This window comes from Cnephaeus nilssonii, assembly GCF_951640355.1.
Source record: "Cnephaeus nilssonii genome assembly, chromosome: 11".
NCBI classification, from domain to species: domain Eukaryota; kingdom Metazoa; phylum Chordata; class Mammalia; order Chiroptera; family Vespertilionidae; genus Cnephaeus; species Cnephaeus nilssonii.
In genome coordinates this window covers 66,609,071-66,719,060 of record NC_137082.1, presented here as the reverse complement: position 1 = coordinate 66,719,060, position 109,990 = coordinate 66,609,071, and the positions used below count along the sequence as shown (strand labels likewise).

General features: G+C 43.0%; 1 protein-coding gene across 2 annotated transcripts; it reads left to right on the top strand.

Moving 5' to 3' along the window:
* Positions 1–4,701: 4,701 nt before the first annotated feature.
* ARFGEF2 (ARF guanine nucleotide exchange factor 2) lies at positions 4,702–99,387 on the top strand. Of its 2 annotated transcripts, none has more exons than XM_079783576.1 (39): positions 4,702–5,008; positions 19,462–19,492; positions 20,125–20,248; positions 29,994–30,140; positions 31,068–31,247; positions 31,608–31,842; positions 36,844–36,912; positions 38,520–38,671; positions 42,070–42,200; positions 43,623–43,857; positions 44,460–44,559; positions 45,313–45,452; positions 47,072–47,180; positions 47,781–47,964; positions 49,642–49,753; positions 50,272–50,477; positions 53,003–53,087; positions 53,192–53,363; positions 53,880–54,031; positions 56,316–56,444; positions 57,473–57,631; positions 61,224–61,371; positions 62,501–62,600; positions 63,843–63,883; positions 63,986–64,155; positions 67,458–67,609; positions 69,536–69,708; positions 73,232–73,392; positions 74,792–74,922; positions 75,069–75,198; positions 76,757–76,892; positions 77,925–78,063; positions 78,170–78,224; positions 80,266–80,380; positions 83,361–83,491; positions 85,703–85,871; positions 93,225–93,363; positions 95,163–95,280; positions 95,830–99,387. In XM_079783576.1, exons 1-39 carry the CDS (start codon positions 4,756–4,758, stop codon positions 96,004–96,006), a joined length of 5,490 nt encoding a protein of 1,829 aa, XP_079639702.1. In that variant the 5' UTR covers positions 4,702–4,755; the 3' UTR covers positions 96,007–99,387. The 2 variants fall into 2 exon arrangements, with proteins under 2 accessions (XP_079639702.1, XP_079639701.1); XM_079783575.1 differs by having other exon boundaries at positions 31,608–31,844; positions 36,834–36,912.
* The last annotated feature ends 10,603 nt before the right edge of the window (positions 99,388–109,990 follow it).

Sequence of the window (109,990 nt, the reverse complement as noted above, 5' to 3'; positions counted from 1 at the left end):
AAGCCTTCTGATGACTGTGGCCCCAGCTGACAGCTTGACTGCAACTTCATGAGAGATGCTGAGTCAGCACCAACCTAGCTGCTCCCAAATTCCTCACCCACAGAAATGATGAGGTCATAAATGTTCTCTTTCAAGCCACAACGTGTTCAGGTAATTTGTTATGCAGCAAAAGACACCTAATACACAGATAAATACACACCACCAATTCGAGTTAAATTTAGTGCAACAAATGAAGTAAATCAAGATGATGTGGAAACAAGTCGTGGGAGCAGGGGTGCTAAGACTGGGAAGTTAGTGACAGCCTCCCTTGCCAGTGACCTTGAGCTTCGAACAGAATGGTGGAAAGGAGCCAGCCAGCTGGGCTTTCCAACCCCAATAGACACCACACACCCCTTTTTATAACCACTAGGCCTCCATTAACTATTCAAAAATGAAATTCAGAGGCAATTAAATCTTCCTACACACATAATTTTTCTAAAAAAGATAATGACCTAACAAACAAAGATGAAACAAAAGGAAAGCAATGTATAAATTGCAAATTTTATTGCGATGTATAAATGCTCAGACACAGTTCCTCTAACGGACACAATAAAGTAGCCGGATGCAGGAACCTAAAAGGAGAATCCCTTGAATGGTGACAGCCACGAAGCACACTCACCAGGGTGCTGTGGTGGCAACTCCAACACCATGGCTGGAATAAATGGCAGTGATGTGGTTTTGAAATGGTGAACAACAGTTCCAGACAAAACACAGTTTCCCCTTGAATTACAATAATAGTTGCATTCCTGGAAAATTCATATATATTAAAACAGGATGGGAAGTGCTTTGTGTTTATATGCAAAGCAGATGTAGGTTCTAGGTTTAGATCATTCTTAATAGGTTTCTCCCCTACAGGGATGCCTAGTCCAGCCACGTGAGACACGGGTAAATCTATGCTATTTGGGATTGTCCCGCTCTCTACAGGATGTTGTCAAGCATTCCTGCTCTCCCCCCCCCCCCCCATCATAACAATAAAATTACTCTCCCCACAACATTTCAACATGCCCCGGGGAGTGGCACTGCCCTCGATGGAAACAAAAAGGGAATCCAGTGTGGCTGGCGAGTCCTGAGGAGGAAGAGAAGAAAAGGGGAGAGAGGGGTTCAGGCAGAGAATTCAGCCAAGGTGAGATACAGGTATCCCCCTCTTTTCAAAAGTTCACGCTCCTCGGCTTGGCTTTTACAAAAGACCTACCCTGGGCCCTGTTTTCCTTAACCAAAAGAAATCTGAAAAGCAAAATGAGAGCCATTATAGAGGCAGTGCACACCCTGAGCAGTGAAAGTGACACCACCAAGCTCCTCCCCGGGGAACCACACGCAGCAAAGCAGCTCAACATCAAGCCCCAGAGCTTTGAACGTTGTCTGTGAGCATCTGTGCTTCACCTCCATTTATTTTGTGCATCCATCATCAAGATGTATCCTAAGGTATCAGAAAAGCCTGAGAGAGCTCTAAGGGTGTTCTGCTTAGAGTAAAACTGGACATAATTAAGTATTTTGATTGTGGTGAGTGAAATAAAGGCATTGAACTTGCCTGTGTTCACCATTCATGCTACTTACACACACAGAGAGAATCTTGAAAGCTGCTGAAGTTACTACTGGTTCTGCTAATAGCAAGGTGGCTGCCGTTAGCCATCATCCAGTAATAGATGAAATGGCAAGTCTATAGCTTGAGCGGATTGACGGGTGCACAACATGTGGTGTTCTACTAAATTATCTGGGTAACACTCAAAAAATTTCCCATATAAATTAGTGGTAATTGCTTCTTTGCCTTATGCCATTTCAGCTTACAGAAGGTTTCATAGGAACGCTCTACTTCCAGCTAACAGGAGAAACTTTCCCTCAGATTCCATTCCAAGGGCATTGGGGAGTCGTGTAGGGTTTTCAGCAGGGAGTGACATAGCCGGACCTTGTTGTGGGAGGTGGCTCAAAACCTGTTACTCAGGGGATTGCACTGCACTTCTCTGAGAGTTTCACACATTCAAGCACTCATTCATTCAACACATAAGGATTAAGGGTTGTCTCATGCTGTGTAACAAGCTACTCCAAAATGTAATGGCTTAAAAGAACAATCATTTGTTGTTTTCTGCTACTCAGTGGGTTGGCTGGGCAGTTCTGCTGGTTTCACCAGGGTTACTGAAGCTGCTTTATTCAGCGGGTGGGTCAGCTGGAATGGCTGGGCCTCTCTCTTCCTGTGCTCTTTCTTCCAGATGCTTCCTGAGCATCCAAGACTTCTTGGTGCCTAGGCTCTGGACCACACACAGCTTCACTTCTATCACATTCTATTGGTCAAGGCAAGTCACAAGGCCACCCCAAGAGGGTAAAGAAACAGACTCCACTTTTCAACAGGAAGAGCTATAAAGCCACATTGACAGCAATGGAATTCATGCCCACGAAACATTCTACCTGGCTCTGGACCAGGCCCTGGGGATACAGTCTGCCCTTCTGTGGCCTATACCTGGCAGACCACAATCAAGTCAACAAGTTAAAATGGTCAGAAAATGCAGTGAAACACATCAAATAGGGAAAGAGGGGCTACTTTATTTTTTAATTTTTTTTTTAAGTTCATGTGGCTTTGCACTTTTTAAAAAATATATATGCTTTTATTGATTTTTTTAGAGAGAAAGGAAGGGAGAGGGAAAGAGAGAAACATCATCCTTCAGCTGCCTCCTGCATGCCTCCCACTGGGGATCGAGTCAGTAACCTGAGCATGCCCCCCACTGGGGATCGAGTCTGTAACCTGAGCCTGTACCCTGACTGGGAATTGAACCGGTGACCTCGCCATGCATGGGAGGAAGCTTAAACAACTGAGCCACATGGGCCAGGGGGAGAGGTGGCTATTTACACAGGGTGGTCAGGGAGGGCCTCCCTGAGATGTTTGAACTGAGACCTGAGCATCTGAACATGCCTGCATGGGAAGTTTCTGAGGTTTTCAAGAAAGACATGTTCTTGCATGAGCCCAAAGCACCATGGCCCCACTTGGGAGAGGATGGTAGTGAAAAGAAAGGGCTCCAAGGGACATCACCTGTGGTGGTGTGACATCACTGGCAGTGGGACAGAGGGGAGGGTGCCCTGGGGCCAGAGTTCCTGTCTTCTCAGACTCATTTGCAGCTGTACAACACTGTGACCTCTGCTTCTTCTGTCAGACACCACCTGGTGCCCTGCACAGGGAGGAACCACACGTTTATAAGCATGAACGGACATACGCCAGAGGGCTATGCACTTGGGGTGGCTCTTACTGGCAGTGTGCACAGGTGTGGCACTAGATACACAGAAGTTCTCCATACTAGATGCCAGGAGTCAGCTCTACTGCGCAGACAGGAAGGCTGTGTGGAAGGTGTGTCTTGCCAAGAGCATGGAGAAACCCTGTTTTGGAGAGTGTACATGAATACCTGTCTCTCTTTCTCTCCCTACCTTCCCTTCACTTCTCCTTCCCATCCACTCATCAACCCCTTCACTTCCTTTTCTCTCTCCATCGCCCACCATGCTTTCTTTTTTTAAATTTTTTTTAAAATTTTATTGTTTAAGGCAGTGGTCTGCAAACCGCGGCTCACGAGCCACATGCGGCTCTTTGGCCCCTTGAGTGTGGCCCTTCCACAAAATACCACGGCCTGGGCGAGTCTATTTTGAAGAAGTGGCGTTAGAAGAAGTTTAAGTTTAAAAAATTTGGCTCTCAAAAGAAATTTCAATCGTTGTATTGTTGATATTTGGCTCTGTTGACTAATGAGTTTGCCAACCACTGGTTTAAGGTATTACAAATAGTAGTACATATGTCCCCCCGCCCCCCCTCTCCGCACTGACCTCCCCCCGGCCTCCCCTACCCCCCTGGACTGTCTTCGTCCCCCTGCCCCCAGTGTCTTGAGTCTATTGGTTGTGCTTATATGCATGCATACAAGTCCTTCAGTTGATCTCTTACCCCTGCCCCCCCAACCTTCCTGCTGTAGTTTGACAGTCTGTTCAATGCTTCTTTGCCTCTGTCTATTTGTGTTCAACAGTTTGTAATGTTCCACCATGCTTTCTTTTCATCCTTTCTCACCTCCTCCCGCACCATTTCTTTTTCCCTTTCATTCCTCTTCCCTTGTCCCAACTTCCCCTTCTTCCCTTTATCCCTCTCATCTCCTCTTTTCTTCCTTCTCCGCTCTTCTCCTAAACTCTCCTCTTCCTCCCTCCTCCCTGCCTTCACCCCATCTCCACCTCTCCCCCTACTTCTCTTACCTCCACGCCACCCCTCCTCTTCTTCTCCCCCGGCTTCCTCTCTCTCCTCCTCCTCTTGCCCCTTTATCACCTCTCTCTCTAACCAATCCTCTTCTTTTCCAAACTTTTCCCCCTTCCTTCCTCTCCTCCTACCTCCTCCTATCTCCTCTCCTCCCTCACCTCTCTCTGACCCCTACCTCCACTCTCACGGTCCTCATGCCTCTCGGTCTCCTCACCTTCTTTCCTATCACCCACGTCACCACCTCTCCTGCCTTTCCCGTCCTTTCTTCCGCCCTTCAGATCCCCACGGGCCTTCGCCCACTGGCACTCGCCTCCCCACCTTCTTTTTTTTCCTTCCTTCCCCCACCTTTGCCCCGCCCCTCCTCGTCCACCCGGCCCCGCCCCGCCCCAGCCGTAGGCCCCGCCTTGCCGGGGTCACGGGGTCGACGGACGCGCGGCGGCCGCAGCGGCCCCGCCAGTCACGTGGTCACGTGACGCGATCCAACATGGCGGCGCTGTGGGCCCGCGATGTCGCTTCCTGACGGGGCGGCACGGACGGACGCGGCGGGTGCCGGCCGGGACGCCGGGCCCGCGGCCTCGTTCACCTGCTCGCTCGTGCCGCCAGCCCGCGGGGCTCCCAGCCCCCGCCGGGCTGGTGCGATGCAGGAGAGCCAGACCAAGAGCATGTTCGTGTCCCGGGCCCTGGAGAAGATCCTAGCCGACAAGGAGGTGAAGCGGCCCCAGCACTCCCAGCTGCGCAGGGCCTGCCAGGTGGCGCTCGGTGGGTGAGCCGCTCCGACCCGGCCCCGCGCCGGCCTCCCCACGTCGGCCGTTACCCCACTCGCCCTCAGCCCGGCCTCCTGGGCTCCACCTACCCCCGACCCCGAATCCCACCCCTGCCGTCCTGCTTCTCTGCCTCGGGGGAGGCTGATGCTCTGGCACCCCGGGACCGGCCCAAGGTCACCCGGCACGGTGTGGTGGCCGCCGCGGCAGGCTCTCCCGTTTCCTGGTTCCTCCCGTCACAAACTCACCAGCCGTCCTGGCCTTAAGTTTGGTCCTCACCCGGCTGGGGGTTCTGTGTGAGCGGAGCCGGTGGGAAGGGCTGGCTTGGGAAAAACCCCGAGGCTTGCTTTGGAAGTGCCGGATTGGAGAACGTTTTCCTTTCGTGTGGGGATCCCCCGTAACCCCCTGCAAGGAAGGAATGGAGAGGGTTGTCCTGCGTCTCCCAGGTACTGTGTGGAGGAGACCTAGGCTGGGCGGTCCACTCCATAGAGGGTCGGTGGAGACGAAGACACTCGTCTTGTTTTACTCACTTCTGGATCCCCTGCACCTGCAACAGTGCCTGGCACATAGTAGGTGGAAGAGACCCCTAGTTACGGAAAGAGGGCGAGAACGCTAACTCATAACTCGTTAAAACCTTAATAGTTAATTCCAACATCAACATCCTGTTTTTTCAGTTTAAGTCAACAAATACTCGTCAGATGTCCACTGTGTACCAAGCACTGTGATGGGCGCTGAGGATACAGTGGGGAACAAGTCAGACAAGATATTTGCCCTTTAAAGAGCTTCTACTCTTAAAAGGGGAGAGAAAATAAGTAAATAAGAAAATTAATGAGGCATCTTTGAATACTAATAAGTACTTTTGTAAAAATAAAAGAGCAAGATGTGATACTAAAGGGATGCTTTTGATAAGGTGTCGAGAAAGGAATCCTTTCTGAGGAGGTAACATTTGACCTGAGTACTGAAAGGCAAGAAGCATCCGTGTGGAGTTTGGGAGAAGAGAGTTCTGGGCGGTGAGGATCAATACGGTTGGCTGGATCTGGCTTCACTGCCCCTATGCCTTTGGTTTGGAATATGGAAAAAGACCTATTTTTCCTAACAAACTGAGTAAATGGGAAGTTTTCTTTTCTGCAGAGTTTGCGATTGCCATCACCTTTCTCACTTTGTCTGGTTCACGGTTCAGTGCTGAGAGTCTTCTCTTGGGGCCTGGGAAGGGGCTTGTGAACTTCGCACTTCTCTGGGAAGAAGGTCCATGGGCTTTCATCAGATTCCCCTAAGGGTCAGACTCCCTCAGGGGTCAGGAACGATTGATACAGGTTGTTGTTGCTTAGATAACCTTGGAGGAATTTACTGAGATTTAGCCTTGTGAAGCTTTTCTGTTCAGAAAACCAGGGCTAAGGGTTGGATATCGTTTTATCAGGAATGCTCAATAAGCACTACAAAGCAGTTTGTTAGGGCAAAAGCCTGGTACTTATAACTCTACTTGGAAATCTGCCTGGATTCTATCCTGTCACTGTTACTTTTAAGTGTATTGTCATACACGGTTCAAAATAGTTATTTGGCAGAAAAGTCTCCCTTCCTCAGAAAACAACATATAATTTTCACCAAATTGTATATCTCATTCTTGGAATCTGCTTATAAAATGGATCATAAAGGGTCATAACATTGAGAGCTTATTAGACATTTTTGGATCATGTCTTTCTTCAGAAGTTCATATTTTTCCAGCCCAAATTGTAGAATGCACGTTCAGTGTGTTAGTAGTGAATGTAAGAAATAGCCTGTAAAGGAAGTAATTCGACCATAGGTTAAGTGAGTAGCAAGTTGACACAGTGGCTCATCGTCATAAAATTGAGTAATAGGAGCTATAATGAGGCCTACGCTTAGTGTTGAGTTGAACCAGCCATCTTGTTTAAGAGAACAATTGTGTGTTATTGCTGTTAAATAAAAATGACCGTTTTACTTATAAACCGTAGAAAACATGTAGCAAAGTACCTGGTGAGATTTCACTGCATCTCAAGACACAGCCCTCTTTCCAGTAAAAGTAGCCAAAATGAGCCTGTGTATAAGAAGGATTGCAATGTAGCTAGTATTTTAGAGGTTACCATATGTGGATTGTTATTAATTTTTGATAAGAGGAATGTTAAATGACTACTCAAAGGCGAAATGCTTGAATGAGAAGAGCACTTAACAGAAAACAGCTTCTGTGATGTGAGTCCAGTTGTAGCTTGTCGGGAGGGGAGAGCGGCTGCTGGATAGGGATCAGGAGTGTGTGCTCTAGACGGTTCCCTTGCCTTCCCCTGGTTATCTTTGTGATCTTGGAGAGATCTGCCTTCCTTGTAGGGTTATTATAAAGTTAGTTGACATGTGCAAAGAACTTGGCATGTAGTAGGTGCTCTGTAAAGGCTTGCTGCTATTACTTACGTTTATTATTTTAACCTACAAACCACAGAAACTATAAGTGCTCTGGCTTAATGTAGTATATTAACCTACATTGGTTCCTCATTCAGCAATGGCTTTTTTGCTTTATTTGGTTTGTAGTTGCCATAAATAAGGATTTAATTACATGACAAAAAGATTGTGTTTATTGCTAAATAAACCCAACGAAGATGGGGTGGTTGTCTTTTGTAAAAACAATGATGATCAAGATGGAAAAAGTTTGGAGTAATCTCACTGATTCATCTCCACTAAATGCCAAATGCATAGATAGAGACTCCCAAGTAGGGGTTTGTGTCCTTCCAGCCTTTATCTGGAGAAATCAGAAGAGCCCAGAGTATTCATCACCACAAGGACATTGTGGCTCTTTATCATGTTAACAAATTTTTGACATATAAGTAATCTTGAACCTTTCAGCCCCCTGTTGGGTAACATAATTATATCATTAAACCTCCCTTTCATGTCTTATTTAAGAGCCATTTTCCCCCCATGATCTCTCCTTAACTATATTTCTACTCTTTTTTATTTTTAATCCTCACACTAGGATATGCTTATTGATTTTAGAGAGAGAGTGAGAGAGAAATATCAATCAGTGCCTTCCTTACATGCCCTCACTAGGATTGAACCTGCAGCCTAAGTATATACCCTGACTTGGAATCGAACCCACAACCTTTAAGTAAATGGGATGACACTCCAACGCAACTGAGCCACCTGGCCAGGGTACCTGCTCTTAAGCTATATGGAGTTTGCAGATTTGACAAAATAATTGAATGCTTTTAAATTGGGCATAGAAAAATTTGTCTGGAAATCTGAAAAACTTCAACTGAATTGTTCTAACAATTCTCTCTCTCTCTCTCTCTCTCTCTCTCTCTATATATATATATATATATATATACATATATATATATGAGATACAGTATCTTATTTAATAATTTAATATGCACAAATGGCCAAGTAAGGGTTAAGTGTTCTATAATTGCTAACTGTCATTATTCTTAGTCATTATTAAGAATATGTAAAGCGAATAGTAAACATACCTATATTTTTTTCAAATGTAATTGAATGACTTAAAAAATTGAATTTATTTTTTAGAGTAGTTTTAGATTCACAGCAACATTGCATTAAAGGTACAGAGAAGAATTCTCACATATCCCCTGCCCCACACATGCATAGCCTTTCCCATTATCACTATCTCTCACCAGAGTGGTACATTTATTATAATTGATGAACCTAAATTATCATTAATGTAGTCACCCAATTGAGTGACTTTTTAACATCACATGTTATGTAGTAACTATGATATCTCCCATGTACTGAGCATTTCTTATGTTCCAGGCACGGTGCCATGAGCTTTACATGCAGTTTAGTTCTTACTGTTATCCTCATTGAGGCCCACAGAGAAGTTGGCCAGCATAACTCAGCCAGTAAGCAATGGAGCTGGGGTGTGAACACAGGCAGTCTGGCTCCAGAGCCCAAGAACTATTACTACCAATGCTGTATTGTTTCTCCATATAAAAGTTCTTGTATATGAAGTCTTTAAACAGTTCTTAGACTGCAGTGATGTTTCTGTGCAAATGAATTTTTGATAAAGTTACTGTAAGTAAACCACTCAGTAAGTAAAGAGACCATATTTTCTATAGTTGGGATGTATTTGAAAGGCCTCTAGTGAAAAAGATCACAACTATTTTTCCTGCAGGGTTTTACTGCATAGGTCTTTGGTTTACTTTAATTTATGGACTAATGGGAAGAAATAAATAAGGGTAAAGAGCTGGTTTCCCATAAGTTTCATTTGAGTTATGAAGTTCTTCTGATTTATGACATCTCTCTTTCTTCATCAGCAGTAAAGTCCCTCATATTAATTCTGGAGTTGTGGCCTGTAATTGATGTCTGTCTTTGGGTCCAGTAGGGAAAGGGAAACCAAGGCCCAGAGAGCAACTTGCCCACATCTGCACAGCCAGATGGGGAAACAGCTATATACAACACAGCTCTAGCCTGACATAAATGATCAATTAATTTTTAGGTTTTCTACTTAACTGTTAAATATATGGAATTTAGAGATATGTGGCTCTTTGGAGAGCTTAGCTTGAGCTGTCTTGATGGCATGATGGTGGTGGAAACCACACTGGAGTGGGTTGAGGCATGAGTGGGAGGTAAGGAAATAGTGAGCTCAGACAACTTTCCCAGAGTTCGGCTGTGGTGTGAAGGGGAGGAGGAGATACGGATGATGGGAAGTTTTCTTTCTGTTGTTTTTGTTTTTTTTAAGATATGAAAGATTTCTTTAAATGTCATTGGGAAGGAGCCAATTAAGGGAGTACATTCATAAATCTTAGTTGTATATTAATGTGCAAAAAACATTTAACATTTATACATCCATCTGGTGGTAAATTGCTTTTTCCTCCATATGATGATGATGATGTTCTAATTTTGATGTGTTCAAAATAACTATTTTCACTATTAGGAAGAACCTCAGTGCAAAATTTGAAAAATACAAATTTAAAAATCCCTAAATTATCATAGCAGATATAGTAAGACTTTAAATTGATATATAGAATAAAATATTTAATTTTAGCAAATTCTGGTATTTTGATTGGACATTTTGTTTATGAGTGCTGCATATATAAAAGTTCTGAGGAATAACGGGACTCCGGAGCCTGGCAGATTACTCTTTGTTGAAAAGTTTTATAATGATTCTTTGGGAGGAGGTCATCTCTCTGGAAGCAGCATCTAAAAATTGGATTTTGGTTATTGAAAGGTATTTATTTATTGGATTGGTGGAATATTCATTGAGAACTGAGTTTGAAACTTTGCTTATTCATTAGTCCTGTGACCTTGGATTAATAAGTTAGCTTTTTTGAGCCTGAGTTTCCTGAGATGATAAAGGTGATAATACCTGTGCCACAGGATTATTGTAATGGTTAAGTGAATTAATGCAATGAAATTACTGACACAGTACCTGGCACCTAACAGATGACCTACTAAAATTCAGAGGCATTGGTGTTACCATATTTAAAGGAGAAGGAGCTGAATGCTTGCTCTTCTCTATCTTCCCTATTCATTGGTTTATGGACCTTTTTGCTGGTCTCTGACATTTGGACACCAGAGAAGCAAGTGGTTGGATGAATTTAGAGCTCTGTCCTGTACTTGTAAATCTCAGGGAAGATTCTGTAAGCAGTGCTGGGGAAAACAGTAAGACCATTCTTTATGGAAAAGAGTGAACTTGTGAAAAGCGTGTACTTAATCAGCAAGTACATGGAGTCTCCTACATAAATAGCTCAGCACTGTATTTAGTTCTCACCATTTTCACCAGGCTGAGGGGCCTGCCAGGAAAATACTTGACTTTCTTTCCAGCAAGGTTATCTTAGAAAAGAGTTTTTATGTTTGTTCATCCTGGAGTCTTCCTATAAGAAACTTCTTTTGGTTTACTGTCTTGGTTGTAAATAAATCTCTTAGCTTTTTGTTAGGTATTTTATTAGGTTTTATAGATTGATAGGGAGAATAGCCTTCTTGTGCTAGGACATAAAACTCTTAAATTTTCCCTCAGCCCTAGGGAGTGGTCAATTTATATTTGTTCTTTATATAATTCTTTTTCCTGTTGACTAAACCAGGCTGAAATTCATTTGGACAGTATTTATTTGGGTTCACACATGGTGTTATGATGCAAGGAAAATAAAAAAAACAAGGACCCTGTTCTGTTCTTATGGAGTTTGCAGTTAATGGAGAAGAAGGGCATTGTTCAAATGATCTTGTCCTCTGGGCCATACTAGCAACTTGAGAAATCCCAGGAATGAGAGAAGCCTGGTCCTGCCAGGGGAGTGAACAAGAAGTGAGGGAAAACTTTTCTGAGGAAGTCTGGAGATCTAAATGATAAATAAAAATTAAATAAGTCAGGGTCAGAGGCATTTTGGCTGTATGGGGAAGCAGCATGTGCAAAGGTCCTGTGGCAGCAAGGTGGTATACCTGTTAAGGAAACTAACAGATATAACTATATGCAAATTTACAGTTATTAAAAAAAAAAAAAGTCACGGGAAGAATGTTTGAGGATGAAGTAGGAGAGGTAGGCCAGGGCCCTTGGAGATCATTGTGAGGAGTTTGACTTTTAGACCAAAAGCAGTGAGACAACACTGAAGAGTTCTAAACAGGGAAGAAGGTGATAGGATGACCAGTTTTGTATTTTGGAAAGATCACTTGGGCCATTGTGTTCAGAACATTTTAGAGCAGGGATGGAGAACATCTGGACTGTGAGCCATATAAGTCCCACAAAATCATTTGGTCTGGCCCTGCCAAGGCATTAGGGGTGGGTTAATTAAATATTTGACCAAATATAGCAGGCTAATTTTTAAGTTGATAGTTTTATATGGCCTGTGTATGATGTTATAAGTATCCAAATGGCCCTTGCAGGAAAAAGGTTCCCCACCCCTGTCTTAGAGGAAGACCAGAGGGTTTGACAACCATCCAAATGAGAGATGTTAGTGGCCTGGACTTAGAGTGGTGACAATAGAAATAGAGCAAAATGAATGGTTTTCCCATTTGCTTAGAAGGTAAAACTAACAAAACCTGCTGATGGATTGGGTAAGAATGTGAGAAAGAGGATTGCTAAGGCTATTAAGTTTCTAACTCACCCAACTGGATGGATTTTGGTTCCGTTCTTCAAAATGGGAGTGTGGGAAGATCATCTGGGAAGAGGAGGGGGTCAGGGATGAATTGGGACTTGGGTGTGTTGAGTATTACCTGCCTTTGAGCATCCAATTGGACAGGTGGAGTGGGAAGTGGATAGATATATGAGCCTGATGTCCATAAAACAGGCCTGGGTTGGAAATCGAGATTTGCGAGTCATCAGAGTCTGTGTGGGGATCGAAGATATAGGTGAGGGTAGATGGCCTGAAGAGAAAGAGAGTAAAGGGAAGGAGAGGCATGGGGAGCTGGGGCCTGAGGAACCCAGCCCGCTCTGGCTGCGTAGAGGAGGCTAAGTCTGTAAGGGAAATGAAGAAAAGATGAGCTGGCAAGAGGCAGAAGGCAGATGAGAATGTGTGCTTAAGAAGCATAGAAAATTTCAAGAAGGGTAAGGTCCGTAATAAGGTCAAATGTTGCAGGGAGCTCAGGTCAAATAGAGACTGGAAAAATGCCTATCAGATTGAGTGGTGTGTGGGTGAATTTAGCTTAAGCTGTTTTGGTGGTGCAGTGAAGTGAAAGCCAGGTTGGAGTGGGTTGAGGCATGAGTGGGGTGAGGAAATAGACAGTGAGCACAGACAACTCTCTCACATAGAAGTCATGGAAGTTGTATTGTGTAGAGTTGTGGTTTTTTTTTAAATTTACTTATTTAAAGGTAAAAGCTTGAACTTGTTTCAGTGTCATTGGGAAGGGAGCCCGCTGAGGGAAAAGGTTAAATGCAGGAATGAGAAAGGACAGTTTATTCGACAAGTATTGAGTGCCTACTCCATGCTTAGGAATTCCTAGGTACTGGGAATTCAATAGTGAAGAAAACAGGCAAAAGTCTCTGGTTATAGAGTTTATATTCTACTGAGGAAAACCAATAATAAATGGACTGATACATAATATGTCAAGGTTGGTCAGTACTGTGAAGAAAGATTAGAAAAATGAGTCAGAATAAAGTGAAAAAATAAAGCAGATAAGGAGATACAGAATGATGAGGGGTAGGGATGACAGTTTTAGGTGGTGAGGGAAGGACTCTGAAAAGGTGACATTTGAACACTGATCTGAAGGAAGTGAGGGGGAAGCCATGTGGCTATCTGGGGGAGGGAGGGCCTTCCAGGCAGCAGGAAAGGCAAGTGCAAAGGTCCAGAAACAGAAAAACCCAATAAGTAGGCTGGAGGCAGGTGGTAGAAGGTGAGGTCAGAGGGATAGCAGGGGGCCAGATCTTATAAAGGCTTGGAGGCCAGGGTCATGATTTTGGATTTTACTCATAGTGAGATGAGAAGCCCGTAGAGAGCTTTGAGCAGAGGAGCATATTTCATCTGATTTACATTCTAAGGGAATCCCTCTGGCTGCTGTGTGGAGAAAAATGTGGGGTGGGACGGCAGATAAGATCTGAAGCAGTAAGACCAGTTAAGAGGCGGTTAAGATGGTCTGGGTGGGAGATGATGGTGGAGGCCTGGTCAAAAGTGATAAGATTCTATATAATACGGAAAGCATGAAGTTCCTGAGAAGGCAGGTAGGGATGGGCGACTGCAGAACTGGAGGGATTGGACACCAACTGTCTTCTAGCAGGAGTGGAGGTGGTGGGTGCAGAAGTAAGTCAATTTGTAGGTTTGCTAACAGGAAGTAGAGGGAGTCTCCTTGTGGCAGCTTCTAATTTCTGTGTGAAGTAGGGGCCACTCCATCGATGGTGAGTAAAGAGTGGTGATGATTAGGAGGGAGAGATGGGGTGTTAAGGAGAACAGAGAAATGTGCAGTAGTCATTGTAGAGCGTTAGAGAAGATGGGCTTAAGTAGCAGTATTTAGGGGTGTGACTATGGCTTTATAGATCTGCCAATTTGGTCTGTTGTCGGAGGTCTGGTTTTTAGGTGGGAACGGGTCAAAAGGAGATGGTAGTACAATCTAAGTTTGAGATTTTGCCAGAAGTTAAGAGTAAAGGTCAGAGAGAGAGAGAGAGAGAGAGAGAGAGAGAGAGAGAGAGAGTCAAGGCTATTGATTGCCTATCATTCAGATAACAATCCTGCTAATGGATTCTGTTCTGGAAAGTGAAGAAAGGGGAAACCTGATATATTAGCCTTGTCAAAGTTTGACAGGCCCAAAATAGGCCCTGCTTGCAGTTGAGTAGGTCAATTGGAAGGAAAGGAGGTTGTGGGCAGAGAGCAGGAAGGAGCTGGAAGTGCCACCGTTGCACATGGGAACAGGATTCGCAGTGTCACCACCACACAGGGTGGTTTAGAGCGAAGGAGATCATTGGAGGGGGAGTTGAAGGAATTGAAGGCAGCCTAGTAGAGAGGGGTTTGGCAGGTCAGATGTGTGAGGAGAAGTAAAGGTTTGAAGGGATGTTGTGGGACTTTGCGGGAGCTGACCAGTGATGGCACTGTGGAGCTTGGGAGTGAATGTGACTTAGTGCCAAAGTCGCTGATGAATGGGGAGGTGTGACCCAGGAGGTTCATTGATGGCAGCCATGCCCAGAAAGGATTTCCCAGGAAGACCTTGTGGCTTTTCAACTGAAGCCACCCCTCCCCACTCAGGTCTCCTTTCTTTCCAGCCTACTTTTTTATTGCTTCTAATTGCCCAGTTGGCAGTTGGAAAAGCAATGCCTGGTAAGAAGTGGAGCAGTAAATGGAGCAGCTGTGACCCACCATATGCTCCTCTTCCTTCACCCCCCCTCTCCTCCCTCTCATCATCGACAGGTTCTGGAGTGCCGGCTCTGGAGCAGCCAGTCTGGGTGTGAATCCTGACTACACAGTAGCTCCTCCGGGCTGTGGGCAGTTGACTTCACCTCTCGGTGCTTGAATTCCTCACCTGTATGTTAGTGAAGGATAAGAGTGCTCTTGCTTCTATGGGTTGTGGTGAGGACTGAATGGACACCTGCTGCTAGTGAATGTCAGCTGTTTTGATAATGATTTCGGTTCCACTCATTTTCTTTTTTCCCTTGGCTTTGTCTGGTTCCATCTATGGCACTAGAGATTTTGCACTGTTGCTAACTCCTGTTTTAAGATAAGAACAAGACATTTATTGACCTCCTGCTGTATGCCACATAGTGCCTTAGCCATTAATCTCACAGTACCTTTCTCATGGGGTATTTGAGAGAATTACCTGCACCCAACTGCCTAGTCACAGTCTCTAAAGCACATGGGGCTGCCTTCTATCCTTTTTTGTTGTTGTTGTTAATTCTCACCCAAGAATATTTTTTCCATTGATTTTTGGAGAGAATGAAAGGAAGGGAAGGAGGGGGAGAGAGAGAACATCAATGTGAGAGAGACACGTCAATTGGTTGCCTCCCACATGCACCCAACCATGGCTGGGAATTGAACCTGCAACCCAGGTACCTGCCCTTGATTGGGAATCAAACCCGAGACCCTTTATTGCATGGGCTGACACTCCAACCACTGAGGGACACTGCCCAGGGCTATCATCCAAATTTTTTAGAGTTGGAAATCAGATTCAGGGATAATTAATAACCCACCTGGCATCTTTCAGCTAATAGAACTTCTTGCCAGGACTTGAACCTATTTCTCCCTGAATCACAAGTCTATTTTTTTCTTCCCATCATACCAGCTTGCCACAACCCTTTTCCCTGTTCCTTTTCCTGCCTCTTTTTATTATTATTTATTTCAGAGAGAGGGAGAGAGAAAATCACTGATCAGTTGCCTCCTGCACACCCCACACTGGGGATTGAGCTTGCAATCCGGTCATATACCCTGACTGGGAATTGAACTGTGACCTCCTGGTTCATAGTTCAATGCTCAACCACTGAGCCATGCCGGCCGGGCTCCTGCCTCTTTTTAATGAGGAAAAAAATATTGTTATCCAGATACATCCAGAGTCCCTTAGTTGGATCATATGAAACTACTAATATTTGACCATAAAAATGCCACTTTTATGCGGTTCAGACTGGTACTTCTCTCTACCCCCACAGTCTCCACTCTGGTCCAAATCCTCATATTGCTTGCCTGATTGGCTTCCCTGCTTCTGTTGTGGCCATCTTCCCCTTTATCCTCAAAATAGCCAGAAGGTAGGTCTGCTCAGGCCACACTACCTTCCTCCACAGGCTGCCCATCATCTGGACCCCTGCTGTGCTGAGTGGAGAGCATTTTACTGTTTTTCCTTTAACAAAGAGAGGTTTAGAGAGTGCAACAAGTCCTAATTCTTGTGGGAATACGTAAGTATAAATTAAGAAAACTAAAGAGAATCTGTGAACAAACGATTTGTGGCCACAGCTTCTGTAGTAGTATCTTCTCTTTGCTGCTAACTGCGGTTGGCCCTGCTCTTCACTTACCACTGATGCTGCCCCAAGTTACTCTGGCCCTTGTTCGTTCTCCTTGGAAAACCAGGGTGCACCTTCACTGTGGCCCTGCCACAGCAGGCCAGGAAAGGGGATTGGGAGACTCCAGAGCCAAGTTGTAAAAGCCTCCCCAAGGCATATGGAGTTCATTAGAGTAGCACAAAAACCAGTGTTTTGTGGCATTCACAGTTTGACATAGTGATAGCAAAACCAACATTTATATTGTTCTGCATTTACAGTTTACAGAGTAATTCTGCTTGCTTATTTGAGAGTCAAGGTACCTAAGAGGTTATGAACATGGACTCTGGAGCCCAAATTTTGGGTTCAAGTCTCCCTCCACCACTTGGGTCTTATTTTTCCATCTGTAAAATTTAACAGGATCTGGCTTGAATCCTGGCCCTCTGGCTTCTTAGTTGCTCGTTGCTGTTAGGCTGAGCAACATATAACTTGTACAAAACTTCGATGTTTTGTCCTCACAGTGCTGATCATAGTCCTCAAAAGTCACTTTTATCCTCTGCAGTTACTTTTTGTTAGTCAATAAAGTACTTCCTCTTGGATTCTTCCCTACCCCTTAAAGCAAAGATTGCAAAATGGTAGCTCCAGGGTCAGGGTAGCCTGCAAAACAGTTTTATTTGAGTCATTTTTTTTTTTTAATAGTAGAAGTTGCTTTGAATTGCAGCCAGAACTTTCACTTTAAAATCCAAGTCAAAACAACTGGCACTTTTAGGCTCAGGGTCTCTAGAGGTATCTATCAGTCAGCTGGAGCAGAGGTGCTGCTGTACCCTTAGCCCTGTTGGGTTGGGAGGGGTCCTCCCTGCCCTTAATGTCCTACACCCACCCATCTCTCCCCCTGAGGTTCCCTACCTGGTGGCTCCCATAGGCCTTTGAGTGTGTAATCCCTGCACTTGATTTTATAACCATGGGTACCTCAGTAAGTAGCAATCCTGATGATAGATTCACAGATTGGTGGGTTGGCACCAGCGGCATTCCAGAACACATTGTTTTAAAGCTTATAGGTTATCAGGGACTCTAGCAAAGGCCTAATTCTTTCAGAAACGTTTACTGACTAAGCTTAACTTTAACAAGGTAGCCATGATTGGAAGGAAACTTTATATTTGTAAAGTGCTCCTCAAGCATGTCACACAGTGACAGTTTTACCACCAAGCAGAACCTTCAGGTTATAGATGTAGATTTCTGGAGGCTGAAAGCTTAGCTACCAGCCTCATGGGTTAGATTTCATGGGCCACTCCCATAGCCTGGGGGCTTCAGCTTAGAGGAAGCCAGAACTATTACCTTAGTGTATTCTTATCCATGAAGGACAGGAACCATGATAGAGTTCTCTTAACAAACTGTGTCACAGGCCTTATGGTCCATGAGCAAAATGCTTGATATTAATCATATGGGTATTTGGCTCCTGTTTTCTAAATGCAGTAAGAAGACGTTGAAGCCCTAACCGGTTTGGCTCAGTGGATAGAGGGGACTGAAGGGTCCTGGGTTCGATTCCGGTCAAGGGCATGTACCTTGGTTTCGGGCACATCCCCCAGTGGGGAGTGTGCAGGAGGCAGCTGATCAGTGATTCTCTCTCATTGATGTTTCTAGCTCTCTGTCCCTCTCCCTTCCTCTCTGTAAAAAATCAATAAAATATATTTAAAAAAAAAAGAAGAAGAAGAATACGTTAAGAAAACTGGTTTGAAGGTTAGACTTTGCCAACTCTAGTGAGTCTAGGTATTCAGTTTTTACATTCTAAAGTTCAGTCTAGAGTAGAGGTGTGAAAAAAAGGAAATTTGTAACCTTCAGATCTGTGTTCTGGGGTTGCTAGGATAATTAATGCCATATTCAAACCAATGGCTCTCAAGATTGTGCAAAGAAGGCTGGTGTTTTGGACATTACCTGGATACATGCATGGCATTCAGGGTAGGCTGCTTCATTGGCCCATGTTGGGGATACATTGAGCCTAACATATATGAACATGTATGATTGAGTGGGTGTAGGGAATTCTTGGTATTTAGATAGGGTATTCTGGTGTTTCAGTGGTGTAAACCTTTGTACTTCTGTAAATAAGACTATCTCTTTGACATTGTGATTTCTGAATAATGACACTTTATTTCCATAAGTGTAACCTCCATGGTTAAGATTTTTAAGTTAATTTTCATTCATAAAATATATATATGCCTTTGCACAATAGTATGAATGTACTTAATGCCCTGAACTGTGCATTTGAAAATTGTTGAGGTGGTAAATTTTATCTTACGAATATTTACCACAATTTTAAAAGCACATTTATTGTTTTAAAAAATAAAGTACATATGTTTATCATAGAAAATGTGAAAAAAATAAAAAATCATCCTACTATTTAGACAACTTTTGATATTTTATTTATTTGCAGTTTTCCATGCATATTTTTATATAGTTGAGGTGTTATTGTATTACCATACTGTATTGATAACTACATTAACATACATTTGTAGAATAGGGGAGTAGCTAGAACACAGACTATAAAGCCAAAATGCCTGAGTTCCATTTCTGGTTCCCCAGTTCCTAGTAGGTAACAGGAGGCAAGTTACCTAACTTTTCTGTGCCTTGGTTTCCCCTGTCTAAACCAGTGATTCTCAACAGGGCAGTTTTGCCCCAAGGAACACCTGGCAATGTCTGGAGACATATTTGGTTATCAAGACTGCAGGGGATGGGTAGGGGGGTATGTTACTGGCCAGAGAACGCTGCTAACCATCCCAGAGTGCATAGGACAGCCCCAAACTAAATTATCTGCCCCCAGGTGTCTCTAGTGCTGAGGTTGAGAAGTCCTGCTCTAAGTAAGAGATAATAGTACCTACCTCATGGGATTGTTATGAGTACTAAATAAGTTAAAATATGTAAAGAATTTAGAACAACGCCTAGCATGCAGTAACTGCTGTGTGTTAGCTATTACTGTTTATATAATCATTTTCATCATTTCATATCAGTATTTCTGTACTTTAAAATCTTATAAATATTATTTTAATAGTTTATGAGTATCTTTAGTAAAGTTTCCTTCTATATAAACATTGCATACTCCTAACAGACCTTTCTTTCTTCCTCATCAGATGAAATTAAAGCAGAAATAGAAAAGCAGAGGTAAGCTGGGGCACTTTCTCCTTGCTGACATACAATATTAAGGGAATAGGTAGTGACTAAGAGAACCCATTTCTCTACATGTTTCCTTATATTTCTGATCCTTGGGCAGCACACACTCTCCTAGCCAAGAGCCGGACACATTGTAGAACTCTGTATGTGTTTGAACTGATGCTAGGTTAACAGGTTACTGTGTATTTGGAGGAAAGAGTAAGAAATAAGAAAGGTCAAGTTAATGCTGTTGTACCTTTTCTTGACAAGAGGTAAAGAGCTTGCCTCTTATATGTCATGCTTCCTTAAGCAGGACAGCTTGCCCCTATAAGTGGCCGTTCCTCATCGTCACAGTAATGAAGCCAGTTAGTCACATTTCAGAAATAGAGCTCTGACATGGGGATACCAAGATTCACTCCAGGACGCAGTCGATACACCTCGCTAATCTGAGACCTCGCACTTGGGTATTTTGTCCAAATGCATGTTTGTATTAACTTGGAATTGTTTAGCCCCACAGATGCAGTTTGTAGGTATTTTTAATTAAATGATTGCAGATGGGATGGGAAGTTAGAGTTAGATGTAGGAAAAGCAAGCTTTTTGTTTTCTCATTTCCCTCACTGGCCCTCTCCTGCTTTTTTTCCTAGGCTTGGAACTGCCGCACCACCAAAGGCAAATTTCATTGAAGCTGACAAGTATTTCCTTCCATTCGAGCTAGCTTGCCAGTCCAAGTCCCCACGGGTGGTCAGCACATCTCTCGACTGCTTACAGGTACCATGTTTAAACTTAATTATGTAAAGGGGGCTCTCTGCAGGCCACACTGATGAGTCCCCTGATACTCAGAATACTCTCCAGGGTGACAGAAAAAGGAACATTCCAGTTTATTCTTTTTTTTTTTAATTGATTTTTTACAGAGAGAAAGGGAGAGGAAGAGTTAGAAACATCGATGAGAGAGAAACATCGATGAGGCAGTTGGCTGCCTCCTACAACCAAAGTAAATGCCCTTGACCGGAATCGAACCTGGGACCCTTGTGTCTGCAGGCCGACTCTCTATCCACTGAGCCAAACCAGTTAGGGCCCAGCTTATTCTTTACAGATGTCTTATGATGAAGGGAAGTAAGAGGGGACTAATCTCCTTAGCTAAAAAAAGAATTAATTTCCCTAAAAATACTATTTTGTTGATCTCTCCTACGTATGTTTTTCTAAATGAAACCTTTAGCATTAGTTGGAATATTTGCTACACATGGGCACTTAAGGAAATTTTATTTAATCTCTTCCTTGATGGCATTAAAATTCATAAAATCAAGTAGAGAAATAGATATAATCAAATCTCATTATTTGTAGTAAAAATCTTATAAAGTTGTTATATGGTAAATGGGAACATGAGCCCCTTCCCATGCTCCCCCTCCCCCTCCCACTCTGTGGGAAGACAGTGAGGGCCATCAGTTAAGCGGACTGTGAGACCTTGGGAGCCTGGCCAGCTCCTCAGTCAGGAAAACAGCGTTTTTGATCTTACACAGGCCCGTCCCCTTCCCCTGCATGCCCTGTTTTTCTCTGTTTTCTGTACTCTGTAAAACCTGTGTTGGGAAAGGCTGGGTGGCAGTGAAACAATAGCACCAAAATACTGCCTCTGGTGTGGCCCATCGCAGGCCAGACGGGACCTAGTGGTTCAGCTTCACTGGTGGCAGCTGGTGTGGCAGTAAACTTCACCTTGGGAATCCAAGGGCAATACCCTGAGGTTTTCTGGGACCTCAGCACTTTGCATAACAGTTTCAAACACTGATTTAGTAAATTCTGTACCATTGTTCCTAGAAGAAATACAGAGTTAAATTCCCTTGAGCCTTTGGCCTCAGCATGTTCATCAGCTGATCAGTATGTAACTGTTCTCTGGGTGTTTTGTTTAAAGACACCTTATTTGATATATATTACTGATTCATTAAGAGTGAACTCACAGTCCACAGCATTTGCACTTGCCTGAACAAAATTTACCTAATACACATAATGTCTCCATAAAGCACATTGCTGTCTTCTTTCTCTTAGGAACACTAGACAGCACTTCAGCACTACATTTGGGGGATATTTTAAATGGCAAACTTTTGTCCTATTTTAAAAGGACAAAATGGGAAAAACATAACACTAAATGGACCACAAAAAAGATACTGCTTACAGTTTGAGGGCTGACTCAAGAGGGCAGAGTGTCGCCTTGTTTGATCTCAGCTGGGAACCTGTGCATTAAGTGATTCAAATTTTTCACTGCTCTGTACATGTCTGCAAATGACCACAAATCACCACAACTATTGATTTTGGGCTTACGAATACATTTTAGTTAGTGGGTGCATTTACAAATACAAAATCTGCAAATAATGAGGATCACCTGTATTTAGACCACCATTAACCTTGTCATAAATTACCTTTTACTAATGAAGAAGCAGGAGTAGAGAAGTTAGGGTAACTTGTTCAATGATATACAGATAATGAGAGACAGAAATAGGGCTACAACTTGGATTTAATTCCTGGTCCAGCATCCCTATATATATATATATATATTTTTTCATTTAAAAATTATATAGGTTTCAGGAATACAATTCTAAAATACATCATCTGTAGGTTGTATTATGTGTTCACCACCCTGTATTTTTTTAATGATCTACTCCTGAGGTTTCTGATTACCTCAAAGGACATTTATTCTTAAACCCAGTGGGCAGCCTACATCAATGAAAAAAGATTGATACATTTTTTAAATAAATTGAAGAGATCCATATTTATTGGTACTTTCTAGAATAGGAATAGTGAATAGGTTCTATATTATGGTTGTTTCAAAGCTGTGTTGAAAACATATATGAAGCCTCACCTGGGTTTCTTTAGAAAGTGCCATGATAGATTGGTTATGTCTGCTGAGGCACAGGGATGGTGCTGATAGTTAATGTTATTGATATACTAAGCACAATGGCTAACATGTATTGAATGCTCAGCCTATGCTGGGCCCTGTGCTAAGTGCTTTATTCTCATCATCAAGTTTAGTCTTCTCACAAACCCCCTGAGTTACTTAATCTTAGCCTTACTTTAGAATCGAGGAAACAGGCTTGGAGAATAAAATGACAAGCCCCACCAAATTCCCCTGGCCCGGAAGAGATGGAATTGGGTGGGTGTCTAGGATTTCCTTACCGCACATCTGTGTTCTTAACCAGGGGTCCTTAAACTATAGCCATGAGCTATATCTGGACTGCCACCTGCTTTTGTAAATGAAGTTTTATTGGAACATAGCTGCCTTAGTCTACTTGGGCTAATATAACAAGCTAGAGGCCCAGTGCATGAAACTTGTGCACTGGTAGGGTCCCTAGTGGCTACCGGCTGCCAGCCGAGTACTCCCTCCCTTCCCCTGGCCTGCCCCACCTCCTGGTCGAACTCCCGGACAACTCCTGGTCAAGGGGACAATTTGCATACTAGGCTTTTATTATATAGGACTAGAAGCCCGGTGCACGAAATTCGTGCACGGCGGGGGGTTGTCCCTCAGCCCAGCCTGTACCCTCTCCAATCTGGGACCCCTCGAGGAATGTCCGACTGCCCGTTTAGGCCCGATCCCACTGGGATCGGGACATCCCTCTCACAATCCAGGACTGCTGGCTCCCAACTGCTTGCCTGCCTGCCTTCTTGATTGCCCCTAACCGCTTCTGCCTGCCAGCCTGATCACCCCCTAACCACTCTGCTGCCAGCCTGTTTGCCCCCAACTTTCCTCCTCTGCCGGCCTGGTCACTCCTAACTGCCCTCTCCTGCAGGGTTGATCACCTCCAACTGCCCTCCCTTGCAGGCCTGGTCTCTCTCAACTGCCCTCCCTTGCAGGCCTGGTCCTTCTCAACTGCCCTCCCTTGCAGGCCGGGTGCCTCCCAACTGCCCTCTCCTGCTGGCCATCTTGTGGTGGCCATCTTGTGTCCACATGGGGGCAGGATCTTTGACCACATGGGGGCAGCTATATTGTGTGTTGCAGTGATGATCAATCTGCATATTACTCTTTTATTAGATAGGATAGAGGCCTGGTACAGGGGTGGGGGCCAGCTGGTTGGCCCTGAAGGGTGTCCCTGATCAGGATGGGGTTCCCTTGGGGCATGGGGTGGCCTGAGCGAGGAGCCTGTGGGGTTTGTAGGCTGGCCACGCCCCCTGGCAACCCAAGCAGAGGCCGTGGTATCTGGAATTTATTTTCCTTCTACAATTGAAACTTTGTAGCCTGGAGCAGAGCCAAGCCTGGGGCTCCCTCCGAGGCCCGCAGCCATTTGTGTTGGGGTTATAATTGAAACTTTGTAGCCTTAAGCGGGTGGGCCCGGCCAGGGTGTGCGGAAAGCTTTGCTTCCCCTGTTGCCGGGAGCAACCCTGGCCTGCTCTCTCAAGCTCCATTCTGCCGCCATTTCTGTTTGAATTTGTTTACCTTCTATAATTGAAACTTTGTAGCTTGAGTGGAGGCTTAGGCCTGGCAAGGGCAGGCGGAAAGCTTGGCTTCCTCTATTACCTAGGAAACCTTGCTCTCTGTGGCTGTAGCCATCTTGGTTGGGTTAATTTGCATACTCACTCTGATTGGATGGTGGGTGTGGCTTATGGGCGTGGCTTGTGGTGTGTTGGGGGTATGGTCAATTTGCATATTTGTCTATTATTAGGTAGGATACCACAGAGGGGCGCTAAACAAGAGACATTTATTTCCCATAGTTCTGGAGGCAGGAGAATCCAAGATCAAGGTACCAGCTGATTTCTGTTCCTGATGAGAGCCCTCTTCCTGGTTTGTAGATAGTCAAATTCTCATTGTGTCCTCACATGGCAGAGAGAGCTCACTAGCTCTGTGGTGTTTCTAATCCCATCCTGAGGACCCCACCCTTATGACCTTGTCTAAACCTAATCACACCCAAAGGCCCCACCTCTGAATACCATCACATTAGGCTTAAGACTTCAACATAGGAATTGTGGAGAATGCAAGCATTTAGTCCATAGCAACAGCCATGCCTGTTCATTTATGTATTATCTGTGGCTGCTTTGCTGCTACTGTGGCTGAGTTGAGTAGGTGGAATGCAGACCATATGACCTGCAAAGCCTAAATATTTAGTATATGGTCCTTTACAGACAAAAAGTTGCTAACCCCCTCTCCCAACTATTATCCTGTAGTTCTGGCCACTTTAATTAAAAATATGGTCTGTTATCCTAGAAATAGTCTGTTTCTGGAAATCTGTGCATGTGTATGATTTCTGTTGGAAACATCGATGTCCTGCTTTAACTTTGAGTTGAAAATTCAATAGTAGCGTTCCTGTCTTGTGGTTTATGACATACTAGAAGCCCGGTGCACGAAATTCGTGCACGGCGGGGGGTTGTCCCTCAGCCCAGCCTGTACCCTCTCCAATCTGGGACTCCTGGAGGGATGTCCGACTGCCCGTTTAGGCCCGATCCCACCAGGATCGGGCCTAAACGGGCAGTCGGACATCCCTCTCACAATCCAGGACTGCTGGCTCCCAACTGCTTGCCTGCCTGCCTTCCTGATTGCCCCTAACCACTTCTGCCTGCCAGCCTGATCACCCCCTAACCACTCTGCTGCCAGCCTGGTTGATGCTTAACTGCTCCCCTGCCAGCCTGTTTGCCCCCAACTTCCCTCCTCTGCCAGCCTGGTCACCCCTAACTGCCCTCTCCTGCAGGGTTGATCACCTCCAACTGCCCTCCCTTGCAAGCCTGGTCCCTCTCAACTGCCCTCCCTTGCAGGCCTGGTCCCTCACAACTGCCCTCCCTTGCAGGCTGGGTGCCTCCCAACTGCCCTCCCCTGCTGGCCATCTTGTGGTGGCCATCTTGTGTCCACATGGGGGCAGGATCTTTGACCACATGGGGGCAGCTATATTGTGTGTTGCAGTGATGATCAATCTGCATATTACTCTTTTATTAGATAGGATAGAGGCCTGGTACAGGGGTGGGGGCCAGCTGGTTTGCCCTGAAGGGTGTCACAGATAAGGGTGGGGGTTCCCTTGGGGTGTGGGGCGGCCTGAGCGAGGGGCCTGTGGTGGTTTGCAGGCCGGCCACGCCCCCTGGAAACCCAAGGGGAGTCCCTGGTATCTGGAATTTATTTTCCTTCTACAATTGAAACTTTGTAGCCTGGAGCAGAGCCAAGCCTGGGGCTCTGGCAGCCATTTCTGTGGCAGTTAATTCACCTTCTACAATTGAAACTTTGTAGCCTTAAGCGGGTGAGCCGGGCCAGGGTGTGCGGAAAGCTTTGCTTCCCTGTTGCCGCCGGCAACCCTGGCCTGCTCTCTCAAGCTCCATTCTGCTGCCATTTGTTTGAATTTGTTTACCTTCTACTATTGAAACTTTGTAGCTTGAGTGGAGGCTTAGGCCTGCAACGGCTATGGAAAGCTTGGCTTCCTCTGTTACCTAGGAAACCTTGCTCTCTGTGGCTGTAGCCATCTTGGATTGAGGTTAATTTGCATACTTGCCCTGATTGGCTGGTGGGCGTGGCTTATGTAGCGGAGTGATGGTTAATTTGCATATTACCATTTTATTAGAGAGGATGGTTAGCTCTTTTTTAGAACGAAAGTTCTCTAATTTGTTAGGTACTCCTGTGTCATCCTTTTTATGACCTAGAAATACTGAATGAAAATTTAATTTCCTCTTGGTGGTTGTCCTTGCAAAGCCTGTTTGACTGGCTTTTCCCAGTATGTGTGAGGTAACTTCTGTCTTGGAAATGGAAGGCCAGATGGGTAAAGGTTGGTTTTGGCTGGATTGGAGCCAGCTGCAGACACATCCGCATTCTGCCCTGAGCATATAAAGGTATCTTCTTTGAGGTTGGAGCGGTGATGGTGGTAAAGGTGTTTCTGGGTTTGAGTTAGCTCAGAGTTTCCTCTCCCCATTGGAAGAAGCCTCCCCTCTGCTTAGTTCTACTGCATTCCTTTCCTTCAGCATCTGTTCTGCCACACACTTTCCCAAGGCCAGGACTGGGGAAGGAGCGTTAGGTTCAGTCTTGTTTAAGCTAATGAATGATCTCCATGTTTCTCCAGGCTCATATCAGTAACAAAATGTTTTAAAGACTATCCTCCTAATGTAGTCATATTTCTTCAATGGTAAGATTATACATATGTCCTACTGCTATTAAATTATATATATTATAAAACATATAAAAATAGAACTTTTTAAAAGATAAGACAAAAAAATAGGTAGAAATAAAGTTCTAATTTTTTTTTACACCCCAGTGAAGGCTGTAGGAAACCACTGGTCTAAGCTGCCCTGTTCATACCACAAACATTGTCTTTTAACTCTTATTTCTAGAAAACTTTGGATTTTTAAGTGCAAGTTTATAATTATATAAATTATATGAATGTATATGACTACATTCTTTGTTAAAATCAATGTATATGACTACATTCTTTGTTAAAATATTTTTAGAACTTTACCGATAAGGCCAAAATCCCTTGGACCACTAGCCCCAAACCCAGTTGCCTGTTTAGGTGTATAATTTTCTTTCTTCCTTCCTTTTTTTTTTTTTTTTTTTTACATAAATGGTATCATTTGTACAAGTTTTCCTGCAGTTTTTTTATATTTAGCAGTGTCTTTTTTAGATCTAGTTATATTGCTATAGACAAATACAAGACAATCCTTTCTACTGGTATGTGGTATATTAATGCTACTATTTTATTTATCCCTTCCCCTATAGAGGACATTAACTTGGGATTACAATGAATACTCCTGTGCATGCAGCCTCCTTGGATACATGTATCAGTGAGCCAGCTCCCCACAGGCCTCTCTCCTCTGTCTCTCTCTTCCCATCCCCTTACTGCATCAAGGAACAGGGCAGGAACTTCTCTCCATCTCTATCACCCCCCCCAAAGTCAAAGCCACCAGCAACTGAGGTGTCCTCCTCACTGGTCCTCTGCTTCCACTCATGTTATCCTTCAGCTTATTCTCCACACACAAACCACGGGAAGCCTTTAGAGTCCTGTGTGTCCCAGTCCAAACTTTTGGCTTTGGTCTGTCCCACTATCCCCCGGGAGAATATAAACCCTAGGAGAAAAAAGACTGCCTTACTCACTATTGTAGCTCCAGTACCCAGAAGAATATCTGGCACAAGGAAGGGTGAGAAGGCAGAAGTAGAGAGACCCACAGAATGCAGGAACTCTGCTTTCTTCTGATCCTGTCTCTGCACAGACAGGGGAGTAAAATCATACGTAAAACCCATTTCAATTTGAAGGGTCATGTGCCTTTTAAGGAGTTTGTAGTGGGAAGAATAATTCCAAAATTTTTTGTATCTGAATTAAACATCCAGTAATTCACTTCCATCTTTGCTTTGCAGCATTAGTGTTGGGTTCTATGGGGCCTACTTTTATTTTTTTAAAAATTTACTGTCCATAGTATTTGTTAATTGTTTATTTATCGAGAGAAACTATTCCTTAGCCCCAGTATTCATGTTTCATAGTTCAGGAACACAGGTCAGTGACAAACTTCCATGGAACTCAACCCAAAGAAATTCTTTACATTCCAAAATCAGTTTGCACTCTGAAACAGATACCAGCATTTCTCTTCTCCTCAAAATGTTTTATGGAATCATAATTTCTGTAGAAATCCACATATGCCTTCTTTCTTGGTTCAGCCACAATAAACTTAGATAAAGCTGAAATCCCAAGGGATACCAGTGAATGCTCCAACAATATGAAATAACAGATGATTGTCCAGAAGGCCACGCATCTGAAGTTTCGTCAAAGCACTGGAAGGCATGGTGATTGTACTCTTCTCAACACCATCGTCCTTCCTGATTGGGCCTACTTTTCAACATTCACATTTTAGGAGTTCGTAGATCATCCCCCTCTTCCCAGTGCTCAAATCGGACTTGAGTCTATTAGGAGTAAGGAGTAAGCAGTGTCCAAACCCAGAGTTCATTTAGCAGGTAGCCAGCTTTGCCCTCTTGGGAAGCCTGCACATACAGCAGCTGTGAGGGGATGAGGTAAAGGGCATTTTGACTTGTTCTTCAAAAACACACTTCAGTCCCCTACCCCTTCTCCTACCCAACCCCAATCTGGAGATCTGATCAGCAGAGTGTGTGCAGGCCTTTCTCCTGCTCAGTCAGTCACCCAACCCAACAGTATCATATTTCTACCCTCAGCCACTCTCTCTTAATCTGTTTTTCTTCTACTGTGGAATGCATGCGGGGCGGGGGAGGGGGGGAGGGGGAAGGGGCATTGGGAAACAGTGTCAGGCCTCTGCAGGGTGGTGGGTGCACTGTACATAACCTCAGATGCTTGTCACTTGGTGCAGGTAGAGGCAAAAATGTGACAAGCCAAAAACGAAAAAGGATAAGGAACAGAATAGCATTTTTAAGATTCTCTACTAAGGCCCTAGAAGTAGATGATGCTTTAGAATTCATGAATCCCAGATGACTTGTGGTTCCTTTCAGCCTTCAAAATAGCCTGGATAGCTTAGAGAAAAACACTGATTCCTGGGCTCCACCCCAGAAGTTGTGGTTCCGTAGGTTTAGGTTGAGGTCCAGGAAGCTGTATTTTTAATGAGCTCTCTCAGGTGATTCTGAATCTCAGCCAGGCTTGGAAGTCATCTGCCCCCAGACCTTTGAGTTCCCTTCCAGCTCTGATTCTCCATGGTGGAATCCAGGTCATCAGTGAGGTGACAGGCAGGCTGCCTCTGAAAGGTGGCCCCTGTCCAAGCTGATCTGTCACCTGATTATGAGGTTGTGGGCCAAGCAGCCACTTATCTCTTCAACCATGAGGGTAACATACACTGTTTGATAACATAGGTGTGGAATTTAGTGTTTTTTGCTTTAATTTTTGGAATAAAAAGTATACTGATGTGATTCAACATTCAGAAAGAATGAAAGAATATACTATAAAGCAGTGGTCACCAACCGGTGGTCCGCGGACTACTGGTGGTCCGTGAGATCCAAAAGGTTGGCGACTGCTACTATAAAGTGTCTTAGTACCACCCCTGCCCTCAGCTGCTAGTTCCTTCTCAAGCAATTTATGTTATCATTAGTTTTTTTATGTATTTTTCCATTTAAAGAAAAATATGTATTCACATGAATATGATTTAGTCTTTAAAGTGTACAATTTAGTGATTTTTATATATTGACAGAGTTGTGCAACCATCACCAGTCTACTTTGAGACCATCTCTGTCTCCTCAGAAAGAAACCCTGTGCTCCTCAGCAGTCACTCCCCATTTCTCTAATCCCCTCAACTCCAGGCAGCCACTGACTACTTCCAACTCTATTATGTATAGTTTTAATCCCTCAATTTTTTGCATGAGTGGTTGTGTACTGGGGACTGTTCTCCAACTTGCCTCTTCCATCAGGTTCTGTTTCACCATCTTGGGGCTCTTCTGCCACGGAGGGAGGAACAGAACCAAAGCTGCACTCTCCGGGTGGCTGTGCCCATCATGGGCCCGGGGTGCAGAGGGATCTGTGGGAACCGGAAGTTAAGGCCATGCTTGTCATTTGCTACAGGGCGTGGCCTCAGTCCCTGCCAGACAGAAACATCTCATCTCTGTTCTTTCTGTGCTTAGAAACTCATCGCATATGGGCACATCACCGGCAACGCCCCAGACAGTGGAGCTCCAGGGAAGCGGCTGATTGACAGGATCGTTGAAACCATTTGCAATTGCTTTCAGGGCCCTCAGACCGATGAAGGAGTCCAGTTACAAATAATTAAGGTATTTCTGTGTGTTTGCCTGGTCTGGATTTTAAATTTGAAACTAGTCCCCTGTGGTAATTTGGATTTCTGATTTACCATGTGTTAGTTGTCTCAGGTGGTGCTGAGCTGGAACAGAAAAATGTAAGCATCACTTAGATCTTTTATAAAGTGTCAGAATTTATTAGCGTGGAATAAGACAAGAAGAGTGGAACCAGGTGTGTTTTCAGAGTAAACAGTTCCACTAATAACAATGTAAATTGCTTGTGAATTAAATTGGCTTGAAGTACTCTGGTCCTGCCCCTTGAATTTCTGGATTCCCAATCTGCTATTTCTCAGCAGGTTCCTGTTGATACTCTTATCACCAGTTTGCCCCTGTTTCCCCCCTCTCCACCCCCCCCATTCCATTTCCCTGTTCCATTTATCCTGCCAGGAATGGTTTGGCATGGAACAAAGAGCAGGATCAAGATGAGTGTAGCCAACATTCTGTATCTTAAGGCCTGGATGCAGAATGAGTGGTGGCTCCGTGTTAGCCGCACCTTTCCTCACGCTCCCTTGAAACTGACCGCCCCCCCCCCCGCCCCCATCAAAACATGTATATTTTGGTGTTAATCTAGGTGAGATCAAGTTGGAGCATTTTTCTTCTTAAGGGAAGTGTCTTTTTGTTGTTGTTTATCTTTTTAAAAAGTAAGCTGGTAGAAAGCCCACTTTACAACTTAATTACTTTAAATAATTTGGACTTTATGGATTTGATAATTGTTTTTAAACTCAGAGCAATAATGAGTCATCTCTTAGTACTAAGCATCCAGTTTAGTTGGCAGAGCCATTCTTTTACAAATTTGTCAAACCAAACAAAAACTAAGCCAAACCTTGTGGAAAAGTTTGGCTGTGGAAAACTGGGCACAAGCTGGGTATTTGTGAAGGTGAAGGTTTCGGATTTTTGTTTTAGGCTCTTCTGACTGCAGTAACGTCCCCGCACATTGAAATTCACGAGGGCACTATCCTACAGACGGTTAGGACATGTTACAATATCTATTTGGCCAGCAAAAATCTCATCAATCAAACCACTGCCAAGGCTACCCTTACTCAGATGCTGAATGTCATTTTCACCCGCATGGAAAACCAAGTGGTAAGTGAGCAGTCATCCGCTGCTGGGGGTGGGACAGCATCCCATGCTGTGAACTGTTTTGTGTGTGGCCTCAGTGCCTGGTGAAGATTCACTAGCATTTTAAAGTGTATTCCTTCTTCCTCTGAATTCTCTACACTTTTGTTTTCAGTCTTGCTATAAAAAGCAAGAGAGAGAATCTAGCAGGTATTTTGAAATTTGCATTCAGAATTTGCTTTGAGTTTGTCAAAGGGATTTATTTCCTTGTTAAAATTTTATCCTTCTTTTTGGAAGTTTTTTAAGCAACAGGCTGGTGTATTTTCTGTTTCTTATCAAAATTCTGGGACCATTTGGATTGAATTCTTTTTTTTTGTTGCCTTCTAGTTTCAGGAGATCAGAGAATTGGAAAAACCAATCCAGTCGAAACCCCAGTCCCCTGTGATCCAAGCTGCATCAGGGTCCCCAAAGTTCAGTCATTTGAAGCAGAATGAGGCACTGAGCAAACCAACAACTCCTGAAAAGACAGATTTAACCAATGGTGCACATGACAGGAGTGGTTCTGGAAAAGTGAGCTCAGAGAATGGAGATGCACCCAGAGAAAGAGGCTCATCGCTATCAGGTATGCCCCATGTGCTGTGAGAGGGACAGGAGTCTGGTAACATCTGCAGGAAACCTCTAGTAGCAGCTCATCTCTATCTGGGCCTTCCCCTTGACTTTCTGTTTGCTTTCCTCTTGTGGAACACAACCATCAAGGCATGATGGCTAATGCCCATTGTCACCTGTGTAGTGTTCTCTCAGTAATTCCTGAAATGTATCTAGCTACTGCTGGGTTTTGTCTTTTTTGGGGTGGTATTTTTGTTGTTTTTTGGTGTGTTTTTTTAATCCTCACCCAAGGATATGTTTTTTTGTGTGTGTGTGGTTTTTTTTGTTTTGTTTTTTTCAATTTTTTTTATTAAGGTATTATATGTGTACATATCTTACCATTGCCCCCCCCACCCCACTCCCATATATGCCCTCACCTTCCAGAGTTTTGCGTCCATTGGTTATGCTTATATGCATGCATACAAGTCCTTTGATTGATCTCTTATCTTCCCCACCTCTCCCTACCTAACCTTCCTGCTGTAATTGTTTTCATTGATCCGAGAGAGAGAGAGAGAGAGAGAGAGAGAGAGAGAGAGAGAAACATCAATATGAGAGAGAGACATCAGTCACCTGTCTTCCGTATGCACCCCAACCGGGAATCAAATCCACAGCCCTTCGTTGCATGGGATGATACTCCAGCCAACTGAACTACACTGGTCTGGGCTGGCTACTGCTTCTTGACGTCAGCTTCAATGCAGTGGGTTCAGTTTGGGGCACTTATCTCCCAGTAGTTAATTATTTGGGTGGTTAGTCGTTCAATGTCTGTGTTATCTTCCCAGAGGATGACAAGGACTTCATCTGTCATGTACACACAGGATCTCCATGCCTTACCCACTGCCCTGCAAGTCCTCGATACTCACAGACATCTGTGAGAGGAGCAAAATATGGGCAGTTGCTGGAGATGTAGATGGACAGATAGACAGCTTTGTTTTCTTATTCTGTGACTGAGAATGTTACCTGTTTTTGTTTGCTTTTTTAAATGAAAGAGTTATTCCCCACCTGTTTATAGTCTTAAAGCAAATAATGTATTAGGCATGGAATCTTGAATTGGGTTGTCATAAGATTATTTTCCTTGGACAGTTGATATGAACCAGATCCAAAATTTTTTTTTTCCAGGAATGTACCTTCCCAAGTGATTCTGTCAAATAATTCATTACGCTAGCTGGTTGTTCTACATGAAATATCTGACCCGTCTTTATAATTACTCTCATGTTTTCTTCTGTCACATTATTGGTGATAATTTCTGTCAGTAATGTGTTCCCTACTAGAGAGTACAGATTGGAGCAGGTTTTGTTCCTCTCAGTCATCAGAGTGCTTGGCATACGTAGGAACAGGCCAAGTGTCATTGCTGGAATGTTGTGCTGTATCAGTTCACTCAAGGGAAGGACAAAAAAGAAAGTGGCAACTAGGAATTGCATGTATCTCAGAGTGAGCACAGGGGTGCCGTCTCCTCAATCCTCCTGTCATGTGTCTTAGGGAAGATGCTCAGAAACTCCTGGTCCACACTCTGTATATGTCATCATCTTTGCCTTCTCAACTCAGGGCAAGGACCAGGTTTTTACTGTAACCTTTATCAGGCTGTGATCAATAAATATTAATTTTAAAACACTGTAGTAAGCATAGCTGTGTCTCTCTGAGCTGCATGAAAGTGCTTCCACTACAGCCCATTTCTACATGGCAGCCAAAGTGATCTCTTAAAAGCATGCATTGGATCACAACCCTCCTCTGCTTAAACCCCATTGGTAATTTCCCATGCTGTCCCATTCAGAGCGAAATTTATGTCCACCCTGTCCCTGTGGCTTCCAAGGCCCTGCTTGACCGGGCCTCTGCCCACCTTTCTGTCCCCTTCTTTCACCTCTACTGTACAATGTGCAGATGGTATTTCTTATTCTTGGAAGTGCCACACTTGCTCTTGGTGCCTTTGTATTTCTTGTCCCTTCTTTGCCCCACCTTTATCTTCAAGTCTCTCGTTTCAAACAGATCACCCTCTGAAGTTCCCTATCATGTCTGTCCCCTAGCCTCTTTTCTTCATAGCACTTATCACTACTTGAAGTTACTGAGTTAATATTTACTTGTGCCCGGTCTGAGACCTAGGCCGCCCTGTTTATGACTATATTTCCAGCACCTGGAATGGTGCCTAACACATATGGCAGACACTTAGTAAATACACTATTTTGAACAAATGGGGGCGGGGGGGGGGGGGGGGAGCTTGATTTCCAGAATATAGTTTTGCAGAAACACAGTAACTTAAAATTCTGTGAGAATGATTTGCAGTTAGTATGTTGCTGCGGATTTCGTTGCCAATACTTGGTGCACCCCATGAGGCTTCTCCCGAAAGTGTGGGAATCAGATTGCCTGTGAGAAACAAACCGCAAACTTGCAAATAGTTGGTCAAAATGGAGGTGTGCCGTCACCCTTAAAAAGAGCAAAAGGCTTCAGTTCTCAAAATGTGGCTCTAAAGAAAGAATGGGTCCTTCAGAAGAAAGGATTGAGAAGCCTTGGAAGCAAGGAGGATGGACAACCTGAGAGGCAGATGGTGGAGACAGTGCCTTGGGCTGAAGTGATAGAGACCACACGTCCACCCCTCCATGGTTCCATCCTTTAGTAACCACCATCACATAGCCACCCCTAGCTTTGCCAGGCACTGTGCAAGGCACTGTGCTCATTACATGAACACTCCACATACATTTTCCTGCTTAACTGGGAATCCTCCCCATGGCCTCCCTGGGATAATTTGCCTCCCAAGAAATTTGTATAGCCCTAACTGGTTTAGCTCAGTGGATAGAGCGTTGGCCTGCAGACTGAAGGGTCCCAGGTTCGATTCCAGTCAAGGGCATGTACCTTGGTTGCAGGCACATCCCCAGTAGGTGGTGTGCAGAAGGCAGCTGACTGATGTTTCTCTCTCATCGATGTTTCTAACTCTCTATCCCTCTCCCTTCCTCTCTGTAAAAAAATCAATAAAATATATTTTTTTTTAAAAAAAGGAAAAAAAAAGAAATTTGTGTAGATGGAGATAATTCACCCAAAGACCTGAGCATCTATTTCCCTTTTCCAATTGTCAGTCTTATCTGCCTGTCTAAGAAGTGGATCAGATGGCTCTTTGTAAACTCACAAAATTAGATTTTTTTAGCGTAAGATATGCTTATTTATATGAATTTTTGGCATGGCTAACCGCCTTCCCCAGGGAACCTCACCCCATTTGTCCATTCACACCTCTCCTGATTGCCCAGCCATTCTTGTCAGTTTCTTAAAAAACAACTTGTTTGAGAGAGAGCATATACCGTAAGTTTGCCCATTTAAAATCATTGAATTCTTGTTAGTATGTTCACAGAGTTGTGCAACAATCACCACAATTAATTTTGGAACATTTCATCACACCCTTAGCAATCACTTCCCATTTTCTTTTAAGTTCATTTTTTAAATTCTGACATTTTAACTCCCAACATTACACATTAGCGTTTATATAGTTAATATGTATCTATTGTAGGTACACAATTACCTATGTGTATACTGATTGGTTAGTTCGCTTTTAAATAACCCATTTTAAAGTACTATACACAATAGAGAAACTTTATCCTCCCTCAGCCAATATGGAGGTTCTGATCAGACAGCCTAAGTTCAGATCATGACTCTACTACCACTTAGTTCTTTGACCTTGGGCAAAACCTTTAACCTTTCTGAGCCTCCTCTGTAAAATGAGAATACTACTAGTACCTATCTTATAGGCTTGTGAGAATTAAATGAGAGCAGTGTCTGGCACTTAGGGCTATGTAAGTGTTTACTATTACTATCTTTCAAATAAGTTTCAGCTTTAACAATGACTTAGTTTTTTTTAAAAAAAATAGCAGATATTTCAGCTGGTAATCTGATGTGAAGGTGGTGGGAACAGTGTCATGGATAAAGAGAGCCTGTTTTCCATGTTAAATAAATACTTGTGGTAGGTTAAGTGTTCAATGGAAATGAAAACACTTTGGGTTGTACTCGAGGACACTGGGGACCAAGCATGGAACTTATAAAAATAGTGGCCTGATTGAAAATCCTCCTTGAGGAAGAATTTAAAGGGTTATTTTGGTTTTGTTTATTTAATGTGATGGCCTTTTTGGTCATTGTGGTGTTTTATAATGTTTACTTCTAGAAGGGCTATTTAATAGTTCTTATAGATCTAGTTTTCTACAAAAACAACTGGTGCCGAACCTCTTCCACTTAAACTGTTAATATTTTACAGAATAATTCCATTTAAATTTTAGTAAATCCTCAACTAGCACATTGAAAATTTCATGCTAAGTTCTAGGTTTACATTGTGGGGAAAACAAGGCAGCAGAAGGTAGTCCCTCACTAAGGCTTCGTGTTTCCAAGCTGAAGACACATGAGAACCGTCTTCTTTTGTTCTGCCAGGAACCATAGATGGATAAAATCCAGCTCCTGGCCAAAACCGGTTTGGCTCAGTGGATAGAGCGTCGGTCTGCGGACTGAAAGGTCCCAGGTTCGATTCTGGTCAAGGGCATGTACCTTGGTTGCGGGCACATCCTCAGTAGGGGGTGTGCAGGAGGCAGCTGGTCAATGTTTCTCTCTCATCGATGTTTCTAACTCTATCCCTCTCCCTTCCTCTCTGTAAAAAATCAATAAAATATATTTTTTAAAAAAATCCAGCTCCTGCCTCCAACTTGGGGGTGAGGAGAAGGACCCTGGGACTTAGAGCAACTGTAACTTAGGAAGGAAAAGTGTGTAAGTCGGAGGGGTACTAGTGTTCCATAAAGGAAAGTTGAAATCATAGCTGATGTTGCCTGAGAATTTCCAGATTTCATGGGACTTGTCTTCTGTTGGTACAATCAGATCTGGCCTTGGTGGGTACTTATTTGCACCCTTTGCCTTCTGAAATTTGATTCTAGAGAGCATGGACAAAATCTCCTCCTTCCTATTTTCCCTAGAAATGCCCACATGTATATGCTTGTGTTTGTGTATTTGGGTGTGTGTGTAGGGACTGATGATGGAGCCCAGGAGGTGGTGAAGGAGATCTTAGAAGATGTGGTCACATCTGCTGTCAAAGGTAAGAACCAATAACCCAGCCTTTCCTTCTACCCCATTCCTTCAAAAAAGTCCTTACCCAGATATTTTAGTGGTAGGGTGCCCTGCCCCCAGTGAGCCCATGGAAAATGAATCTGCCCATGTCTGCTCATCTTTCATATGGAATTCAAATTACTTGTTTTTAGCAGGTGATTTTATTCTCATTTGGGTTGGGCTCAAGAAGCACAGTCTGACGATGTTAGGGTTGAGTGTTCCACATAGAGACACAGAGGACCACTCCTATCTACATCCAGTTTTTCCAGGAGTGGGCTGTGAGCCCTGAGGTGGTGTCCATTACTGCTGAACTTTCATGGCTAGCCATTGACTTGTTGAGCAGACAGTCCCTATGTCAGCAGGTATCAGATGCACATGGAAGTTTGTTCTTTTGTTATATTTCATTCATAACTCACTCAGTTTTTTGGTGTGGTTTCAGTGGAATTAAATTTGTATAGCTCAGTTCCAGTGCCAATAGACCATTAGTGGGTTAAGAAGTCAGTAATTTAGTGGATTGCAGTGAGCATTTTTTAAATGAAAGAAAATAAATAGAATACAAACTGAATGCATTGCGTGTGGTGTGTTAAGCATTGTTTCATGAAACATGCATTTCAGTTATGTGCACATGTGTACTAGTTCATGATTTTTAAGATGTATTTCTTACTGAAGGTTATCGTCAAAGAAATGTGACCTACTGCTCTAAGCCTATCCTTTTGTTGATTTAGGGTCCCACCAAGCTGTATACATAGATTTTATTATTTAACCCTTTTAGAAATATCTTTAAAATTGAATAATTTTATTTCACACCCTTAGATTGTTTTCTGGGGCCAATACAAGAAGTCCTCACATAATAAACATTCGTCTGTCTTGTTCACTGCTGTATCCCTCAGTCCCTAGCACAGAAATTGGTAAATAATGGGCACTTGATAAAATTTGTCGAATGAATATATGCTTTGTAAAACCATTATGGAAGATTGTGCTTATTAAGTTGTTTGATGTCCCATCTGTATGTAAAGATCTACATGGTAAATTCTCATGGAGTTCTGCTGTTCTGCTAATCATCAAGTATAGCTTTCTTTCATTAAATGACAAAATCTATTAATTCTTTCTCTTTCCATTGTTCACATGGCTGCCAGGAAGCTCACGTCTTCATTTTCTTTCTTTTCTTTGTAACTGAGGTTTTCTTTCATAACTATCAAACCCTTTAATTTATGTGGCTCTTTTTCTCTAACCCCTATATTAATAGACCTTTTAAAAATAATCTGCACTTTTCATGTTTAGCTTTTTCTAATCTTTTTGAGAAGGGGAAGGAGGGGACAGGGTTGCTGTATCACATTTCTGGACATACCATTGACATGGACTACAGTATTAATCAAGACCCTGGTGTTGGGGCTGTGGATAACAGACACATGAAAAACCTACGCATCACTTTGGGCAAGCCTTTTTCAATGCGTATTATGTCAGTCATGGGGTAGTGATGCAGGGAAAGGGAAAAAGCAGTACCTAGAAGGTTACATGAATCACTTCTTCCTGATGGCAGGCTACCTTTCAGGATAAGTACTAATTTAGTAAAGATATCTGCACTTGTGTTTGAAGAAGCAGCACAAAAGCACAGTCTGACAGAACCCGAGAGGGCCCTTGGCGAACTGGAGGGACAGGAATGTGCTGTCCCATCAGCAGTGGACGAAAACTCACAGACCAATGGAATAGCAGATGACAGGCAGTCCTTGTCGTCAGCGGATAACCTGGTATGTTGATGATTCTCTCATATGGATTCATTTCGATTTTTACCTTTTTATAAGATGCAGAATTAAATCTCTGCCAGAAGAAGTGAGTGAAAACCAGTGAGCCCTATTCAGTTTCTGGTCAGAGTCCTGGCCTGATATTCTTTGTTAGTAGGTTCCATTTTTGGAACATGCTAATTAATGTTGGTTGTATTCAACATTGTTATTAAACCTTGTTTATTCAGATTTTTAACACTTATATTTCTTGCCCTTTTTATTCTCTCTCAAAGTAATATGCATTTATTATAGGAAAATAAAATGTAGAGAATGAAAAAACGGAAACACAAGTCATCCATAATACCATAACTCAAAGATAACCCTTGTTAACATTTTCTTTATAGCCTTCTAAATTTTCCTACCCTTCACATATTTTTTTCACTTAAATGGAATAACAATATACATGCTGTTTTATAACCTATTTTGTAAACTTAATATATATTATGAACATTTTTTTAAATTTCTTTATTGATTAAGGTGTTACATATGTGTCCTTATTCCCCCATTACCCACCCTATCCCCCCCCCCCACTCATGCCCTCACCCCCCTGTTGTCTGTGTCCATCGGTTAGGCTTATATGCATGCATACAAGTCCTTTGGTTGATCTCTCCCCCTTCCTCCCCCGCTCCCCTACCTTCCCTCTGAGGTTTGATGGTCTGATCGATGTTTCTCTGTCTCTGGATCTGTTTTATGTTGTTCATTATATTCCATAAATGAGTGAGATCATGTGATATTTATCTTTCTCTGACTGGCTTATTTCACTTAGCATAATGCTCTCCAGTGTTCATAGCAGCACAATTTACAATAGCTAAGATTTGGAAACAGCCTAAGTGCCCATCAGCAGATGAGTGGATTAAAAAACTGTGGTACATCTACACAATGGAATACTACGCTGCTGTAAAAAAGGAGTTCTTACCATTTGCAACAGCATGGATGGAACTGGAGAGCATTATGAACATTTTTTTTCAGGCTGATACGTTCACTATAATTTTTTAAAAAACAGTTTTATTGTTTTCTTGATAATGTTATATGTGGAACCTTGGTTCTCAAACTTAGTTTGTTCTAGCAGACTGTTAGAGAAGCGACTTATTTGAAAACCAAATCATTTTTTCCCATTAGAAATAATGTAAATTGAATTGATCTGTTCCAAACCCACAAATGATTCCCTGTTTTAACCTTTCTTATATGCAATACATGTCTAATATACTGTTTAATCTATAAATAAATACTTCTTTTCTTGAATTTATTAAACCACCCCCTACTAGCCTTAAATGAATCACTTCCAGCACTTGTTGCAGGGCTGTCTTTTAGGAAGTCAGCATGGGCATCTTTCCTTTTTCACATAGCACTGTCTGTAATGCTGTCCCTGGCTAACTACTTTTCACTTTTTCAAACCAGCAACAGTTTGTCTACCTCTTCAGTAGCCTGTGATCATTGTTTTTTCACACCCTTAGCAACATTAGCACTCTTGATAGCCTCTTTATGTTGTAATTTATGCTATTCATCGATTTGCCAGCAATAAAAGCACTCTCTCCTTTGTTGCCTGAGAGACTCTTTTTGTCATGCTAAGGTGTTAGCATGAAGGGGTTGTCAGGTCAAAAACCTAAGTTTGATTTGACAACTAGGACATTTTTTCCCTAAACCATTTGGTCGAGAACCGAGATGGGAGACGTTTGAGATCTGAGGTTTGACTATATATAAACATTCAAAACAGGAAATAATATAACATTAACATCCAATGTGAACGCACTCCCTATACCTTTTCACTAGTGTTTCTCAAACTTTTTTCATTATCACCTCTTTAAGGAGCCTTTTTACATATTTTTTCTTGCTCACCGCCCACCCTTTATGAAATTTTAAAGCTACTAATAAACTAGGTATCTGCTTATGTACTGCTTATACATAAAAAGAAGAACTTTTCACACCCCAAGAACCAATTTTTTGCCCTTAGTCTGTTCAACCTGCTATAACAGAATATCATAAACTGGCTGGGTTATACACAACAGAAATTTATTGCTCACAGTTCTGGAGGCTGGGAAATCCAAGATCAAGACTCCAACAGTTTTGGTATCTGGTGAGGGTCTGCTTTCTGTTTCATAGTCAGGGGTCTTCTCTCTGTGTCTTCACATGGCAGAGGGGTAGGTGAAGGAGCTCTCGGGGCCTCTTTCATAAGGGCACTAATCCCATTCATGAGGACTACACCCTCATGACCTAATCACCTCCCCAAATCCCCACCTCCTAATGCCATCACATTGGAGATTAGGTTTCAACATATGAATTTTGAAGGGACACAAACATTCAGTCTATAGCAGCCCCTTGGGGTTATATTATCCCTGTTAAGAATGCACATCGGGATGTATTGAAGTCCATATGAGGGTCTCATGTCTTATATACTATGCTGACTTGCTTTGTTCACTCAACGCTATCTCATGGACATCTTTCCACATCAGTACATACAGGTCTAACTAATGTGTTAATGGCCATGTAAAATGCAATCATATGGATTACTGTAATCTATTTAGCCAATTCCCTATTAGGCCTTTAGGTTATTTCAGTTTTATCACAGAAACAACCCTTCTATAATGAACATCCTTATAGATAAAGATTGTGCACATCCTTATTCTTTCTTTGTGATAAATCCCTGCAGTGGTATTGCTGGGTCTAAGGCTTTTGATCCTTAACATCAAATTAGCCTGCTGGGAAGGTAATACTGGAATCTGTGCCCACTGTAAGCTGTCATTTCCTCATTGAAACCGGACAATAGCGTTCATTCAGAGCCTTGCTAGTCTCTTAGGAGGAAGATCCTGCCTTAATGATTGGTAGTAAGGTTATTTAGATTTGCATTTGCATTTCTTGGTGAATTGCTTATTAATGTTTTTTACCAGTTTTTTATTTGAGATAAAGGTTTTCATACCTCTTTAATGAATTATAAGAACTTACTCTATATTGAGAATATTAATCCTTGCCATAGGTTTTAAATATTTTTATTTTTAAATGTAGTTTACTTATTAAAACAAGGTTTTTTTTAAAAAAAATACCTATATATTTCTTATTTATCTTGCAATAGTATTCTTAGAAATACCTTTTTACCCAAGCTAATATAAATCATTACCGATATTTGTTGTGGTTTTTTATGGTTTAATGTTTAAAAATTATCATTTTAAACCACTTTTTGAAGGACAAGGAACACGGTTTTAGAATTGCCTTAATGACTCCCCCATAGCTCCTATTTTGCCATTTCTCCACCCTTCACCCCTCTCTTCCCCATTGAATAAATAAAATAATTTGCATTTCCATGAGATACTTTTTTCTTATTTTTTAAAATAATTATCCTTTTGTTTTGACCTTTATTTCTTTCTGTTTAGGAATCAGACGCACAAGGACATCAAGTGGCTGCTAGGTTCTCTCACATTCTGCAGAAGGACGCCTTCCTTGTGTTTCGCTCCCTTTGCAAGCTGTCCATGAAACCCCTTGGTGAAGGCCCCCCAGATCCAAAGTAAGCAGACAGTAGTTCTTGGCTGTCTATAACCCAGGTGATCCAGGAGGATCTCAGTGGTTCCAGGAAACCCAGTGCCTTGGCCCCTGGCAGGAATTTATTCAGGATAGTTTTATAGCTTTTTAAATTCATGTGGTGCCTACAATCAGTTCTTCAGTTCTTTCACAATGAATTGTCTCTGTGTCCCCTTCAACCAAGATTCTGCCCAGTTTTGCTTTTTTGGTTTATATGCTAGAAATAATTACCTTGGCCCTAACCAGTTTGGCTCAGTGGATAGAGCCTTGGCCTGCGGACTGAAGGGTCCCAGGTTCGATTCCGGTCAAGGGCATGTACCTTAGTTGCAGGCACATCCCCAGTAGGGGGTGTGTAGGAGGAAGCTGAACAATGTTTCTCTCTCATTGATGTTTCTAACTCTCTATCCCCTCTCCCTTCCTCTCTGTAAAAAATCAATAAAATACATTTTAAAATAATAATAATAATTACCTTGAACATGCATGTACCCTCTTTTTACTGACTAATCAATTTAATGTACTAATGAGGGCAGGAGCAGGATGTGAGCAAATTTCAGTTTCCTGCCCTGGTTGAAAACCTTTGTTGCATGGATACAGACCCAGATTCAAACCAGAGAAACCAGCCTTTCTTTGTAGTAGTGAGTGAACTATCACAAGGATGGCAGTGCTGTGGAGTGTCCAAGCAGAGGCTTTGGAGCCAGAGAGAACTGCATTCAGTCCCGGCCCTTACACCTAAGACCAGCTCCACGGCTTGTAGGAGTTTCTGGAAAATGGGAATATGGAAAATCACCTTACAGGACCCATTTAATAAAATAATATAAAGCACAGGGCCTTGCACGTTATAAGAGTTTTATAGTCACTATTATTATCATCATTATTATTAGTCATTAATAAGAGCCCTCAACTCTTCTGTTGAGAATATAACCATTAGGAAAATGGTTTATGGAAATTTCTCATTTCTTACCATTCCTGTGGGTGGAGTGAGGAGGCATGAGGCAGGTGGGTAAAGAGCACCATCTTCATTGTCTATGAAGGCCAGATGTTTTAGGCTCCATGAATGAGGTTGTAAAAGTAATTGTTCTATCAGGTGAATTGCAGAACCAGCTCTCCAGGGCCAGTTGACACTTACTTTGCTCTTGCTATCTCTGCTTTATGGGGGGGCTAGGGGGGAGGGCGGTGAAAAGAATAGAAGCTGGCAGTTCTTGTTCTCACAGGATCTGCAGGTCCTAAGAGGACCCATCTCCTGTCATCTGCCCTTGTTCTCTTGACATTTAGGTGCTGTTGCTAGTTCTTAAATCATTGGCTTCTCAGGAAATTCTCACTGGTAGAGGAGTGAGGCCTTCTCAAGAAACATGATTTTTAAGTTTTATCTTTTAACCCCATCATCGTTCTTTGTTTTCTTTGTTGCTAGGTCCCACGAGCTGCGCTCCAAGGTGGTTTCCCTGCAGCTGCTCCTCTCGGTGTTGCAGAACGCCGGCCCCGTCTTCAGGACTCACGAGATGTTCATCAATGCCATCAAGCAATATCTCTGCGTGGCATTGTCCAAAAACGGCGTCTCTTCAGTGCCTGATGTCTTTGAGCTCTCTCTGGCCATTTTTCTTACTCTTCTTTCAAACTTTAAAATGCACTTGAAAATGCAGATAGAGGTACGGACTCCAAATTGATTTTTTTCATTTTGTACCAGATGGTTAACTGCTGGTGGCAGGGTCACCAAGAACTGCAATTACACAGTCTACTGGCTGCTTTTCCCCCAAAGAACTTTTTGAATGAGTGAGGAGCGAAGAATACCTTTTCGTGAAAAGTTACTGCTCAGAAATCTTGTATTCCTTTCATTTTAACCAAAGGTTTAAATCGAGTGGTCTGTGTGCTAGTGTTAGCCCCCACAAATATGTTTGTTTAGTCTAAATTATTTGAACTACCCTGAATTAGTTGCCAAGTAGAGAAATCAGATTCTACATGAAAATCCATATTTCTGGTTTCTCTTGAAAAATCACGACAGTGGTCCTGCATTGCCATGTGGCAGCTCTTGGCGATGACTCGGAGCAGCTGCTCCCTCTGATGACCATGTTCCCCAGTTCCCGCGCCCTTGCCCTCCAGCTGTTCCCACGCAGCTAGGGTTTCATTGCGATTCAGCAGCATGTGTACACCACTCTTCATCATAGGATCTGCCTGTCCTCTAAAGGCTTTGAGGTTTGAGCCCTAATTCAAACTATTAATCAGTGTCCTCCTTTGTCTTCATGTCACATAGGTCTTTTTCAAAGAGATTTTCCTGAACATTTTAGAAACATCAACAAGTTCTTTTGAGCACAGGTGGATGGTCATTCAGACTCTGACAAGGATCTGTGCAGGTATTTTCTCCCTGCGGTGCTCATCCCTTTGGCTAGCCCGGAACCTCTTGATGTATTTATTTTCCAAAGTCAAGAGGAAGATCTTTAACTCCTCCTCTTTGAGTTTTAATGAAGTGCTGGGAAAATCATTACCTTATAGGCCAATGCTAACCTAATGACTAGACCCACCCCACCTCCTTTAGAGGATGAGCAACTCAGCCTGGTTGCCCGGGAAATTGGGGTTTTGGCACTGAAAGTTCCAAATCCTGAGAAACCCTCAAATCCTGGAAAACTGGGACACTTGGTCACCCTGCTTATCAGCTGAATGTGCTTTTCAGTTACAGGGTCCAAGGTATTGGTGCTGCCAACCCTTGATGGGGTGCTTAGGTAAATTTGGATTTACCTTACACAATGCAAGTGTGTGACTGTAAAGCCAGCATCCTTCTTCTCTATCATCAAACATAACTTAAGAGTTGCACAACTTTAAAAAGTGGATCAGGCAGTTGTTAACTCCTGTTTTGATGAGGAAAGTGAGCTTGGAAAGTTGGAATGAACTGCCTGAGATTTTAGGTAGTGCCCAGGACTAGAGAGAGGGCCTCCCATCTCCCTACTACTTAAGACATTCATTTCTTGTGAGTGATACTGTGGTATGTCCACTTGAGTTAGCAACTCACTGGGAAAACTTTTTTGGCACAGGAATCTTATTTAATAAGAAAACTTAACTGTTATTTGTGTTCAATCAGAATTTGTAATATCTGTCTGTTATTTTCCAAGATGCCCAGTGTGTTGTAGATATTTATGTCAACTACGACTGTGATTTAAATGCTGCTAACATTTTTGAGCGCCTCGTAAATGACTTATCCAAAATTGCTCAGGGAAGAAGTGGACATGAGCTGGGAATGACACCTCTCCAGGTAAAAATACTAAGAACACTCATTTATACTTGAAGTTCATTCATTTTGTTAAACATTTATCAAGTGCCACCATGTGCCAGGCACTGTCCTTGCTGCTGTGGGTACAAAACAAACATTATGTATGTACATGCACACAATTGCTGCCGTCACAACACTTACAAGCAGACAAGGAAGAAATAAGTTTCAGAGAAGAATAAAGCAGGGATGATAGAGAAGGAGTGTGGAGGTGGTGTCATTTTTTAATGACGTCATCATAGTTAGTCTCCCTGAGGAGGTCACATTTGAACTGATATTTGTAGGAAGCAAGTTCACTCTCAGTCACCTTTCCAGAGACCTTGTGAAAACAGGATCTCAGGCTCCAGTAAAGGCAGAAGAGATTGCCTCTTATCAGTGTGCCTGTAAAGAATAGGATCCTTAACCTGGGGCCTCTAAATGAATGGGTCAGAATGTCTGTGAGCTGCCTGGAATTATGTGCAGGATTTTGGTCTATGGCATTTTCCCTAAAACGTTCATATTTTCATTAGATTTATAGAGAGATCTGTGCCACCTTAGATGCTGTTTTGATCCTAAAATATTGGTTTTTGTTTTAGATTATGTGCAATTCACATTTAATTTTTTATTTAAGAAATGCTATTTTTTTTAAACTGTTTTTATTGTAGAGTGAGCCTTAAAAGGGAATACATTTGTGGGTGTTTGGGAGATAAGATTGTGTTCAGAATCACTAATTTGCTGCATAATACAAGATTTTTTTTGTCTTATTTTGAGATTAGAGGCCCAGTGCATGAAATTCATGCCTGGGGGGGGGGGCGGGGCCTCAGCACAGCCTGCACCCTCTCCAATCTGGGATCCCTCTCACAATCCAAGACTGCTGACTCCCAACCGCTCGCCTGCCTGCCTGCATGATTGCCCCTGCCTGCTTCTGCCTGCCAGCCTGATCACCCCCTAACCACTCCCCTGCCAGTCTGATTGATGCCTAACTGCTCCCATGCCAGCCGATTGCCCCCAACTGCCCTTCCCTGCAGGCCTGGTCACCCCTAACTGCCCTCCCCTGCCTGCGTGGTTGCCCCTAACTGCCCTCCCCTGCAAGCCTGGTCGCCCCCAACTGCCCTCCCCTGCAGGCCTGGGTCCCCCCCCAACTGTCCTCCCCTGCTGGCCTGATCACCCACAACTGCCCTCCCCTGCCGGCCATCTTGTGGTGGCCATATTGTGTCCACATGGGGCCAGCCATCTTGTGTGCTGGAGTGACGGTCAATTTGCATATTCTTTTATTAGATAGGATCGCTGGTTTAACACCCTGGGGGTTTTTTGTTTTTGTTTTTTTAAAGGAAAGTATTAAGTGTTTTTTCACATTATACAAGCAGTGAACTTCCTTTTAGAAATTCAGAAAGCACTGTTCATTTTAAGAAAGCACATATCCAATATTTTTTGCTGCTAGGAGGTTTGTGATGAATACCTTCAGAGATTTTCAGGGTTTTTGCAATGAGCCCTTAATACTTAATGTCACCTGTTAACTTTCCCTTGTCAGTGGTTATCTTCTGTCCTCATAGAATTCCCTAAGAGCCCTATAGATATCTGCACTTAATTTATCTAAGTCTGTGCCATGTCACTTTTGTTCTTAGGAGCTCAGTCTGAGGAAGAAAGGCCTAGAGTGCCTCGTGTCCATTCTCAAGTGCATGGTGGAGTGGAGCAAAGACCTGTATGTGAATCCCAACCACCAGACCAGCCTCGGTGAGAAAGGGCTGCTGCCACCACCACCTCCATTCACAGTTGGCTATTTACAGCTATTGGGAAAAGTTGTCCAGTTATAGTTGTCTTAGAATTAGCAAAAAACACTTTAGTTTGCTAAATACCTATAGTATTTTAAAGGTTCCGCTTTTTAATCCATCTGGAATGTGGAAGAGGGATATGTGTGAGTTGTACTCTAACTTCACTTTTCCAAATGGAGGACCAATTGTTCCAACATTTTTTATTAAGTCTCCCTCACTGATTTAAAGGTCCACCTTTATCATATTCCCTTGTGTGTATATGTCTGTTTCTGAATTTTCTATTCTGTTCTATTGATTTGTCTATTCTTGCACCAGTACAAGTGTCTTGACTATTTTTTATCATACTTTTATGTTAATTTTAGAATTAGCTTATCAGGTTCCACAAAAATGTAAGTTTTTAAGTAAAGGATTAGAGTAATATCACGGTTTAATGCTTGTGATCTTGACAGTGCAAACTTATTGTTATAGGTGTGGAAAGGGGAATTGCAGAGCCAGAACTGAGTTCAGCCATGTCTGTTTCCCTTTTGCTAATATGGTTTTCTTTTCTATTATGTTATTGCAGGTCAGGAGAGGCCCACAGATCAGGAAATGGGGGATGGGAAAGGTCTTGACATGGCGAGACGGAGCAGCGTGACCTCCATGGAGTCCACGGTGTCCTCAGGGACCCAGACAACTATCCAGGATGATCCGGAGCAGTTTGAGGTCATCAAGCAACAAAAAGAAATCATTGAACATGGCATTGAGCTGTGAGTGTGGCTGCTACTCTAGCTGAATCTCTTGGGGCCTCTGACAAAGCCACATCTTCTCTGGGGACCTGGGGCTGGCTCCTCAAAGGGAAATGCCTGTTACAGAAGGCGAGTGCTGGCACTTGCAGCTGAGCCTGATTAAGCCAGCAGAGTGAGTGAGTTTTGTGTGTTAGAGAGAAATGTAATGTAATGGGTTTGTGTTTGATGCCTGGTCTTTTTTTTTTTCCTAATTAAAAAAATTAAACCACTAGAAAATATAGAAAAGTATATAAAGCAAGAACTCGTAAAATTACTCCTAGAGGAAATCACCATTGGTAACACTTTTTCCAACTATATATTATGAAAATTTTTAACATACAGAAAAATTAACATCTGCCACATTAGTGTTACCTATGTATTATTTTCTTCTGAACCATTTGAAAGTAATTTCAGCCCTACATCTTTGAAAACCTTACCATTATCGTAACCACTGGTAAATCTTAATGTGTTTCTTTCTAGTCTTTTACACACAAAAATACATATGCGCACACTCATATCCTGTCCAACTTCTGAGTGATTGAAGTGTTGATCTCTTCATTTCCTCTGTCACCATCCTTACATCCCTCAAAAGTAATCTTTTTGAAAACTTAAATCAGGTCTTATCACTCCCCTGCCTAAAGTCATTCCAGGTTTTCCATTTTCTCATCACAGCCTGACCCAGCCTCTGGCCCATCTCACTGACCTCATTTCTCGATAATCTCATCTCCTGCCAATACCCCTGAATCACATAATAGTTTCAGTCTTTTAAATACTTCCAGGTGTTTTTGTTCTCATGCCCCCTGATTGGAATACTCTTGTGTCTTTTTCATCCTTTGGACTTGGCAAAACGTCTTCCTCAAAGTGGCCTTCTGTAACCACACTATCTAACAGGTCCCAAGTTATTCTCTGTTCCTGCACCCTATTCATCTTCTTCCTTCACAACCCTTGCTACAGTTTGTGCTTATATATGATGTCATTCTCTCCCATGCACAGCCTGGTAAATAAGTTGAATTTATACCTTAGTGGAAAGTTTGCCTGCCTTTAACAGGAAATACATAAAAGCAGTGTAGAGCTTTTGTAGTGGCTCCTATGGACATCAGAGATCCAGGCTACTCTTAGCTTTCTGCTTCACCAGCCTTAATGCAATTTGCATCTTCATTGTTGACTCATGGTTTAAGGTGACTGCTGGAGCACTAGCCATCACACATATATTCTGGGGAAGAAGTGGGAAAGGGCAAAAAGAGTATACCTCCCAGTCAAGTTGGCTTTGTTTAAGGAGCCTTCCTAGAAGTACCCATAACACTTCTGCTCAAATCCTCACTGACTAGAACTTTATCACATGGCTGTACTTTGTTCAAGGGGGAGGCAATGAAATGTAGTTTTTATTTCAGGGAGTTGTGTCCCAGATTAAACATCTAGGGTTTTGTGAATGTTGGAGAAGGGGAGTACAGATATTGGGTGGCAACCAACAGACTTTGCTCTATAGGTAGGTCAGAAATTGAAGATGGAATTCAGAAACCTGCCAGGATACATAAGACCTTCCTAGCTGATATATGATGGCTTGTTCATGGTGTTATTTTAACCTACCTCAAATGCTAGGTATTTCTATCCTTTAGATTTTGAAATGAGCAATCCGTGTCCCATCTCTTCTTAAAACAGGTTCAACAAGAAACCCAAGAGAGGGATCCAGTTTCTTCAGGAGCAGAGCATGCTGGGAACATCAGTTGAAGAGATTGCCCAATTCCTGCACCAGGAGGAGCGTCTCGATTCTGTAAGACTGGGAGTTGAGCACTTGCAAGTGGTTTCTATCAAGTGACACTAAGACCGTACCAGGTTTTAACATAGAGATTGTCTGACCCTGAGTGCAGTGGCTATTGTTCACACCTGCTTATAGCAGCCCTACTCTTCCCTTTGGCCAGTGAGGCAAAAAGCTCTTTGAAGGGAATAAACTAACCTCCTGACAAGTGGTTGTGTATTTGGTGGCAGAGCTAGAAGTGTGCCTTCACTGCTAGAAACTGTTCTATCTGCCACTAACCTCCCTCCCTAGTGTGCCCCATCATTTCTCCCTTTTTAAGTCTCTTGTGCTTCCTCCTCTTTTGTGGCAGGACAAACTGACCTGGAATTGTTGGGTGGGCGGACAGTTCAGGGAATCACCTAGCTTTTCTAGCAGTTTTTCTTGTCCTGAGTGTCTTGAACTAGGCACTCTGCCTCCCCACTCTGGCTGAAGTGTCTTTCATTGCGCATTCATATTTGACAATTTCTAGATGTAAGTGAATGTGTGTGTTTCAGACCCAAGTAGGTGATTTCCTGGGAGATAGCACGAGGTTCAACAAGGAGGTGATGTATGCCTATGTGGACCAACTTGACTTCTGTGAAAAGGAGTTTGTCTCAGCCCTGCGGACATTTCTAGAAGGTTTCCGCCTACCTGGGGAAGCCCAGAAGATTGATCGGTTAATGGAGAAGTTTGCCGCAAGATACATAGAGTGCAATCAGGGGTGAGCATCATGTTTAAATCCCTTGTCCATCATCTTTTTGCCTCCATCAGAACACTAATCTTAGTTTGGTTGGGGGTTGAGTGTAATCTTTCTAAGTCCATGCCAAACAACTAAAATTTCTTTTCTCCATGTGCCAGACACTGTACTGAGGGATTATCTCGTGTAAGACCTCAGAGCAACTGTGTCCCCTTTTTCAGACAAGGAGATTGAGACCCAAGAGGCTAAGTAACTTGCCCAAGATCCCAGCTAGAGCCCACGCTATTAATTATGATAAGAGAGTATTATGGGTTGAGAAGAAGCACTTGGTCACCTCTTCCCTAATCAAAAATAACTCCCTGGTTTAATATATGGGATAGATCTCAGGATTTTAGTTTTTCTTTAATTACATACTGATGAGCAGGTTACAAAAAATGGCTCTGTAACTAATAAAACCCATCTAAGTGCATGATTCCATATTAGGGCCTTTTTTCATAGGTATAGTTCATGTTTTTTGTAGAAAGTAAAATTGAAAAGAGAACTGACCTTTATTAAACACCTGCTGTGTGTCAGCCAGGCCATGAGTTTTATATGCTTTACATTGAATTCATGGTAAGCCTGCGAGTCGTATCCCCATTTTACAGATGAGGAAACAGACTCTGGGACATTGAGCAACCTGTCCGAAATTAATCAGCTAGTAAATAGCAGAGCCAGGGTTGGATATGGGTTTGCCTAAATCAAAGCTCATGCTTTTTCCACTGAACATGAAGTTACTAGGGTAAAAATGTCTGGATATACTGTGAAAATGATGTGGAATTGTTCAGTAGAAACATGTTGATAACAGTTTTGTCTCTTTAATCAACTTGGTTTTCATATTAATTGGTTCCAGTCCTCCAAGTGTACAGCAAGCTGTCCCCTGGAGATTGCATAGTCAGCAAAGGGAGCATCTGGTCATTCTAACTAAATGGATGCTAGAACTTGCTGTGAAGACATAATTAGATGTTATTTTCTTTAAATATATAGGCATACCAAAAGTATTTGCTCACTTGTGTCTCTGTGTCACATTTGGATAATCTATAGTATTTCTAACTTTTTCATTATTAGTATATTTGTTACTGTAATCTGTATAAGTGATCTTAGATGTTACTATTGCAATTGTTTTGGGGAAGCACAAACTGCACCCATATAAAATGGTGAACTTAATAAATGTGTGTGTTCTGGCTGCTCTACCAACTGGCTGTTCCCTCGTCTCTCTCCCTCTCCTCAGGCCTCTCTGTTCCCTGAGACACAACAATATTGAAATTAGTCCATTTAATAATCCTACAGTGGACTCTAAGTTTTCCTGTGAAAAGGAGCGTCTCACATTAAACCAAAAGCTAGAAATAATTGAACTTAGTGAGGAAGGTATGTCAAAAGTTGAGATAGGCTGAAAACTAGGCCTCTTGCACCAAACAGTTAGCTAAGATATTGCCACACCCACCCCAACCGTCAGCAACAGCCATTCTGATCAGTTAGCAGCCATTGACATCTAGCAAAAAGATTACATCTCACTGCAGACTTAGACGATGGTTAGTATTTTTAGCAATAAAGTATTTTTAATTAAGATATATATATTTTTTGACATGCTATTGCACACTTAATAAATTACTGTAGTGTAAATATAACTTTCATATGCACTTGGAGACCATGTGACTTGCTTTATTGCAATGTTCACTTGATTGTGGTGGTCTGGAGCCAAACCTATTATATCTCTGAGGTATGCCTGTATTTCCTTTGTGGACCTGGAGACCTTGGTCTGTTTCCCTTAACCAGAAAATATGTGACCTAATTAAATTTCACATTAGAATGCAGACCTTTTGTGTGTTCTTCAGAATTTCTCCTTTTCCTATTGGGAGCAATTGGGCAGACCAGTTTTTTCTAGCTTTAGCCTCACCTATTATGAAACTGTGCATCTACCAGTTTTTGTCCTTTTATCCTTGCATAAGACAAAAACAGACATCACCGGCATAATGTTTAGAACACACAAATATTTCCTTTGTATTTCTACTGTTAAATATTACAGTGGGTAATGTAAACTGTAAATTGTTGATAACTGAACAGCAGTTTTAGTCAGCTTTCTACCCAGTGCCCAGCACGAAGTGCTTGCTGACAGTAAGAGGACCAGCCTGAGGCAAGCGAGGCACTAAGGGTGCTACCTAGAAGAGGCCTCACTCTCGGGGTCTTGTACTGCAGGGTTGACACCCAAGAGTGAGGGTTCCTCACTTGCTTCAACCTACTCTCTGGAGGATACTTGGGGATCTTCTTAAAAAACTGACTTGAAACTGTTTTATTCAAAGAAATCTAAAGCTGACACATATTCTTAACGACCTTTCTCTACACTCTGGGTCGTTAATTATCCATCAGCGATGATGAAAGCATGAAAACTCTTTACTCATTTGGCATCTCGTGGAGCAGTCAGCCTGCTTTCAATGAAGCATGTCCCCTTCAGCACTGGACTGTCCCAGCCTCATCTCTATGCTTGTTCTGACATCTGGAATCTTTTCTTCCAGGCAAACACTTTTTGCTAGTGCTGACACTGCGTACGTCCTAGCATATTCGATTATTATGCTAACTACAGACTTGCACAGCCCTCAGGTATAATATGTTAATGATTTATATATTATGGTAGCTCAATAAGTAGCTTTATTTGGGTTATTGGATATTTTCTAAATGGTTTTTGAAATTTTTTAAAATTATAGGTAAAAAATAAAATGACAAAAGAACAGTATATTAAAATGAATCGGGGCATCAATGATAGTAAAGATCTACCAGAAGAATATCTCTCAAGCATCTATGAAGAGATAGAAGGCAAGAAAATTGCAATGAAAGAAACAAAGGAGCACACGATCGCAACCAAATCTACTAAGCAGAGTAAGGTCTAATGGCAAACTTTATATTCACTGCAATTTTCAAATGTGTCAGAGTGTATGATTAAGCTCATTTTATGGATGATAGCATTAATTTGCATATATAGATAACTGAATAAGAAATGTGGTTAAATTAATTAATCTGAATTGCTCCCCCAAAATGTTCCTTAAAACTTTGCTTTGATACCAGTGGTGATTTTGCCGACCTTGATTAGAATTCTGTTAGTTAAGGCCCTTTTGAAGCTACCCATGTCTTTGTTTGCAAGGCAGCAGAGTGTAGAGGTTTATAGTGCAGGCTCCAGAGCCACTCAAGTCCCAGCTGTACTACTTACTAGCTGTGTGACCCTGGGTAAGTTACTTAACACCTCTGTGCCTCATTGTATGATGATGATATTTCTAACAGACTCATAGGATGGTTGGGAGGATTTGTGAATTAGTCATTATAAATCTTTTGAAGCAGTGCCTGGCACTTAGCCAGCACTCAGTGAGTCTTAGTTCTTATTCTCTTATTTCTCTGTAGATGTAGCTAGTGAAAAGCAGCGACGGCTGCTGTACAATTTGGAGATGGAGCAAATGGCTAAAACAGCCAAAGCTCTGATGGAGGCTGTGAGCCACGCCAAAGCCCCATTTACGAGTGCCACTCACTTGGACCACGTCCGGCCAATGTTCAAAGTGAGTATCCTGAGAAGTTAGGACGTGGCTAACCCCAATTCTGGAGTTAACCAGCCGGAAGCTAACCAGCGAGTATATAATGGTGAAGAGATTGAGGAGAGGAAAGACCAAGTCTGGGAATAGCTTTCTGAATAGTAACTAAGGTGAATCCTTTCTAGAAGCCCTAGCATCAGCCAAAAGCATAGGCTCTGCAGTCAGAATGTCTGGGTTGGAGCCCTGTCTTTGCCATTTTAGTTTTTGTTGTTGTTTTTTAATTGAATTTATTGGAATGACACTGATTAACAAAATTAAGACAGGTTTCAGGTGTACAATTCTACAACACATCATCTGTACACTGTATTGTGTGTTCACCACCCCAAGTCAAGTCTCCATCCATCATCCTGTATCCCCCACTATACTCTCCTCCACTTCCCTTTACCCCAAGCCTTTGCCACTTTGTAGCTCTGTGACCTTGGTCAGTTACTCAGCCTCTCTCTCTGTTCATCCTACCTAATAAAAGTGTAATATGCAAATTGACCCTAACTCCGCTACACCCACAAGCCATGCCCACAAGCCACACAAGCCAATCAGGAGCAAATATGCAAATAAACCCAACCAAGACGGCTACAGCCACAGAGAGCAGGAGGGAGGCTTGCATTTCCCTGGCAACAGGGAAGCCAAGCTTTCCGCCTGCCCTTACTGGCCTAAGCCTCCACTCAAGGCTACAAAGTTTCAATTATAGAAGGTAAACAAATCCAAACAGAAATGGCGGCAGCTATGGAGCTGGAAAGAGCAGGAGGCAAGGGTTGCCCCCGGCAACGGAGGAAGCAAAGCTTTCCGCACACCTTGGCCGGCCCAGGCCTCCGCTTAAGGCTACAAAGTTTCAATTATAAAAGGTACACAAACTCCAAAAGAAATGGCTGCCAGCCACGGAGCGAGCAGGAGGCTTGGCTCCGCTCCAGGCTACAAAGTTTCAATTGTAGAAGGTAAATAAATTCCAGATACCAGGGCCTCCTCTTGGGTCGCCAGGGGGCGTGGCTGGCCTGCAAACCACTACAGGCCCCTCGCTCAGGCCACCCCAAAGGAACCCCCACCCTGATCCGGGACACCCTTCAGGGCAAACCAGCTGGCCCCCACCCGTGCACCAGGCCTCTATCCTACCTAATAAAAGAGTAATATGCAGATTGACCATCACTCCAACACAATATGGCTGCCCCCATGTGGTCAAAGATCCTGCCCCCATGTGGACACAAGATGGCCAGCAGGGGAGGGCAGTTGGGAGGCACCAGGCCTGCAAGGGAGGGCAGTTAAGAGGGACCAGGCCTGCAAACGAGGGCAGTTGGAGGTGATCAGCCCTGCAGGGGAGGGCAGTTAGGGGTGACCAGGCCGGCAGAGGAGGGAAGTAGGGGGCAAACAGGCTGGCAGGGGAGCAGTTAGGCATCAATCAGGCTGGCAGTGGAGTGGTTAGGGGGTGATCAGGCTGGCAGGCAGAAGCAGTTAGGGGCAATCAGGAAGGCAGGCAGGCGAGCGGTTGGGAGCCAGCAGTCCTGGATTGTGAGAGGGATGTCCCAGATTGCAGAGGGTGCAGGCTGGGCTGAGGGACACCCCCCACCCTCCTTGCATGAATTTCGTGCACCAGGCCTCTAGTCATCTATAAAATGGGGACAAATATAGGGTTGCTGGTGGAATTTAATGAATTAATAATTATTTAGGCAAAAGAGACCATTTTATTGTGATAGCTCATCTCAGTGGCCTCAGGGTTAGTTTATCAGATGAGAGTAGGTGGAAGTACAACACCATATCCTGAGGCCTGTCTATTTTTAAACTGTCTAAAAAAGAAACACTTTCTAATGATACATAGTTGATCAATTCTAGATTTTTGTGAGCTTTTCTTTTCAGGGAGTTCACAAGAAAATTGGAGGACAGGTAAAGTCTAAATAATTGAATTAGGACTCTTTCAGTTAATTAAGTTATAGGAGATAAGTTGCCTATAGGTTTTACTTTGCACGCTAACCTCTGATTGGTTAGTGATGTCTTCCGTGAGCACAGGTAGGCATAGTGGTGGCACACTAGCCACATAGTTACCATCCTTTCTTTTGACCTGTACATGTAGTATATGGCATCTCAATGGTGATAGCTTTGACCACAGTTTAGGAGGAACTATTTTATATTGTCACTGGAATAGATTGAAATAAAAATAGCAGTGAATTTGGCATCCTGGCTGTGCTCATAACTAACAGTATGGCCTGTAAGTGCTCTTTCCACTGAAATTCTAGACATTATTGAAACCTTCCTTCCTTGGTAGCTGGTGTGGACACCGCTGTTGGCAGCCTACAGCATTGGTCTGCAGAACTGTGATGACACTGAAGTGGCCTCCCTGTGTTTGGAGGGCATCCGCTGTGCAATCCGGATCGCCTGCATCTTTGGAATGCAGGTGGGTGTAAGTTAACAAAGCTCCAGAGATGCTGGTAGGCTGTGTTCTTTTAGATTTGGCAAAACCTGGAAACTATCAGGCATTTAAAATCTCAGCAAACTCCTTACTTGTGCCCACTGAGAAGCAGCCCACAGATTTGTGCTAGCAACTGCCTCATTGGGAGGGGAAAATGGAAGTTTGGGTTAAAACTCTCTTTGAAAGGTTTTATGGTTGAAAAACTTCCTTTGAAAGTTCAAGCTACTTGATTAGATTTGGTCTGCCTAACTTGCCTTCCCTGGTGCTTAAAAATCAGCTTTTATTATAATTCCCTCATTTCCAGATCTTCTCTGGGGGGAGCAAATAGTTCGGTAGGAAATAAATATGTCTGTAAACTTTTTGAATCTTGGAAAATTCTAGCAAATAAAATGTAATTTTCAAACTGTTATGAAATGAGGACATTGTCAATCCCATTCATTTTCTAAGTCAATAAGAATTTGTATCCATTTATTTTGAAAAACTCAATCTTCTGTTCCCATTTATTTTACAGTTTAACATTTTCTTTTGTACCAAGACCATAGGCTTTGACATCAGGCAATCTGGGTTTCAATACCCAGCTCTGCTATTTCTCTAGCCATGTGACATTGGCCCAGCTAACTTCTCTCTAAGATACCTTGTATTTCCTCATTTGTAAACGTGAAAAAAATAGGCCTACCTTGCAGGATTGTTACAGATCCCAGAATTTATGGGATAATGTTAGCATTCAGCAGATTCCTCCTCTGCTCCCTCCAAAGGGAATGGAACAGGAACATAAGTTTGAGGTCATTTGAAAAGGAGAAGGCTAGTTCTCAAACATGTGGTGTGTGGGAGCCTCAGTGGGATGTTCTGATAGTAGGAGGACACCAGCATGGAATAGCTGGCATGTTAATGTGCATGAAGCCTGTCGTGTGTACAGAAGGTATCACAGAAGCCCAGTGCACCAGCCCCACAGATGGGAAGACTGTCATGCTCAGGGTGGGATGTCAATGTTCTCTCCTGGACTTCCATTACAGCTGGAACGAGATGCCTACGTTCAGGCTCTTGCTCGCTTCTCCCTGCTGACAGCCAGCTCCAGCATCACAGAAATGAAGCAGAAAAACATTGACACCATAAAGACGCTTATCACAGTGGCTCACACTGACGGCAACTACCTTGGGAATTCCTGGCACGAGGTGTGTGTCTCTCTGAAAGCCTGGTAATTGCCTTTTTTTAGTTCAGGTGACTACCGCATTCCTTTTATTCACTGTCAGTTTCTCTTTGGTCACTTTCAGTTTTCTCGAAGTCGAGCCTAACTTTAACTCTGGGTTTTCTCTTATCCACAAATACCTCATATATCTAAAGGTCAGTCTCTGGGGCTGTGGTGAGGGAAATGATTTTGTTCAGATGCACCACCTCATGAGGTGATCTTACACCCCGGGGCCAGTGTCCTCACGGAGTGCACTTCTATTGTGACAGCTTTGCTCCACGTTAATGCCACTTTCCCCAAGTCCTTACATACCTCTGGGAGTTCTCACCCTCAGCGAGTAGATTTAGGACAAAGCTAGGAGCCTGATTTATCTCCCAATTCTTTCTTTTAAAAAAAGGTTAGCATTTACAATGAGCCATTAGGGAAATTGCTAGTGGGTTCACATTTTCATTTAACTAAACAATATCCCAACATTCTCACATAATTATGTGTACAAGTGTGCTTGAAAGGTCATCGAAATTTTAGTTCTAAGGAAAAGATTGAAGTAGAAACAACCTAAATGTTCCAACAATGAAAGATTGCTCTTTTTTTAATAAGTGTGGTACACCAGTTCTTTGACTGTTACATAGCCATTTAAAATGATGTTGCGGAAAGGAGAGACAACCAGGCATCATGCACTTCCTGGTCACATTTGCCCAAAATTCAAACTTAAATCAATTTGAGCCTCTACTGCAGTTTACAGGAAATACAGGATACAGAGAAGCACAGTAAATGATGATAATGAGAATGCAGTCTGCAGATTAGGGTATGAGAGACCCTCAGTGCAAACGACCAGGTTCTTCAACAAATAACTTGCAAGAAAAATAGTAGATGAAGTGGGGGACCTATGAATTAAAGAAACTTTAGAGAAGAAAGATAAAGATGTTATTAAAACTAATACTGAGGATATCAAAAAGTCATAATAAAACACTGTGAGACTTCATTCCTTGTGCCAAACATACAAAGAGAATGGGGTTTAAAAGGATAAAAATGTTAACATCCTGTCCTAGCCAGTTTTGCTCAGTGGAAGAGTGTTAGCCCTTGGACTAGGGTCACAGGTTCAGTTCCGGTCAAGGGCACACACCTTGGATACAGCCTCGATCCCCAGCACAGGTCGGGGTACATGCGGAAAGTAACCAATCAATGTGTCACTCTCACATCGATGTTTCTCTCTCTCTCTCTGTCTCTCCCCCTCCCTTCCACTCTATCTAAAAATCAATGGGAAAAATATTAACATTCTCCCCCCCACCCCCCAGCCAGTGTGGCTCAGTGGCTGAGCATTGATCTGTGAACCAGGAGATCACAGTTCGATTCCTGATGAGGGCACCTGGAACACATGTACATATGTTACTTTTGTCCTTGAGAGAAAAGTATAAGGAAGAGAGATGAGAGTACTGAGTGGTGGGGACTGTGGTGCCAAGAAAGAAATTTGCTGTTAGCCTCCTCCCCCACCCAGGGATCAAATAGTTACGGGGAACGGCCTGGAGCCAGACCGCTGGTGTCTGATCTGGGCATCCACCTCTGCCTGCCTGTAGAGCATAGTGGTTACTTCGTCTTTAAGCCTCCCCTTCTTCCTCTCTACAACCTTCACAGCATTGTTGTGAGGATGAAAGTAGTTAATATGCACAAAAGGGCTTAGACCTGTATTGTTAGTTATCATCATGATCATCATGGCACAGACCTTTGTCCATCTTCACCCATCCTTTCCTTTCGCTATACAACTCTGGAGTATTTCATGTTAGAAAAAATGGAGGATGGGTGTTTTGCTTTTTATAAGTTGGGTGCTTTTTTAAAGAAATAATTTCCTGCCCTGGCCGGGTAGCTCAGTTGGTTAGAGCGTTATCCCGATGTGCCAGGGTTGTGGGTTCAATCGTCGATCCCCAGACAGCACACGTGCAAGAAGCAACTAATGAATGCATGGGTAGGTGGAAGAGCAAATTAATGTTTCTTTTTCTCTCTCTCTCTCTCTCTCCCTCTCTCTCTCTCTCTCTCTCTCTCTCTCTCTCTCTCTCTCCCTTCTCTCCCCCTCCCTCCCTCCCTTCCTCTCTCTCTTTAAAGAAAAAATCAATTAAAAAATAATTTCCTGCCTTCTGAGGTGTCTTAATACCTAGTGAATTAATGAATAGCTGCTTTCTCTCCTACAACTTTTTTTTTTTAAATCTGGGAGGTATGGTCCATGTGGGGATTTTACTGGTTGCCAAGCATTTGCAACACCTGGAAATATTAAAAATGAATTAACCACCTATTTGATGGTCAGAAACCTTGAGAAATCAGGTTAGAGCCAATAAATTTTTGGCCACAAGTATTCACATACTTGAGATTCCAGCTGTCCCCAGCTTCTGGAAAAGGGGGTGGGTAGGCATTAATAGTTTACTAGTAATAATTTAATAGTGTGCTGTGTGGATCAACCAGGGAATGGCTTTCTTTGGTAGAATTAAGTGCCTTTCTCAGTCAAGAGGAAGACAGTTTTAAGTAAAGATACTCAGCAGTGCTCAGTGGTATAGTGGAGCCCTGTCATCTGGGATTGGATTGTAAGATCAGTATGAAAGGCAAATCTCAGCTTTAGTCAGAAGTTCCCATGAACATCCTTAGGAGGGCTTTATCTGGAGATCTGTGCACCTTCCTCCAGTGAGTTTCATGAGGCTAGCTTTCCCTCCAGGAGAAGCGGAAACTAATTTGTTTCTTTAGGTAAGCTCCAGGTGAGAGAGGCTTGTGTGTAGGTATGTGATCTCAAGCACCAGAACCACCCACAGGGCTGGAAGATACTCTTTTCTCCCACTGCACATCCATTCTAGGGCACATGGTCATTCATTCAGTTAACCAAGTAATAGTTGCCAACTATTTTTAAGTGCTGGGGATTCAGCAGTGAACAATACAGAGTTAATGCCCTGTTGGCACTTAAGACAGAGAACAAACAAATAATTATATGGTATAATGTTAAAAAGTGTGTGACCAGGGGAGGGTGTGTGATCTTGGGGTGGTCAAAGGAGGTGTCTCTGAGGACACAGGCCTAAGCTGAGAATCTAAGGAGTGAGCCAAGGGGAAGAGTATAATGAACATGTTCCAGGCATAAGAAACAGCAAGTGCAAAGGCCCTGGGGTAGGACTAGATATGTCAAGTTAAAGGAACAGCAGGGAGGCTAGTGTATTGTGTAGAGTAGGAAGGAGTGGGGTGCCTAAGTCAGAATAGATGGTGCACTTATTGAGTGGCATGGTGGATGGAATCTCCTTCTCTAGTCAAATACCTTTTTTTCTGTCTTGAGCACTTATTAAATTTACATAAACATTTATATCGCATAACTCTGTTGTACCAGCTTTTATTTTGCTCTTTCCCTTTTTAATAATTTGTTGTTGTTTTTTAAGTGAACTCTGTTGTCCAGACCTACATTCTGGGACTAGGGAAACCCCCCTAACACCCTCAGATTTTATTCTCACCTGAAAAGCTGTGTGTTTCAAAAGACTCTTCCATGACTAATTTAAGATCACACTAATTTAGGCTATAAAATGGGACCTCATTTCTTCATGCCTTCTTTTCACTAGATCTTGAAGTGTATCAGCCAACTAGAGCTCGCTCAGCTGATAGGAACCGGTGTGAAGACCCGCTACCTGTCTGGGGCTGGGCGTGAAAGAGAGGGGAGCCTGAAGGGCCACACGTTGGTGGGAGAAGAGTTCATGGGCCTTGGTCTTGGTAAGACTCCAGGCCCCACAGCTGGCCATCACGGACTCTCAAGTTAATCGGAATGAAACACTGCTTGTCTCATCAGGACTGTCTCATAAACCGTCTCTTCCTTCTGTGCCAGCTGACAGTATGTTTACTAATGCAAGTGCTGCTTCAGCAGTCTTAGTTGTCATGAAACTGTCAAGTAATGCCAATTTTATCAAAATCAGCAGGGTGCATTACTTTTCTCTATATACATAAAACTATACTAGAACTGGGAGGAAAAGCCACTTTCTTTAGAAAGGCTACAGCTTTGGTACCTCCTATTAGAGGAGTGGGTATGTGTATCTCTAGATTTTAAAAGGTGGAATCAACCTCTCTTCCATGTTCATTTGGGGGGCTTTTTCAAATGGTATTCTTATGAAAATAGAATTATTTCTGGCTATATGTTGGATTGAGAGGCTCTTATCAATGATATACTGGTAACACAATAATAATAGTAAATAGGGCAAACAGATATGCCAGGCCACATTCTCAGCTGTCAGTGAGATTGGGACTATTATCCCCAGTTTGTAAATGAGGAAAATTGAGGTTCAGGGGGTAAAGTGAGGTACAAAGCCACCCTGCAAACAAGTGGCAGAGGTAAGTTTCAAACCCAGGCCATCTGATTGCAGAGAGCAGGCTCCTAGGTCCCACAAACAGTGGTTAGAATAGTACAAAGTAGCAGTTAGAAGCATGGACTCTATGAAAATGGGGGGTTGTAATAGTACCTACTTCTTAGGGTGCATGTGAGGGTGACTGGAGTGAAATCCTGGAACATTATACTGAACATTCAGCAGGTGTAAGCCATTACATATTATAGAAGCTCTGGGTTAGTGTCCATTAATTCAAATTTGTTTCCTTAATATAGGCATGTAATACTATAAAAATGTAAAACACTACGAAGAAAGAGAGATGATTAATACAAACAAGGGAAAGTATAAGAATCCATTTTAAAAGCCAAACCCCAAAACCCAAGTTTCATTTTACTCCACCATCAGTTGAGGATTTTTTTGCCTGCAAACCATTCTCATTTGCGTCTTTTGTCTGCATGTTGATGCTGTGTTCTGAATACTGGACTGTTTTGAAAGCACCGTTGGTTTTGCGCATTGTGTTTCAGGTAATTTGGTGAGTGGTGGAGTGGATAAAAGACAGATGGCCAGTTTCCAGGAATCGGTTGGGGAGACCAGCTCCCAGAGTGTGGTTGTAGCCGTAGACAGGTAATGACTTTTCTCTCCAGTGAAGCTGGACCACCCAGGGGCTTGGCATGCTCTATGTCAGCAATTTTCCACCTTGTTCATCTTATGGCACATATAAACCAATTACTAAAGTTCTGTGGCCACCAAAAAAATCTTATCATTGCAGATATGACAAAAAAAAAAATAGGTAAAATATTTTGATTCATTTACACCAGATGGCTTTTGTTGTGTTGGCTGTTGTCATTTTTATTTGACAGTCTAAGGGAAAAAGAGGTCAGTGCCCCTAACTAAATAGTCAAGTAGTTCATGTTTTAAAAATTCTTAGGGCACAGCAGTTGAAAATCGCTGCTCTATGTAGTTACTTACTAGGTGAATGACTCCTAGTATGTTTGACTGTTGTCAATGTTGTCAGTTCCAGATCACTCAAACTAAGAACTGTTCAAAGTGGCAAACGTGATCCATAACTCATATCCTTCACATTCATTTCGATTTTGACCTTGAATTGCATCATGACCTTTTAAAAAAAATTGCAACTTTAACTTTGTGACCAAATTGTGTCAAGTTAAAACTGCCATAATGTTCACAATTCATTAAGCCATTTTTCTTGAATAAACATTTTTATAAGCCTTTGGTAATTCCAAAGTTCAGTTCTGAAAATGTTGATTTTGGTCATTTTTTGCCAGTTTTTTTATCTTTTTATTTTTTTTATTTATTTTTTTTAATATATTTTATTGACTTTTTACAGAGAGGAAGGGAGAGGGATAGAGAGTTAGAAACATCGATGAGAGAGAAACATCGATCAGCTGCCTCCTGCACACCTCCTACTGGGGATGTGCCCACAACCAAGGTACATGCCCTTGACCAGGATCGAACCTAAAACCCTTCAGTCCGCAGGCCGACACTCTATCCACTGAGTCAAACCGGCCAGGGCAATTTTTTGCCAGTTTTTTATTGCTGTCATGGAAGAGCAGCTTTTTGGAAGTTCTCACTCAGCCACTCCCATTGTGGTGACATCACATGCTAGTATGTTTTAACTCTTCCCCCCTCCTTTTGATGTGTCACTTTCTCTGTCAGTATAGGCATTTCTGTTCGTAATGCAATTCATTGACCAGTTCTGTACCTCTGATGCCTCAGCATTTATTTTAAAGTGGAGATACCAGACCTGAAATGTTTCCTTTCTCCCTTTTCTAAGATTGTTTGAGATTGAAATTTAGGCTTCTAAATCTAATTTTTATTTTATTATGTCTGGAATTACCTTCCTAGAATTTTTACCGGATCTACTAGACTGGATGGAAATGCAATAGGTATGTATGTGACTCCTCTGTGACAACTGCAGACGCCTCGTGTTGTGACCATCTGACCATTACTAACGAGGCCTCGCATGTGTTGTTGGGTCTGGCCTGTAGTTGATTTTGTCCGCTGGCTGTGTGCTGTGTCCATGGACGAGCTGGCTTCCCCCCATCACCCCCGCATGTTCAGCTTACAGAAGATTGTGGAGATATCATACTACAACATGAATCGGATCCGACTGCAGTGGTCCCGAATATGGCATGTGATTGGAGATCACTTCAATAAGGTAACTCTTTAGATTTCAAAACTATTCCATCGCTGTCCAAAACAGCAGGCAATTAAATTTTAAAAAGTGAAGTGATGAGAGTTTAGGTGCCTATCACTCATTTTCCCTGTGGAGTCAAGGACAGCTCAGTAGGACCCATAGCATACTTACATATTGATAGAACTCAAAGAGAATGAATTAAGAATTCAGGCTGTGCAAAATCTTCAATATCCCATATCCAGGATATAGGCTAACATGACAAAGAGCATTATAGTCACTCAACAAACATGTTGGTATTTGAAAGCATTATGAAATCCTAAAGTGCTTTCTGAAAAGTTTATGTTCCATGTAGTTTCACTATTAAATGTCACTTCCATTCTATTCTGACTCCCATTGTCATTCCACTTTTCTGAAACCTTTGTCAAGAAAACTAACACTTTGTTTTTAATTAGAACTAAGCAAGAGCCTTCTATGCTCTGAAACTGACAACTACTGAGAGAAAGCCAGACTAAACTTTCTCTCCACCAGAGGTTTCATTATATACAGGTAGACACATGCACACCTATATTGACCAAAGAAAAAGAAATCAAAAGAATATGTATGTATTACATGTGTATGTATGTATGTATTTGTGATGCTAATTGCTTCATAAGGGAAAAGTAACAGCTTAATAACACTGTTCCCTACCAAAGCACACTTCACAATTTACAAAATATTTCTCAGGCCTGCAGATATAATAATACAGAGTTATAATACAGATGCTTAAAAATAGTAAAAAACAATTTACCCAAAAGAGAATCACTCTCTACACTGAATAGGAGAAAAATCGTAAAAAGAAGTTGTCTGCTGGCTCTCACGGGCAGCTGCTAGCCTGCTCCCGGGCCCTGCAAAAATAAGGCATTGTCAGGCGTAGTCTAACTTGGAACATCAACTAATCAAAGTTCTTGCTTACTTTGTGTCCTTATTAGCTCCAAGGGGGGTACCTCACAACATCTATTTAATAAACTACCTGAGTGCCTATACCAGGCAGTGGACAGATGAGGTCCCTGCCCTCAGGGAGTTCACCCACATTTTATGATAAAATAATCGATGGTAAAGGGTCAGGTGACACAGTATGTTAGTCCTCTCTGGAGGTGACCTTTCATCTGAACCCTCAATGAGGAAACAGCTACAAGAGCCTGAAGATGACCTAGAGCAACTCTGCTGAGTGAATGGTGACACTGTCATTCATCTAAAGTCAACTCGTTCAGCAACCATCTTTCCCACTGTTCGGGTAAATAAATGCTTAGTGGACCAGTTGACATGATTGATGTGAACTTCCTGGAAGTCTAGGTTTCATGTTAAGTGGAACTTCTTTTGTTGGGGAGCGTCGATTTTACAAGTTCCCTTTCTGACCTGCAATTCTGTTGTCAAGACTCTACATGCCAGTTCTCAGTTATCACTGGGTCACTTCTGGGCAAGCTTGGGACATGGCAGATAGTACTTAGATATTTCATGGTTGTCAACTTCATTCCATCTAATCGGTGCCGTTAAGCACAAAGTTTGGAAAAATCAGTTGCTCGCCCTGGGGCTTTTTATTCTTTCCACCACCTCAGAAAGATGTCTGCTTCCCCTTGGGAACTGGAGCACATGAGAATCTCGAGGCTTGAAGAAATGGGCGGCTAAGTACAGCTGTAACTTAGCTCTGGGGATTCTAGCAGAGCCATTGGAACAATCACATGTTTCTTTTCTTCTAAACTAGGGCACATGTGTGTCTTGGGTTATGCAAAGCTGCACAATAAGCCTGGTGTATATTCCTGAAACAGGAATTCCTGAATTCTCCTGGATTTTTAGGATGGGGATATATTTTTTATTAGTCTCTAATTACATAAACATTACATGAACATCTTAAAAAAATTATAGCTAAAAACATCTTTGACCATCACCACCCCCAACAGGACAGCCTCCAAAACTAATTGTTCTTATCAGTTTGATATATATCTTTCCAGACACTTTTCTATACACATGCATATGTTGGTACTCAGAAATATAGATAATATTGTCTTGGTTTGTTTTGCTTTTTTAAAAAACATAAATAGTCTTATACATACTTTATAATTTGCTTCTTAATTATGCTAGAATATATGTTTATTCTTTTTTAATTGTAGTAAAACATACATAACAGAATTTTCCATTTTAACCGTTTATAAATGTAGAGTTCAGAAGTGTTAAGTACATTCATTGTGGTGATCTCCTGCGTTCTTTTCATCTTGCAAAACTGAAACTCTGTACCCATTAAGCAACGACCCCCATTCCTTCCTCTCCCCAGTCCTTGGAAACCACTTTCTCCTTTCTGTCTGTGAATTTGATGAGCCTGCGTACTCATACAAATGGAATCATGCAGTATTTGTTCTTTTGTATCTCGCTTATTTCACTTGGTATAATATCAGGGTTCATCCATGTTGTGGCCTTTGACAGAATTTCCTTCTTTTTATGAGGCTGGATTTATTCTTTCTTTTTAATTGCCAAATGTTATTCCATGTGAACATATCACCATGTAGTCATTTTCCTATTGATCTTTTTTTTTTTATTGCAAATGATAATGACTTTTGTTAAAATTCAAACATTTTCCAGTCAGACACGTGTCAGTGAAGTTTCTCCCCTGGAGCAGGCTCCTGCACACAGTTCAGATCATTTGTCAGGGGTTCTGGTGAGAAATATCCCCTTGCTCTGCTGTTAGGGTTTCTTCTTGAGGGAGAAGTTTACACCCATAACTTCAGTCCCTAAAAGTAGGTAACCCACAGACAAGTCCAGTGTTACGGAATTGAAAGCCTCACTATTTCTACGAATTTTCATTTGTAATGCTTTGCTTTAGGCGGCAGACGTGGGCAGTATGAAAAGGCTTTACAGAGACTTCCAGGTCTTCTGACCTGGCATGCATGTTTGTATAAAGTTAAATAGCACATGGAGGATTGTTTAATGGGTATAATTTCAATTTTGCAAGATGAAGAGAATGCTGCTAGTACAGCAATGTGAACGTCTTTAACTACTAAACTGCACTTAAAAACGGTTAAGATGATATATTTTGTGTTATGTGTATTTTGCCACAATTTTTAACAAAGCACATTTAAAAGAACTTGTAACTAAATGTGCATTACTTTCACCATTAAACTTAAATAAAATTGTACAGGTCATAACCACGAAATAATCTTTTTTTTTTCTACTTCGGTGTGTTTTCCCAGAGCATTTGTTTTAAAGGCAGGATGTCCATTTTTGAGGTTCAGAACCCCACATCCACAGTTGTTTCACTGTGCCTATTTCACCTCACTTCCTGTTCTGCTCAGGTTGGCTGTAACCCTAATGAAGATGTGGCTATCTTTGCTGTTGACTCATTAAGGCAACTTTCCATGAAGTTTCTTGAGAAGGGAGAATTAGCCAACTTCCGTTTCCAGAAAGATTTTTTGAGACCCTTTGAGCATATCATGAAGAAAAACAGGTATGTGCATTGTTCTGAAAGAGCTTTGGTCAAATTCCCCCATTGGGCCCAGCCAGTGAGGCTCAGTGGTTGAGCATCGACCCATTAACCAAGAGGTCCCCAGTTCAATTCCCATCAGGGCACATGCCCAGGTTATAGGCTCAATATCCCTCACCTTTTCTCTCTCTCTAAAAAAAGAAAATCAATAAAAACATATTTTTTAAAATTTTCCCCATTGAGCCCCTAAAAAGACCCCCTACCACTAACCACACAATTTTTTTCTTTCTTGATGGTGGAAGCAAATAAAATGAACAGACTCTGATTCGCATCTGTTGTCTCTAAGTAAATCACACTGCAATCGGTGTGTAACCTTTCCCAAAGGACACGTTACACCACTGCAAATAGTAGTAATACGTCACACGTCTTTTTGAGGCTGTTGGGGGATGGAGGAGGTCGTGGGGCAGGGAAAGAGTCACTGCTGAAGCAGCCTCCAGCAAGGTCAAGGATTATGTGACTCAGCATTTGTGCCCCAGGGAAGTGATAAAGAGGTCAGGGCAGCTGCTAGCCCTTTGAAGCAGTCACCCTTACCATTCATTCACTTGGCTTTATAGAGGCCTGCCATCTCCTAGGTACTATTCCAAGTGCCAAGCATCCAGCAATAATGAAAACAGTCAAAAATTTATATTTTCATTTGGCCCTGATTCAATAATCATTGCAACTGGGTGATAGGTATACAGTAGTCATTACTCTATCCTCTCTACTTACATATATGTTTGAAGTTTTTCATAATAAAATTAAAAAGCAAGTCCTTGTTTATATTCCAGTGGGATAGTTAAGTAAATGTTCAGTAAATCATTGGTAATTACTCTAAAGAACATTAAGGGGATAGGGATAGAAACACTCTTTATACGGGCAGTCATAACCCAGTTATCAAGGACTCAGGTTCTTTCCATTTCTTTGTTTGGCCATCCACAAGGTCACTTTCATCCTTGAGCCTATTGTTTGTGATTGCTGGACTGAGGCTCTAGCTCCAGCCGTCATGCTGCCGTTCAGAATGAAAATAAGAGAAAAGAGGGCAGAACCTGCCATGTGTATTCCTTTTAAGACAAAAGCTAAACCTTCCCAGAAACCTCTTCTCCCTAATGCCATACATTTTTTCTGACATCTAATTAGTCAGAGCAGATCATGTAGCTCCCCTAGCTGTAAGGGAGGTTGGGAAATCGAAGACCTGGCACATGCAACAAGATTGCCATGTTGTCTTATACCATTTATGATCGGTTTCCTAAGGTTGGGCATGTTGCTGCCTGCAGTGAGAGTTCTGTTGTAAGGAGGTAGGAGGGTAGCTTCTGGGTAGGCAACTAACTGTCTCTAATTTTTTTTTTTTTTTTTTTTGTATTTGTGTAAGAGTTTATTTGAGGCAAACTGCCGACATATGCTGGGGAGCAAGATCTCAAAGCTCCAGAGAATAATAGTTTTGCGGCTTTTTTTATGGATGTGATATTAAAGAGGAAACATAAAGACAATTACATGGAGGTGGGGAAAAACAAGGCAGAGATTGGATTATAAGATAGTTAACAAGATTATGTGGTCTCTTATTTCAAAGGTGTGTTAACCTAGATGCACAGAAACTATGGACAGGTCTTGCCTGGGGCATGACTACTCACCACGACCTGCCCAATTAGGAATTTATGATCAATCATCCTGTGAGGTTCCTTTCCATAGAATCTCTTTTTTTAATCCACAGTTCCCCTTTTGGTCATAAATCAGTCAAAAAGATACATTCATGACCAAGCTTTGGTCAGATACTGTCTCTAATTTTTTTTAAGTGAATGTGGATTACTGCATGGTTTAAAAGAATGTGTTAAGTGCTGCTTCTACATGATAAGCTGTGTATGTCTTCCCACTATACAAAGTACTGATGACACGGCTGCCCCATGCCTTCCTCAGGTCACCGACCATCCGGGACATGGTGATCCGCTGCATCGCCCAGATGGTGAACTCACAGGCGGCCAACATCCGCTCGGGCTGGAAGAACATCTTTGCCGTGTTCCACCAGGCAGCCTCGGATCACGACGGGAACATTGTGGAGCTGGCCTTCCAGAGCACAGGCCACATTGTCAGTAGGTGTCTCTGTTCCCTCCCTACATCCACCCACAAGTCCAGAAGAGGGACCGCTTATTTCCCGTCTCTTTTACTCCCAAAAAAGGGCTTCCTTGGTTTAGCTATACTGTGATATAATGACATGCCATATTCTTCACAGGGTGCACAGCAACCCTGTGAAGGAAATACTGTCAACTCTCATTATTCGCAGCGTCCATGTTTGTGAATTCACCTTCTTGCTGAAATTTATATGTAACCCCCACTAATACTCCTGGCACTTTGGTTGCCTTTTGTGGACGTGCACATGCACAGAACAGCAAAATACTTGAGTCACCCAAGGTACACATTCCCAGCTGGGTTAGAAGTCCATGCTCTGCCTTCTTGTTTCAGCTCTTTTATTGTAAATAAGCAAGTGTCCTTTTCATAGTACACTTACTGCCACGTTTTTGGCAATTTTGTCTTATTGTTGGTGACTTTGCCATTTAAAATGGCCCTGCACATAGTGCTAAAGTGCTGTCCTGTGTCCCTAAACACAGGAAGGCTGTGATGTGCCTTATGGAGAAAATACATCTACACTAATAAAAGAGTGATATGCAAATTGACCGTCACTCCAACACAAGATGGCTGCCCCGATGTGGTCAAAGATGGCCTCCCCCATGTGGACACAAGATGGCCACTACAAGATGGCCAGCAGGGGAGGGCAGTTGTGGGCCATCAGACCAGCAAGGGAGGGCAGTTGGGGGGAACCAGCCCTACAGGGGAGGGCAGGTGTGGGGAACCATGACTGCAAGAGAGGGCAGTTGGGGGGACCCAGGCCTGCAGGGGAAGGCAGTTGGGGGAAACCAGGCCGGCAGAAAAGGGCAGTTGGGGGTGACCAGGCTGGCAGAGGAGGGCAGTTGGGGGAGACCAGGCCTGCAGGAGAGGGCAGTTGAGGGGGACCAGGCCTGCAGGGGAGGGCAGATGGGGGCGACCAGGCCAGCAGGGGAGAGCATTTAGGGGCGACCAGGCTAGCAGGGGAGGGCAGTTAGGGGTGACCAGGCCTGCAGGGGAGGGCAGTTGGGGGCAACCAGGCCAGCAGGAGAAGACAGAGGCTACCAGGCCTGCTGGGGGCAACCAGGTCGGCAGCGGAGGGCAGTTAAGGGCTATCGGGACGGCAGGGGAGTGGTTAGGGGGTGATCAGTCTGGCAGGCAGAAGCTGTTAGGGGGTGATCAGGCCGGCAGGCAGGCAAGCGGTTGGGAGCCAGCAGACCTGGATTGTGATAGGGATGTCCGACTGCCTAAATGGACATCCCTCAAAGGGTCCCAGATTGGAGAGGGTGCAGGCTGGGTTTAGGGACACACACGCACACACATCCGTGCACAAATTTCGTGTACCGGGCCTCTAGTGTTTTACATAAACTTCATTCAGGCATGAGTTATAGTGCTTTGTTGGCTGTGAGTTCATTGTTAATGAACCAACAGTATATATTAAATAAGGTGTCTTTAAATAGATACACATAAAGCAAGGTTATGTAATGATCAGTTGATGAAAATGTTATGACCAGAGGCTCGCAGAAACCTAACCCTGAATTTCCCCTAGAAGTGATAGTTCAGAAATTGCTAATTCAGTATTCACAGCTACTTTAGAGAACCTAACTATCATGATTAATGAGAAGTGACTATGCCATTGTTTTCCCCACTTTACTGAAGAGAAAACCGAGGCATCAAAAAATAAAGTAGAACAACTTGCCCAAGGTCACGCAGCTAGTAAGTGGAGGAGCAGGATTCACACCAGGCAGTCCAGCCCAGAGCTGGCACCATGTCCCTCCACCCTGGACTGACCAGAACTCCCTGTCCTGCCTGCGATCCTGTAACAAGATGTTTACTGGGCTTGGTCTTTGTGGAAATTGTAAAGCATTGGGTCAGCTTTCATCTTTTTAAGTTTTTTTAACTTTTTGTAAACTTCTTGCTACGCATATATTTCTCCTAGATCACGTGATATTTGTAGGGTTTTGAAAACTTTAGGTTTCTAAATTGCCTTTAACCTTTAGCTCATTGACATTTATCTTTACAAGATTCCATTCAGAAGGTAGCACGAGGTGTGGTCTTAGGAAGGAAACAAACAGAGAATTAAGGGATGAGTAAAGATCACAGACTAGGCCAGAGCCTTGCTCAGGACTCAGCTTTTGGCAGGCAAACCACTATGGGCAACTGCACAACATAGATCAGTGTTTACATCTTAATGTAGTTCCTCAAGCTCCATTCTAAAGCAGCCTCAGTTAAATGGACACCTTGGCATCTTGCTACAACTTGGTTTTCTCATGATTCACCCTCTCTCACTTCCCTGACCACCAGCCTAAACAGCCCCTCTTACCTTCTGCCCTTTATCTAGAACTCACCCCACCTGAGATTATCTTATATATGTATTAGAGGCCCGGTGTACAAAATTCGTGCACAGGTGCGGGGGGGGTGTGTCCCTCAGCTCAGCCTGCACCCTCTCCAATCTAGGACCCTCTCACAATCCAGGACTGCTGGCTCCCAACCGCTCTCCTGCCTGCCAGCCTGATCACCCTCTAACCACTCCCCTGCCAGCCTGATCAACGCCAAACTGCTCCCCTGCCAGCCTGGTCACCCCCAACTGCCCTCCCCTGCTGACCCGGTCACCCCTAACTGCCCTCCCTTGCCAGCCTGGTCGCCCCCAACTGCCCTCCCCTGCAGGCCTGGTCCCCCCAACTGCCCTCCCCTACTGACCTGGTTGCCCCTAACTGCCCTCCCCTGCAGCCCTGGTCCCTCCCAACTGCCCTCCCCTGCTGGCCTGGTTGCCCCCAACTGCCCTCCCCTGCAGGCCTGATCACCCCTAACTGTCCTCCCCTGCAGGCCTGGTCATCCCTAACTGCCCTCCCCTGCAGGCCTGGTTGCTCCCAACTGCTCTCCCCTGCAGGCTTGATCCCCCCCAACTGCCCTCCCCTGCAATCCTGGTCACCCCCAACTGCCCTCTGACAGTCCGGTCACCCCTAATTGCCCTCCCCTGCAGGCCTGATTGCCCCCAACTGCCCTCCCTCTGAGACCTGGTCCCTCTCAACTGCCCTCCCCTGCTGGCCTGATCGCCCACAACAGCCCTCCCCTGCCAGCCATCTTGTGGTGGCCATCTTGTGTGTTGGAGTGATGGTCAATTTGCATATTGCCTCTTTATTATAGGATTATATAGGAATTGACTTAGGTGATTGTTGTCTGTCTTGCCCATTGGAGCATGAGCACCCTGAGGCAACAAGTTTGATTCATCATCTCTTTGTCTCCAGGGCCCATAACCATGCTTTGCACATAGTTGACACTCAAATGTTTGTTGAATGAATGATTTTTTGGGTCTTTATGTCATTGTTTGAGCTCAGGAACCAGTTTAGCCCAAATTGTACCCAGTGCACTTATTCCTGAATAATTGACTAAGAAGCACTGTCTTACAGAAATACTGGCATGCTTTTCTTAGATTTTCACTGGGGTGTATGTGTGTGTGTCTAATCCCCATTTCTAAATCCTGGTCTTTTTTATGTGCCTTTGTCTCCCCAGCAACTATTTTCCAGCACCATTTCCCTGCAGCCATCGACTCCTTTCAGGATGCTGTGAAGTGCTTATCGGAGTTTGCCTGCAACGCCGCTTTCCCTGACACCAGCATGGAAGCCATCCGGCTCATCCGTTTCTGTGCCAAATACGTCTCCGAGAGGCCTCGGGTACATTTCTCCTTTCCTCACTCATATGGGCGATGAGGGGAAGGAGTTGTGGGGCCAAAACCTTCACTCCTGACAAAGAGCTTTCCATTGTAGGGGTTATACCTTTTCTGCATTTTGTATTTATGAAATTATTTTATTCAACTGAACTTTTGTTTGGTATCCTACGAATTATTTTGTAGACAGTATTTTAGCTTTGAATTTTCGCAAAGCTGAACAAGCTAGACCCGTGGTCGGCAAACTACGGCTCGCGAGCCACATGTGGCTCTTTGGTCCCTTGAGTGTGGCTCTTCCACAAAATACCACGGCCTGGGCGAGTCTATTTTGAAGAAGTGGCGTTAGAAGAAGTTTAAGTTTAAAAAATTTGGCTCTCAAAAGAAATTTCAATCGTTGTACTGTTGATATTTGGCTCTGTTGACTAATGAGTTTGCCGACCACTGAACTAGACCTTTCTATTTGAAGGAAAATAAACCTCCCTTTTAGGAAATGACATTATGCCATTGTGACATGGCTGGGAAGTCACATTGAAAAATCACCTTTTGTTATCTCCTGGAAATATTTTGGGTTTTTCTATTATGTCTCACCTATCTAAGGAGGCCTGCTTGGTTTAAATGACAATCTCAAAACACTGAAATTGGGTGGAAACAAACATAAACTAAGGTGGCTAGATCTCGTCTCAAGCATTCTTTACAGAACTGTAAGCCCCTGAGATGACATGCTTGGTCCCCACAACAGCTCATGAAGATGATGATGATAATGAGAGCCACTGTTAGCTGAGCACTTACTACATGTCAGGCACCATTCTAGGTACTGTGTGTTGATTTATTTAATCTCCAAAGCAGACCTACTAGGTGGGTAGTTATACCCCATTGTACAAGGGAGTTAACTGAAGCACAGAGAGAAATTGCCTAATGTTAGGTAACCAGAGTTGATAAAGAAATTCCTTTACAACAAACAATGCCACTTTAAGAGTGGTTACAGAGCAGAGGGCTGGAAATCCTAGAGACAGGGCTTCACATCCAGGCTATGGAAAGACTGCCAGCTCTTAGCTGCATGACCTTGGGCAGCTTACTTAACCTCTTAGTGCCTCAGTTGACTCATCTGTAAAATGGGACCATTATTTTTTCCCTGCCTCTCGGAATCATTGTGAGAATTATTAAACCATGTAGAGCACTTTCACAGTCCCTGGCCCATAATAAGCATTCAGGAATAGTAGCTGTTGCTGCTATTATTTTAAGTACTGTAGTAACATTCCAGAAAGACCTAAGATTTTGCAGCATCCCTTGCTGAATGGATATTTTTAGGAGAGGACATGTGTGAGGCCTTCCTCCCTGTGTAGTTCCCTTTCATTTCCTTCCTTTTGCTTGCATAGTCTGTACCTGAGAGGTGACTTTCATTGTAGGTGCTACAAGAATACACAAGCGATGACATGAATGTGGCTCCTGGTGACAGAGTCTGGGTCCGAGGTTGGTTCCCCATTCTGTTTGAGCTCTCCTGCATCATCAATAGGTGCAAGCTGGATGTGCGGACAAGGTAACTGTGTCCCAGGGCGGTGCCCCTCCCATCACTGAATGAGCCTCAGTCACCTGCTCACCTGACCCATGCTCTCCCACTCTCTTCTTTGCTGTCCTCTTCCCCCGCCCCCTTCCCTCTTCTGCTCCCGGTTTTGTTTCCTGCAGAGGACTCACGGTCATGTTCGAGATCATGAAGAGCTATGGCCACACCTTTGAAAAGCACTGGTGGCAGGACCTGTTCAGAATTGTGTTCAGGATTTTTGATAATATGAAACTCCCGGAGCAGCAGTCGGAGGTAGGTGATGACTAAAGCACAGCCCAGGATGAGATGGGAGACAAGCCTCTCTGGCCTGTGTCTGCCTCTGGGGGTTGTGTCCTCATCTCCGTGGAAGTCTTAAATACTGAGCCACTTGAGATGTGTTTGATGTGTTTTAAAAATGGAAACAGCCTTCCTGGCACTCTTCTACCAATATCAACTAATATAAGAAATCCTCCCTGTCTGAGGACGAGTGAGAGGAACTTAATCACCACGCTCTGCCTTTTTGGCCCTGAGGCATCGGACCTGCCAGATCAGCAGGGCACCTGACTGGTTCACTTGACAACTTCTGAACAGTCAGTAAAAAGTGGAGTGACTCTGTCCATTCAAAAACACACTTAAAAGGGTTTTTAATATGAAGTTGCAGTCAGATGATGTCAGCAAATATTAGGCCGTTTTAAAAAAGATGTGAGATGTTTCTAGTTGTCTTTGTTATTTCTCCCCTGGAGGTAGAGGGCTGAGGAGAAGGCATTCTAGCTCAAGATTTTAAGATGGGAGAGTAACTTCTTTACCTTCTTTTAGGAACAGCATTCCCTCCCTCCCTCCCCCTGATATAGAAGGAACATATGTTTAATATGGAATATTAAAAATACAAAAAACTTATCATTTAAAATCATTGCGAAATTAGTTAATGTTTTGGCAAGTTTCCCTCTGTCTTTTATATAGATTAAATAAGGTTGCAGATGGACCCGGTCATAGTATAGATACAGTTTTCTAATCTTAAAGTAATTAAAATTTTTCTTCATTATAAAACAAATTGGAAAACAGAAAAACAAAGAAAAAATTTAAGCACCCATGGTTCAAAACTTCCACAAGTTACCACTGTTAACCCCTTCAGATATGCCGTGTGTGTTGAAGTAGAATTTATTGGATCATATGGTAGTTCTATTTTTTTTTTTTTTAGGAACCTCCATACTGTTTTTCATAGTGGCTGTACCAATTCACAGTCCACCAACAGTACACAAGTGTTCCCTTTTTTCCACATCCTCTCCAGCATTTATCCCTTGTCTTTTTGATGAATGCCATTCTAACAGCTGTGAAGAGACATCTCATTGTGGTTTTGATTTTTATTTCCCTAATGTTTAGTGATGTTGACCACCTTGCCCTGAGGCTGTTGGCCATTTTTATATCTTCTTTGAAAGGTGCCTATTTACTCATTTTTAATATTTAAATGTTTGATGTATGGTGTATTTAGCATAACCTTACATTCATTTTTTCCAAATAATTAAAAGTTTTTGTAAGTAACACTTTGACTTTAATGTTCTGTCAAATGGATGTACTCAATTTAATCGCACATTGCTGGACATTAGTTTGTATCTGTGTTTACAGTGTATAAATACCAGTGTGATAAACATAAAGCTCACCCACAAATCTTTGGTTATTTCTTTAGGGTTCATTCCTAGAAGTGTTACTGCACCAGTGGATGTGAACTGATATGACTGTTGATACACAATGCTAGATTGCTTTCCAGAATAGTTTGTCAATGATGTATGGGACAGAGTGGTCTTTAAACATTATCTTTGTACTGTTTTTCCAGAAATCTGAGTGGATGACAACAACTTGTAATCACGCACTTTATGCTATTTGTGATGTATTTACCCAGTTTTATGAAGCTTTGAATGAAGTTCTTCTTTCTGATGTATTTGCACAGTTGCAGTGGTGTGTAAAACAAGGTATTCTATGTCTCTAGGCATCATTTATCTTGACATAGTCCTTTATGATAGACTAATTTTTTCCACATATAAAAGCATGGCTATAATGCCAAGGAGTTCACTATATCATTTAATTCAAGGGTGGGGAACCTTTTTTCTGCCAAGGGCCATTTGGATATTTATAACATCATTTGCGGTCCATACAAAATTATCAGCTTAAAAATTAACTGCTATATTTGGTCAAACATTTAATAACTCACCCTAATGCCTTGACAGGGCCCGACCAAATGATTTTCCCAGCCTTAGGTGGCCCTTGAGCTGGATGTTCCCCACCCCTAAGTTAATTGGTGAAAATGTATTTTTAAAATTTTAATTAGGACATAAAAATAATCTCTCAACCAAGTCAGTTTATATTTCTTTAAGGTGGTCTGTAGTTATATTTTAAAAGATGTACCTTTTTGTAAGTTATACTATTTTGTTCTATTTTTGTCTGTTTACAATTTTCTATGATAAAATGTTTTTTAAATGTATTGTGGGAGTCAAGATCAATAGCTTCATCGATGGACATTTTTTGTTTTAGTACTTAGGTGTGTATTTTAGTGTGTATTAGGAAAAATACCCACATAGCATATTAGATCTGGATGCATTAGATAGTTTTGGCTTCGTAAGATGAGGCTTAATTTAAGCTTTTCAAAAAGTGATTCAGTTTTAAAATAAATGATAAAGCAGTTGATACTGATATGGCAAAAAGTGGAAAAACAGAGTTTGAATGACTACATTTTTAAAAACACAGTTCGGATATTTTCCATCTTCTTTTACCATTTTTCATACAAGAAGCCCGTTAATTAGGTAGCAAAATTTTGACCTTCCGATCCCTAGCAGTAAAGCTATGAGAAATAATTTCTCCCCCACTTGAACTATAAAAATGTTAATACTATCTGTAGCAATGCTGCATTAATTAAAAGTAGTCTCCACTTCACAACATGAAGCATCAGCAATCTGGTTGTCAAAGGGCAGTTGAAGTTTAATGATAGATATTATTTTATTTTGCAGATAATGAGCAATTGGCTCGATCAGGTACAAATTGCTTAGAAAACTTAGTAATATCCAATGGAGAGAAATTCAGTCCTGATGTCTGGGATAAAACGTGCAGTTGTATGATGGATATTTTCAAAACAACCATCCCACATGTGTAAGTGTTAGTGTGATTATCGTTATTTGTGTGTGTGTTCAGTGGAGTCTTGGAGCTCTGCGTTGCCTTTCAAGTGATCCTTTTCCTTCTCTTGCATTTTCTCAAGTTTGCTGACGTGGAGGCCTGTAGGAATGGAGGAAGACTCATCAGAAAAACATTTGGTAAGATTTCGTTTTGGTTCTCTTTTCTCATTTTATAGTAAAAGATTTAGCAGCCCAAAGAGTTAATGCTTTCCTGATGGGAAGTGAGTTAAAATGGTTATAAGATCTAAAAACAATATATGTTCATTAACACAGTTTTTCGAAAGTGTAAAAAAATATTACGAAAATAAGTCACCCCACTCAATAAAAAACACAAAACATTTATAGTTTTTTCTTTATGTGACTGCACTCACATAACCCACATAACGTATTTTCCGGCATATAAGACGACTGGGCATATGGAAGATTTTCCTGGGTTAAAAAGTCGTCTTATATGCCGGAAAATACGGTATTTGAAATTTGGCTTACTTGGCACATAATGTATTACTTAACATTGTGAGCATTTTCCCATATTTTTAAATATTCTCTGAGAACAGCCTTTTCAGTAGCTGCACATTATTATAATTTATTTAGTGAATTCTCCCTTGTTGGACAGGTCAGTTCCCATACTTCACTGTTATAAATACTTTAGTGTAATTATCTTTATTATCCTCCTAAATAAAAAGTACTTTTTCTCCACCAATGAAGTAGTTGTTGTGTGTGGGTTTTTTGGGGGGGAGGGGTGTTTATTTGTTTGTTTGTTTTCAGAATTAATCATTTATATAGAAAAAATGTTGTGTACATGCCATACTTTCATACCTGGCTTTCCAACTAAGCAAGGACTAATTAGAGTACCAGATGCAGCGTGTTGGCACTTACTAAACGTTAACAATATATTAGCTGTATAACAGAAGTTACACAGACTACGAAGTAGTAGTTGTTTTTTGTGTGCAGCCACATAAAGTTCTAATTCAAGCCCCACTTTAAAATACTTTGGTTTACAAGTATTTTACAAGTGTTTGTAATTTATTTTAAATGTGTTTTTATATTGATTTCAGAGAGGAAAGAAGGGGAGAGAGAGAGAAACATCAATGATGAGAATCCTCAATCAGCTGCCTCCTGGACCACGCACACACACAAACACACACACACACACACACACACACAATCGAGCCCACAACCCAGGCATGTTCCCTGACCAAAAAATCGAACCGTGACCTCCTGGTTCATGGGTCAACACTCAGCCACTCAGCCACACCGGCCGGGCAGTGTTTGTAATATTAACATCTATTCCCAAATAACAAAAAGGGCATTAGATTTCAAAAGGCATTTGGGATATAGCAACTTAACAATGAAGCCCATTATTTAATAACTTTCTGGTGGTTTTTTTGTGTGTGTGGTTTTTTTCATTTTATAACTTTTCTTTTTTTTTAATTACGGTTGACATATACAATATAATATTAGTTTTGGGTATATAGCATAGTTGTTAGATACTTATATAACTTACAAAGTAATCCCCCCAATAAATCTAGTATCCCCATGACACTATACATAACTATTAAACTCTGTCTTCTTCTGTAGTCAATAGAAAGGAAAAAAGGCGAGCTGTTACACTAGTTTACCTTTTTTTTTCTAGTTTACTTTTTAATTTGACCTCATTAAAATTTGGTCATGCTCATTGTTAAATCATATGTTGAGAAATGCCCTCTAAATTGGAATGAGAGCCCTAGCTGGTTTGGCTCAGTGGATAGAGCGTCGGCCTGCGGACTGAAGGGTCCCAGGTTCTATTCCAGTCAAGGGCATGTACCTTGTTTGCGGGCACATCCCCAGTGGGGAGTGTGCAGGAGGCAGCTGATCCATGTTTCTCTCTCATCGGTGTTTCTAGCTCTCTATCCCTCTCCCTTCCTCTCTGTAAAAAATCAATAAAATATATATTTTTTAAAAATTGGAATGAGAAAATATGAAGTTTTAATGGAGGGAAGAAATCATTGAAATCCGTAATCTCTCCTGTGCAGCCTCTGAGAAGTGTCACCTTATGCATGCAGTGTACTTGTACTTCAAGCTGAGCAAGACACTTACATTTAAGTTGAGCCTCAGTGTTAAAACAGGCACCGCTCTGCCCAGGTGCTGAATTACAGATGAAGAGAAGTGACCGTTGTATTTCTCTCTGGTTTACTTTTAGGATGTGGATCTGGACCGCCAGTCACTAAGCAGCATAGATAAAAATGCCTCTGAGAGAGGCCAGAGCCAGCTCTCTAACCCCACCGATGAGAGCTGGAAAGGGAGACCATACGCAAGTAAGGCCACTTTTTTATTTTTTAATTATTTTAAGTAGGTAACACATTGACGTGGCTCAGATATTCAGAAGGCACAAAAGGGTAATCATGATAAGCCCTTCCACGCTGTGCCTCACTCAGTCTGCCAGTTCCTTCCCGTCTGGCCAACAGTGCCACCCGTTTCTTAGGTGCCTTTCCAGAGACATTTGTTCATATGCAAGAAGTGCATATCTATAACACACAAATACGTATGTACACATAGACAGACAGATACAGATACAGATACATAGGTATACTATATGTACATATTGATACTGTATATACACATATATCAATTCTCTCCTCTTGATGCAAATTGTAGAAGGCTATGCATTATTATTTTTTCACTTAATATATCTTAGAGCTCATTCAAAATCAGTACCTAAATAGCTTTCACATTCTTTTACACTATTGTATATTATTCCAGGCTGTAGATGTTATTTGTGTAATTGGGTCCCTACTAAAAGACAAAATGTGTATTTTTTTGTTACAGTCAGTACTGCATGAATCACCTAGCGTGTATCATTTATGAATTTATGTTACCATATGGCCCAAATTCCTAGTCATTGGATTGCTGGGTTAACTAATAAGTGCATTTGCCATTTTGGCAGATAAGTCCAGATTGCTGCCCATTAAGGTTATACCTGTTTACATGATCTCTGGAAACAGCTAGGTGATATTTGGTATATTTGGAGTCATTTTAATTTGCAGCTTTTTAATAATGAGTGAGACTGAGCCATTTTTTAATGTGTTTAAGAACCAGTTCTATTTTCTATGAACTATCTGTTCATAATCTTTGCTCATTTTGTATTGATTGTTGCTCCTTTTTTTTATTTTTTTTTATTGGTTTGGAGGAGCTCTTTATGTGCTAGAGATCCCTTTTCTGGATATTAGCTTCAAATTACTTTTACCAATTTGTATCTTATGGTGTTGCTTCTGTTGTTTTTTGCTGTCTGTCATTTTTTTAAAAATAGGTATACCAGTTGTTATGAGCCAGGCACTGTAGTGTGTTTCATGTGTGTGACCCTTATGCTCGTCCTCTGAGGTGGTAAAACTACATTGAGTGGCCTGGGACTCCGACCCATGGCATGACCTGCAATATGTAGTAGAGTTGTGATTCAGGCACACTTTGGCTAACTGAGAAATCAGAACTGTTCTGATGTGAGTCTGCTCTTTTTAAAGTTACGTGCCCCATTGTGTTTCTTCCTAACGTACCCACCCTCTTCTCAACATGCCAGGCTGTAGGTGTTAGCATTGCCATTAACTTCTGAACAGCACAGCAGACAAAGCCACGTGTTCATTATCTTTTGAAAGCATTAAAACTAACCCCCTTGAAATGCACTACAAAGGCACCATGCTGGAGACTGACGCACTGTTCCCAGTAACTGCAGCCCAGCCAGTTCCCCCGTGTCCCTGAGAGCATGAGCGCTGTTGCCTCATCAACTCCAGGTAAAGGGCTGGCTTGTGGATGAGGAGCAAGTGCAGAACCACTGTCAGTGCAGCAAAACCTCTATTCCCTGAGAGACGCGGACTCGAGACCCTGCCGTCCCTCCAAGGAGCAGTGTTGGTTCCTCCCAGGCTCCCATCTCAGCCTCCCTTCTGGGCTTCCGCTCAGTGAGCAGAGCAGCAGGAGAATCTCTTACACGGCTTGTACTGTTTTCTTTCCTTGGTCAAAGATGCATAATGGAATTGGTGTACGTTACAACATTGCAACTCCACTGTATTCTTTTTTAATTAAAGTGAATTCTGCATGGAGATCTTAAATAATGTCATAGCCACTTTCAAAATCTTGAAGATGACCCATCCTCCTTATTTGCTGTCACTAAACACTTCATTTAGTGTTTTCCATATTCTGATTCTATAACAATAAGTTGAATAGAAATCTATACTTTTACTGTAGTTAAGTCAGTTAACACCTATGAAGTGCCTGACATAGGCTGCCCCTGAGCCCAGGAATTTAGAAGAAAAGATGGCTGCAACACTAGTCAGAGTCTAGTCCAGTGATGGCGAACCTATGACATGCGTGTCAGCACTGAAAGGTCCCAGGTTCAATTCTGAGGCGGCCGCATGCCGAGGATGAAACATTTGCTGCTCCTGAGGATGAAACATTTGCGAAATAATGTTTTTTCTTCAAAGTGACACACTACCCGAGTTATGCTCAGTTTTTTGGCGAAGTTTGACACACCAAGCTCAAAAGGTTGCCCATCACTGGTCTAGTCAATAGGCAGAAACCCCACCAGTAATTTGGACAGGGAAAATTCAACATAAAGAATTACTAACTAATCAAAGATGGATAACCACCAGAAGGCGTACACTTCTTCCTTGAGGGATTCAGAAGTAGGAAATGCAGAAAGCAGTCCTGCCTCCAGGGCAGACAGAAAGTGATCCAGAACTAAGAACTTAAATGAGCCCCACCCCTCAAGACCCAGATTCTACCTCTTTGGAGAGTCTAGCCTCCTGTGTCTAGGGCACAGTCCTGAGCTGCTCTGTAGGAGTGGCCCACATGGTGACTGGAGGATACTGGACTTTCATAGCTGACTCCTCTCCTTCTTCAAGTCTTGGTCTTTGGTCAGATACTACATTTTCAGAGAGGCCTTTCCTGACCACATGGCTTAACCTTTTGCACTCGGATGTCAAGTGTGACTCGACACGGTTAGCATCGGTAGCAGCTTGAGAAAAAAGCAAGCAAGTGCAAAGGGTTAAGTTTTCAAACCAATCCTGAGACCATCCTTACCTTATCCCCACCCCTACATATGTCTTCATTGTTTGACATACTCTATCATACACTTAAATGCCTTGTTTGTTGTCTGTGTCTGCCACGGGAGCAGGGATTTTTATCTTGCTTATTCATTGTTAGGCCACAGCATCAAGAACTGTGCCTGGCACATAGTAGGAGCTCAGTGAATATTTATCCAATACTGGCTGAATCATTATTAGGGTTAACCTTTATCATCTAATATAGATCAGAAACTGTTTGCCAGCCTCCTCATCAAGTGCGTGGTCCAGTTGGAACTGATACAGGCCATTGACAACATCGTGTTCTACCCGGCAACGAGCAAAAAAGAAGATGCAGAGCACATGGTTGCTGCCCAGGTAATGAAAGCAGGCCTCGAGAAGGGCATCCTTGCCCGTGGGGAAGTTGTGCAGGTGCAGTGGTGTGCTGGAACCAGCTGGTACTGGCTTGCAAGGGCCCATCATGCTCGTCTTTTTCCAACCCCATGTTCAACGTCATATGGCCCTCGCCGGTTTGGCTCAGTGGATAGAGCATCGGCCTGTGGATTAAAGGGTCTTGGGTTCAATTCTGGTCAAGGGCACATGCCTGGGTTGTGGGCTCACTCCCCAGTTGGGGCCTTGCAGGAGGCAGCCAGTCAATGATTCTCTCTCATCACTGATGTTTCTCTCTCTCCCTCTCCCTTCCTCTCTGAAATCAATGATAATATTTTTTTTTAAATTATAATAATGGTAGCTTCAAATTGGCCGTGATGGAAGTATTTACACCATAAAAATCAGCAAATACTAAACATCAGGGCTTCTTTTTTACATATACAATCTTCTGTGCACACCAGTATTCTTGGAAATAGAGAATTGAGTGTCCAAAATATGGACAGTAACCTTATACCTTGGGTTTCAAACTTAAGTGCCTCAGGGGCTAGCAGATGCTGTGCGTGTTTGCGGCAGACTGGGTGGGACTGACGGAGAGCTCCAGGCTAGTTGGAGCCGAAGCCACGCCCAGCTCCAGTGGGAGGACTGGGTGAGACGGGCCAGACACGCCCTGGAGCCATCCTCCTGCAGTCCCTTCCTGGCCAGCAGCACCTGGGGCACGCCGGGGCTCGAAGGGCGTCAGCGGCGTGAACAGGGCCCCTCCATCAGATGGAGTGCCTCAGCCTGGCCTGTGGGGATTGGGCCAAAACTGGCAGTCCGACATTCCCCAAGGGGTCCCGGAGTGCGAGAGGGCACTCTGCAAAGTTGCTGTCGCTTGGCAGCTCCTGCGTTAAGTGTCTGCCTCCTGGTGGTCAGTGCACATCATAGCTACCGGTTGGAGCATCTGTCCTCTGATGGTCAGTGTGCGTCACGGTTGGACAGTCGCTTAGGCTTTTATATATATACTAGAGGCCCGATGCATGAAATTCGTGCAAGGGGCTCGGCCCTCACAGCTGCGGCAGTAGCTTCGTCCGGAAGGACATCCCGAAGGTTGTTCAGCTGTCCAGTCTAATTAGCATATTATGCTTTTATTATTATAGATAGATTTATAAGGACTCTCGGTTCTGTTACATGGATCTTTATGTCTACCTTTATGCCAGTTACCACAGTCTTGATTACTGCAGCTTTTTATTGAGCTTTGAAATTGGAAAATATGAGTCTTCAAACTTTGTGTTTTTTATATATATATATATGAGTTTATTTGAGCCAAACTGATGACATTGCCAGGAAGCAAGCTCCCCAATGCTCTTCTTTTTTCAAGATATTTTGGCTACTCTGTGTCACTTGCATTTCAAATGAATTTTAAGACAGCTTGTCAATTTCTGCAAAGAAGTCGCTGTGATTTTGATAAGACGTTGACTCTATAGATCAATTTGGAGAGTATTGCAAACTCTGCCCCTTTTGTCCTCTTGTAACCTCTGCCTTATGAGGAGGATGGGGTCCATTCCAAGAAGGCTCAAGGGATATAAAATCCCTGATTACATCTCACATCTCAGGCAACGTGTTCAATAAAAATTTCTAGCATTTCACACATGTTTTTATGTGTTGTTTTCTTCACATTGGAAAACACAGTTGTTGAACTTAACCCTTTGTTCACTATAAGCGTCTATAGACGCGGGGGTTTCCGTTTTGGATGTGTGGCAGTTAAATGGTTAAGTTCATTGATCACCTGATGAAGCTAAAGATTCCAGTTAGGCTTTGCTTAATAATTTCTGTCTTTCAGGGAGTATATTTTGAGACTTACACTTTCTGTCACATATACTACAGTTTGATTTTGCCATTTTCCAATTTCTTTATAAAATAAAAAGAGAACAATGCACTCCTGTAGTGAAATAATTGGAGAAATATACAGTGTTCATGCCATAAAGACAATACTGACCAAACTGAAACATTGGCCAGCAAAGCCCACCACTGTGCCAGAGCTCAGAATATTCTCTCACCAGACAGTGCGCAGAGTCTACATGGGAAATAGTTCAGGGTGTTGAGGAGTGCAGTCTGTCTTACACAGAGGATAGGACTTTTGGAGAGTATAACTCCCTGTATCAGCTTTACCATGTCCAAACCATTTCATCTTCCTTACCTACCTCTCTGTCCCCTCTCTAGCAAGACACGCTGGATGCGGACATCCACATAGAGACGGAGGATCAGGGCATGTATAAGTGCATGTCTTCCCAGCACCTCTTCAAGCTGTTGGACTGCTTGCAGGAGTCCCATTCATTCTCAAAAGCCTTCAACTCCAATTACGAGCAGCGAACTGTCCTATGGCGAGCAGGTAAGGACACACAGCAGATAGGACAGGCGGCCACAGTGGTCATCATCCTAAAACCTTAAAGCCTTTGGGAGATCCTGATATTGTACACACAGCTGGAATAACTTACCAACTGTTTCCATGCTCGAGGGAGAAAGAAAGGAATTGCTGGATAGATTTTATCGCAGTGCCAGGAATATCGCCTGGCTTGTGAGAGATTCTCAGTAAGTTTTTGATGGAAAAACAAGTTGAAAGAGAATTGAATTGATGTAGTAAGTAAAAAAATTTTACATTAGGTTAAAATTATGTGGTTATATGATGATATAATAAGTGTAGTCTAGGAGAAACAAAGCATTCATACATTTTCTGAAGCTTTTAGGGGTCCATTCTCTTCCTCACCTCCAAAAATATGTACATAAATCCTGGGGTGATGGTGAGAGGCTCATTTTTTTAATTTTGCACAATAGTGATACTTTATATAATTTTTGTATTACCATTACTTAAATCCCCAAATGCCTATTTTAACTCACAATTTTTATTTATTTTTTTTTTCAATTTTTTTATTAAGGTATTATATGTGTACATATCTTACCATTGCCCTCCCCACACCCCACTCCCATATATGCCCCCACCCCCCAGAGTTTTGCATCCATTGGTTATGCTTATATGCATGCATACAAGTCCTTTGATTGATCTCTTATCTCCCCCACCTCTCCCTAACCTTCCCCTTGTAATTTGACAGTCTGTTTGATGCTTTACTGTCTCTGTATCTATCTTTTTGTTCAAGTTTATAATGTTCTTTATTATCCATAAATGAGTGAGATCATGTGGTATTTTTCTTTCATTGACTGACTTATTTCACTTAACATAATGTTCTCCAATTCCTCCCAGGTTGCTGCAAATGATGAGAATTCCTTCTTTTTTATGGCAGCATAGTATTCCATTGTGTAGATGTACCACAGTTTTCTGATCCAGTCATCTGCTGACGGGCACCTAGGCTGTTTCCAAATCTTAGCTATGGTGAATTGCGCTGCTATGAACATAGGGGTGCATATATCCTTTCTAATTGGTGTTTCTAGTTTCTTCGGATATATTCCCAGGAGTGGGATTACTGGGTCAAATGGGAGTTCCATTTTCAGTTTTTTGAGGAAACTCCATACTGTTCTCCACAGTGGCTGCACCAGTCTGCAATCCCACCAGCAGTGCACGAGGGTTCCTTTTTCTCCGCATCCTCGCCAACACTTGTCGTTTGTTGATTTGTTGATGATAGCCATTCTGACAGGTGTGAGATGGTACCGCATTGTTGTTTTGATTTGCATCTCTCGGATAATTAGTGACGTTGAGCATGTTTTCATGTGTCTCTTGGCCTTCCTTCTGTCTTCTTTTGAAAAGATTCTATTTAGGTCTGTTGCCCATTTTTTTATTGGATCATTTATCTTCCTTTTATTAAGTTGTATAAGCTGCCTGTAGATGTTGGAGATTAAACCTTTATCAGTGATGCCATTTGCAAATATGTTCTCCCATGCAGTGGGCCTTCTTGTTGTTTTGTTGATGGTTTCTTTTGCTGTGAAAAAGCTTTTTATTTTGATGTAGTCCCATTTGTTAATTTTCTCTTTAGCTTCCATTGCCCTAGGGGCAGTGTCAGTGAAGAATTTCTTTTGGCATATGTCTGACATTTTGCTGCCTGTGGATTGCTCTAGTATTTTTATGGTTTCCCGTCTTATGTTTAAGTCCTGTATCCATTTTGAGTTTATTTTTGTGTATGGCGTAAGTTGGTGATCAAGCTTCATTTTTTTGCATGTATCTGTCCAATTTTCCCAACACCATTTATTGAAGAGACTGTCTTTATTCCATTGTATGTTCATGCCTCCTTTGTCAAATATTAATTGAGCATAGTGGTTTGGGTCAATATCTGGATTCTCTATTCTGTTCCATTGATCTATATGTCTGTTCTTGTGCCAGTACCAGGCTGTTTTGAGAACAGTGGCTTTGTAATACAGCTTGAAATCTGGTATTGAGATCCCTCCTACTTTATTCTTCTTTCTCAGGATTGCTGTGGCTATTCGGGGTCTTTTTTTATTCCAGATGAATTTTTGGAGAGTTCTTTCAAGGTCTGTGAAATATGCCATTGGTATTTTAATGGGGAGTGCATTGAATCTATAGATTGCTTTGGGTAGTATGGACATTTTAATGATGTTGATTCTACCAATCCATGAACATGGTATGTTCTTCCATCTGTTTACGTCTTCCTCTATCTCTTTTTTCAGTGTCCTGTAATTTTCCGTGTATAGGTCTTTTACCTCCTTAGTTAAGTTTATTCCTAGGTATCTTAATTTTTTTGGTGCGATGGTAAATGGGATTGCCTTTTTAGTCTCTCTGTCTGTAAGTTCACTATTGGTGTATAGAAAGGCCATAGATTTCTTGGCGTTAATTTTGTATCCTGCTACATTGCCGAATTCATTTATTAAGTCTATGAGTTTTTTGACGGAGTCTTTTGGATTTTTTATGTACAATATCATGTCGTCTGCAAATAAAGACAGCTTTACTTGTTCTTTTCCCATCTGGATGCCTTTTATTTCTTCTTCTTGTCTAATTGCAATGGCTAATACTTCCAGTACTATGTCAAACAGGAGTGGTGAGAGTGGGCATCCCTGTCTTGTTCCTGTTCTTAGGGGAAATATCTTTAGTTTTTGTCCATTGAGTATGATGTTTGCTGTGGGTTTATCATATATAGCTTTTATTATGTTGAGGTATGAGCCATCTATTCCCACCTTGTTGAGAGCTTTTATCAAGAAAGGGTGTTGGATTTTGTCAAATGCTTTTTCTGCATCAATTGATATGACTATGTGATTTTTATCTTTCAATTTGTTTATGTGATGTATCACGTTTATTGATTTGCGGATATTGTACCATCCTTGCATTCCTGGGATAAATCCTACTTGGTCATGGTGTATGATCTTTCTGATGTACTGCTGGAGCCGATTTGCTAGAATTTTGTTGAGGATTTTGGCATCTATGTTCATGAGGGATATTGGTCTGTAATTCTCTTTCATTGTGTTGTCTTTATCTGGTTTTGGTATTAGGGTGATGCTGGCTTCATAGAAGGAGCTTGGAAGTGTTCCTTCCACTTGAATTTTTTGGAATAGTCTGAGGAGGATAGGTTTTAGTTCTTCCTTGAATGTTTGGTAAAACTCTCCTGTGAAGCCATCAGGCCCCGGGCTTTTGTTTGCTGGAAGCTTTTTGATGACTGCTTCAATTTCGTCCATAGTTATTGGCCTATTGAGCTGTTTATATTCTTCTTGATTGATTTTTGGAAGGTTATATTTTTCTAGGAATATGTCCATTTCCTCCAGATTGTCCAGTTTGTTGGAATAGAGTTGTTCGTAGTATTTTGTGACAATCCTTTGTATCTCAGCGGGGTCTGTTGTTATTTCACCTCTTTCATTTCTGATTTTGTTTATTTGGGTCCTCTCTCTTTGCTTCTTGGTGAGCCTGGCTAGAGGTCCATCAATCTTGTTTATCCTTTCAAAGAACCAGCTCTTGGTTTTGTTGATCTTATGTATTGTTTCTTTGGTCTCTATGTCATTTATCTCCGCTCTGATCTTTGTTATTTCCTTCCTTCTGGTTACACTGGGCTTTTCTTGCTGCTCTTTTTCTAGCTCTTTGAGTTGTAGGGTTAAGTAATTTATTACCATTGTTTCTTGTTTTTTGCAATAGGCCTGTAGAGCTATGAACTTCCCTCTCAAGACTGCTTTCGCTGTGTCCCATAGATTTTGGATTGTTGTGTTTTCATTGTCATTTGTTGCCATGATGTTTTTTATTTCTTCCTTGATCTCTCTGGTGACCCAGTCCTTGTTTAATAGCATGCTGTTTAGTCTCCATGTGTTTGATTTCTTTGGATTGTTTTTATTGTAGTTGATTTCCAGTTTTATGCCACTGTGATCTGAGAAGATGCTTGATATAATTTCTATCTTCTTGAATTTGAAGAGACTTTGCCTGTGACCCAGCATATGGTCTATCTTTGAAAATGACCCATGTGCACTTGAGAAGAATGTATATTCTGTGGCTTTGGGGTGAAATGTTCTGAAGATGTCAATTAATTCCATCTGGTCTAGTGAGTCATTTAGGATTGCTGTTTCTTTGCTGATTTTTTGTTTAGAGGATTTGTCCAGTGGTGATAGTGGGGTATTAAAGTCTCCTACTATGATTGTGTTGCTATTAATCTCTCCCTTGATATCCTCCAGGAGTTTTTTTATGTATTTGGGTGCTCCTATATTGGGAGCGTATATGTTTACCAGAATTATTTCTTCTTGTTGGATTTCTCCCTTTAGTATTATGAAGTGGCCTTCCTTATCTCTTGTTATGGCATTTACTTTGAGGTCTATTTTGTCAGATATAAGTATTGCTACCCCAGCTTTTTTTTCATTTCCATTTGCCTGAAAGATATTTTTCCATCCCTTCACTTTCAATCTGTGTGAGTCTCTTGTTCTGAGGTGGGTCTCTTGTAGACAGCATATATATGGGTCGTGTTTTTTTATCCATTCAGCTACTCGATGTCTTTTGATTGGAGCATTTAGTCCGTTTACATTTAAAGTTATTACTGAAAGGTATTTGTTTGCAGTCATATCTATTTTTGTGTCTGTATTCCTTCTTACCTGTTTATTTCTTCTTTTTACAGTATTCCCTTTAGCAATTCTTGCATTGCTGGTTTGGTGGTGATAAACTCCCTGAGGCTTTTTTTGTCTGCAAAGCTCCTGATTTCCCCTTCAATTTTGATTGATAGTCTTGCTGGATATAGTATTCTTGGATTCAGTCCTTTGCTTTGCAACACTTTGTATACCTCCTTCCATTCACTTCTAGCTTGTTGTGTTTCTGATGAGTAATCATTTGACAATCTGATGGGTGTTCCTTTGTAGGTAACTCTCTGTCTCTCTCTTGCCGCCTTTAGGATTCTCTCTTTATCATTTATATTTGCCATTGAAATTATGACATGTCTTGGTGTGGGTCTTTTGGGGTTGATCCTGCTTGGGACTCTCTTTACTTGCGTAACTTTTATCTTTCCCATATCCGGGAAGTTTTCTGTCATTATTTCTTCAAATAGATTTTCTAATCCCTGCTGCTCTTCTTGTCCTTCTGGCAGCCCTATTATACGCATGTTACTTCGTTTCATGTTGTCCCGAAGCTCCCTTAGGCTTTCCTCCTGCTTTTTAATTTTTTTCTCCAATTGCTGTTCAGCTTGAACTTGTTTCTGTACCTGATCTTCTAACTCACTAATTCGGTCCTCTGCTTCTTGTAATCTACTGTTGAAACTTTCCATGGTGTTTTTGATTGTAGCTATATCACTTTTCATTTCTTCCTGATTCTTGCATAAGTTGTTGATTTTCTCATCCATCCGATGTATAAATTCCATGACCATTACTCTGAACTCCTTTTCGGTCATGTTGCAAGCTTCATTTTCACTAATTTCCTTTCTTGGCGACTCCACATTTTCTTTCCTCTGTGAGTTATTTCGTTTCCCCATTCTGGCTATTACCAGAAAGCTCAAGCTTCTGTTTGCGTGGACCTGGGCCGTGTGCTGTGGGGACTTCGCTCCACCCTAGTTTCACTGAAGTGCTCTGACACTAGGACGTGTGACTGTCTTTGGTTGGTGGGAACCAAACTTGCCCAGGATCAGTGTCCCCAGTGTTCCGTGTGGTCTCGTGTGCACATTTAGAATCAGGGGCCCTGTCTGCACCACACTGTTGGTATGTGCCAAGAATGAGATCCTTAGCATGTGCCAGGAGTCAGAGTTTCCCTGTGTCTGCACCAAGACTCGAGTGTCAAAGTCTCTGTTGCCTTGTGCCGTTTCTCGTTGAGAATCAGGGTCCCTGTGTGTGCACGCACCAACAATTGGGGTCGCTGGCTCTTAGTGTGAATGCGCTGTGAGTCAGGGATCCCAGGCAGCTGTGTCCGGCGTGCCAAATTCCCTGAAGTGGGGCTGCGTCCTGTGTGTGCTCTCTCTACTGAGCCAAACCGGCTAGAGCGCATATTCTTAAAAACCTGAAGGTGAGCCGGCTCAGTGCACTCTCCCAAAGTCCCAGAAGGGGGGCGGAGTCCGTCCTGCGCGCCAAATTCCCCAAAGGGAAGCCCCTCTGTGCACGCTTTTAAGAATCTCCGAAGGGGGAGCTGTGCCCCGCGAGCCAAATTCCCCGAAGGGGAGCCCTCTGTGCGCACTGATTTCCCCGACGGGGAGCTGCTTCTGTCCCGTGCGCGAGCGCGCGCCAAATTCCCTAAGAGGGAGCGCGTCCCTGCGCAAAGCTCGGCAGCTTGGGCCAGGGGCGGGTCTATCAGTTACTATGGCGCTGTCTGTGCGCGCGCCTGTGAGCAGCTTGGGCGAGGGGCGCGTCTATCAGTTACTATGGCGCTTTCCGCGCTCTGTGGGCGCTCAGCAGCTTGGGGGAGGGGCGGGTCTATCAGTTACTATGGCGCTATCAGCGCCTGCGAGGAGGGGGATAGGCTCTTTGACTCACGGAAATCTGCCGGGAAGTCTGGATTCTTGTTTGTTTGTCTGAAGCTGTGATAGCAGTTCTCTGTCCCCAGTGGCTGCAGGGTCCTGGTTTGTGTCAGAAGCCAGGATCCGAGTCTCGGGCAGCTCTGTTTCCCAAGATGGCGTGGTCTCCGCGTCCGCACCAGCCGCCGAGAAGTGTCCGCTTTGTGCGCGGGGCTCCGCCTTCTAGGGCTGCCCTGTTCGGGAGCCCCTTGGAAGACCTGCAGAATCTAACTGACCCTATCTCATACACACACACACACACCACACACATCTACACTCTCCTCTATGGGTTCCTCACTCACACTCTCTCTCTCCCTACCTTCCTGCCGGTCGCCATCTTTTTCCCTTGTTTCCTTAACTCACAATTTTTAAATCTCATTTTTCTCTATGACTTTAAAATATCTAGATGTGTTGTCTTTGCCTATATTAAGGTCTTGCCTCTGAGAGTGGGTTCCACATCTCTGTGGTTGATTGGTACTGCTTTAAGAAAATGTGTTCTTAACTGTGCTTTGTGGGGGAAAAATTCTTGCAACGTTCTAGAATCTTAAGAAGCTGAAACAAATGGCTTCACTAGCCAGTGAGCAGAGTCTAAGGGAGCAGAGAGCAGGCAGTGAGAACGAAGTGTGTCTTACACAGAGCACGGGTGAGCTGTCCGGACTGCCTTTGCCTGGTATCACAATTGAGCCATATTAAGAATGTAAGCTGCCCCCTTCTCTAAAATCAAAAAGATTTAAAAAAAAAAAATGTGAGCTGTTTGGGTACTTTTTACTAGATTAGATTAGATTCCCAGATGATTTTTCAGCAGTAACCTAGAATGTGCACAATTTCAGTGACTATCTGATCTCTAGGTTTTAAAGGCAAGTCTAAACCCAACCTTCTAAAACAAGAAACCAGCAGCCTGGCCTGTTGTCTGAGGATCCTGTTTCGAATGTATGTCGATGAGAACCGCAGGGATTCCTGGGAAGAAATACAGCAGCGACTCTTAAAGTAAGAAAATTGGTTTCTGGTTAAATTTCTTATCTGTGACACACAAAATGCACCACCGCAGTACCATGAATTGAGAAGAGGAGGAGGAAAGTACCTGTACACGGATGTCCTTTCAAACTGTTTTCCTTTTTTTTTTCCTTCTCACTTTTCTTAATGCCCTGAAGATGGCAGGGCCGCATTTCTTTAGTTTGTCATTTTCTCACGGTACAGAAACGGGCAGTGAAAAGTGCCCTGCACTCAGAGTCAGCAGGGCTGGAGTGAAGTCCTTGCCAAGTACTCCTTCTAGCACTGTCAGCCCTGACATCCTATCATTTCTTCTTTCCAAGAGGAATGGATTAGAATCATACGAATGCCACGATGCACTTACTTTGATTATGGGGAGACAGTGGGACGCCATTGAGAGCTCCCCAGACAGAAAAAGTAGGTTTTTGCCACCCAGCTTCTTGGGCAACTGTGAGCAAGATGCTATGTCGGAGCCTCCATTTACACCTTTTTTCTTCTTAATATATTTTTATTGATTTCAGAAAGGAAGGGAGAGGGAGAGAGAGATAGAAAAAATCAATGATGAGAGAGAATCATTGATTAGCTGCCTCCTGCACACACTCTGCTGGGGCTTGGGCCTGCAACCCAGCCATGGGCCCTGACCGCGAATCAGACCGTGACCTAGTTCATAGGTCAACACTCAACTGCTGAGCCGTGCAGGCCTGGCTCCATTTACACCTTTAGGATTTAAGCCAGCAGTATGCACTGCTGCCCCTGTGCATCCGTGTGAGAAGACTCGCTCTCCAGCACTACTGGTCGGGCTGTACTGACAGGCTCTTTCTGGAAATCCGGTGTCGTTATAAATCAGGAACCTAAAGATGTTCACTCCTTTGCATCAGTAATCCACTGTGACAGGATCTACTTAAGGAAATTCCAAAATATAGAAATGAGTATTCCCACACATAATATTAATTGTTGGCTTACTTATAAAAACATTTAAAACAGCTCAACTGTGAAATTAAATTACAGTATAATCTATAATAGAATACTAATATGCAGCCATTAAAAATAAAGTTTTTTAAAAATATTTTCCCTGAGGTGGAAATCAGTAAGTTTCACCCAAAAAAAGCAGATGTAAAACTATGTTGTATACTTAGGATTTTCAGCAGTGTTTTGTTTTGTTTTTATCATAGACAAAAAAGTTGGAAGGAAATACTATGCCAAAATATTGTCATGTGTCCCTCAGGACAATAGAATCATGGATATTTTCCTCCTCTTTACTTTTATGCACTTTTCAGCTTCTTACAATGAGAGTATATGACTAACAAGTCATAAACTGAAGAAAGGATTAAAGGGCACACCAGTTGCTCATTTCAACTTAAACCCAACAGAGATTTACGTACATAGTTGTGTAAAGTTTCTCTAAAGAAGATACATAAGTGTTTTTAGCATAACATGTTTTAAGTGTTAGCAATCGTATGTGATCTGAGAAGAGAAAGGCAGGTTACAATTAACTGTGGATAATAAGCTCTCATGCTTTTTGTGCTGCAAACACTGATTGAGCCCCAGCTATGTGCCAGGTCTGAGCTTAGCTAACATTTAACATACGTAGTCCATTTACTCTTCACAACAGCCCTTGAGTTTGGTATAGTTATTTATCCCCATTTTACAGTGAGGAAACTGAGGCTCAGATTTGCTCAAGATGGCACAGCCAGAGCAGGTGCTTGGTAAATGCTCGTTGTGAGAATAAAGCATTCTCCCCTCAGTAGAACGTGAGCTGCTCATCTTTCGTTCGTGTGCCCTTCTGATTCTTCCAGTGTGTGCAGTGAGGCTCTCGCCTACTTCATCACCGTGAACTCTGAAAGCCATCGGGAGGCCTGGACAAGTCTCCTGCTGTTACTCCTAACAAAAACCCTCAAGATAAACGATGAAAAGGTATAAGCCAATAAACTGTGCCTCCACTAGACATAGGTTTGGGTTGGCTTTTTACTCAGAGTGCGAGGTAACTATCTTCTCAACTCTTCCAAGGACGGTTACATCGCTAGTAGCATTGTACATGATGGGGGAGGGTGGTTCATTACAGACAATGGAAGCCTTAGGGGGTTGGGTTTTTCTCTCACAGAACCCGGCTGGGAAAGGCTGACGTTGAAGCCATGGCAACATGCAGGCTGTTCAGCGCTGTGGTGGTCTTCAGTGAGGCTGTGTTGGAAGAGATTGAGATTGGGCAGCACTGGTCTGGCACTGGGAACTTGTTTTACTAAAACTGAAGTTGCCTTTTGTAGCAAGGCTATCCCTAAATTTGTGTTTGGAGTTAAATATAATGAAAAGAAGTTTTAATTGGCAAATATTTTGCACTAACTTTCTAATAGCAAAAAGCACCAATACTGCAAGGAGTTCCAGAGTGAGGTGAACACTTCTGTAACACGAGTGCCCAAAAGTAGTTCTGTGTCTAATGTACTCTCTCTCCTTCTCTCCCACCTCAAGTTTAAAGCACATGCTTCCAAGTACTACCCCTACTTGTGTGAGATCATGCAGTTTGACCTGATCCCTGAGCTCCGGGCGGTTCTGCGGAAGTTCTTCCTGCGGATAGGTGTGGTGTATAAGATATGGATTCCCGAAGAGCCGGCACAGGCAGCAGGCACCCTGTCACCGGGGTGGTAGCGCTGGCCCTGCTGCCCTGCAGAACACTCGCCACGCCACCTCTGCTGGCACATCTCCTGAAGGGGCAGATCCTAGAAACAAGGAGTCGGCAGCTTGGAGCTCAGGATGGTCTGGATAAAGCTGGCCTCTGCGCTGGCCCCTCAGCGTCCTGAACGGCGTGTGGTGGTGTATTAGACTGTTGCAGACCCAGTGAGCACAGCGGGTGGGGAGTCTCTCATCTCCGTCATTCCATTCCACTGACTGAACTGCCGGTCAGACCTGTCGCTGCACATGCTGTCCTCTCTAGGGACGTCCCATGATTGACTGCTACCATTTTGTCAGAGGAAGTCGCTCTCCTTCAAAATACTGGACATAGCTGTATCGGTTCGTGGCTATTAGAGTCTGTTAATAAAATTTCTTGTAACGGTCGAGTGCCACCTAATATGCTGGGTTTTGTTGTTGTTTGAGTGTGTTAGACAAGTTCGAGTGTTTGTCAGTTGTGAGTCAGCTTCAATAGATTAGTTTGGGGAGATGTAGCGGACAAAAGGAGGTGTTTCCCTGTTTTATGTCTGAGTGATTTTTAAAGTATTTTACAAAACATTATTGAAGATTTGATTGAAGGCAGAGTTTAGTGATTAAGTTAGAAGAGCGTGCAAGGTTAAAGAAAAGTAGTGCCTCCTGGCTCTGCCTGTTTTAGTAACTTGGGGAGAAAAAGTCTATAGGAAAAGAAAAAATTTAATGAAGATGATTAGCCTTCCTTGAAGTAAGTACTTGTGGTGGATGGGTATCAAATTAAATTTCCAGGATACATTGTCCATCTCACACACTGAAATCTAATATATGAAGTAGTAATTTAAGAGTTAGTTTATATTTGAGTAAACCTTTTATTTTTACCTCAGAATAGTGAGCGTACCAATTGTTAGTGTCCCTGCTCTGCACAGTCCCCAGTGAAGGGTCCTCAAGAGAGGGCAGTGGCTGTGCGGGAGACGGTTGCTCTGAACCTCCTCAGCCCGTGTGCGGGTCCAGCCAGAGCAGACCTGTGCTGCTGGGGGCCAGCACAGCTGGTCTGTGACCTTGGCAGGAGGCGACATGTGCCCAGTGCTTCTGCTAATTTGAGCCCAGGAGGTGAATTCTTTGGAAGGTTCGATTCTGAGGCCCTTTCTATGTTAACGATGGTGCAATATTCTTAGCTGCAGTGGAACTGGATTCTGATGCACCTTATGTAAAAGCGGGCAGTGTACCGGTCGGCCCAAAGCCTGCGAGCAGTGTATTTGGAAGTTCACTTTATTCGGAGTCCGTGAGAAAGAGCACACACCTCATGCTTTGTCCTCGCCCACTGCTCACCTAGAGCAGCACTGGGCATTAGAAAAGTGTTACAGAGTTCTTAAAGCATTCAGACTTCTACCTACGCCCTTTAGTCCTGTCAATTGGGTTGTATCGATGTCAACTCTGGTGCCTTAGAAGTTAGTAAGTTGGGAACCTATCTATAAAATCAGATTTTTTTTCTTGATAGAGAAGGATTTCTGGTGCTTTTGTTTATTGAGAAACCCATTTCTTAAATGTTTTTCTTTTTAACAGCCTTGAGAAATGTTTGGTTTGGGCCAGCAGTACTCTGTCTACTTTTTTCTTTCCCCAAAAGTGTTTTCATTTCTTTGCCAAAGAAAAAAAGCAGGTTTTGTTTTTACATTATTTACACACATTTACGAGGAGCTATATAACAGGAAGGGACACGGGAGAGCACATTGGACTGACTTGTCTTGAATCCGTTACATCTTGGCACTGAACGTGGGAGCTCCGTTCTAAGACTGACTGACTCCTGGTACTATGGTCTGTCACAGCCCCAACAAGTCGGGCATCTCCATCGACATTTGTACTAAAGGCATAAATGGGGAACACGCATGTTCATTACATTTTCGGTACAGCTGCATCCCTGATTGAGATTTTTCCTTTTCTTCTGAGATTGTCATAGGACATTTGCTTCATCAACAGTGACTGCAAGACTTTTCCAGTATATTCCTGCCTCCTCTTTAATTTCTGCCTCCTTTTTGCGGAGTAAGAAATGTGTAGTACATTTTGTTACATGCTGAAACATTCAGGCTTCCGTTTCTTTTTAACTTTGTCTTTTAAACAATTCCATTTTCTAAATGAGGCATTTGAATTGTACCAGCATGGACTTTTAAAAACTGGACGTAAAACCATTAAGGGTAATTTTTCTTGTCTTCAGACCGTGACCTACAGAGGAAATCTGTTACCTCCAGTAATAAGCCATTCAGCCTAAATTCCACTTCTGTCTCGTGGTGAACGTGGCTGTGCCACTCAAACACTAGTGAGAAGGGTGTGTGGGCTCGCAGCGCCGGGCCAGGACACCGTGTACTAACGCAGCCAAGGAGAAGAGGGAAGCGTTTCCAAGGCCTTATTTCTTTCCCAGAATGCTTTACGTGTTGATTGTATGTGCTGGGTCTCCAGAGAAGTTTTTGTTACAATACTGCTGCTTTGAGCAATTTTGTCCTTCTTCATTGTCCTTTATAGAAGTCACCAGCTTTGGTATCTTAACAACAAACAGACAGGAAATTTCATTTCAAATATGTATCTTTAGAATCAAACACACTTTTTCCCTGGTACTCCTCACATACAACCAAAGAATATACATTATGGAAATTGTATAATAATATCTGGAAACACAAACATTTTCCTCTGACAGGTGACTTTTGTACAAAAGGCAAAAAGAAAAAAACTCCTTTTGTGGTTCTTTTGTGATTATGGCTATACATTTAGTAGTCTTTAATAGTTATTAAAGGAACCTGTTAACAAAAGTATGACCATCTCATTCAGATGTTTGTTGTTATGATGCAAATGGTATTGGTTTAAACAGAAGCTGGATTCTCAGTACTGCATTTTTTGAATTCTGTTTCTATATTTGTGTTAAGGTAGACATAGCTTGGACTCACATGAAATCTTGGAGTTTTGCTATCGACAGCTTTGTAGTTTGGGAAACAAAGAAACCAAAGCTGAGTATTTAAAAGAATGAATATATCTGGAAATCCTTGCTGTCATAAAAAGATACTCATCAAAGGTGTCGTTTTTCTCAGTGTTCTAATTTTTAAAAAAATTTTATCTGCATATCAAATATTTCTTTACGTGCAAAATACATGTTTTACCTTCTTAAAATGCCTAAACGTTAATAGCTACTTTTGTTTAATCTATACATGATGATTAAGTGCATTTAATATTGGTAATTTAATGAAAAGCATTCCTTGCCCAATGGATGTATACATTTTTGAAAGAATAAGCAGAATTATATAATATGAAATGCTATGTAAAGTTTTCTATGTAAAAATATTATGTATAATACTGTTAAAATATCCCATGCTTTAATCAGGTGGTAAATCAATAAAGTTTTAAAAAGTAAAGCTGGTTTTCATGGAGTCATTCATATGTATATCAAGCCATAGTTTGGAGTTAGTTTGTTCTTATGGTAGCTATAGCTTGTAGTTTAATAATGGGAGAATATTTTTAATACATTTTTATTGACTTTTTAGAGAGAGAAGAAGGGGAGGGATAGATAGAAACATTAATGAGAGCGAAACATCGATCGGCTGCTTCCGCACACTCCCTACTGGTGATCGAGCCCGCAAACCTGGCATGTGCCCTGACCAGGAATCAAACTGGTGACCTCTTGGTTCCTGGGTTGATGCTCAACCGCTGAGCCACACCAGTCAAACAATAGGAGAATATTAATTACGGGTTTGGGGTTTTTTCAAGTATGGTTCCCCTTTTCTCCCTCCCTCCCCCCACACCCCATAAAAGGGGGGGGGGGATCCAGTCATGAGACGATTCTTATTTATCTCTTGATGCATTTGTTCCCAAGAAAAGACGGATATCCCCTCTTGCTGGCATTGAGGGCAAGATTGCAGAGGGAGACTCGCAGGGTAGCCAGCTGGTCATTGAGTGGGAGGCAGTTCTAAGGTTCAAGCAGGATACCCACATATGAAGACAGTAAGCTTGAGGCCTGGCTTCACTGCCTCTGAATACAAAATCCATTCTTTCTGAAATATTCTAAAGTTGTACATCATTATTGTACTTAAAATGCTCCACTAATACGTTGTCATCCTTATTAATTCGCTGGAGTAAGCGTCTCTCTGTGGCACTAGGTTTCAGGAGCTCCCGGTGAAGGCTTACAAAAGGACAGCCCTTTCCCTGGAAAAGGCTTCCAAAGAGCATCTCGCCAGAGCAGGGAGCGCCTGGGTTTTTACCTAGAGCAGTGGTTTCCAGTTCTGTCCTCGGGACAGTGGCAACATCTGGAGACAATTTTGGTTGTCACCTGAGGTTGGAGGTGGGAGTGTATTTGCTACTGACACGTAGTTAATAGAAACTGCGGAACAGGGATGCTGCTGAACAGCCCCACCACAAGGAATTGCCCAGCCCCAATGTCAATAGTGCTGAGGTCGAAAAGACCTTAACTGAAGTGACTTCCTTCTCTAAGTCTAAAAAGGCTTCTTCAGCTTGGTTTTGTGGGGCCTACAAGTCCATCTGTGCCACACACTTTCAGCTTTCTTTGGCCTTCCTGTTAAAAAAAAGTCACTTCTGCTAACCCATTTTACAAAGGAAAGCATGCTGAGGTCCCTGGTTGGGGAAGGACAAGCTGGACTTGATTTAAAGTGCTACTTAGTTAATTAAGCATTTTGAAAGATAACTTCAGCATTGTACTGCATTTGTGCCCTGCCAACAGACTGGGACACATTTTAGGCAAAGTAAGTTTCCATTTTCAAAGGACCAGAGTGGTTCCTGGGAATTTTTGCAAACTTGTGTAAACATGCCTGTTGTCCAGTTTAAGAAGTCCGCTGAATTATCCTTGGTTAGTTATTTGTGTCATGTCTTGGGAGTTTCCAGCTTAGTAAATGCAACTATATGCCCACAGCAAAAGGAAAGACGAAAGGATGGGGCTGCCCCAAGGATTCTGGCAAAAATGATTTTAGTATATTTTTTAATGCCTATTTCCAGACAAAAGCTGACCTTATCTGGTGCACAACTGACAATTGAGTCTTTGAGGAAAGTTTTATATAATAGTCAATTTTCATTTTTTCCAGAGACTCCCAATCTTTGCATAAAGCTTCTATAGCATCCTCTTCATTAACCTAATTCAGACTTGCTTAAAGAATTTATCTTGATTTATTCTAAGAAATACTCATGTGACATGGAACTAATATAAAGTAATATTGAGCTTCTGCACAGCAAAAAAAAACAAAAAAAAAAACAAAAAGAGAGCCCACTGTATGGGAGAACATATTTGGCAATGATACATCTGATAAAGGGTTAATATCCAAAATATGTAAGGAACTCATACAACTTAACAAAAGGAAGACACACAATCCAATTTAAAAAATGAGCAAAGGACCTAAATAGATACTTCTCCAAAGTGGACATACAGATTGGCCAAGAGACATGAAAAAATGCTCAAAGTCACTAACCATCCAAGAGATGCAAATTAAAACAACAATGAGGTATCACCTCACACCTGTCAGAATGGCTACCATCAACAAAACAACAAACGACAAGTGCTGGCGAGGATGTGGAGAGAAAAGGGAACCCTCGTGCACTGCTGGTGGGAATGCTGACTGGTGCAGCCACTGTGGAAAACAATATGGAGTTTACTCAAAATATTAACTATGAAACTAACATTTGACCCAGTGATCCCACTTCTAGGAATATATCCTAAGAAACCAAAGCACCAATCAGAAAGAATGTATGCACCCCTATGTTCATAGCAGCACAATTTACGATCGCTAAGATCTGGAAACAGGCCAAGTGCCCATCAGTAGATGAGTGGATAAAAAAGCTGTGGTACATTTATACCATGGAATACTATGCAGCAGTAAAAAAGAAGAATCTCTTACTCTTTGAGAGAGCATGGAGGAACCTGGAGAGTATCATGCTAAGTGAAATAAGTCAGAGAAAGACAAGTATCACATGATCACACTCATATGTGGAATGTAAGTAACAAAATAAACTGATGAATGGAGTGGATCCAGAGACATGGAAGCATGGAACAGAGTGTGGAATCTCAGAGGGAAAGCGGGGGAGGGTGGGTGGGTGTGAGGTAATCAACCAAAGACCATGTGTGCATATATGCATGGCCTATGGACATGGGCAATAGGGTGCTGAAGGCCTGGGTGGAGCAGGGGGGTGGGGGCGGGCTGGAGGTGGTCAATGAGAAGAAAAGGGGGACATATGTAATACTTTCAACAATAAAGAATTACTTTTTTTAATATATATATATTTTTTTTATTTCAGAGAGGAAGGGAGAAGGAGAGAGAGATAGAAACATCAATGATGAGAGGGAATCATTAATTGGCCACCTCCTGGATGCCCCACACTGAGACCAAGCCCACAACCCAGGCATGTGCCCTTGACTGGAATCGAACCCGGGACCCTTCAGTCCAAAGGCTGACACTCTATCCACTGAGCCAAAGCAGCCAGGGCAACAATGAAGAATTATTAAAAAACAAAATAAAATAATGTTGAATGTCAACTGTAATTGAAAAAATTAAAGGAGAGAAATACCCATGTGTTCTAGTAAATATGTTTGCTTAAGTGCATTTTAGCTCAAATAATGGCATATTGGTTTTCTTCTCCAGAGTGCTAGGGGTTTTGGAAAAGCAGCAAAAACCAAGCACTGCCAATAGGCGAGGCCAGTGGGCCATGGAAGCTGCAGGAACTCTTCGTGCCGAAGGGACCGTGCTAACGTTCTGCCCTTTGGGCACTACAATAAGCAGGCTGCTCATATCACCTTTCGGTTTATTGCACTCCAGGCACTAAGTGAAAACAACCCTATGCGTATGTAGCAGTCTTAGACCCCCATTTTTTTTTTAATATTTTTTTATTGATTTTAGAGAGGAAGGGAGAGAGAAAAACAACAATGTGAGTGAGAAACATTGATTGGTTGCCTCTTGTACGCGCCCCAACTGGGGATCGAGCCAGCAAACCTTGCATGTGCCCTGACCGGGAATCGAACAGGCAACCCTTCTGTGCTTGGAATGATGCTCAGCCAACTAAGCCACACTGGCCAGGCTGGACCCCCATTTTTTAGATGAGGAAACTGAGGCCCAGAGAGGCCCACTGAGGCTGTGTAACTGGACCACCGAGGTGAGAAGTGGCAGAGCTGGGACTCAGACCCAGACTCTGTCTCCAGAGCACACCAGCCAATCTGGGAGGAGGGTCATCAACCAGAACACAGTGCTGGTCTCTGAGGAGCGGATGTCCCAAGGCTCCTGTTTGTCGGTTGAACTGCTGGGTGCAAACTGCAAACACCTGCGTTAGAGCAGGTAGGGTCACGCCCTGGACCTTTCCATGCTCTGCAGAAGGAGAAAAGGACCTGAGATGAAGAGGAAGAGAGAGGATGCTGAGGCTGGGCCGGTGTGCCCTTGTTTTCTCTTGCCCTCGTCTCACCCCTTTCCCGTCAATTCCAGGATGGTCACAGAACAATGCCCAAATTCAAGGAATTCGTTTCCTGTGCTTTCGTGGGTTGCTGGCACTTGCCCTCTCCATTTGCCTTGCTCTGAGCGAAGAGGAAGCTGCTGCCTGAAGGCCCGCTTCCCCTCCAGGCCTGCCCGCGGCACTTACTTCCCCCGAGAGAGTTCTGGAAGGTGCCGGGCCTCAAATCCCAAGGCCACAGGAGCTCAAAGGGCTCTGGGTTGAAGCTCCACATTCCTGGACTCCTCGGGTCTAACTCGCCCCCCCCCCCCTCGCTCTCCCGAAGGAGGAAAGAGCGTCACCCCTCCCGCGGGCCTTCCCTGTTGATCACTTTCCATGCCTTCGCCATTTCAGCCATTGTTCGGCCTTTCTCATTTCTGTGGTCGCACCTGGCAGCAAATTAATGGTGATAGCAATAACCATTTATTGGATTCTTAATGTGCAAGGCATCTGCTCGGCACACATCTTCCCCTTTAATTCTCACACCCATACCACAAGGTTAGGTACTATTATCCTCGTCACACCCCATTTTATATAGAGGGGTACCTGGGGCTCAGAGAGGTCAATAACCTTGCCTAAGGCCACACAGCTCAATTTAAAGCCTGCAGTCTAGCCCTAGCTGGTTTGGCTCAGTGGATAGAGCGTCAGCCTGTGGACTGAAGGGTCCCAGGTTTGATTCCGGTCAAGAGCACATGCCCGGGTTGTGGGCTCGATCCCCAGTAGGGAGCCTGCAGGAGGCAGCTGATCAATGTCTCCCTCTTCCTTCCTCTCTGAAATCAATAAAAATATATTTTAAAAAAAAAGAAAAAGCCTGCAGTCTGGCTCTAGAGACTGCCTCTGAGCACTGCCCTCACCACCTCAGTGCTGAGAGCCATTAGCGACTGTCTCCCCTCTCCTGCACTGCAGCCCTGATGCTCCCTTCAGTCCCCCGAGAGGCACCTCCCACAAAGGATCTGCGGTCTGTGGGTAGAGATCACTGTATCATTGGGCACGGCCCCCGTGGTGGGGAGCACAGCACAGTACTGACATCTGCTGGCTCTGGAGCAGAAATACAGCGGTGGGCTCACGTTAATAACCTTTTGAATAAAACACATTGTCAAATGCCCTAGCCCAGTGGTCGGCAAACTCATTAGTCAACAGAGCCAAATATCAACAGTACAACGATTGAAATTTCTTTTGAGAGCCAATTTTTTTACACTTAAACTTCTTCTAACGCCACTTCTTCAAAATAGACTCGCCCAGGCCGTGGTATTTTGTGGAAGAGCCACACTCAAGGGGCCAAAGAGCCGCATGTGGCTCGCGAGCTGCAGTTTGCCGACCACGGTCCTAGCCAGTGCTCAGGGGTTAGAGCATCAACCCACTGACTGAAGGGTCCTGGGTTCGATTCCGGTCAAGGGCAAGTACCTCGGTTACAGGCTGGATCCCCAGGCTGGTTGCAGGAAGCAACCAATCAATGTCTCTCTCACATCAATGTTTCTCTCTGTGTGTCTCTCCCCCTCCCTTGCACTCTCTCTAAAAAAAATCAGTGGAAAAGATGCCCTCTGCTAAGGATTAACAAAACAAGGACACAGTGTCAAACGGGAGACTTCATTAAGAAGAAATTGCATGGTCCCGGCCGGTGTGGGTCCGTGATTAGAGCACCAGCCAGCACGTCAACGCGTCTCAGGTTTGCTTCCTGGTCAAGGACACGCACCTGGGTTGCAGCTTCAATCACCAGCCCTGGCCGGGCTGCATTCAGGAAACAACCAATTGATGTGTCTCTCTCACCTCTCTCTCTCTCTCTCTCTCTCTCTCTCTCTCTCTCTCTCTCTCTCTCTCTCCATCCCTCCATCCCTCCCTTCCACTCTCTCTAAAAACAATGGAAAAAATATCCTCGGATGAGGCTTAACAACAACAACAAAGGCCATGTTTTTCATAGCTACTTCAGCTTTCATCTGAATTCACATAGTTAATAGTCCTTGTTGGGTTAGGAGGTAAACACGTTCCCATAATTGGTTTCCAGCATCATTCACACATAAATTTCCTTTTACAAGATTCCTTTTCCACAAACCTTCTACAGCTTCCCTTGTCCTTCTTGGTTTGTCTCTTGTTCAGAAATAACCAACTTATTGGGACAAACTAGTTTTTTAACTTCTCTCAACAATTCATATATCCTTTTCCTGCCTTCTGCAATAACATCCCTTCAAAATTTCAAAAGATAAGCAATAAAATGAGGATTATTGATGATACAAGATTTATCTCTTTTTTGTTGTTGTTGTTAATCTCACCCAAGAATATTTTTCCATTGATTTTTAGAGGGAGTGGGAGGAAGGAGGAGAGACAGAGAGAGAGAAACATCAACAAGAATGGCACATGTGATACAGCCTCCCTTTCCCCAATTGATGGACAGAGTATGACGTAAAGTGTACCTGCAGCCTGGACATTCCTGAGCACCTAACCAGGCACCTTATATGGACTGTACATTGAACCACCAATCAGCACCTGCCAAATACCCTAAGCCCCCGATTCCTAAGTCCCTAAGTGCCTAATCATGTGCCTTACATGAAACCACCAATCAGCGTGTGCCGAGTACGCTAAGCCCCATCCCTTCCCTTTCCTCCCCTCAAAAGGCGCCTTCACCCCTGCACATGTGCTCTCTTCCTTTGCGAGGCAGCCCGGCAGGGTCCTTCTCCCCTAATAAAGCCTGTAGTCCTGGTTTTCGGCCCTCTGTCTCATCTTCCAACATGATTGCCCAGCAAAGCGATCATTTAGAATTGAAGGTCAGATAAAGAGCTTCACAGACAACAAAAAGCTAAATGAGTTCATCACCACCAAACCAGTATTGCAATAAATACATATCTATCAACAATTGAATCTAAAAATCAAAATAAACGAAGAAGAAATTTAACGAACAGCAGTGCCCTCGGCGGTCCCAGCCAGCTCTGTCTCTGGCTTCAACAGTGTCTGGAGGGAACAGACCCAGGGACCCCCCTTCTTCCCGCCTCCGGCCTCTCTCCTGAGCTCATCCAGTCTCCACCTTCAGAGCCACCTCCGGGACCAGCCAACAGAGTGTTTTATGTTTTTTCTACCTTAACTTCTTATCGCTGAACAACCATGAGCTCCCAAATTCGTCAGAATTATTCCACGGAGGTGGAGGCTACGGTCACCGCCTGGCCAGCCTGCATCTGCCGGCCGCCTGCACCTACCTCTCTCTGGGCTTCCTGGGCCACTTCTTCTGCGAGTTGGCGGAGAAGTGCGAGGGCGCTGAGCGGCTCTTCAAGCTGCAAACCAGCGCGGTGGCCGCATTCTCTTCCAGGACGTGCTGAAGCCTCCCCAAGGTGAGTGGGCAAAACTCAGGACCATGGCAGCCGCCGGGCCTTGGAGAGGAACCTGAACCAGGCCCTTTGGAGCTGCAGGCCCTGGGTTCCCCTCGAGCAGCCCCTCATCCTGTGGCTCCTGCAGAACCACTTCCGGAGTGAGGAGGTGAAACTCATCAAGAAGATGGGCCACACCTGACTCACCTCCGCAGGCTGCCGGCCCCAGGCTGGGCTGGGCCAGTATCTCATGGAAAGGCTCACCCTCAAGCACGACTAGGGACCTGAGGAGCCCAGAGGCCTTGAGAGGCCCCTCTGCATCCCCTGTGTCTGGGCTTTTACCTGAGCTTCTCCCCAAAACTACTAGCCATTCTTTTAACCACCCTGAGGCCCTCTCCCATGCATTGGACCAAATGAAACAATAAAGCTTTTTGCAGAAAAAAAAAAAAATCTAATGAACAAAATAAACTGATGAATAAAGTAGAATCAGAGACATGGAAACATGGAACAGACTGATGAACCTCGGAGGGAAGGAGGGATGGGCAAGAAGAGATTATGCATCACCTATGGGCACAGACAACAGGGTAGTGAAGGCCTGGGGTGGGACAGGAACCAGGTGGAGGGGGGCAATGATGGGGGGAAAGGGGGACATCTGTAATACTTTCAACAATAAAGATTTAAACAAGAAGGAAAGAAGAGAGAGAAAGAAGGGAGAGAGAGAGAAACATCATTAATTGATTGTTTGCCACCTGCACAGCCCCCTACTGGGGGTTGTGCCTGCAACTCTGACCCCAGGAATCAAACCCAATGACCTTTTGGCTCCTGGGTGATGCTCAACCCCTGAGCCTGGCTTTCCAGTTTCTTAAGGTGGAAGTTTAGGTTTTTGATTTGAGATCTTTCTTCTTTTTAAATGTAGGTGGTTACAGCTATCAATTTCCTTGTAAGCACTGCTTTAGCTGCATCCTCTAAGTGTTAGTATGCTGTGTTTTTGTTTTCATTCAGGTATGCTCTAACTTCCCTTGTGACTTCTTCTCTAACTGAGTGGTTATTTAGGATCATGTTGTTTCATTTTTATATTTTTGTGAATTTCACAAATTTCCATCTATTGTTGACTTCTAACTTCATTCCATGTGGTCAAAGAACATATTTTGTATGATTTCAACACTTTTAATTTTACTGAGGTTTATTTTATGACCAAACATAAAATTTAAATACATAAGAAAAAAACACACAAAGCTGTGTGTCCCAAAACACAAAAATAAGGTAAAAAAGACAAATGGCAAATTAGAAAAAGATTTGCAACTTATGTCACAAAGTGTTAATGTGATGAAACAGGGATGCTCTTACGCTGTTGGAGGGCACACAAAATGGGGCAGTCCATATGGAGGGGAATTTACCAATGCCTAGCAAAATTATATCTGCATTTCCCCTCTTAGCCTGTACTCTGGCTTTTTAAATTTTCATGCCAAAGATACAATAGCAAAAATGCAAAATGAAGTCTACACAAGACAACTCATGGCAGCATTATTTCAGGGGAAGCCATCCAGATGCCCATCTGCAGAGAACTGGCTAAATAGACTGGGAAATTCACACAGCAGCGGCCTTTGCAGTGGTGAGAAGGAAAGGGAAAGTCCTGTGTACTCCGGACTCACCTCCCATTTTTCCGTTATTCTCAGGGCAGCTCCTATTACCGCCCCGGGGTGCTGCACACAACATCCCCGCTGCAGGGCCCTGTGTGTTGGATCTGCTCATCCTATCCTAAGGTGGAAAGGCAGCCGAGACTGGTTTGGCTCAGTGGACAGGCGTCGGTCTGCGGACTGGAAGGTCCCAGGTTCGGTTCCAGGTTCGATTGCGGGCACATCCCCCGGTGGGGGGTGTGCAGGAGGCTACTGGTCGATGTCTCTCTCTCATCGATGTTTCTAGCTCTCTATCTCTCTCTCTTCCTCTCTGTGAAAAATCAATAAAATATATTTTAAAAAAAAAAAAAAAGGTGGAAAGACAGAGGGGCTCAGCTGAGAACCGATGCGGAGCTGAACTGCGCCCCCAAGTGGCAGTTCTGGAGCAGTGCAGTAGAGGAACTGCAGCGCACGCCTTGGCCATAAAGTGACAAGTGTTTGCGGAAGAGGGAGAGGTCCGCTCCTCTCCTGCCTGCCAGCATTCCCACTGGTCACTCTGCCAAGGATTATTCGAATACCCTTCCCTAATCTCCACGCATCCATAAGGACAGAACCTGCAAGGAGCCGGCCCGCCTCGGCCTCCCCATCCTCCTAGGCGTTCAAGAGCACCTTCCCGGTGCAGGGTGGGCGGGCGGGCAGGGGTGCTGAGGTGTCAGCACGGGGAAGGGCAGAGGGGGCCAGACAGACACATGCACACAGGAAGACAGGCTGGCTCTGGGGGAAACACCTGGGGTCTCCTGAGAGTATGAGCTTAGAAACTAAAGTCAAACATTGTATTTTGCCAACGTCTAGGAAAGATCTGTACAAAGTTCAGAGGCTTGGGTGTCTTAAATGGATGCCTTGTCAAGAAACTTTAGTCAAGCCCTAGCTGGTCTGGCTCAGTGGATAGAGCATCAGCCTTCGGACTTAAGAGTCCCAGGTTTGATTCCGGTCAAGGGTGTCCAAGAGGCAGCCAATCATTGATTCTCTCTCATCATTGATGTTTCTATCTCTCTCTCCCTTCCTCTCTGAAATCAATAAAAAAATATATTTTTTAAAAAGCCAAAATGAAAACCAGCCACCCTTCCCCCTCCCCCCCCAATCTCTGGATTATCTCAATTGACCCTTATCCTTAGCTGAATTATCTCAACACTTGTCCTTCAGTGCCACTTTGAGAATTTTCATTCTTTCTTTTTTAAATATATTTTATTGACTTTTTACAGAGATGAAGGGAGAAGGATAGAGAGCCAGAAACATCGATGAGAGAGAAACATCGATCAGCTGCCTCCTGCACACCTCCCACTGGGGATGTGCCCACAATCAATGTACATGCCCTTACCGGAATCGAACCTGGGACCCTTCAGTCTGCAGGCCGACACTCTATCCACTGAGCCAAACCCGCCAAGGCGAGAATTTTCTTTTTAAGAACAGCTCAGATAAAGTCAGGGCCTCCTTCAAACAGGTAGGTCCAGAATTCCAAGAAAAACTCACCTGATGCAAAGCCAGAGAACCTGTGGGACACAATGGGCCCCTACTGGTCCCTGGCACCAGGCCCACAGGTGGTTCTGGGCGGGCTTCATTGGGGAA

Coding starts and splice junctions, on each gene's coding strand:
- ARFGEF2 (XM_079783575.1), top strand. CDS start 4,756: ATGTCGCTTCCTGACGGGGCGGCACGGACGGACGCGGCGGGTGCCGGC. Junction 31,845..36,833: donor GAGGCTCATCGCTATCAGGT/ATGCCCCATGTG, acceptor GTGTATTTGGGT/GTGTGTGTAGGGACTGATGA. Junction 44,560..45,312: donor TCTGACAAGGATCTGTGCAG/GTATTTTCTCCC, acceptor TTATTTTCCAAG/ATGCCCAGTGTGTTGTAGAT.